The sequence below is a fragment of the Toxotes jaculatrix genome, chromosome 1 (genome assembly GCF_017976425.1).
Source record: "Toxotes jaculatrix isolate fToxJac2 chromosome 1, fToxJac2.pri, whole genome shotgun sequence".
Classification (NCBI taxonomy): Eukaryota; Metazoa; Chordata; class Actinopteri; family Toxotidae; genus Toxotes; species Toxotes jaculatrix.
Window position 1 is genome coordinate 2,334,260 of NC_054394.1, and position 110,576 is coordinate 2,444,835.

Genomic DNA, 110,576 nt, shown 5'->3' on the forward strand with positions numbered 1-110,576 from the left:
ACAGTCTGTGAACATTTTACTGATGTGTTCAGTACAGATGCCCTTTTAAAGGGCGACATCACCCGTTGATCCCTATGGTTCTAGTTTGGGAGTTCATGCACACTCAGTTGGCAGTTTATTAGGCACAGCTAACTAAAACTAATGCAGTCTAATCCAACAGTCCTGTAATAAATCCTCGTTCATGAAGCTTATAATGTTCAGTTATTGTTGAAACTGTATATGTATATGTATATGTTTATGTTTTGAGAATTGACTTGTCACTGATGAAGTAAATTTAAGTTTTAGTTTAAGTTTTATTATTATTATTTTATTGATCCCTCAAACTGGGGAAATGATTTATTCTCTGCATTTTACCCAAACCAAGTGAACGAAACACACACAAGCATGCGCATGCGCTAGAGACGCATGGGCAGATGAGCTGGGGGGGATCGGTGCCTTGCTCAGGAGCATCACAGTCATGGTCGCGGGGAGGGGTACGTCTCCTTCTCCACCACCCATATTCATTGCGCTTGGTCGAGGGATCGAACCAGTGACCATACGATCTCAGGCCATTCCAAAGTACAGTTGCATTGGTGGTTCAGTGGTAGAATTCTCGCCTGCCACGCGGGAGGCCCGGGTTCGATTCCCGGCCAATGCACATGATCCTTTTTCTTTTCCTTCGCCTTGCTCAGGCAGTACATATGATAAATTGGAATCGATTAGCATGAGCCCTCCGCAAGGATGACGCGCAAATTCGTGACACGTTTTCACCCCAACCCCCGCCCCCCCCCCCACACACACAGAGAGAGAGAGAGAGAGAGAGAGCCCCTGGAGAGCAGAGGAGGATAAGTTAAGTCAAATAAGTCAGTTTCATTTATATAGTACTAAATCATTACAGAAGTTACCTCAGGGCAGAACAGGTCTAGACCATAATCTTTTAACAGGCAGAACCTGATGTAGATGAGTGATGTGTGTAGAATTAAAATAATAATAACAGGACTAACAATAATGATAATATGACTAATGATAAGACAACTAATAATATCTGCAGCAGAGGGGTGTTGAGCAGGATCGTGGGGGCAGTAGGTGGTTCGAATCACAGGTCCAGAGGTACCCACAGAAAGTGACGGGAGGAGAGAGGAGAAAGCACAAAACCACCAGATAGAGGAGATGCATATTATGGGAACATTGAATAGAGAGGGGAGAATGAGAGGAGGAGAAAGGAGCTTGATGCATCATGGGAAGTCCCCCGGCTGTCTAGGCCTATATAGCTAGAAAGGAAAGTCTGAGTCAGCTCTAACTATAAGATTTAACAAACAGGAAAGTTTTTAGCTTACTCTTACACATGGAGAGGGAGTCTGCCTCCAGAACCCAAACTGGTAGATGGTTCCACAGGAAGACTAGGAACCACAAGTGAGCCCGTCATAGGGAACTATGAGATACAATGGTGTCTGACCATTGAGGGCTCTGTGGGTGATTTAAATTTTTATTCTGGATGTAGAAGCATTGCCTCCCTGAAAGAGTCTTCAGAGACTTGTTAGAGCGGCCTGATAATGATGACTTGCAATAATCCAAACTGGAAGCAACAAATACATGGACAAGTGTTTCTGCATCTTTTTGAGACAGACTCCTTGCAGCGGTGCTGGAGGCCAGAGCAAAGCCCTCTACAGTCACTAGATTGTAGAGTTTTGCCGTCACTGTAGCTGCCTCTCAGCTGGCACTGACTGGAGGCCTGTGGGTAGTGATGTCACGTCTGATACCGGATCTTCAAAGCGTGTTTCACTATTCAGAAGCACAGACGTTCAAAGCCCTGCGTCCGAGCTCGCTTTCAGAACAGCATGACTGATGACATGCTTCATTTTGTCAGTGAATCTGTGGGTGGTTTGAAACCAGTCTGAACCACGGAGGGAAGCTTCTCTGTTGTACAGTTCACTGAGTCTGACACACTCCGTGGGTTGTAGCAGTGCAGAGTCATTAGTGTGATTAATGATTGCACAAACACAGTTACTGTTATGAAGCTAGCTCTGATTGTCTCTGATTGCCTGCACAATACACAGATAGCCTATAATCACCTTCAGTGTCACATAACATGATATGAACCCTGTTATGATAACCCATTTATACTCTAATAAAACTGACCAGAGCAAAATTAGACACACAAAAATGACATTCTTGTTCTACACTAAATAATAAAATATCCGAGAGACCTGAGAAGACCTGAGGACATGAGGACATTCCAATTCTTTTCATTTGTCTTACTTTCTATTACATTTCCTATCAACAATATTATTCTCAAATTTAAAAATCATGGGAAAACATCTGTCAACAAAACACATGTGAACACTGGTCATAGTATGAAAATCTAACCGTGACATTAGAGAGGGAAGCATAACATTGCATAGAATGGTTTATAATACAGCCTGTTAATGTATGTTCCTAAAACAGGTGTGAGGTACAGTGATGTTCTTGTGGGACAGGAAGCTTGAAGAAAAGGGGTATGTTCTTCAGTAACCTCATTACTGTGGCCCCACACTTTGCTAACAGCTGTGAACTGTAATTATTTCATCAGCTGCACAGAACATAAGTGTTGTTAACACTAATTTTCAGTGTTACAGTTCCTCACAGCAGACCATGACTCTCCTGCTGCTGTCTGTGGTCCACAGTGCTGGAGAAAAGAAATGTGTCAAACGCTGTCTTTGTCCTCCGGCTCAGGTCTCCCCACACAGAAAATCATTGTTAAAATATAACAATACTGATTACAGAAGCTTAAAAGTTACTGATGGACTGCTGAGGATTTTTAAAGGGACATTATTTCAGCTTCTCATTTGTGACTAATTTACATTCCCGACACCAAGTGAGCGCAAACAAAGGCATATTTTTACATATCATTTTCCATTCTGACACATACTGTACGACTGGAGTGAATGCAAACCAATGGCTGCGAGGAAAGCAGGAAAAACATGCTGAAAACCAACTCTGATAAATAATACTGAGAAATAGTCCCTCGGCTGGGAAATAGCAGGTGAAAGTATTTAACATGTAGCTCATGACATTTGTTATTGCTTCTTCTAATCAGACTCCACAGTTCTGTGTGTTTGCTTTGTCTCAGCTCTGTCCTCAGCCACAGATCATGATCTTCACTGAGCCTGTCTGATGAAATGAAGGTTGAAATCAAGGGAAACATATCACCATATCAAATATCTGCCCCGACAGTCATTTTGGAGCCACGTACTTGATCTAACAATCAAACACAATATTTTCACATGGCGGCATCTGAATTCCCGGTTCCTCATTCACCGACTGAGCAGTGGTAGTTGTGACTCGGGAGATTTAATCTGCAATTCAAACAAGCCTTTCAGAATCAAAGCGAGCTGAATATACTGAACATCAGCAGAATATATTTACTTCCCTCTTTCAAACCCTTCTCCGTTCTGGAGGTGAAGTCTCAGCAGTCCTGAGTGACCATATCACAGCTGAAGGATTTGGTTACAGTCACAGTGTTTCTTAGACGTCAGTCCCTGAGTCCAGCGACTCTGACAGGGAAGCCAAGAAAAGTCATCAGACTTCAATTTGTCTTTAATTTCAGTCTGCACCTTCACTGTCACACACACACACTTTTTTTTACATATACAATGTATTTATGTGTGTGTATGTGTGTGTGAGAGGGAGAAGAGAACGTCTTTATGCACTATCATGAATAATGTATGTGCATGAGAGAAAGTATGTATATGTGTAGGAAGAATGAACGGTCATGTGAAAGGTTAGAGGGGGACGCTGGAGCAGATTCTTGTCCAGTTACCACACGTAGCCGAACCACAGCGAGCACACTGTATTTTACAGGATTCTGAAATACTGTACTGAGGTTGTGGTGTCATGGTAAACCGAGGCAACAGGACGAGACCTGGTTCTCAAGCCAACAGTGAAAAAAGACTGTTTTCCTGTTCTTGAACCCTAAACAAATTCTGAGATTGACAGAAATCCAGATCAAATCACACAGCCTCTCCCCAACAACACAACCTGCAGCTTCTCTGTGCACTTGTTCAGTGCGCGCTCAAACACTTTAAAATGATTAATGTGGCAAACAGGAGGACCTTTAAAAGCATCACAGCGGAGGAATGCTGTTCCACAGCAGTGTAGCATTAAAGGGGAACTACACCAATTTTACATCAAAGTCTGTTTACAGGCCTTGAGGAGTACTGCTGCACGCTCAGACAAAAAAAAAAAAAGAAAACTTCCATAAAGCCTGGTGTGGGTCAGCTGAGCCGAGACTGATAGATGTCCTCAAGTGATGTGAAGTGAGTCAGCATCAGCATCAGACGACCAGTCAAGTCAAGTACATTTTATTTATGTAGAACCAAATCATAACAGAAGCCATTTCTGAGCACTTTTCAAATAAATCAGGTCCAGACCAGAGACTCAACACCCCCCCCCCCCCCCCCCCCCCCCCATGAACAAGCACTTAGAGACAGTAAGAGAGAGAGAGAGAGACAGAGAGAGAGAGAGAGAGAGAGAGAGAGAGAGAGAGAGAGAGAGAGAGAGAGAGAAAGGCAGGAGGAAATATAACACAGCACCATGCAAGTTCCACACATAGTAAGACTAATGACTACAAGTTTGAAAATGAAAAGTAACAGAGGTGGGTTAGACAGATGTGAGCTTGCCAGACTCCTCATCTCTGCTTGAGCCCAGCAGCTCCAGTCCACATTAGCTGTGACTAGCATAAGCATAAATACTGGAAACAGAGGGAAACAACCAGCCAGACACCGTGATGTTATGCGAGCCTCTGCTGCGTTTCCTCCTCCTATATTTATGTGCCTGCGCTAAACTGTAATTTTTCATTTCTATTAGATTAGTTTTGCACTGTTTATGTAGGCCAGAGGGGGAGATCTGTGTTCTAGGGCCCATTGTGGAGCTGATCCATGACCTTCCCCTTCATTATTTTGGATTTTGGCTGAGGCCTCCACCTCATCTTCATCTGATTCATGTATTGTTTTGCTTATGTTGTAATAAATATTGTTTATTTTTTAGCAACTTTATGGAGGCATTTGACACATTAAGGTCCCATTTGAGTCAGTTTATGTTGAGGCCATAACTTTCATCATGTTAAAGTGCTTGCAGCACATGGTTCAGATTCAGAAAAAGATCGTGGTCTTGGTTTAACACAGAAAAAGTTCACTGCAACATGAACTGTAACTTCAATAACAGCATCTCCCAAAATGTTGAACTATGAATGAGTGAATGAACCATTTCTGTTGCTTGTTGTTTTTTTTTTCAAGAGAAATGAATGACTGAATGCAATACGAGAATGTACATTCTAAAGTCTAAACACCTGTGGTATATGCTTTAGCATTAATGTATCTACATGAAATATGAAAACACATTGGCATGGTTCTTTAAGGAGGTTCAGGGCTGTTTACCGTGTCAGCACCTGTGCGACAGGAAAACCCTGCTGTCTCCCGGCTCCACATTCAGACAGTCCTCTCTCAACCTGACGACTGTTTCCTCATCATTCAGTCCACAACACTGTGAGACTAAATCAGCTTTTATTGCTATAACCCCAGCCTTCCTGTATTAGCATAATAAGATAAAAGCAAAGTTAGCCAGACGCTGCAATAAAAGGAGCTTTACATAAACGGCAGCTCAGCACCCAGCGGATTATGTTCACAATAGAGCAAGGATCACCGGCTGTTTTTGTTCACAACAATCACACACACCAATAACAATGTCTCCTCGTCATCAGAGTGGGTTAGATCAACAGCAGGGGGAAGACAAATCGTCTTGACTCACTGTTGCCTGGAAGACGAGCAACTCAATCTCTCCTCAGCATCACACACTGACTAGGACTGACTAGAGAAGGGTTGGATCTAGTCTGTGTGTGTGTGTGTGTGTGTGTGTGTGTGGTTGTGTGTGAGTCATAACCTATTCTGTAACATCTTCAGCACCCCTGATCTTGTTTTCCTGGATGAAGGCTGAAGAAAAGTGTTTTGACCTGCACACGGATGAAGCTTTTCTCAAATAAACTCATCAAGCAGCAATCAACCTGGTGACGAGGCAGGACGTACATACAGACAGGTGTGTGGACATGTCCACACACTGCGACTGTGAGCAGGTTATGATTGGCAGGTGAAAGTTTGTTCCACCTCTGTAACAGGGAGCCTGGCTGTGTGATGCAGGCTGGGTTTTCCTTTTCCCTTGAGTGTATCTGAGACCTCTGTGCATACCTGAGAGCTGTGAATTGTGAATGTAATCGACCAGCTCAAATAAAGTATTTAAAATGTGTGTGTGTTTGTGTGTTGGTGGGTGCATATGAGTTCACGGCCTGCTGTCTTTTTTTCATCCCTCCTCACCTCCACTCCATCCATATAGATTCAAACCACGGTGGGTTTAAAGCATTTGGAGGTTTGATCAATCAGTAGCCACAGTGATGAACCCTGAGAGAATTACAGTATCACACAGACTGTGCTGTTCTCCTCAGCACTACAGAGGTTTTTAGTATCCTTTAGTAACCTGTCCTCCAGCAGCTGCAGGCAGATGTTTGCAGCATGAATCCAGTTATTGCAGGTTAATGTTTCAATATTTATTATCATTATCATTTTTTAATTTTCAAATGTTTATGTTTCTTGTCATTGTTATTTTATCTTTAGGAGTAATTTCATTCCTTGGTGTGTAACAGGACTTTGAGGCAGGAGTAGAGAGTAACAACAGTGACCAAGAAAAAACATTTTCATTTTCCAAGTTACATATTAAGCTACTAAGAGTTAATAAGGTCAATTTTCATGTACATTACATTATCAGCTTGTGTTGAATAGATGTGTCAGTGTCACCCGGTTAGTGAAAATAGTCACATGACTAAAGCTTTTTACCAGAACCATCAAAACCCTGATTCATCACAGCTCAACATCAGAGGTTTAGTGATCTCAGATATAACAAAGATTTTAGGTAGATACAGTCCTGAAACAATCTAGAGCTGCCATCTTGTTTTGAAATAATAAAATGTGGCTTAACGTAATATAAGTGTGAGTCAGATAGTGGCATCCTCAGAGATGAGCCCTCAAAGGCTACGTGCAACAGTGCAGTTAAACCCCAGGCTAACCCCAGGAGAAACAGGACATTTACCAACAAGACTTCTCACTTCACAATGAGTTCAGATTGATAAACCAGGGAGTGGGTTTCCTGTGATTTCTCCACATGTGACCACTTGTTGTTGGGATGTGACCTGTCACACACTTCAGTCATGTGATGACACCTGAGCCAGCTCCATTTGCTGATGAAGGCCACGTGATGTGGCTGGTGTTAGTAAGTGGACCTTGAGCTGAGATGATTTCACCACACATGGCCTACGATGAACTTCCATACTTTATTTCACTGTTTCAGTGGTTTGATCATTTCTTCTACCTCTGTTCCACCAGATTTCAGAGAGAGATGTTTTGTGGAGCAGTTGTTGTTAATAGCAGCACTGATGCAGCAGTGGTCAGTAAAAGATGTGGATACTACCACTGTGGTACCATCAGCCTGACAGCACTGAATTCCTGTGAGCCCACGTAAACAGGACTTCGATGTGCACATGCTCTGCATTACACTCAAAGTGTTTCTAATGTTTTTCTAATATTTTGTCTGTGTTCATTTACAAACATGGGACAGAATATTGGAAACATCTCTCAGTGTCACGCATTGGCATGTGATATCTTGAGAGATGCTTCCACAGACAGCTTGTAAAGGAAAAACAAAAGAAAAACACTGAACACTAAGTTTCACAGACTGTCTGGTAACACAGTGCACAGTGTTAATAAAAACATTAAAAAGAATACAGATAAAAAAGAAAATTAGGATATGCATCATAAATGTGTAGGGACTGAATTAGCCATTCAGACCATACGCTGTCATTGAATTATTCCTCACAATTGTGCGAGTGGTTTAAAGAAATTATATTGTAGACATCACAACAGTGCTGTGTCTGCTGTATAGTTTCTCTTCAGCTAGATAGTCAGGCAGAGGAATCCTCATACAGTTACAGTTAGTTGTTGACACACACACACACACACTGTTTCAGCCCTCTTCCCAAAACGGAGCTTCTGGAGTTTCCAGAGTATATAAATCTTAACACCAGCTTATTGTTTCAGTTACGGAGAAAAAGGAGCTTCAGCAAAACAATGACCTAAGCTGCCCAGTGAGGGTCGGAGCTGTTTGACAGATAGCAGGAACTTTTTGTTGCTTCAAACCTTCTCTCTGTTATGACTTTTGGCAGATTTAAAGACCCAAATACAGAACTCCAACACAGCGAGAGGTGGAATAAGGTCGACAGCAGTTTATTTGCCAAATAGAAAAATGCTCTTAGAGTTCTTAGAGTTGGAGCAGGCAGGGTGAGACTGTGGACAGGCTTGAGCAGTTTGAGCTGTGCGTCCAGGTGAGGTGGAGGAGAGAAAGAGGTGAGCCAGGAGACCACAGGAGTCTAATGAGGACGGAGACGGCACTGTGAGAGGTGAGATGGCACAGGTACAGGTGAACACGAAGAGTCGACCACATGTTACCACCAATGTGAACAGACGATCTGGTGAAGAGTGGAGTGAAGAACCAGTGTTCATTAAGTGCAGGCTGAGGGTGTCGCTGATGAGGTGATTGGAGACAGGTGAGCCGGTGAGTTCTGGAGGGAAACTGAAAGTAGGTCGACTCCGCCCAGGCCTGGACACACACAGACAAGAAAACAGACAAACGGGGGACAAACAAGAAACACTAAGGATGAGGGAGAGACTGTCAGCTCCCAGCACTCTCTCTTTTCAAATGTCAGCAGAGCCACATACACAGCTGTTGTTAATATAATGAATTTATCTTGATTTTGTCATTGTCACAATTATAACACTAGAATGCCACTCAGTGAATCACGTGCCTTCACCAAGGCAAAACACGACCTGTCTCGCAGTGTTAAGGAAAGTGATGAAAAAGAAATTCCTGGACCACCACCAAAGTGTAATGTCTTCTTCCCTGGACCATGTCCCCGTCCCTCCACCAAGTTTGGTGCAAATCAGTTCAGTACTTTTTTAAAATCCTGCTGATTGTTGTGTTAAAACAGTGATGGTGATCACAGAGATTAGGGTGGGGTTACTGTACCTGTGTGACAGGAAAGACAACACTGTCATTTCTAACTTTCTCTGTGATGACTCGTTTTACATTACACTTTCATCATTAACCTGTATTTACATTGATTTGTAGAAGAGACATTGATGTTTTTTTTCTGTTTCAGGTTTCACTGTGGTCAGAGGTCTTAAGTAAAAACACCAATGTGGACACACGGCGTTTTCACACAGAACAAGCATTTGAAAATTCAGGCTTTGTACTGTAGACAAAGTCCAAGTCTGAGGCCATACTCTCAAGTGAAGACCATAAGAGTATGAAACATGGGACATGAAGGCAGAAGGGTGCAGTCTCAGCAGTAATGCAGGCGCTGTGCTGGAATTTTGCGGTGAAGAGGCAGCTGAACCTGAACCAGTCTTCACCCACTGGATTTGGAGAGCGACCTCCTTTATGTTAAAGGGAACCAGTCAAAGCTGTTTAGCCACGATCAGGAAGCCTTCTGGACACCTCCCTTTGGAGGAGGTCCAGGAACATCCAACTAGGACAAGATTCCAGGACTGCCCCAGAACACTGAGGAAGGATTACATATCCCATCTGGCCTGGAAACACCTCAGGATCCCCCAGAAGGAACTGGAGGAAGATTCAAGCTCAGATTCATTTATTAAACTTTAACAAAGCAGGATTCAACAGCATGAAAACACAGTTTCTAAAAGAGTGAATCCTGAAATGCGTCAAACATTACAGAGATATTACAGCTCTCAGCATCATTAACGGGAACATGAACTAAGAAACAAAAGAAACCCTTTAATAAATAGTTCATTTAAGAAAACATTTAAGAGCACGAGGACTAAAAAAGAAATGTCTTTCTTTATTTCTGCTCATGAGCAGGGTGGCTGATGCCAATCTTAATACAATACTGCCATGTGTCCATATGTATACTGTAAATCCTAAAGCATCGATGTAGGTTTTCAAAACCTGTGCTCGTCCACCTCCAGCCACGCATTCATATCCTTGTCATTTATTACATGTGAGCTCAGATTTCATTTTCAAACAGAACAAGCTGATTGTAAACCCCCTCTGGAGAGCTGGGAGAAGGTTCTCAGACCCACCTGCTGTAAGAAATAAATGTTCTGAGAGAATATGTAGTGGAAATGAAGTGGCCTTTTACAGTCCTTCACCGAAGGAGGGAAAAACCGAGACCATTCATTTAAAGGAAATATGTGGGCTGTTTGGAAGGAGCTGTCAAGTGCCTTTATGAAGTGAGTATGAAACCATAGTGCTGTACTCTGAGGCAGAAAGCCCTGATGTTAACATTCAAGACATATGTTGACACAGGCCAGAACTCTATGAGTCAATATGACAACAAGATGAGCATCATTAGCTTTAATCAGCTTATTAAGCAGAGTAGCTGTTTAGCAAATGGGATCATTTTTTTTGTACTGTAACAGCTAACTGAGTTCTAATTATACTGAAAGTCCATCAGCTCCATCAGACAACATGTTCTGTCCTGGTCAGAGAAGAGTGAGCCGAAGATGAAGTGTGAAGAGTGGGGACTTTATTTCAGTGTGGACATTGAACGCTGTGATATTTTGTGCAGAAAAATCAAACTGTGTGGTCTCTGTAGCAGCTGATTGGCCCTGACATTTGGTTGCGTATTCGAGGAAATGAACATCAGAGTGAACATGAGTAGCTGCCTGTTAAGGCAGAAATATGAATCCAGCTTCAGCCTCAACTAGTGCTGACTTTGTGGCCTTGTGTAAACACCTGACCATGAATCTCTAAATCCAGTTTAAAGTTAGGGGTGAACACATAGTCTCCAAACACATAGCACCAATATACAAAAGATATTTCCTGAATCTCTGCTAATCTGCTTTTTAAGTTTTTTTTTTCCTTTTAATACACTGTAAAGCTCAACACAGTAAACACACCACTGAATTCCAAACTACAATCACTCACTCAGCACTCAGCAAACACCAGTTTGATGACCATGAAATGTTTTGCGCTTTCATGTCTGAAAAGTGGAACAATATGTTCCAAAGCTCAGAAACACTCAGGAACCACCTGGAGCCTGGGTGGACAGGGTTTAAACAGAGGGGCAGAGTGGGGACTGGGCTCCCTTTGGTTGTTGCCTAGCTCAAACACCTGGTGCCAGGCTCTCTGATTGGCCAGGGCAGAACCAGGACACACACAAATCAACATGATATGGTTGAAGTACCAACCCACATGGCAGGTCCACTCAAGCCTCCAGCTCTAAGGGGGTGCATCATCCATGGAGACTGATGAGCCAGAACCATGACTTGATCAGATTTGTCTGCTGCCACATGTGACAGTGATCAGTTTTACTTGGTGTCAAAAGCCAGACAGGAGCAACTTTCTTACCCCAGTCTCATCGTTCTTGGTTCAGAGAGCCACGCCATGATGAAGCTGATGATGGGGGTCAGTAACACTGGCTGGAACCGGGGGGCCTGAGGAATCATTAGCTGAACAAAAGAATCCCAGAGCTTTAAAGTGAGCCAGGTAAGGCTTTGTTGCTTTTCTCCTCAGAAACCATCAGTCCTCTGAGGGGGAACCTGTTAATCACAGCCAATTAGCTCTTAAAGCTCTGGGGGACTGAGAAGGAAACAAGGAACTGATGCTGTTTTATGATGGCTTCAGTCTACAGGCTGACGGCTGCTGCACCACATTAGCTGCTCCCTGTAATAGCATAATTGCCATCAGTCAGTCAGTCAGCCAAGATCTGTCAAACCCTGCATGTACCGTCACAGAGGGCTCACAGGCTTTTCAACCACAGTTTTGACTGAAGAACTCATTACAGCTGAAGGTAGAAAACACTGAGAACTGTGAGGCCTTTGGACTAACCAGAGCCCCCAACCCCTTCCACACTTCCAGGATGAAACAAAAACTTTATTTCTATGGTATAATTCATTCACAAGTACAACACACAGAGTAAAAAAAAAAAAAAGAGCAAACAGTTGTAACATTTACACTAAAATGAGGATAAAAGCAGTAAAATAAGATCAAACACTAATTAAATAAGATGATAAAGATGTTTTAAAAGAGACAGATAGAAGATAAAAGAATCAGAAAAAACACTATGAGAAGGCAATGTTTAAAAGATGTCTACAGATTAATTAGTTAGGAAGACTCTTCCATAGTTATACTAATTAACTTTGGTTAATATATAATTAATAGCAGCCTCTCTGTGTCTGCAGACATATAATCTTATAACCACGTCAGATAGATAAGATGGAGCAAGTCCATTCAAGGATTTAAAGGATAATGAAAGAATCTTTAAATGAACTCTGTGACAGACAGGTGGCCGACTTAAAACGGGGCTGATGTGGCCTCATGCAAACATGCTACTTCATTCTGTACAAGCTATAACCAGCCAGTGGCTTTGTCAGACACACTGGAGAGAAAAACGGTCCATCAGTGAAGTCAGCTAGAAAGAAAGGTGTGTTTAAGCATTTGGGTTTTTTTTGAATATGGTAAAGTAACAGTACAGGTAGCATTAAAACAGCAAACACCAATGTCAGAGGTGTCTGGTGATACTGTGTGTCTAAACACCTGCGAGACAACTGGAATCAAGATTTTTTAGTTGCCAGTGGAAAATCAATATCTGTATTTGGGTATTGACATAATTCATTCTTGACCTTTGGGAAAATATATGTCTCAAAATTGACTCAAGGTCCACTTACTGGCGTTTCCCCAAATTTCAAGTGTGTCTCATTGTCTTCATCAGCCAGTGGAGCCGGATCAGGGGTGGAAGACCGGTCTCTTGATTAGAAGATAATAAGACCTCTTCTGTAAAGGATCCTGGAGAAGAGACTGAATCTGACACCATCTTAAAAGAAGGACAGGAGACAACCACAACAGGTTTATTTAAATTTGAACATTTAAAATCAACATCAATCATTAATGTGCATTCTTTCTGATTTTTCATAAACATTGTAAATTTTGTCTTGTGGTCACCTTCAGTTTTTCTGTTCAATAATTAAATCTGCACAACAATTAAGCAACAGTGCATTTAAAAAGTTGCTCCTGCTGTGTCTACCAGCCATTTTTACTTGACCGCTTCTTTTTTGTTGCATTGTCACCATCTGCTGGACCGAACCAGTGGAGCATGTCCTACGAGGCCACCGTACTACGGCCACATGTAAACAGGAAGAGGCTGAATATAAAGTATCACATTACACAAAACAAGACAGGGAACAAATAAACATGAATGGAGGATAGAACTCAAACGACAGTGGTGGAAACGATGCTACAGCCAAATACAAACGGCATGTAATACAGAGACCATTACACTGAATATCAGACATTTTTTGGCCTATTTATTTTTTTCTACACCTTCAGTCCATCTTGCCCTTGAGCAGATGAATGTACCTCTTGCCTCCTCTGTGTAAAGGTGATCTGATATATATTGGTCCATTTCTTGCCCGTTTTCCTAATGTAGTATTTGAGCCATTCACTCACAGGAGATCAGTCTTGTTCTTGTAGCTTGACCTGACTGATCAAGGCTGAGAGCCTGTTACAAAATGAACAGCTTCTCCAAAGATTACTTGAATTTCCAGATGAACATCCTTGGCGGTGGTGAACTCTCATTGGATGAAATTTAAAAAAAGTAATAACACAATGGTCTGCAAGAAGGACAAATATCACAACAACTCGACTAAATTGCTCCTCACTAACCTGAAATGTAGAGAACCTCTCGTCATATTTACCCACATAACTTCATCTTCTCATCTGACCATGAACCTCTCCTTCTTTGGAAAATCATCATCACTGACAGGAAGTTAAGAGGCGATCACATAAAGGTGAAGGTTTTCAAAAGACTCAAGAAAAATTGCCACGACATAAAAGGCTCTGATCAGTGTAGTAAGGGTGGTCACCATCATCTTCTTCAGAAAAGAAGAATTGAACCTCTCAATCTAAAAAGAAAAAAGGAAAACAGACTGGTGTTTAAATCATGGTATTTAGCAATAAATGAGAAAAAGTGGTTTCCTCAAAGACTGATACCTTTTATGAATACTAATCATATATTTGATAAAGTTCGCTCAGGTTTTGAGTTCCTTTTCCCTCACAGAACAGAGAGTCTTCATTTAATTAACCAGTGATCTGTAACTTACAGCTGGTGCTGGAGGTGAACACAGCTTTTGACAAAGCTAATCATACAAATTTGTTGGATCTACTTGTGTAACAGAGCTTTCTCAGTAATTGGTGGTGATGCCTTCTCTTCACTGGCCCCTCTGACCTGTGGTGTTCCCCAAGGTTCCATCCTTGGTCCCTTGTTGTTCTCTATTTACATGCTTCCACTGGGACATATTATCTGTAAAAATAATATCCTTTATCTTTGATCTTTGGATTATACCCAGCTCTATGTCTCATTAAAATACAATTATTAAAGTAACCTGCATCAGCCAATGTCCTTATTCTATTTACTTTTTTATTGTGTAGAATTGTTTTATCAGGATTTTCCCATGTAACTGTGCACTGTGTAACTCTATTTTTGAAAAGCTCCTTATTAATACAGCTTATTATTATTATTATTGTTGTTGTTGTTGTTGTTGTTGTTATTATTATTATTAATATTATCAGTAGTAGTATTGTTACAGTAGAGATTGCATTATGGATGTGGGATTAGGTGAAGTCAGTTTTAGAAAATGTGTGTAATTGACTCCAAAAATAAATAATGAAATAAATAACTGAGTTCTGTGAGCCAATAAGCAGAGCAGGGCTGTGTGTTATTGCTCTGGACTGAATTTGTTGTGCACCTCAGTCTGCAGTGGTCTCAGGGGGACCTGCACACTGTACTGGTCTGTGGCACCATTTCATTTCTTCAAAGCTCCTGGTCTCCAGAGGCCCTGCGGTCAGACAGATTACACTCACCTTTCATATCCTGTCCCATATGCACACTGTGAACACGAAAGCACTGCCCAAACATGATGGGCATGTGAATGGAGGACGGAGCAGGGTGGAAAATAATAAAGCTGCATGAGTGTGTAGCAGCAGGTGAACAGGCAGCGGTGTTGATGGGCACACGGGGTTGTTTTTCTCTCTCTCTCTGTGGTTTGAATGCTGCTGTCAGTGTGTTTGGAGGAGATTCACAGCAGCATGATTTAAGATAGACCTGTCAGCACGGAGACACACTGACTGCAGACAAGCATGCAGCTATGCTCCGCCAACCACAATACACACACATATACACACGCTGCATAACATCTCAGTGGCTTATGCAAATCGAACTCTATCGCACACACACACACACTCCGACACACACAGCCCAGCAGAGTGTCTCGGTGATGGTTTCAGGGCCCGAGGCGCAGCTCTGTAAAGAGACCAGATGCCATTCGAGTACTATTTACAACACTCGAGTTGGGACTTTTTCAAATAAGCACCATCTCTGCAGTTATCACCTAATGACAATCAGTCAGGAGATGTGGAGCGGAGCCAGACGAAAGCAGCGTGTAGATGCAGAATGAAGACATCCTGAGAATGAAATGTTCCTCTCTCCTTTCCCTTCCAGTCCATCACAAATGCTGCAGAGCTTAGCAAATGTCAGAGGGGAATTTAAGAGGCTAATCGGAGTGCATGTCATGTCAGGAAGGAATGTGGGAAACTATTTCTTTTCAAATCACCTACCAGTTTGTTCAAGAGCAGAGACCGAAGAAAGGTGTTAAAGTGCCAAGCAGGAGAGATGCCAAGAGCTGCCAGTTTATGTTTATGAGCAAAAACAGATCTGAGCTTTGGCATTCCTCTAGTACTTGACAGGCTTTAAAAGAAGTTTTCATGGCACATGTGGAGCTGATATAGGCTGAGTGGGAAGATGAAATGCTACAGGACTTTTGAAGTATCCAAGCAATGACTTCAGAAACTCACTGATTCTGTTTAGCTGAAAACCAAAGTTATTAACCAACATCCAGTCTCTGCTCAGATAGAGCAGTTTCATATATATTTTAAGACAACAATTGTATTTTCCACAAAACACTTATCCCAGCATTTTCACTGTCGTGCACACTTGTAGTATTTGTATAGCACAGAACCAACCAGACCACAGCCCTACAGTTCAGAGCTCGGTCTGGTTGCAGGTGCAACAGAGCTCACTTCTGACAACGCACAACCAGTGAAGGTGGATGTGAAAAGGAACAGGCCTGATTCTTTCATCTTGAGAGGGAAGTGGAGCACTGCTGCTCAACTGCTGTTGGACTGTTATTTCATCAAAAGTAAAAATGTCAAATTTCTTCTTCTAATGAAGATGGAAAATTTCTCCTTCCTGTCGTACCTGTGCATCAGGTCCAGGATCTGTTCACAGGTCCAACGTGAGACACTGTGCTGTCATGAACACTAGAACTGCAGCGCTGCTACCCAGATATTACCCCTCATTACCCTGTTATTTCCAGACTGTAGCGTTCAGCTAAAATTATGGACTATGGATATTTGATATTTGATGCTATTTGTCTATAGGCCTGCTCAGCATCACATGCAGCTGATGGTGTGATAGTAAGTGGTTTGACCTGAGTGGCAGTAAAAACACTTGTGATTACTCAGTGTTGATCAGAGGTTGTTTTTCCCAGCATCCACTGTGCAGGAGGCAGCACCACAGACAGAGTACCTGTGCACACATATACACACTCACTGTGGGCCTTCCAGTGTATCTGTGTCCATGCATGCACGTCCAAACTCGTTGCTACTTATGTTCATATGTTTACATGTAATAATCCTGCTGAGAGCTTCAGCAGCACTAACACACACGCATCCTGCTGACAGACGTGTTCAGAGTTAGACTCTGGTTGAAATTAACAGCAGCTGTGAGGGAGAGCTGGTCGCAGCCCGTGACTGATGGAAACCTCCTAAACAAAACAAATATTGTCAAACTTGTCTTGACATTCTTTCTAAAGGACAGCTCAGAGTTTTGAATAGACAGAAGGTTTCACTCTGACTGTAGCTCATTGTTTTTCCACCCAAACACAGAACTTCCTGTCAGTGCAGAAGGACAGGGCCGTGCTTTGGCTCAGTGACTGGCTCCGTAGGGTCGTCTGTCTGAGACTGTCCTCACGAGGAATCTGACAGCATCTCAGTTCAAACAGCCGTGTGCTGTCCTCAGCAGTTTATCACGTCTTCCTCATTAAGAAGTGAATGAAACGTGGTGATATTACAGTAGAAGGTGCGTCTGTGTCCGGTTTCTTCTTGAATTTCCTCGTGAACAGGTTCAGTTAAGAGCTGCGTGGCTCAGCTGTCTGTCACCAGAGCATGACTTCACTGCAAGCACTGATGATGCAGAAAGACGTCACTGAACCGGTCCTGTGAGTAAGTGACCTGCTGTTCCATATGAGTTTACATCTCCTGGTTTGTTTCTAAAAAAGTAAACAAAAAGTAAACAAAGTCAAAGCAACTATCATAAACTTCAACCAGAGGGACTTTTCACAAGCTAACGACCAAAAACTTCTAATAATGAGGATCAGTGACTGATCTGATATTCATAAATAAAGCCTCTCACACACACACGCAGACACACAAGAGACACTTGAGACCAAAGTATGGTCATGGCAGAGACAACTTTGTGTTTTTAACAATGGGAGACTCAAACTTTGAATGGAAGCCACGTAACCAATAAGAATTTATTGTCACAAGCACAATTTGTTACACAAAAATAATGGGTCACATTTACACAATTTTGTACAGGTCTAGAACTCAATGTACAATTAACAGACTAACTAAATACCAATAGTTAAATACGTACTCACATTGCACACAATATCATTAAAACCTACACAAAAAACATGTACTGTGTGAAAGTAACACGAGTCGACATAAAAATCACATTATTTACAAAAAAACATCAATTTGAGATCTTTAGCAAAAGGACTCGATGTCTGTTCAAGGTTCTCCCATCCGCCTGTCAGAGACATTATACAATCTATCATGTAAAAGCTCCCCTACTATAAAGTATTATTCAGTCTCTTAATAGTTGAAAAGATTATAAAGTAATTAAGTCAGGTAGCGAGAGCTGAAGAACACCAAATACACTAGTAAATACTGCGCTTTGCTTGGACGGTATGGCGGTTTTTCCCTTTTAAAGCAGGCTGGTGAGATTAGCAGTTAGCTTCATGAAGTGCACTTTAAGCCTTAGCTTAGCAACTGTCTGCAATGAGTCTTTTTTTTTTCCTTTTCTTTTTTTTTTTTTTAAACTTTTGTTTCATTTATACACAGAATCCTTCTGTACTCGCGTCACGGGTTTTTGTCTAAAGTTGTGGACGTCACTACACATAAGTTTACACAATAAGGTTGATGGAGAGAGTGAGGACAGCAGCAGGTGGAGGTGAGAAGTGTCTCCTCTCCTGCTGCTGTTTGGCAGAATCAGTGATGGCAGAGAGGAGAGGCCGCACCGGGCAGATGGAGGGGAACATCTTCAACACATCTTAAATCCCTCTGTGTGTCTGTGGACACAGGTTGTGTTGGGACGTCTTGGCGTGTACAACAATGGTGTTGTGGACTGTCTCTACAGTCACTGCAGGCATTAACAGAGGAGGTGACTGCTCACCTGCTAGCCTATAGATCCTATTGGTGCTGCTGCACCGAGACTTCAGCTGAACATAAAGCAGGCTGGTTCATGGCTCTTCATTTGGCACGATAACATCCCATAATAACGCGTGTGAGCTGTGACAGCCTACTCACTGATGGTGACCATGTATTAACCTGTGTGCTCACACCGCAGCAGAGTCAGTCATGTGTTTTACAGCTTCTCCTCAGTCATAATCCCAGTGGAGTAAGAACTCTCAGAAACTGGGAGCAGCACAGACCTGAATTCCTCCACAGATGAATTATCACGGTGTTACTTAGACTATTCACAGCTCCACATCAGCACCATCCCCAAGACTGAGATGTTAAATCATCTAATAACACATGTGCTGTTGGGTCAATAAACACAGAGTTCCTGCAGAATGTTTCAGCTGTACAGACACAAGCTTTCATTTTTCTGCACAGCATTAAAACGCGATGCTATGCAGCTGCTCAGGAGCCATGTCAATGAATGAATGATAGAATCACCCTGTGTATTACTGCATGACAGAGCTTCACATGTAATTATTCCACCTTGGAAATAAACGCTGATACACTCCATAACAGATGTGGATGCAGACATGTGGCTCTGTACATAGCTGGAACAGTCATGTTGTGGTTGTCTGTGGGAACAGCTGACAAAAACGATGTCATGTGGACAAAGGGAAGAGGGGAAATGTAAAATCTTATCAGTGGGGACAAATGTAACCTGCTGACCGACTTCCTCCGGTCCTGCTGACGCTGACTGCAGAGAGCTGAACCGTGTCAGTGAGCAGGTACAGGCTGACTGATGTTCCCTCCATCCGACAGCAGTGCTCCTCTTTACAGCGATGAGGTATGTGTACTTTCACAGATACAGACTTGAAGGCCCCTGGAGCCCAAACATTTGTGGACTGTGTGTGTGTGTGTGTGTGTTTGTATGTGTGCGAATGAACAAGTGCACCCAGACATTCACCGTGCCGCACCTCAAGCCTTGTGTTGGTGATCCAGCGAGCTACACTGCTACGGTAAACTTTTACAACACCTCCCATTTTACCAGCTCTTACTGACATTTACAAAGTGACGTCTCAGTGTTTCTGGAACTAAAGCACAGAACAAATAAATAAAAAAGAGCGATAAAAAGAATCATGGAATCATCTTCAGCTGAATTTAACCCAAACCTTTTGATTCATTCATCGACCAAACACACTCATGACGTTTGTTCTAACACTGCTGCAGAAGTTTCTGCACTTTTTCTTCCACCTTCTGTCCAGTTCATCCCAAACCAGCTCAGACTGTGCTGCTCTTCATCATGTGACGCCTCCGTCTGGTTCTGTTCTTCTAATGTTTTGGGTCATTGTCTCTCTGTAGGATGAAGCTCCCTGAAAAAGACCTGTTTCTATGAAATTTACAGTTTTTCACTTTTGTTGACCTAAACTTTTTGTTGTTTTTATACCTCGGGCAGATTACTGCTGACCTTTGTACCATTTAAGGTGATTCACTGGACTGAGCGGCTGAAATGTCAGTAAAAACTGGATAAATGGGGGTGTTCTAAAACGTTTGACCAGTAATGCAGAAAGATGAGACAGAACATGAGAGATGAATGCAAACATCAGTCCAGGTCTGAGAGGGACAGACATGGAGAGAGCACTGTATTACTCAGAGAAGGGCGGGAACATGCCGAGGTCAGCAAAGTCCTCTATGTTGTAGTTGGCTGTTCCCTGGGTGGGATCTCCAGCCATGGGTAACATGTCCTGCAGAGACACAGGGAGGGAAGCGGGGTGGGTGGGTGGGTGGGGGGGGGGGGGGGGGGGGGGGGGGGGTTCAGAGATCAGGAGTGTGCTGAGGACATGCAGCTCTTATCAGACATATCACATATCTGTGTACACTGGTCAGCAGCCAGCAGCTGGACACGCTGCTGGGACACAATATAGCAGAGTCTTTATCTGAAGCTGTTTTCACACATGCACCGCAACCCTGAACTTTTCTAGACATCACCCAGAGGAGCTGAACGTATGAACGTCTGAATCAGCTGGACCTAGACATTAAACAAGCTATACACCCTGCCAGCTACTGACGACAATGTCTGTGTAGGTTTCTGATAGGGCCTGAGCAGGTAGGTGAACTGGAGAGTTCACAGGAAGCAGGTGGGTGTGTTGATGATGCTTCTATCCTTCCTCCTGCACACTCCACCCAGACACCATCCCTCACATAAACCAGTGTTTCCAGCAAGGGAGAACACAGCAATCTCTGGTTATGTGCTCCATGTGTGAAAGAGCAACTCCCAACAATGAGTTTCATATGTGAAAAAGGCTTGAGTGTGTGTGTGTGTGTGTGTTACCTGGAAGACCTCTGTCTGGCTGGGGTTGGGGTGTGTGTGCTGTTCCCCAGCCTGCTGGGAGTGATGTTGGTTCTGCCACTGGGACCAGACTTCACTGGGACGACCCTGGAACTGGGCTCCACTTTGACTGCTTTCCCCCGACACATCTGAGAACACACACACACACACACAGGGTCACATTCTTACACAATACGACCTCTGCCAGTCCAGTTAGCATGAAATAACTTCATCATTTAGTACATCAAACTTCAGTCTAATATTCAATCAGAAAGAATCAGACAGGTTGATCAGAGGGAGGATGAAGGTGGCTCTTATTCCCTGAGCTGTAGTGGTACACAGGTAAGAAACCTGATCCACTTATTACTAACTGCTCACTGCCATTGTGGAACGTTAACTGTGTGAGCAACTTGATGAAAGATAAAAAGAGCAACAAATCCAGAAGAGTAATATACGTCTCCTCTCTAGCTGAGAACAGCAATAACTGAAGCTGATGACCTTGATGGCTTTGACCCAGGACCTTCACTATTTTAAATTAAGTTATGTGGGGAAAATGAGGTGTGCCAAATCTACTGGCTACACCTGTTATTTCAATGTGCCAGATACAGATTTAATCAACAGTGCATACCTTCTGCTGCTATGTAAATATTAGTCTTAGACTAGACTTCGTGTTGGCAGACACACAATATTAAAGGTCTCAGATTCTGATCACAGCAGCTGTAAAACAGTGAGGATTCTTTCTGAAATCGGATCAATTATTCTTCTAAAACAGGGAAAATCAGGAGTAAAGACCTGTCTCTCACATAGGTCTGTGTCACAGAAGCCTCATCCTCGCCACATCAACACAACCTGAGACCAGCAAGAGGCTGAGCTGCTGATGGGGAGGAGAGACTTGTCAAAACATACAGATGAAAAAGTAATTAAGCAAACACCGAGGAGGATGGCTGCATATACATGAAGTGGAACGTGGAGAAGATAAGGGAAAAAAACAAGAGCTTATCATAAATGAATAGTGAAAACACATGCAGCAACAGAGCCAAAGAATGGCACCGCAACTGGCTTCCTCCTTCAAACGGTCTGACAGGCGAAGGAGAGGAAAGGAGTGAGTGAGTGAGTAAAAAACGGATGACGCACAAAAATCGGAGTCAGAAAATCAGCTTCAGAGCGACGAATAAAAGACAGGAAATAAAGAATAAATAAACGAGCCCGTGGGGGGGGAGAGAGAGAGAGAGAGAGAGAGAGAGAGAGAATCTGTTTGGCTAATGTGTGTCATCTACTAGCTACATACTGGACCTGCTTCCTTGTTTGTTTTGACAGACCAACATTTCACAACACAGAGACACTGAATTTACAAATGCAGAAGACAAAGAGGTTGGAACCAGTGAATTTCTGGCATCATCAAAAATGTTACTGACTAGTTTTAAATTGTCTAATAGATTTATTTATTGAAGAGTTAAAAGGCTAAACGATTATGTCTTTGTCTAGGATTCCCATAAATAATATGACATAACCCAACACTCTAACAGGAGTCATGTATACTTCATATATAAAGGAATTTGGGCTGCCCACACTGACTCTTTATTTATTTATTTTATTACAGACACGTCAAACATCTATTAAACTCCTTTGTCAGAAAGATACCTATACATTCCCTGATCAGGAGATCAGTTTGTGAACACAACGCTGGCTTGCAGCTGATTTTCAACTGGGCGATGTTGGGGTGTCACTACAGCACATGATGACCCTGTTCACATGCACCCAGAGTGGGGCTGACCACAACAAACACATTCTGTCAGACACTGATACTGTCTGAACTGGGATTTAATGAAAATGAGTTTGTGGTGGCTGTTTTAGTGAGAATCTTCCAGCACACACTCAGACCCAGTTTCATTTGTGCCAATCTGTCAGTGCTCAGACACACTTATCAGATGCAACCTTGCTGGGTTATTCATGGCACTCATAAGAAGGCCGGTGTGTATATGCTGTTAACACAGTGTGAGGTGAGAAAAAAAAAAAAAAAAGAAGTTCTGAAGGCCATACTGAATGATATATATTCATGGTGGACGGAGCAGTTAATGAGTGACTCTGGTTCTGTCTGCTTTTCTTCCCCCATCCATGTAATTACCTCTGTACCAGGACAGAAATAAGCCAGTAAGACTTGAAAGCAAGGAAATAGCTTTCTTAATCCAATTGAACACATGGTGACTGTAACCAGGTTTCAGTTAAGGTCTGAAGATACCAACAATCTTTTGGTCCTTCTCCCTTTGAGAAGCCGGGATGCTTATTCATTATGTTGAGATACTGCCATGCTTAAACAGCTGATGTTAAAGGGATCTTCCTGAGCTCAGCAGCACACTCAGGAGGTGTTGATGCAGGGGACTGAATCACGTGTGGAATATCTTGGGCATCTGAAACTTTTTGGCATAAAAAAATAAAATACTGACAAGGACCTGCCTACATTCATTTTACCAGAAACCTCCTGAGCACAGCTTCATATCTACGTTACTGAAGAAGCAGTAATGGTGCCTTCACATGAGCAGGAGAAGAAACATTTCTGACACTTCAGAGGTTACAACTTGCAACATACACTGACATTTTTAACTTCACCAGGGAGGTGATGTTTTCCCCCCTGTGTCTGTTTGTTTGTTTATTCATCAGCAGGATTATGTAAAAAGCACTGAAGCGATTTGCATCAAACTTTGGTGAATCAAAAGATGGTTCCTGGGCCAGGGAGGAAGCCATTACATTTTGGTGCAGATCTAGCACTAGACATACAGGGAAACAAACTGTTGTTCCTCATGGACCTCAGTCAAACACACAGCACACATACGAACACCACACAATCTTCAGATGTGAACGCAGATGGAAATAAGGTTCCGTGTATTTTCTCCTCCTGTAGCAAACTTGACATGTTGGTGGAGCTGCCTGACTGAAGTCAGTGATGATGAAGAAACTACTGAGGTGTGCTGACTGTTAGTAAGTGATTTCACTGCACAGCTCCTGCAGGTAGACGGCTACAGTAATAACAGCAGTGAAGCCCCTTGGCAGACTGTTTGACCGCTCCACTAACTCACAGTCCGTCACAGACCATCGTATTCACTCCACCAGTCTCCTGAAGATCCTGGAGGCTATAGCTTAGTTTCACTGTCTTAAAGGTGCTATCAATGTCCTACACAGCACACCACACAGATGGGACAATAAACAACACAATAGATCACCCAGTAATAAATGAGGATAAAAGAAGAAGACTCACCAAAAGCTGTGCTGCGGTTTGTCAGTCCTGAGTAGGCGTTGCCGCTGGGAGAGGAAGTGGCCGGCGATGACAGGGGACTGTATGAGGCCGGGTCGGTCTGGTAGCTGTGACCGGAACCAATACCAAATGGACTGGACTGGGCTTTACTGGACTGGAGAGAACAGTCACTGGTTCAATATACAGCACATCAGGGTTGTAGCAACATTATTTTATATCATCAGTTGGACAAAAAGTTTTTTTTTTTTATATACAAACTCTGCATTTCCTCACTCTACAACAAAGATGGGGAATATAAAGTCAGCCTGACCCATAAGTAGGTGTTCAATCTGAAAACATGTTTGACTTAAAAACTAAAGGGGCTGAATTGGTGGGGGTGAGTGGTCGTCAGGCCAAAACACCACACAGGATGGATTTTACAACTTTGGAAAGTTAACACGTCAACAATTATTCCGTTTTTCGTCACAGCGATCACAAGGTAAACAATCCTAATGTCGTGTTTATGTTACACCGTAATCTACCAGAAATGTACGATTGCATAATTTTGATTTGCCAACACGCTGCTTTGCCGGATGACACTGAAAAAAAAAACTGAGCTGGGTTCAACTATTTTGGGGAAATCCTGTGTTTTTTTCCCAGAACCCTCAGCACTGACACCCTCTATGAACCCATTCAGTCCCATTCAAATGAGTAAGTGAGCTGTGTTTTTTCATGCAGTGCTGCTGTCTGTCTGTCTGAACACAGCCATAGTAAGAAGAACACTGACTTTAGTTTAGGTTCCAGCTGAGTTAAACAATTTTACATCCGCAGCAGCTTCGAGTAGCTCCTGGAATGAAGTGAGCTTTGAGGATTTTAATGGTTAATGTTTAATGGCAGAGTTGGTGCATTTTCCGACCTCTTACAAACTGATGTATCTTTACTCCTGTAATTCAAGCACCAAGCTGTAACAAGGACGTGAGGCCAAAACATGTTTTGGTTCAAAAACAACCTGATGGTTTTATGGCACAGTCCACATTGTTCCAGACCTCACACTGTTTTCATAAACAGTTTGGGTAAATGGGCTTTTCCAATATTGGGCAACTGCAACGGATAACTGCATATTATCCAGGTTTTCCAGGACACGTGGAAACCACGTATGATCCTAGTCCTTAATGTCTGCTCTGATCAGACGTGCCTTCATCCCCTCACATCATCTGGCTCCAGTTACTGCGATGCATTCAGAGGTTACTGAAAAACAAAGAATTCAGTCCGGTGGTATGACCTGACAAGCGCAGCAGTAGTGTGTGTGGAAGACAGATGAGCCTCTTAAGAAACATATGCTAACATGGCAATAAGACAAGTCCATCTGTTAACAGGCCCCAGAGACGGGACGTCTGGGATACAGGAGGAGCATCGAAAATGAGTCTGGCAATCAGGGCAACCATGGAGATTGCTGATTGCTTTATTATTGATACCAGAGTTTCACTTCAGCAATAAAAACTTTGGGGGAATATTTGTGTGTGCGTGTGTGTGCGTTACCTGTCCAGAGAAGGGGGGTCGGTTGCCTGACCATGCCACCTGGCCTGGGTTGAGCTGTCTGGAAATCTGAGCTAGATTCTGATTGGATGAGCCTGACGGTTGGATGTCATTCACACCTGGGACATGGATCACAGAGGAACTGCGCGCACACAAACGGACACCCAGACAGAGACAAAAAGTAAAAATAAAACATGACGCTTAGTCAGGCTACACTTTCCTCCAGTGAGGGACGCTGCTGTCACACCAATCAGGACGTCCAATCAGGTGAGTTATGGACATAGTCTGCTGAGAAGGACACGCACTGACACACATCACTGGCATGTACCTGAAGCTTTTGCCAGAGTGTCCCTGCTGGAAAGGAGAGCTCTGGGAGTAGAGCTGCTGTCCTCCAGCTGTAGAGGAAGGAACCATCATCTTCTTATCTCCCGCTACACACACACACACACACACACACACCAAGGTCAGCACTGTAAAACTAACAAAGCAACAACTATCAGGATGTGTGTATGAAGTGTGTGTTGATTTTCTGTGTGTTTCTGTGTGTGTGCGTCGTACAGCCAGAGATGCCGGTGTACATCTCAGCGAAGCGTGGGTCTCTCTCCTGGGAGAACAGGGCCTCTGTCTTGTCGATGCTCTTTCCTGCCTCATGGACTCCACTGCTGACGCTGGCCACAGGCACCTGAGGGTGGGAGCACATGTAGGGGGAGGAGGGCGTAGGAGTTGTTTGGAACGATTTAATTCGGGTGATAAAAAAATAACACGTTTGTGTTATTTTTTTTTCCAATCCAGACGAGCACATAGACACAAGTACAACATGAAGCTGTTCTAAAGCAGAAGGTTACCTGGGAAAGATCGTAAGCAGTCAGTCCATCTCTCTGGTGAACCTCCAGCTCTGCCTGCTGCTGCTGCTGTAGCTGCCTGCAAAGCACACAACACAACATGTACACCTTCAGCATCTCAGACTACAAACTTTCCCAAACCTGATGTCTTCGATTATCTTCTCTGGTGTTACAAAGAGCTCACCAAGAAATGAACCGATCCTGCAGTATAGAAATGATAATAGAAATTGCAAAATTTGTCCTCTATGTGTGTGTGTGTTGTCTATCCATTCATTTCCTGCCATTTATCTGAGTGTGGGTTGTAGTGGTACTGTAAAGTAACCCAGCCACATCCTCCTGATCCTCCTGGGGTATCCAAAGACATTCCCAGACCAGATGGGATGTGTCCCTCCAGCATGTATGGGTCTGCTTTGGGGTCTCCTCCCCGTTGGATGTGCCTGTAACACCCCCACAGGGAGGCATACAGGAGACATCCTAATCTGATCCTTGAAGCAACTCAAGCTGTTACTCTGAGCTCCTCTCCCTGTCCTGAATGGAGGAGGTGTACTACAAAATGAACCTGGTTGTGTTTTCCAACCCTGTCTGAAGGCACAAAGGTTTATACCTGAATAGCAACGCTTGAAAGTAAGATAATAATGGCCCACATTTTCAGATGGTCTCACCCTGAAGGCAAACAAGGTGTCGTACTTGGTTGTTTCCATGAAAAGTGAAAGTAACTAGGCAAAGAATAATATTCAAACACTGCCTACTGCCTCACATCTCTACACACCTGACCACTGGTATGTACAGTGGAAGTACTTGTTAAATTGTTTCCCTGTTTAAAACAATGACAGCCCTTTGGAAAATAAGTCTGAAACTGTTAAACGAGCACTTTGTCTGAAGCATTCTGAGGTACTATGGTTGAGCTCAGACACCCTGCAGAGAAAACTAATTTCTGCTGCCTGTATATGTGAGCTCATTCTCTCAGCCTCTACCCAAAGCTCATTACCACAGGTGTGGGTTGAAAGGTGGATCAGCAGGTTAATCGAGAGCGTCGCCTTCATGTTCGGGTCCCTCTTTACTGCAGTCTGGTACAATGCTTGTATTACTGTTGTACTGATCCGCCTGTCAATCTCACGCTCCATTGGTTAGTGTTACTCAGAATGGAGGCACACACACACGCACACACACACAAAACTGAGAATTTCCGCAGATTTCAACAACCTTGAATAGAAGTCCTGTTTTGAATGTAATAGGCTGAAGTACATTTATTTGAAAAAGTTTTCAGAATGAGATACCCTGCTGCTGTAATAGCTTTGGATCACTTCACATCAAGACCAAAATAGTTCCCATGAGGAGCTGGAGAGTTCTTAATGCAGAGTGTTCATTTTCTATTCATCCCACAGAACGCTTCCCCTCTCTGTACTCTTCTTTCATTCTTGTTGATACGATATTTTGGTCTACATGCAGAAGTAGATAACAGGAATTAATGATGGTAATACAAAAATAAACTTTTAGGAATGATAGTGAACTTAACATCACCAGCTCATCTTCCAATCCAACACAACAACCACATTCTATGAATCTATGATTACAGAGTTAAAATAACTCCTCTCATACCATTTCTGAAACCCATTTCTACTTAACATCACTGGACAGGACAGATCCTTCAAGCTGTTGAAGAGAACTGAAAGCAAGAGAAGAGAAGTTTGTAGTGTCCCCACTACCACAGCTCACTCTGATGCACCTGGGCCCTAACAACAGGAACAGAGAGAGCAAACAGGTGGGACTCACCTGCTTTAATGAGGAAGAGAAAGCACGGCTACAATTTCAACAGACAGTTGGGAACCTTTAAGATACATGAACACAACGTGTCGCTGAGGTGTGAAAGATGACAGCAGAAACTACAAAGCTGTGAAAGTTCAAGAACAAGTTGTGATCTGCCCAGTTTCTGCTCTTATCATCATCAACATGAGGCTCCAAAGAGGAGGAGTGTGTGGGAGCAGAGCAGAGTTAAGGCCGTCGTCACACCTACAAAGGTGAAATTATAATGCTCCTGACAGTTTGAGTTTACTGACCGAAATAAAACTCCTACGTCTCATCAGAATTAAATGAAGACAGAGACAGGATGGATGGATGGAGGAGTGTGTTTTAATGAGCAAGTGTATACTTTGTAAAATGAGGTCTTCAGAAAGTCCATCTTTGAACTGACCTGAATATGATAAATGATAGACTATATATCATAAAGTTTTGGCCTTGATAAAACATAACATGTTTACAAATCCAGGCAGGTGTTAATTAATTTCTGACCTCAAATTTCTAATTCAAGAGCACACTCCCCCCCAACACCTGCCTCAATCTGTACATGCTGAAATACTGGCTTTAATAAATGATTTATCTATGGAGGCCATTCATATGCAGAAGCCAACCCATTTTTTTAAAACAATAAATGTACTAGATATTGAGAATCAGCAAAAAAAAAAAACAGCTATAAATTTACAGGTATAACTGCTGCAGACATAAAACAGGTTTTAAAACCTCAAACACTTTAATGGAGTGATGTGCAAAGACTCAACAGTATGATCTGAGATGGCACAACACAACACATTTGTGAGTTATGGGTGTAGATGGGCTGTGATCTGCTGCTGCACAGAGATTAAAAGGAAGAAGCACCAGACGCATCAGCAGCACCATTTACTACTGATACTGAGCTTTCAATTCAACAGCTAACAACTTGTCATTTCACTGATCACTGATGAAACAATGGGGAAGAAGACATTTAAGACGCTGGAGATTTTCTCTGTCTATACACTGATAAGCAGTTAAAGTAAGTACTGTCCCAGTAACAGGGATATAACTCAAATGAAGATGCTATCAGAGCAGCAGGGACCAAACAGCTATTTCAGAGCAGTTGGGGCATACAGGAAGTTCTCCCTGGGCCTGTAGTGAATTAAATTGAATCTAAAATTCATTTAACAGTCAAAAAAAAAAAAAAAAAAAACACTGTTGATAAATGACGACATTTTAACTGAGAAGACCAGATGGAAGATCTGAAAAATATCAGGGCAACTTAGGATAATGCACAAGATATTATATCTGTATTTATTACAGCAAATGGACTTGAAACAAAATGTGACACGATTTCCCAACTATACTGCCATTTCTCAAGCAAATTCCCAAAACTATTTGGTTCTTAAGCTAATTTAAAATAACTGATCACAGTTATATAAACACAAACTCTGGGTTGTTATTATTTTCACCTCTGAGAGTACATCTTGTAGACAGTTTAGAGACAGCATATAACTCCTGTGAGTCAGACCGGAATAACTAGTGCACATCATGTTTGGCAATAATTAAATGATATCATAATTCCTGCAACAAGTTCATACCTCATTATTACTAATACCATTACTTCTTTGCCAAATTCCTTTGTTTCATTACTTAGAACACAGGACTGTCACTGAGTGCTGTACCCACTCACTTCCACACGGGTGGTGCAGAGAAAATGAATTCAGCTTACCTGCCAGTATCAAGGTGAAGACTAATGCTGGCTGAGAACAAATCAGAGGTGCACGTATGTATAACTAGAGGACACTGACATGCAGCACCTGAGCACACACACATGTTCACAGCGCACACTGAGCTGCTCCTGCACGAATCCAGCAGACAGCTCGTTAACGTGCACTTTCCACAGTATAAGGTGATGTTCTACTGTGTTCCCACTTAAACATACATTCCACCACACATACACACATGCACACACATGCAAAGAGGCGATACACAGATATGAATCATTCTCAGAGGACCTGTAGAAAGCCATCTACTCTGATAAACGAGATTCTTTTTTTTTTTATTTTTTTTTTTTCTTTACAGCCACCTCATAAATCTAACACATACTCTGGTAATACTCTGCCACCTCAGCCTGAGGGAACTGTTGGCAGTGATTCATGACTGTAAAACACACACACACACACACACACACACGCGTGATTGAAAGCTATTAGCTGTATGTTTACATTGGTAATTGGCTGAGCTCACGGCAGTCCTTAACTGACGATGACAGTGGGGAGCACACGCAGGAGGAACAGGACACGAGTCACATGACTGGATCTATTTTTGTGCTGGCACACAGCACGAAATGCAGCGGCTCATGGGTGATCTGGTATTTTCCTGTGATGCACCGAGGTGGTTTCCCTGATGGTGATGGTGCCAGTTTGGTATGTTTGGTAACTGAACCATCTGTTCAGGCACCTTTATTCAGGATATACTCATCTTTCCACTTCTTTGCATTTTTCAACCAGCTGACATATGATCATACAAACCAAAAAAATGTTTTCACTGTTTCACTGGCAATAATGTCAGCTAGACAGAATAAATGAGTGAGTCTTGTCAGCACACACACACACAGCAGACCTGCAGGTTAAATGTTATGCCACTGGCACCAGACCACAGAAACCATTACCACATTAAACTTGTTTTGATGAATTATTTTACAGTCTGTTCATTAGTGACACACTGAAAACACCTCCCAGTCTCCTACATCTGTTGGACCTTCTCTCTTCACTAATAAATCCCTCAGGACCATCCATTCCTTCCCCAGTGTCTCCATCAAAACCAGGTAACCAGGGCAACATTTCATTCACAGAAATTTTCCTTTTGACAAGACAGTTCAGGTTTTATAGTACTATATAACTATACTATTCTTTAACTATTTCTTTACCAGATCTTGTGTATAATACACAGTAACTGATTGTATTTAGTTTAGTTAATAAATTGAGTAGTCTGTTTTCCAACTTATTGTACTACACAGCTTTTAAAAAGTGCCCAGTCTAGTCTACAGTTCATGTTAATGAAACCAGAAAAGTCATAAATTCCTAAAAATGATCACAGTAAAATCTCCTAAACTCTGTGGGCTTAAGTAAATGGAAGCAAAATGATGGTCCCTTCTCAGGAATAATGTTACCTTAACTCGACCGCTGTGGCCCTTTTCACTGCCGTTACCAATAAATCTCAGTTAGGTTTATTGAAAGTGATATGATGAAATTTAGCTCTGGGTTTTGGTATATCTTCTATTTGTGCAGTTGTTTTACAGAGTGTGTTTTCTGTTTCCTGTGTTTGTGCCATAAAACAGTCCAGCGCCAGTCATCACTTTATTTGTCTATGTCTTTATATGCCTCTTTATATGTTTAGTCTTAGTTCCACTGAAGGGAAACCTCATAGCATATGTTGATATTTTAGACAACAGTGACCTGCTACTGTGGCTGCCATGTGGTGCAAGGTTTCTGTTTGTAAGTGTGTGTGTGTGTGTGTGTGTAGGAGTGGATGAAGAACCTACTTGACGTTGGTGTTGGTGCAGATGATGTACTCTATCTCATCAGAGTACGGGTTTTGGAAGGTGAAGCTGCTCGTTCGGATCAACATCCACTCCCTGTTCTTCATCCGGAAACGATACATCACTGACAGAACCTGGCCCTTCAACTTCACCACCTGCAGAGGGAGGAAGATCACTGAGGAACAATTCGTTTCTATGTGACAACAGAAAACGGTTTCCCTCCGATTTGTAGCTGACAGTTTCCCTTGTGTTCATCTGAGAGTGAAAGAGTTTCACCAGCAGAGTGAAACATTAAAAACAGCCATTACATTACCAAGTCTACATTTAACCATTTTAGCAGAGCAGTCTTCACTTAGCCAGGAACAGAGGGGGGATCCATTTATTCCAACACCTTCACCAGGGCAGAGGGAGAATCTTACAGAGTGTAATTAGCTGCTGTCTGAAGACCCATTTTAATAACACTGGATTCTAAGTTTTAAACTGAGCTGTTCCACAGTCATGGCTTCTGCTGTACTCTCTGTGACAGGCTGCTGGTCATAAACACTGTTCTCCTGATCATCCCCCTCTGAGCCAATCACTCTTATTGACTGTCAGTCCGAGTAATGAAAGCACGGCGCTTCTTCCCAGTGTGAAATGGATCTGAAATGACTTTGAAATGAACTGCTGAGGAAGGCCAGAGCAGCTGATCACAGATACAGAGAAATGTTCGGTCCACACAGAGGCAGAGATCACAGAATCCTCTAATAAAATTCAGCAATGAACAATGCATTTAGAATGGTGCTGTTTAGCTGATAAATTGGTTCAACCAGCTCAAAAACACCAGATAACCAGATCAAATGAAGCAGATAAATCAAATAAACTACTAGACATCCACTGTAAATTAACCTGATACCCACCATTAGATCAACTAACTCCCCATATCAAATAAAGCAGATACCCAGACATCTCTCTCTCTCTCTCCCACCCTCCCATCCCCAGCCCCTGTGTTAGGATGCCTCTATAACTGAGACCTTTATGTTTAACCTCAAACAGCTGATTTTAACCGTGCTTTGAGACTTGCACAGCATCTGGTCAACTTTGCATTGCTTTTTAAATTTTTTTTATATCATTTTTTTAAACATGAAGTCAAAGCAACAAAAGAGGAGAGGTTGTCTCTGTCCTTCACATCTGAGCTGTAGAGTCTGTGAAATCTTTGGTGGATGTTCACGTGTTAAAGCGATTAGCCTCAGAGGACTGTAAGACAAATGTTTTTATTGAATCACTTCATCAAGCTGTGAGCGTTAAACAATGTGATGTGACGTGTAATTACAGATCACCACCTTATGATTAGAGTTAACTCTGGTGGTGACTGAGTAGCTTAACACTTGCTGACATATGCAGTGACAGTATAATTAGTGAACCTGAACAATCAGCCTGCCAGCTCTGCAGTCCGTCAAACCACAGTGAAACGTGCTTGACAAAGGTTGGCATGTCTGCTAAGAGACAAGCGTCTTGTGGAATATTTGTGAGTAACAAGGGTTGATGCACTGTGTGTGTGTGTGTTTATGATCTGGATGAGAGCCAGTGAGGCTTCTGCAGTGAGTGTGCAGAAGGAAAACATTCCTGGTGCTGGTGACATTTACCATCAAACTGCTGAGGGCTGAAAAGTGGTTTTATTAAAGCCCAAAGGGTAAAGACCTGACTTCTCTTTTCACGGATGGATCCGTCACCGCTGCACCGATCGCCACAGCCTCCACTCTCACATCATAACATACAAGCGAGGACATGCTTCAGACTTTGTTGTCTCATGTTCAGAGGACGGCCTTTATTTAGCACCTCAGTAGTTTGCTACTAAACTGTGACATGATATGTATTTCTACAGCCATTATCTTCTTGAAATCACAATAACCAAAAGGATGCACCGTTTCTTTGGTTCTCGCTACATTTGAGAGCAAATATTTTCTCTTGTAACACAGAACACGAGCAGACTGAGATCCAAGATAACAGACTGTCATCTCTGTGATCTTCTTTGATTCTCCACTACAAGACTTGCACCTGATCTGACAGCAGTTCCTCAGTCCAAGGCCCTTAATCACTATTCTCATCAGGAGTGATATTTACTGCTGGGTGAACTTTAATAGAGATAAAATGATCTTACCACAGTGTGCAGCGTGTTGTGCATAAAACTCACTCATTAAGCTTTTCTGTTAAATTAAAAGGCTCATGACCAAGGACTATATTTTGTTTTCTCTACCCTTGTCTCAAACAAGCATTCATCTGTTTTTTTTTCTGTGTAGAACTCAGAAGTGTGACTTAAATTAAGTTTTGCTTATCTGTTTACTTAAGAGGATTTACAGGTAATTTGTGCAGCAAATAAATGAGTATGGCTTTGGCTATTTCTTTTTCTTATTTCTCATATTCTAACCTCACTCTGCTGTTGTTCTTTTCACTTGACACACACACACAAAAAAGAAATCTTTAGGTGCAATAAACAGCTGTCCTAGTCCTACCTGCTGGAAACTTTCTCTCAGGTGACTCTGGTCCTCAGGATGGCAGAACTCCAGAATATCTTTTCCCAGCAGGTCCTACAGGACAGGATAACAGTCAGTTAATGGGAAATGAATACTCAAGAAATAAACATATTTGTGTACACTGCAGTCTGTCTGTGCGTTTAATAAGGTGGTGGTTAACATATTATGTCTGAATAATGCTGACAGAGGTAGTGAGGCTGTTATTACAGCAATGGCTGGTACATGTATTTATACAGTAAATAACTGTAGAATCAAAGATACTGGAGCCATGGTCTAATGCTGCTAACAGATAATGCTGCATCATTTTGCAGATATTTGATCTGAATGTCATTTAGTGGTAAATTAACTACCATTAGTTTGTACTCTCTATTTCTATATTTTCCTCTTAAGTGAGAAAGTGATTAAACACTGACTGTAAATCTGTAAAGTCCAAGGTAATTGCAGATGATATAATGCAGATAATAAATGAAATGGCTGATATTTCATTTGAAAAGTAAGACAAATGTGTTGCAGTAAAGGAAAAAAACAGGGTAGAAAACAGGATGCACGTGTATTTGTTATGAACGATCACGTAACAGAAACAAAACTCTTTGATTCAGAGGGTTTTTTTTTTGCTGAGTAATGGGAGAAGTCAGCATGTGCCTTTGCTGACTAACCACAGAAATGTGTTTAACATACCAGTGTAGGCGACTCATGTTTTTCATCCTGCTCTGCTTGTTTCCACTGTCAACACAGTAACTCATGCGCACAGCAGATAATGCAAACTTCTGCTAAGTCATGGAATTTGTTTGTCGAGCAGAACATGAGGAGTTCATCTGAGAACATAGCGTGACTGGAGAATGGCAGCAGAGCCTTAGCAAGACAATTTGATCATGGAACAGGCAGTGAATTATTTTTAGGTCAGAGGTCAAAGTGAATGAAAACAAGTGTTTGTAATTCACATATGAAGCCTCTGAAAACTGGCAGGTGGTTGTGTAAGGGAACAAGACACTTTTCTTATATATATATATATATATATATATATATATAAAACTCTTTGGTGTAAGCAGCACTTTATTATTTTGGAGCCAGTCTGACTCATTTCATCAGGACAGGATCACTATAATTATCACAGTGTAAATTCTCAGATAACTTCCTGTATGAAAATAATGGCCACTAATAATTAAATAACATGGTCAGGAATTAAAAGCACATTAACCTGAGGCCCTGATAGATCACATGGTAAATTCAAAATTATGACTCTTTCTACAGAAATTTGTCTAATAATTAGTACAAAAGAGTCAACACTCATCACTTTGCTGCTCTCTAGTTTTCCTTTCAACTTCCTCCAAATGAGTTTCAATGAAATGCTGCACTTCCAGGTCGATGTTTAACATTAAACCAGGAAGGGGAGGAATCATGCCCTTAAGCAACTGGAAGGCTTTTAATGTGAAACACTTGTGCAGGAGGCGTTGGGTTTCACTGGCCATTGCAGCAAACCAAAAAAATGTCAAAGTTGGAGCCAGTGAATGAATTAGAGAATGAAAACACTTCTTTCTCTACAAACAAAAGACGCTGAGAGCTGCAGAGTAGTAAGCATGGAAATGTACATTATACTGAATTTATCAAGAGAAACATGGAAGGTGTGTTCATGAGTTTGCCTCATCAGCAAATTGTAACAGAAGCAGATCAGATAGAGTTTGTATATGAATATGTTGCAAGGACAAAGTGAGCTTCACTTCACTCGTTTTCATGGCTTTTACAGGTCAAAGTCCTTTTAATCCTCTTTAGCTAACCTGAGGCTGATAACCAATGACGTTGATGCAGCGCGGATCAACGAAAGTGATGACACCATCCGAGTTGTGACGGGACAGGAACTCTGTGGGCACCGACAGGCCGTTCATATCCATGGAGACCGGAGAGCTGGTCACCTGAGGGAGGCACACACGGAGTTAGGATACGATACATTATTTAGGTATAGACAGAAAAATGTTTAAAAAGGGTCAGAGCACAAATCCAACTACATCAGTGATTTATACAATACACTACTGCTGACACTGTTTGCTGCTGGAATCATAAGTATCCACACTCTGTCCAAGTCTATATATCAGAGCAGTCTGGAATGATTCCCTCTAATTGGACTGTGACTGTGAACCGTGGCACAGAGCCAGCTTCCAAAAACTGACAGTGGCAAGAATGAGATGAAGAAGAAAACATTTCTGTTTAATTCATCACAGAAACCACAGCATCCATGAGCCATCACTTCTGCTCCGGTCATAGTAGTGTTGATCCATCGAAGATGGGGGAGGGAAAATGAAGAAAAGAACACTAACAGTTATTGTGCTTCCACATCGTAAACCAACAGCATGTGAGCGTAAAGGGAAAACTAAAGCCTTTAACAGGAACCATTCAAGCCTACAAGGGGTGACTGATACATATTCCAGGTGAAGTATCTGTATCAGACAGTTAATGTATTTCCATACTCAGTTATAGTAGGATTAAGACGTTTGAGACTGCTGCTGACTAGAAAAGGTTGTGTGTGATTGCTGTAATGATGCTCATTAGCTTGTTTTTCTGTAAGCATTTGAAAATGCTTTAATACATTTCTTCACTTCTGCACAGTAAACACTGTTACCAAGACACTGATTTAGTGTAATCAGTGGTTGTTTGGATGCTAACCTGTTTTTGGTGACCCCATCAACAGTTACATTACATCTTAGAATAAGTATTCTGCTTGTGATCTGTTGACTGTTGAACGTGACAGGTTTGGCAGTTGGAGTAATTGCTTGCAAAAACACACTACAACCTGAATGTGATCAGATCTTCCAGACCACATCTGACGGTGGTCAGACCGTAGCCAGCTGTGAATGACATGTACAGTTTGACCACATTCTTAAGATTCTTACGTCCATCCAACATGGAGAGAGATCACATAACTCTGCTGTATCCTGCAATCTCAACCTGTCTGTCAAAAGGTTCCAGACGAGCTCACACAGCAGCACTGCTCCAGACCCTCTCAGGGGAATGTTGCAACATACAAAATGCGGTTCAACCGGTCGACGGGCGTAACCAAGCTAGTGCTAGTACTAGCAAGCTTTTTGACTGGCTCTATCTCCTCCTAATTAAAATGCTTCATTAGCTTTTTCTAATTAAACAGTTCCTGGACCCAGAGGAACTGAACTCAGGAAGTAAACGGTCCTTTTCTGTGAATTCCTGTTTGAATTTCCACCACATCTAAAGATCCATGAATATTAGACAGATTACACCAATGAGGGATTAAAAAACAATAATGACATATACATATTTTTCACAGCAGAGTTTCTGTAATATTCTATGTAATTACTAATGCATGACTCCAATGTTTGCGTTGAATGTAATGAATAAAAAGGAAACACTGTTCAAAAGGAGACTGAAGACTCTGAACGTCTGTATCCACAGTAGATAATCTGCTGAGTGTTTGATGGTTGTTTATTTCTGCTTTAGAAAACTTTAACCACAAACAAACAATAAGCAAATCAGTAAATGAAGTTTTATTTCTGTTTTTGTAGAGGAGCTAAATTTCCTTTTTTGCAAGTTTTAGTTGGGGAATGGCATCAAACAGAAAGTGCCCGGCTTGGACTCGAACTGGGGACGTTGCAGTAAATGAAATCAGGACAGACATGGTTGTGATGTGAAAAGGACAGCAAGGAAAACACATGAACACACACACACACACACACTCAATTCTTCAGGGGAATCACAGTGTTTCAACTGACTGTGCCACTACACACCTGCAGTCGTCCGATGGCCACTAGGCAGTATTTTCCGGTTTGGCCTGCCTCTGTATCTTCTTCTGGTATAGTCATACCTAAGGAAAATGGTGGGGGGAGGGGGGGTTTAAACAAAGAGGGGACATTTAATAGACCTTTCTCATAAAATGTAAACACTTTACACATTTTTTCTGTAACCTTGCAGCAGTGAGAGGCTCTCTGCTCCTTTACAATGATTTCTAAGACATGTTTTCATCATTTAAACCTCCACAGTGAAAGAATGTTTCCAGCCACAAAGCAAAACTCTGCTGACATATTTCATTCAAACAAATATTCACACTTTCTCTTCCCTAATACACCTAATTCAGTAAAAGAGAAGGCGAAAACAGACAAATCAATTGAATTTTGATAGCAACTCTCCTATGATAACACCAAACAAACAGTGGAGGCACTGTAAATCAAATATAAAGTCATGTCAAATGAAATGTAGAGCAGCTGTGTAAGTCTCAGTGGCAGAGTCTAGATACAGCATCGGCGGTGAAGCTGTATGGGGGTAGTTGCTATCCTTACATTAAATCACACTGTAATATGACTGCTTTCATTCAGTCAAAAAAAAAGAAAGGAAAAAGGATTCTGAAAATCAGGTAGCGGCAGCATTAGTGGTTAAAGAACCCCAGTAGAGTTTTCACCTCTAGCAACATCACTGCGCAATGGTTTTATGAGCGGGTCTTTATTTGTTCTTTTGTATCCTCATCTATATTAACTAGCAGGGTAACAGATGTAAACAACGCAGGTTTCAAAATGTTTTTACAAGGAAGGAAATGAATGAAGCATGTTTGTTATGTAGTTTACTTTGGTGTTTAGATTAGCTAAAGAACTGCAGGTGGTGCCTGGAGTTTGACCTATACCGGGGACTAAAAGTCAGGACTTCTCACCTTCTGCTGTTTTCATTCTTTTTTCAGTCTTTTTTGAAGAGAAATACTGACTAACTGAAGAAGCTATACACATTTATCCTTGTTAGAAAAGTACTGTGTGGCCCTAAAGTTCAGACATTGTTGTATCTTAATGTCTTATGATAATCTAAATATTCTGTCAGATGTTTTTTTTTAAACCCAGATTATAACAATTTTACTATGACCTTTGAAAACCTGTGGTCTAAACCCTGTCTGGATGATCTCAGAGATACCAAGAAACTTGCAAAGGCCACAGAAAAGAATCTGTAAATAGATAGAAAAAGCCTGTAATCACACCCAGACTTGACCTGGGTGCTGTTTAATATGTAGTAATCACTGAATTTGATTTTGCTGAGATTCTTTACCAGTCAACAACGGCAGTTTACCACAAAGTTGAAAGCGATGAGCCTCCATCAGCTCGTCTCAGGATAAAAACAAAGCCATGACTCTGTCTTCACTTGTGGCTGCATTCCTCTCCTCTAACACAGTTCCGTCGGCAGCCATTGTATTGGTGCAACGTATCTGTGTCTAGTGTGTGTCTTCTGTTGACCATCTGTGATTTATAAGTGCATGTGCGTGTCTCGCCTGATGATCATTTACCAGCAGCATTGTGTCCAAAATATTCCAGAGGAGTATTTTTAGTGCAGGGAAGTGAAGCATGTGTCAGTGATTTCCAAACACATATGGTGTGTGTGTGTTTGTGTTATGCATGGAAATATTCCAGAATGACCTCAAAGCTCTGACAGGGGATTTAGTTGTGTTACTTGATGTTGTACCATGCGACCTTACCACATCAGCCATCTAAGACACCTGGTCTGCGACCTAGGGGGTGCATTCCAATCCTGGTCTCTGTAAACACTGCACTGTGTGTGTGTTTCTGTGTGTGTGTGTGTGTCTTGATGTCAGAGAGTGCATCTGAGGCTTTGTGTGTTTTCAGAACGTTTGTGCCTCAGATCCATTGCACACAACAGGTATGAGGTTGGGATTTTCCTCAAATTAGCTAATACTCTACTCCTCTTCTAAAATTCAAACATGATCTCCTAAAATTTAAGAAAATATATATTGTTTTTATTCTTGTGTTTTTTTTATGGTCAATAACCCATTTAATCCCAGGAAAAGGCCAAAAGCCAACAATGTGAGTCCATCTCTCAGTTCTTTGTGAAGGAGGGGATGAATGAAAACAGAGTAAGACGGTCTGTCAAGGAAGACATTCATAGTGTGGCACACGAAAAAAGAGCCACAAATAGTTGATGCATATGTTAATACGTGTATGTCGTACTTTGAATCCACACTCAATATTTGTTAGCAGGATCACTTGTTAGCCTGAATCTTTTCATTGGATTTGTTAACAAGAAAAATATAGAATATCAGCAGGTTTGAACACGGGTCTTCAAGAAGGCTTCACACAGTGACTTGGCTTGAATTTGTTGAAAGTGGTAGAGCAAATTCACTGAAACTAGATTAATTCAACCCCATCACAGCAAGAGAAGTAGCTGGGTGTGGGCTAAGTGTTTGGGTTTGGATTTCCATTTGCAGGTCAGTAAAATGGTTGGCCTGGGTACAGGCTGACCACAGCTGCTTCCAAATCCACTCTGAAACACGCCGCTCCACTCATGCACCCTAGCTGGGATACCAGAACCACACAAGCTGTTGTTGATCTGTGGTTGAATCCTGGGTCCTGATCCAGAGCTGTGCACACCTGCTTTGGGTTAGACCAGGCCACAGTTACCCTGAGCAGAGACTCATGCAGGGAGGTGAGGGTTGGGTTAAGCAGGGATAGAGACAAAAGCACTGAGTGGAGAATGTGTACCAACCTGCAGGGGGCCAGGCTTTGATGTAGCCAGTGCAATGCACCACAGAATACTGAGCTTCTCCTTCTTTTGAGGGTCCAAGCCCATTCCTGTCCCACAGACACACACACACACACACACACACACAGAAACATGTTAGGTAACAATACACACCTTCTCAGACATTTAGAGTTCATCCAAAGTAAGTCAAGTTAAGGTTATTTTGTAAATGTATCACTTTTTCTCAGTTTCCGGCCTTTGTCCAGACTAAAATACTGTTTTTCCAAAGCAGAGACTTTCCAAAATGGCCTCCAGAGTGTGTAAATCTGAAAGGGCTGACTTGTTGTTGTTTCAGTACGTACAGGGTGAATGGAGATATTCCAAAACAATGAGCTACGCCAGGCCAGTGAAGTGTAATTTTATGAAGACAAGCTTTAGTCGCCTCAAACTTTCATTGTGAAGGTTCATTTTAAAATGTAAATATGTAGCTGCATACACCACAGAGCTGTTGTCAATAACCCTGGATTTATATTCAGACAAGGACTTTATCACCACAGTGCAGCAGCCTCAGAGTGACTTCTGGTTCATATGTTGGGTTTGTGGGTTAAAATCACTTTTTTGTACTCGTTTAGCCGTCTGACATCTGTAAATGAGAACGACTGTGTTGTGAATTGTGCATTAAAACACATGAAAGGTGCCCACAGAAAGAAGCAGGAAACTGAACGGAGGTGTCAACTCTGTCACTCAGCAGAGTAACCGGCTGTGTGTGCAGCCTGGGCGACAGTTGTGTGGTGGCAAAGTTAAGGAGATAACTTTCTGTCATCTCTAATTTTTCCTGTTACCCCACATTTTAAATGTCAAATTTAGACAAAATCTTTAACACTGTTGGCTTCATCTGTCTGTTCAGGTAATGGCATTGAGGCTTCTAATCACCTTTTCATACTGGATATTAGGGGTCTAACAGAAAGGTAATATCTGTTTTATCTGTATCAGGTGAAAATCAAAAAATAGTCAGAATTGCACTGCGTTATTTGGCATGATTTTTCTTTAAAAACTACAGGTTGAATACGAAATGACTGAAGGAGGGGATGGATGAAAAGAGGTGTCCATGATGAAAAATGTGAAAGAAACAGGTTATAATAGCTAATGGGCCCCACTGCGTTACTTGCACCAAAACAAACACCCCTACACTGTATCTTCATTAACCATAACAGCTCTATTTAAATATAGAAGGACTTTCATGGAAAGAGCTGTAAGGCATTAATGATATTTGACATCTGGTATGTGAGAAGGAGTTTTGGCACTCTAAGAAAAACAACGAGTTCAAAAATAAGAATATCAAGTTATTTTGGCCATTTTATACAGACCAAACGCAGCAGAAGAGCATGTTAAATGAAGACTCTCGTTTGACTTCTATTTGCTCACATGCTGTACGTAAAACTCGAGGATAATCTTACTCCGCTGAGAGCAGCTGGCCTGGATGAAAATCTAAAATATGGAAAGATTAATGGTCTGATGATTGAGTGGTTTAGCAAAGGTTATTTTTTCTTTTCCCTCATCTTTACAAACTCAGACTGACTCACAGAGTGTTGTGGTTTATTAAACTGATTTCATTGTCTTTGTACATAACAGTCCAATTATTATATCTCCCTCTGTGTATTTAACCTTGTGTTGCTGAAGCCTTCGTATTAATGTGATAGCCTTCAGTTCTTGACTTGAGCCCTGTTGGACCTAGAAATGCTACAAGGTACAAGAAATGAATGTAATGAACTACATATCTGGGGTTTATTTTAGGTGATTGAAACCACGGGCTACTGTAGGTCTGGTTAGGAATATATATAAATTCTACATTTATACATAGTTGCATCAATCAAGCAAATAGCACAATATGACATTATGATAAAAAATGGTTATCAGCTCCTCTCCTCTGTAATCTGGTTTTTAGCACCTGGATATTAGGGAAGGAAAAGCAGGAGGATAAAATGTGAGGAGACGAGTGGGAGACAAGCTCTTGTACCTGTATCTCTTCCTCATGTTAGATAGACGGTTCAGGGAGATGTGATCCAGAGGAGCATTGCCACACCTGCACACAAACACACAAAACAAAGACAACAGCATACATTACACTCCAGTGGTACATGAAGCCATCCGGTGTCCAGACCTGAATCCAGTAGAACACCTTTGGGATGTGGTAGAACAGGAGATTGGCAGCTTGAATGATGTGATGAATCATGTCAACATGGAGCAGAAGCTCAGAGGAAGGTTTCCAGCATCTTGTGGAATCAATGAGAGCAAAGCGAGGAACTACCCAGTATTAGTGTAGTGTTCCTAATAAAGTGCTTGGTGAGTGTATGTTTGCATGGTGGTGATGACAGATGCAACACCAGATAATACACTGGCCCTGATAAATAGTTTCCTTTTCTGGATCAGCACAGTGAGGCTCCACAGTACTTTGCAATGTTTGACCATGGCGGCAGGTCTTTTCTGTACCATAAGAAAAGAGGCCTGGTTACACGTTATCCCTACTCAGCGTATAGAATGAACCTCAAAGCAAACAGCTTACAGAGTTTGACCACAGGAGGCAGTTATTGCATCCAGCTGAGCTTCCTTGAGGTCAGAGGTATACAGCCAGCCGGTGTTTAATCTCGTGGCTGAACATTACATAAGCCTGCCTGGATCTAATAATGGCTTCCCTGAAATGTTAGCCTGATGACCATGCTGTGTTCCTCTCAGCCAATGTTTATATGGAGGTTACGTGTCACAGAAATGGTTGTGTTTCACTGTTTGCTTGCAGTCTTTTTCAGACTGTCCCAGCAGCATGATGTTTGAATTATGCTGGGCCTGGAATAGCAAGAGAACAGAGGAACATGCCAGTCCAACAAAGTCTTAACAACATTACACAGCGCGGCTCTCGTGCGACTTGCAGGCCTTTGTGACAGATCCAGACAAAACAAGGCAACGGCAGCCCCTGATGATTCGACACACTCTGGAACTAACACGACCACAGTGTGTCAGAAAGGAATTAGAAAAGGTATGTTGTTTTGTTAAACTAAACATGAGCTCTTGCAAGCCCTTGACACAGTCAAAGCTGCTTTGATGTAGTTCGTAGCCAATGAGTACGGAGGGCTGTGGGGGCAAACTGTGTGATATCGTGACGCAGAGCATAAGGAGAGAGACACATGTAGTGAGAAACTGGAGTGGAGATGGAGTGATGTCCAACAGATGGCAACAATTATTAGAATATAGATGGCAAATCTGTGTGTATGGAGACATCAGTCATTTAACCAACAACTTCTGAGGAGCACAAATATTTAAGTTAATATGTCATGATATAAAGGTATATGGCTTGAGGTTCATGTGCTGTGAAACAGGTTATGGGTTCATGTTCATCGCAATTTAAACAGCCGGTATGAGTCATATATCATGTGTTTGCTGCGTGTTATTAAGGAGCACAGTGTGTGCACAGCTGTCCAGGTTCAAAGCCAGAACAACAAGTTGGTCCTGTCATCACACAACCTGAATGTACACAATCTGCACCAAACAGAAGATACCGTTAGCCACTAGCTGGGGAATAAAAAGCATTTAGCCTGATGTTTCCCTCAGGAGTTGGTAGTGAACAAAAACAGAGCTAAAAGAGAGTGAATATTGGACCTAACTTCTCCATGACTCCAAGTAAATAATCATGTTGCTCTGTGTCGGCTGAATGTTTCAATAAGTGGGAATTCAGATTGAAAACAGCCCTGCGTTCAAACTGCCATTCAAATTACTCAGATGTATTCAAACGAGTAAGCTGCATTTTTGCACGCTGAGTTTACATTAGCTTGAATGTGATCAAAGCAACTCTTTGCAAACAAGTGGGCCTTTTCAACTACGTCAAGGTCAACACCTTTTTAAAAAAAGATTTAAAGTTCTGAGAAAAACAGAAATCTGAACTACAATTTCAAGACAACGAAGCAAACTCCATCTGCTGAGGGTGGTGTGATATGATCAAAAGCTCCAGAACAACTACTGATGAGGTCAGGGCCTGATGCAGAGGCCAGTCTCTGCAACACTGTGAGTCTTGAAGGGAACATGGTTGCCTGGTCCGTACTGAGGTGGAACAGATCTAACACTGTGCTCGCCTTCATAAGCAAAGCTAATCAAAACTAATAAATTGAGCTATTGCAGTACTGGTTTCACATATGCTAAATATTTTTGTCAAATATAATAAATAAATATTTTATATGTGAATTTGTCCTGATGTCCCGAGCTACTGGATCCAGATCAGATCCAGTCTGGGCATATTTTAATGGGTCAGTGTTGACTCCAGTAAACCAGACCAGATTCCAATCCTTTCCTTACTGTACTGTGTTTTGTCCACCTCAGCCTGCTAGTCTGACAGCTGTGCTCTCCTGTGTGTGACGGACAGGCTCTACAGTGCAGCTTTCCACTGCATAGGAATGAATAAGATTGTGAATGTGAAACATTATTTGGTGAGTGACTGAGTTCAGACTCTGGGGTTGGCAAAATTCAGAGATTTGTTGAACGCAGATGCTAACAGATCCATTATCTCTCCTCCTTTCTTTTAGCAATGGACAAAATATTCAGATAGCAGCTTCTCAGTGCATAAAAATGAGAAGCTGCTATCTGAATATTTTGGCTAATGTCACCAGCGGCTTGTCATATCAGCCGTCACTAATTAACATTAACTCTGTGACTATCTTGATGACAGGAATAAATAAAACCTCTGTGTTGTGTGTTTAAAGAACTCTCTGTGAGCCGATGTCTGTGCTCAGCCATAGATCATTTATGAGGGAGGGCCCTGAGTGTTTCTGTAGTTCCCACAACTCAGACAGAGTGACAGGTCTTCTCTCTAGTGGGTCACTTCATGTCTCATTCCCTCAGGTCATCTTTGATTCATATCAAATCAATAGCTGCTGAAAAATAAGCTGTGTCACATTTAGTAGCTACATTTGGTATTTTAATGTTTCACATACATATTTAATCAGCATTTAAATCAATGTCGGATCAGACTCTGTATTGGCAGATATCCAGTATTAAAGGACTGTGAATGGAATTTGTTCCAAACAAACCTGATCTGGACATCCATCATGTGTGTCATTTCGTTATTTATTTATTCTATCATTAAAATACTTGTGTTAACATTGTCATTTGGATTTCAACCCTGCTGCTCATCCCTACTTTTCACTTCTGTTAGTATCTTCCATCTAGTTTCCTCCTCTGTCTGTGACTCATCGTGCATAAGTCTGAATATTATGATTAATTGTGGGAATAATAGCCCGAACAGCACAATCAATCACATATGAAACGCTGTTGTAAAAGCGTCTGTGGGGCTAATTAGAAACAGCTCAGCAGGACTCTTCAGTGTTCTGCGTAGGCAGTAGCTGAAAGAAAGAAAACTGCTATTGCTGCCTTTGTAAACCTCTAATGGCTGTCACTTTGTGAGCCGCATACTGCTGACTGCCTGTCACATTATATGAAACCCCTGCTGTTTACCACCGTGTACCATTTCCGCTTGCCTGCATGTCAATTGATTCCCATGTACGGTTACAAAGCAGAGGTGACCTTATATGAGAGGCTCTATTTGTTTTCAACGAGCTCCATTTTAGCCCCACCTAATTAATTTTACTGAGTCATTATCCAAGTCTATTACTGACACAATGATTCTTAATTAACACTGCTGAAAAATGACATCTCTGGAGTATACTCGTCATTTTTCCGAGCTTTACGAAAATACATGGATTTAAAGGAATTGTGATGCTTAAAAAGACAAATTAAACCAAACAAAATGGGTCTCAAATTAAAACCAGTGTAACACAACATGACAATGAAACGTGTGACTGCACTCATCCCACTTCTAAGAACCCATTTTAAGACATACTTTAACAAATTTAAGTTTTGTCAGTTAAAACATACTCACGCAGAAATAAAAACACACACACTGTGTCACACTGTCAACACACCTCATGCGGCAGATGAAGGAGCGTCGGGAGCCCATGCACATCCTCATGGAGGACTGCTGTCCCTCCTTCTTCACTGTCCCCGTCTTCAGGTCCAGAATCCGTCCTGTTAACACATAAAAAGCGGCTCAGATTACATTAGGGTAACGCAAATACAGAGACAACATCATCATGTAGATGATGTTGTGAAGACTTTGTTACAATAAACAGCCTGTTATGTCTTACTTTTTATTAGCTGTATTCTTATAGGAAAACTGTATGTGTCTCAAGCAGACAATTCAGACTATGATCAATACGCAACAGAGTTCAACAAGAGACAAAACTGAAGCTGTGCAGAGTTAAAGCTTTACTTTTGTCCTGTGCCCTGTTTGTTCTATGGCAGAGCTGTCCAGATGTTTGTATTTTCACACTGTCCTTGCATCATTGCGTGAGACATGTCAGGACATGGTATGGTGACATATGATATGAGCTCAGCTTATCTTAGTGTGAGAAACATTAAGTGTAATTTGTGAACATGGAGCTCTGGCTCTCATCAGTCTCATAATAAATAACAACACAACATACGCAATAGTCGAGTGTTAGTTTATCCAGATGTTTAATTACTGATTATCAGAACTGATATGTAAATGTACGGCCTTACCTTCTCTCACAGCTCAGAGTAACACTGCAGTCACATCAGTGCATGTCTAAACAATTCATAGGTACATTTTCACATTTGAAATGAAATAAAAAATATATGCAATAAATTGGCAATTGTCTCTTTAATCAGAGTGACCGTACGCTGTGCTAGTGATCACGATGCTGCTGAGATTTTTCATTGCTTCATTCCTCCATCAACCAAGCAACTAATATGTATGTTGTTAAGAATAATCTTAAAATATGTGTCTAGACATTGTCAATTTTTCTATCAAATTGAAAATCAAAGGTCATTTTTCAGGGACCATGTCCAGAGCAAACATCATGGCCGTTTGAATTTATCAGTTTATTTGTGACACACAGTCCAATCGTTTGGAGTTTCAAAACACTATTCACTGTACTCATGTCTCTTCTCATATAATTCAAATGTCCACAGAGCATAAATTCAGGATAATGTGTTCCTTCACATATCATTGTTATTCTGATATTTAATCAAACACATCAGAAAAAAAAGCCCTTGTGGGCACCATTTATCAGACTGTGACTCACATTAAAGTGCCATTTGTGTGATCTAAGTGCACAGTAATTTCCTCAATCAATTCTATTTACTGGCATTGAGACTGAGATGAAAAGAGAAATTCCTGTGAAGGTCCAAAGAGACAGCTGATCTCTCCAACTGCCAGAGGAAAGATATTCTAATATAAAACCGAGGTCTCAACAACACGGAGAGTTCAGAATGAGCTGGTATGCAAATTTTAGAACTGTCAATACTTTTGTACGGAGGTGATGACAGTGAAACTTTACATTAATAATAAGGAGTCCTTCGTGTTCCTTGATCACATGGTAAAGGTAGTAGTGTAGGAATATGGCTTATGTTAAGGTTGAGGAGTTAAAAAAGGTGAGACCCCACAGCTTGGCTTTGTTACTCTAACCTGTGCAATCAGTCTCCATCATCATTAGAACAGGACTGATGCTTTCCAGATGGAAAAGGAATTCTCAGCATCTCACAAACACGAAGCCGACTGGAGCTCAACACGCAAACGCACAACTGTGATGAAGCACATGAGAGAGGGCTGATGTGCCGTAAACACATAACAGACCAGATTGACAATCTGCCCAAAGAACACAGGAAACAAACAAGAACACTGTTTTCTTTTCACTCAAGCTATTTTCTACCTGCATGATGATGCATGCTGGGTGTCAGCATGCATCGTTCCTTAAAGGAGAACTCAGCCACCGGAACCACTTCTACACTTTATCAGTCTCAGTCTGTGAGAACAGATGTATATTGTCTTCGGGGTCTGAACAATTTGAGGAAAATAACTAATTACAGAACAATTTATGAACAATAACCCTTCAACTCACAGTGGTGATAATATTCCTATCAGCAACAATGAGGTGTTACTGCCACAACGCCATCATGACAATTCTACCTCAGAACACATGACGGAGCTAAAGAGAGAGCCAATGTGCCGGGCACTGATCAGGAGACTGGAGATGTTGCTGTGTTTGGAATTATACTATGTTCCATGCAGTGATTTGACAATAACCAGACAGACCTACAGTAAACAAGGGCCAAAAATATCACTCCATCCCACCACACCATCTATTCATCCTACTATTCTTTATTTTCTGTCTACAAATTGTCATCTATCTGTTCATCAACATGATCTACCCTTGTATTTACTACTTTTGGAAGAAGGAGAACACTAAAGAGGACAAACAGCTAAGCTTAAGCTGAAAGACTCATTCATCCATCTTTCCCTACATCACAGAGCAGAGACTCCATCAACATAAGGTATGAGACGGAACATGTTCTTCTCTGGAGCTTTGAATCAGCTCTGTATCTTATGGGTGCACAGCAACGATTTAAACTCAGAGCTGCTCACAGAAGCAGAAACACGAAAACAAGTGAAGGTAACTGATATTGGTCTCATACTGCTGAAACCAATATCATATTGGAGTGGGTGCAACCAGAGAAATTAAATTTTTCTCAGAAGCATCAAAGGAACAGTTCAACATTCTGGGAAATCCACTTATATGCTTGCTTTCCAAGAGTGAGTGGAGGAGATTGATGTTAATCTCATGTCTGTGTGTTAAATACAGAGCTGAAGCCAGGACGTGATCAGTCCTACTTCACATAAATTTTGTTCGTGTGAAAGAAAGAAATGAGATAAAACGTTAAAACGTGTGATTTAGTGAACTACTAACTGTTTACTCCTGTGTCCAGTCTTTTTTTTTAAGCTTGGCTAACCTGCTTTAAAACCAAGGTGGCATTGCTAGGCCACCAAAATACTGTCATCATGGCCTTTTATCTGTTGTAACAGCCAAAACTGTACGTCACAGGCTTTGTCCACAGAACTAAGAACGGGACCTGTTTGACTTCTGAAAAACATTAGAAGCTAATATCAAATACCAGCTATGGGAATGTGCAGATCACCACACTTGTAAATCACTTGTTATTCTCACAGTGAATTACAGACAGCAACAACTGCTATGGTATAGTTTGCAGGAAACAAACACTTGTTCTACTTCAGGGTGATTAGTGTTGTTCAGTCCTTCCACATAATCAAGCTGGGAAAAAAAAGAGACGCACAACAAAGTTCAAACAGTGAGCAGCAGAGGAAGGAGAAGGAGCCTCCAAAACATACTGCTTTGGTTCCACTGAATGAAACTTAACTCTGAGAACGGCTGGGACTTCAAAGGCTTCATGGAGTGCTTGTGCATGGCTGCATGCTCATGTGTGTATTTTCATCTGTCACAGCTCTACATGGAGATTACTGAGTTATGTGGATTACGTGGCCCTGCTGGGTATTTCAGCGAGGTCCAGAGGGCCTCTGGAGTCAGACGGACAGACTGACAGACACAAATACAAAGTCAGAGTCTCCACTGAGATACTGTGGAGCCTCCAGAGCACCACAGAGAGGAGGAGATTAACAAGACAGTGTTGCCCTCTAGTGAGCACTATGAGTATAAGTGCAATTTTCCATTTTAAATGTCACTCTCATCCTCAGAGCCTTAGAATACCTCTGTGCATCTAGAATGTAATGTGAAAGATACAAGATATGGAGCAGATTAAACACAGAGGAGAAATCGCCTGATAAGGAGACAGAGCTTATAGCTCCCTGCCTAAAACTGGTATGGCCTGAATTCGTATTAGTTACATGATTCTTACAAAGGGTACTCCTGTGGGGAAAGACAAAAAAAAGAGAGAGAGAGAGAGAAAAAAAAACAAGTAGAGGCTCAGAATTTATGAAAATTGAACTTCTTATATTTTTCTAGTACAGTACAGAGGGAGAGGAGGGGGGAAAGATGAGTTGTTAAGCATCAAAGTGTAAAGTTTGCAAAAAAAAAAAAACAAGTACACTGGTGTTTTTCCAAGTGGCTCACCCTCAGAGACAACAACATGGTCAGTGGGCCTGGGTTTGAGACCCCTGGCTTATTTACACACACGAGACATGATACGACTGCTTTCACATGCGGGGCCTTTCATGACTATTGATGCTGATGTGTGAAATTGGTTTTGTTTATATATATATATATATATATATATATATATATATATATATATATATATATATAGAATTACCACGTTTGTACCATGTTTCAACTACATTTGATTTCACAGTAAACTTCTTTACATACAGTGTTGAGAACTTGAGTTCATTTAAGCTTGAAGGAACCTGGGTCATGTAGGGCGATCAGGTCTGGTTTGGATACAGCTTATCAGTGACTGACTGTCATTCACATAAATCAAGGATAACTACCAAAACAATTGAATCAGTTGTATTTAATGTTAATGCTAAAATGTCCTTGTTTAAACCATGGGCCTGTTTAGCCAGGAGAGATCAGCTGATCAGCAAAGTCTAAGAAGGTGTCATGAGGCCTAACTGGAAATTCTTCAGTGAAGCACAAGCACTACTGCCCATCCCCACCCCCCCTGTATATCGCAACTCTCTACAATACTGATACCAAAACACTGAACATTATAACCTTCTTGAAGGTAACATTACAGAACTGTTGTATCAGACTGAATTAACTTGTCACTCTCGTGTGTGTGTGTGTTGTTGACAAGTTCCCAACATATAGACAGAAGTGGATCTGCATGATTTAATCAGCTGCCTGGGGATTATGCACCAGAGAGGGAAAAACACAGACTTTAGCATGAATAAAATGATGGAAGGTCTCATCACAACCATTTCTCATTCCTGAGGACAGGAATGAGAAATGCTATGCAGTTGCAACTGGGTCAGATATTATGATTATTATTTTATAAGAGAGACACATTTCACTTAACAGAAATTAACTTGGAATTTATTATTTATATTTATTATTTAGTGGCAGTACTTCCTCTACCTGTCATGGAGTTTTCTGAGGTGCTGAGCTGTTCCCTCAGCTTGTCCACATCGTCAGGGTGGACCTGTTCATAGAGAGTGCTGCCAAACCACTCTGACTGGGGATGGTTCAGGACCGGCGTCACCGAGTCCGACACGTAGATCACACGGCCCGTCTCCGCAGCAACCACAAACAGGAAGCCGTCCGCTGCCTCCAGGATCAAATGTTTCAGTTCCTACAGAGAGCACAAAGGTGCATGAGCACACAGACATAAACCCCGACACAAACACCCCACACAAACACATCCACATCCACTTCCACAAGATGAGGTGACAGAGGAATTGTGTTAAGGATCTGTACTATATGACGAGAGGAACTGTAATCTGTTTTACAGTCAACTTAAATTACGAGGCAGAGTAAAAATGTAGGACGCAGCCTACTTACAATCAGCTGTACGTTGTATTACATCCATCAATTAGCCATAATTACAAACGAGTGTAAGACTCAGATAATGCTGCAGTAGTACTGTGCCTTCAACTCAAAACCTAAGCATCTTAAAAACAAAAGAAAGACAGATACTGAGCTTGTTAACTGACAAAACAGGCGGTGAATCATTTGACAATTACACACTGGCCACGGCCTTCCATTGTCAAAGTATATAATCACGACAAATGAGGACATCAGGCTCTGATTTGTCCCAGGGTGTGTCTCAAACCACTCTCTAGATTAGTAGGTAGTGATCTGCCCAGGGAGTCATTTTCCGAGGCCTCCCAATGTTGAAATGGTTACAGTTTCTTGGAAAATTCCAAGGATGCACAATAAAAAGCAGCTTTGGTGACTGACTGCACAGTAAGAGAAGTGCACAATACTGAATCCAGGTCACCCTGTGGAGGAAGACGGAGCAGCACTGGACTGGTGGCCCTGCTGATGTTGTGCTTTTGTTGTGCAGTAGTTTTCAGTTTTATCCCAATATACAACCAGTGCAGTAACTGAACAGAAGACAGGTCGTCTTTTATCTCCTTCACTGTAGACGCCATTACCCTTTTTTTTTTTTAAATGTAGATCAATTTGCCAAAAAGTGTCTTGATTTTTGAAATTGAAGTATTTTACTGTTCAGTGCTAAAAACACAGTGATTCTATGTGGTTAAAAAAATAAAACATGAAAAATTGCAAGAACAGTGAATATGCTCTGAATGTTCTCCATGATAGGGCACCGGGTTTCTGACAGCACAGTACCTGTTCAGTGAGAAAGGAGGGCTTATAGGCCCCGTCAGTGGACGTGTTGCCAGTGCCCCTCATGGATTTCATGTGGGACACAGCCATACGCAGGATGGTCAGTTTATCGGGTTTCCGGGCTAAGGCGCTGCAGGTAGGGACCATGTCTGACAGCTCGGTGATGTACTGGGTCATTTTGTTGCGCCGGCGTCGCTCGATCTCACTGTGGTTCTCTCTGAAACAGAGAAAAGAGCAGTTAGACGCTTGGAGAGGGCACAGACTGGTAACCACTCGCCTGCCTTGTTTTAACACACTGATCATAATCTCTCTCCAGTCTTTTGACCATGATTCAAAACAGGGTTTTGTCAATGTTTCTCTAATATGCAATCTATGACATCTTGTAGTCTAAAGTGATTATTTGACTATTACACCTCATTATTTACAAGTGACAGCATATCTTCTGAAATCTGTAATAAACTGTAAGGATCAACAATATGGAAACAAGTGTTGCTACACAGCTGAATAAAGCTGCATGTCAGCTGCTCATCTTTTATTCTGAGATGAACTTCTGGGTTTGAGTTTTCCTCTGAGGGAAAATGACAACGCAGGTCTGCCAGCAAGGTCTTTTATGAGAAATTTTACGATGACTGAGGGGACTTTCCATCAGAAGACAGGAGGGACACACAAAATTATGCCAAAAAAAAAAAGGGGGCTCCTAGATATACTATGCTCTGTATGTGTGAGAAAATTGCACCTATTTGTCTAAAATCTGCTGATAATTCCCAAACTGACACTTTTCACTGATATCTAACACTACAAATATATTTCTGTCCCAGTATCTTAATATTTCTGAGCAAATTTCAAGCCCAAAATAAATAAATTAAAAGCACAAAACGTGTGTTTCTCCTCAAATATTTTCATCATTAAGGAGAAAATTCCAAATAATACTCTTCTAGTTGTGTTAGCAGCTCCATCAGGTAGGATGCAGCAGGTTTAGCTGCAGGTTTCCCAGCTGTCGTTTACTGTGCACATCACAGATTTTTCCTACGCTGTGCACAATTCTCCTGACGCGCGACACCAAAACAACATCAGTTGGTGAGTTTAGCTGAGTCAAACGACTCACTGAAGCTATTTTGGGAAGTGGGCCGTTCCTAAAAGGATGTAAGGGCCACATAATTTGTTAGTCACTGGGATGTAATTTGTTGTTAGTACATTTTTAAGCAATTTATAAGTGACATTTGAACACCTTTTGGCTAAACTACTCCCTCATCACAGTGATCTGACGTGTGGTCTCATTTTGATAGATTTTTTTTGTAATTCCTTGCTCGTGTTTTACTTTGTTCAGATCAGAACAGATATGAAGCTTGTAGGTTGTACAGCCTGTTGATCCCTGAGCCAATGGAAAATCCTCTGTGGCCCCCAGCTGGCTAAGCCTACCTGGCGTATCTCTCCTTATCCCCACCAGGAATCTGATCATCATCATACCTACAGAAAGAGAGGGGACACAGCATGTAACACACTGCACATATACACAGATTAAAAGCATCATATAGCAGCTTCACCATCCATATTCTTCGCATGCAATGGTTGTCACATATCAATGCATGGCAGTAGATGGGTCAAAGTTTGATGGTAACAACATGGGCAAAACTGGACAAAACAGGTTGTCAGTGGCTGGTGTGACTGGTGCTGTGATAACAGTGTTGTGTTCTGCTCTGAGTAAGGACAAGATACACACCTTCTGGGTTTTTAATTTCAGAACTGTGGTCTTCATTCATGTTGGATATTTTAACTTAACTGCTGACATCTCTGGACTAAGTGACATGAAACTCAGCTTTACAACAATTAAGGGAGTAAGGCAGCAACACAAGAGAGGTCAGACAATCACACAAGCGTTGAACAAACACTCAAGTTTAACCCTTTTCACACTGAAATTGACACAGTGGACCTTTGTACCAACCCAAGTATATAAGTGGTTTATATACCAAGGCTAAACAGTTTCAAACAAACCAGGTGTGAGTACAACCTGCCTGATTGTCTGACCATTCATATGCTGCATGTAAACGTAAACCACTAGTGAATGTTTAATGTTGACATTTATATATCACGCTAAACTCACAGCATTGAAAATATTTGAATGTTAAAAAACAACTTTTGAATTTCTGAATTCTGAATTTTAATTGGTTGACTTTTACATTTCAATCTGGTCACAGATTCAGGGAGAAAACTATGGTTACAGGTCAAAAAATCAGGCTGCTAAAACTGGACTGCTTAAATTCAGACACCAAAATCATGACAAGGAGAGATGTATAAATGATTTCCCTTGGTAGTCCAAGTTCAGATTTTCTGTTGTTTTTTATTTTATGCTGTTTTTAAGTCTGTTTTATCTCTTTTGGTGTCTGGAAACACTATATTTTACCAAATCAGCAAATCATATCATATAATGATGTTTAAAATGTCCTACTGAAGAAAGTGCCCATATCTAAAGTATAAAAAAAAGAGCCAGGCCGTAAGTAAATGCACAATTTTCTATAATGGTTCCATTACAATAGAGGCACACTCGTTGGAAATGGGTAGCGTCACTCCTAACTTCAAGACGTGCAGATAAAGGCAAATATCACCAAACTGTAAAAGTTGTAGCATAAACTCTAGGGAACTGTAACCGGTGACATCCTGCAGATCCTGGAGGTTTTCACACTGTCGGTGTACAGAAGTGTCCTGTTGTGTGTCTGAACTTGTCCATCTCAGCTGTCCTAAAAAGTGCACCACAGCCCCTTCTCCTAAACAACCCTAAAATACTGTGGACTGAGTGGACTCTTCCTTCCTGTGAATCACATGTGTGTCACATATTCAGAAACAGGGTGAATTAAAGCTGCGAATGATCTATTTTATGTGAGTCACATACGTATGTAGTGTACGCACAGTGGGAAACCCTTTGACGGCACGAACACAAAGCTCTCCTGTAGGCACAGACATCATACATGTAATGCTGCTGTCCATTATTAAGAGTGCAGTTCCTCCTGTGTTCAGCAGAGAGCAGCTCCTCCTCCAAACTGTCACCACTCAACTCAGCAGAAACAAATCCACTGCTGTGATGTCAGCTCAGAGTAAAAGCACTTACTGTACACCCTACATACTGACACAGTGCACAACATGAGACGGAAGAAAAGGAAAACAAGTTGAGAGAAATTAAATGTGAGAGCACAGTTGAGATGCAGTGACAAGAGAACGACTCTCTTTAAAAAAAGAAAAAACATAAACACAGCACTGTATTTTTGATGGACGGAAATTAAAAAATAAGCCATGAGGTGTCCACACAACAGCCAGTGTTACAAGCATAGGGTATCTGCAGGGTTCTCAAAGACAAATCTGGGACTTGTTAAGACCCTTTTAATGCAGCGTGTAATCTGTTCCAGTTTGATAATGCCATGCATACTGTACTACGAAAATATTTTTGCACTGAAAGACTGCAGAAAAAAAAAGAGATTCAACAATTTTAATAACTTCATTAAAACACCTTTAATTTATCGTACCCGCGGATACCCTGAAACAAGAACTGTGTGATCTTTGTGAACTTGTTCTAAAACCTTTCAGACAGGGCCGGTTTGCTATCTGCTTGCAGTGTTCTCACCTTGAAAATTTGCTAGGTCCCTCTCCGTCTTCGTCATCAAAGTCCATTCTGAGAAACAAGCACAGGAAACACAGTTACTACTTCTGTTAGACTGAGAGCTGACAGTGCTCTCTCATGGCTAGATTTCCTGGCTTTTCTGGCAAAAACATACTGTATGTATAATATGCATAGTCACAGCAATAATTTTAGACAGCACACACACATTGGAGCAACGGAGTTCTTCCTCATTTGGCTCTGCTGCTGCAAAGTGACAAAGTTACTGCTGACAAATAAACCAACAGACCACAAGCACAAGTGTCGAGTCATTTCATCGTCCAAACCACTGGTATCACATCCCTGTGACACAGGGCTTGAGAGAAACTGGGTCATTATTTGACTTCACAGCATTTTGAGATAATCAAACGTTTCATAGAGGAACATTGTTAACAGATGTGTGAGTGCTGCAGTCTAACAGTCCTGGTTGTATAATGTAGTCTTACACAATAAGTGCAAACCTGACTGTAATGGAAACAGAATGAGGGAGGTGGAAATGGAAAGGAGAGCAGCACAGCACAGCACAGCACTGAGCAGCGTGATTCACGCCCTGCTTCTCCAGCCTGGTTTCTGCATGCAGTGCTCTCAGCTCCAGTGCTAAATGCTAAACCTGACTCTGGCCTGAGCCCTAAACTCAAGTCTTAGCCCTCAAGCCCTCAGTCGTTTTAAGGTGTAACGACTGGCTAAAACGTCCTCACAATGATGGTTAAAAACTAAACTTTGTCCACACAACCAGAGAAAGATATGTGTACACACACACACACACTCTCTCAGCTGAATATATAGAGCAACAATGGCACAGACATGAGCAGTCCCTGATGCCTCCCTGTGCCATGTTTATTTGCCATGTTGCTTCCATCCAGGTCTGTATTATTTATTCATGTTTATGTAGGCCTAATGCCTGTGCATGGGTTAAATGCATTGCTCTGGCCCCTGAGGATTCAATTTACAAGGTACTGAACTCCCCTCCCCATACACGTACCACCGCAGTCTAAAGCAGCCCCTTTGTTTTTCCTCCTCATTCCTTTAAAGCTGTTTCCATATACATGCAGAATATGAAAGTTCCATTTACAGATGAGGCTCCATTTTGAGACTGTATAACCGTCAGAGACAATAATCTGTGCCTTTGACATGATCCTCACTTCAGGATGATATACACTTTTTCAGTTGTAGCATCATCCACTCCCCTCCCAAGGCAAACTGTAAAGGCATCCAACATGTCAGCCACTGTGCATATTTCAGATTTAACAATATCCTCAAATGTTTTCACGGGCCGATCAGTCAGTGCCTTAGGAGACTTAACCTTTGCCACTGGCACCACAATAGATTCCTTCCACATGCTAGGAACTTTGTGTCATTCCAAGGAGGACTGGAAAATAAAGAGAAAAAAATACTGCACAGTTGCCAGACACCCGTGTGCCACCAGGACCAGGGCTTCTCCTCTCTTTAATACGACCAAAAGATTTACACACAATCACCTCATCAATTTTAATCTTTACAGCCTTCAGGCCCATTTCTAAAATTAGAAAGCTCATCATTAAAATCGCAGATATGAAACCACTGCTAATTCAGCATCAGGCTTCTCTTGATAAAACACTCTTCTGTCCTTGTTCTGCACCACCACCATGGACTTGGTTTCTGTCAAAGCCAACCTTGACTGACCTTTATTCAGTTCACCCTCCACTTTATTTTTCTACCTGATTTTAGCTTTATCTCTCTGGTTCAGTTTGGTCCAGACCACAACGACTGTGCTAAATGTTCCCCCTCTTCAGGGTCGACTGATAAGCAGGGACCAAATGAAGAGTGCTGTGGTCTGACAAACCCAGAGGAGCCATCACATAAGATTTATAATGGTGTCATAACACTGGTCTAATACTTTACCCTGTCTTGTTGGACAGGTGACAATGATTAGAGTCTCCCATGATGAAACGGGGTGCATCAGTACATAGATTCTGTATATTCTGATTATGGTTACCATCATATTATGCACATTTGCCTTAGGGCAAATAATTGTTTGTCACAGTCACAGGGAAATGATACAGCAATGTCTGTACTCTGACAGAAACTCATCTGTAGTTTATCTATTTTATTCCTAAACACTGCACATTGGCAAGTTTGATGGAGGGCAGAGGAACGAGTCCCTGGCACACTCCACCCCTCCTACTTTCCAAAATCTTTCCCGATTTCTGAAGGAATTAGAATTCCAGGCTGTTTCTGACTCTTGGCTGTGTTCAGCTTGCATGAGCCCGTGACCAACCTCCTGGACTTGAAGTACAGCTGCAAAGTTTCTCCTCCAGAGCTGCAGCACTAACGTAGCAGCGATTGGTCAAGCTCATGCAAGGTGAACACAGCCAAGAGTCAGAAACGCCACATCCACAATCGACAAATGACAGTGAGAACAGATCACTGTTCATTCACTGAAAAGCAGTCCAGGGTCGACAATTAACAACAATCTTTGAGTTTTGAACTGTTACCAGGACAACACCAGAGATCTGAGGATGTGATCTTGGGCTCTGGAAAACTGTGACAAAGATTTTCCCTTATTTTTGGATGTTTAATAGACCAAACAATTAAACAGCAAATCAAAAAACAGTTCTAGATAGTTGATAACAAAGACAATTATTCGATGCAGCTGAAGTCAGGCTGAGCATCAGTCCACATTAATGTTGCATGAATCATGTTGTGTGATTGTCCAAAACTTCAGGCAGACTGGCAAGTATCACATTGCATGTGGTTGGGCTCTGGCCTTTGCCTGCACTTTCTGGCACCATCACAAAGTGCCCTGTCATTGAATAGTACAGAGTGAAATCCCCTGAGAAACTGGCTGATGGACTTAATGAGGTTCTTTATTTTAGTCCTCAAAGAGACATGTAGAAATACAGATCTTTAAACCTTTATGCAGGCAGTGAAAAAAGCAGTTAAGTCACCAGCACATTGTGTAGTTTCTTTTTAACATAATGCTGGTGGAAATGTACAACATAAACATTTACTGTTGTCTTTTCTAATGCACATCATGACTTGAACAAGTCAGTTTGAAGAAAAGTGTGTTCAAAGTGTGATTCAAAGTTTCAAATTCCAATTTCACATTTTCTTGTTTGGTTCTGCAAAAAGACTTTTCATTGTAAATCACAATCACAAACATGTTGTTGTCAAGTATCAGGATATGGCCAGTTTAAGGACCGGAAAGCTGGAAGGGCAGAGAAACAGAGAGAGAGAGAGAGAGAGAGAGAGAGAGAGAGAGAGAGAGAGAGAGAGAGAGAGAAACAGAGAGAGAGAGAGAGAGAGAGAGAGAGAGAGAGAGAGAGAGAGAGAGAGAGAGAGAGAGAGAGAGAGAGAGAGCACCTGCTCCATTGTGGCTGTGCTGCCATGTCGCCAAACTGTTAATACTTTTGAACAGAAATCACCTGCAGATAATTGATGGAAATCAGCAAAAGGAAAGACATGGAGAGAAAGAGGAGCGTTACCTGAAAACATAAGCTCCCAGATTCAAATTCCATGACACCCCACTACTCTACTGTCTTAATACTGCAACATGCTGTGGCCTAACAAAGTCACTGCTGAACACTGAATTCAGCACATTCATCGTGGTTAGCACTGTTTTGGTTACCATCAAGAGAAATTACCATGATGACTTAATTTAAAATGAATTAGAGATACACAGGCTGTTTCCATCATGAATGGGTTCTTCAAACTGCAAACTACCAGAGTCTCTAGAGAGTTTTAACTCTCCATCAATGCATGCTGGGAAGTCTGCTAATATGCTGCTTTTGTTCAGTGAACTTTCAGCTGTTCATTCATTCAACTAGATATAAAATGAGTCTGAAAACTAAAATTCTCATTTAAGAATCAACTTCAACACCCATGTATTTAAGTTAATGAGAAAAGATCAGCTGATTTCCTGTTCTATGTTTTACAGTGTACTTTTGTCTAACAGACACACTGTTACCCCATTAAACAGTCTGTGATTACTGAATAAAAGAACAGTGCCAGGGTTGTTAATAAATAACCTGTACAGGATGCCTGTTATCTAACGACAGTGTCCACAAAGCTCCTGGAAGGTCATTTGCAAGAACTAGAGCCTGGAGCCTGTTGAACAGGCAGGTTAGCTGGTACACCGAGCACAGCTAAGAGATATTTCTGTTGCTACAGGATGAAGTGAGCAAAAAGCATGTGGCCTAATGATTGAAGTCTAAACCTAAGTTTGAAGCTCTCTAGCTGCTTCACACACATCATGAAGATATGAATGACTGACATTTTGTTCCCTCCCACGCTGTAATAAGGCTGTAACAAAGTTTGACAGTTTCAAATGTCACCAGCTAATGTGGCAGGTGACCCAAAACCAAAGTTCATTATCTTCTGGGGACAGTTGGGTGTTATTTTCAAAAAGTTTTGAACCCTTGCTGTAGAAAATATATATATACAGTACTGGTCAGATTAAAGAGCAGGTCAGCAGTAAAAAAATACTCACCCTCCTGATCTCCTCTTGCCCCCGCGGCCCGGCACGGTTCCTCCCATCCTCACCTGGCCAGCTCCAACTGCTCCCGGCATCCCTACTGTCCCTGGCAACTCACTGCCCATCTCTGGAGGACACAACGGTAACAGTGAACAGCAAGGTTAGCAGGAGTATCCGTATCATTCTAAATATTCTAAACCTTTTCTGTAGAGTGTTACAGGTTTTTTTCTGTCTCTGTGCAGAGGGCTGCCTGTAGTTCAAACGCAGACGGTAAGCAACAGGGACTCTTCAAGCGTGCTTCATCTGACAAATATTGAAATAGATGTCAAAAGACATCTTAAATCACACAGTTCTGCTCACTTCATTCAATGACGTGCTCTGTCAACATCAGCACTGACTCTGTCTGGCTGTTGTTTATTTCCTCATTCTCCTCTCATTCACTCAGAACACATTAGAAAGGGGCTCTACAGACAGGCTTTACATCACCAGTGACGATGAAAATTAGAGTTATAGATCTCATGATTTACACTTTGTCTGAAGACTGTTTTCTGAGTTTGGTCATTACGGTAATGGACGAATGTTCCAGGGGTGTGCACAATAAATGCCAGTGACTTCAGAGAAGTGCAGAGAACAGCAGCGCTGGCTGTGGAGAGAATCAAGTCACTCGTTCAAAACTAAATGATAGTTTCGAACCACAACACGCCGTTAGTTGATTTATTTAGGATTTACTCCGAAACTGAATTTACCCTCTTTGAACTTCAAATTCAAGGAGTAAGTGAAAAGATATTCTGTGAGAGTTTTCTAAAACAAGTTCTACTGACTTTCAGAATTTCTCACCGGGACACACTGCCTGTGTCCTTGAGATCTAACAAACACGAACCTGACACTCTGTCAGTGGACAGAGTGATTGCTGGTTTGTACTGAGATGATGATTTTGTGTTTGTTGCCCTTTCATTCTTTCTTTCATTTACCAGCGTACCTTAAACTACCACTCGTGGCTGCAGAGGCTGCTGTTTCTGCTGCTCAGCAAAACGTTTTAAGGTGATTAAATGTATATGTAACTAATTATCGATCGAACACAATACTTGTTCCTGCAGACAGTTTGAAGCTATTCCACTGTCAAGAGGACTGCAGGCTAACAAGCAATGCATATTTCAAAATATTACAAAATCAGCTTTGTAAATGTTTCATGAGCAAAGAAATCTGTTAGCCCCACAATGAGTTCTGCAGAGAAACACTGAACGTAAACAGAACTTCACAGGTCAGCTTTTAATCATTTGCACCAAACCTGCAAAGTTGGGTAGGGCTGGATTAACTTTAGTAAGAGTTAAACGAATGAGTTCTAATTATTCTTGATGCTTTCTGCCATGTTATTTCAGATATTTGAGTAAATACAATTACAACAGATGAATAACAAGATAATGTTGTGATAACTATCAAAACTATCAACAGCTCCAATGCAAATCTTTTCCCTACAAGCAAATGTACAGTACTGCTGTGCAATTCTGTAGAGACTAATCCACAAAAATAGTCATATAAGTGCAATACAACCTTTTTATATAGCTTATTTTGCCTGAACCACAGTTCAGAGCCCAAAGATATTCACTATACTATTATATAAACTAATATCATAAAATTATGGCCCTTTTCTTGAAACATAAAGTTAGTTACCCCAGAAAACTGACATAACAAACACGGATGACTTCTCATTGTTAATATTTCAAGCCTCTAAGTAGTATTAATAGCAGAACTACTGGGTTAAAAATGACAAAAACCAGGCCCTCTAAAGATGGACTTCAGTCCTGGGAAAACCCTGTGGTTCAGAGAGTCTTATATTAACCTGCTGTTCCATAGGAGGACTGAGATCTATAGAGAAATCCATCCACACACATGTACTCAGTGAAGCCCGAGGCTCCGCTGTAGTTTGCAGCCTGGATACCAAATTCTATCTGATGTTTCAGAAGTGCACACACATTTTATTTTCCTTTCCTTTTAGAAGCTTTGATTCAGTAATGATGGTAGTAAACTATGAGCATGTTGTTCCATTCAATATAAAGCCACTGTGCTGTGTGTCATTATGGCTGAGAGGAATTACACTGCGTGCCAAATTCAGCCTCTCCTATTTCCCCCCTTTCTCTCTCTCACTGCCTCTGCATTGTTTTCCTCCTCGCTCATACACAAATCCGCTCTATTTGCATTGCTGTTCTCCCTTCCATCTCTCCACTCCATTCCCTCACTCACTCATTCAGCCAGATGCAATGGATAGGCCAAACAAACCCTCCGGTATGCCCCAGTGCACCAAGTAACATAGTTAATATTTGATACAGTATGCATTCCCCCCACCCCCTTGTCTTAGCTTCCAGAGAAGTACACACACTCACACTCACACTGCAGTGCAGTGCCTTCCAAGAGGCACTGTTCCATCATTCATTCATGAAGGAGGTATGAGTAACACACGGCTCTAAACCAGCATAGTCTGATGAAGAGACTGTCATCCATAAGCTCCTGATAGGGCTGGCTGAGGAACTGGGTATAAAGAGTAAAACCAAAAAGTACAATTTCCAAATTCTTCTCTGGCGCCCTTGTGTTAACTGTCTGGCTCAGACCTGCATGTGGCCTTGTCTTTTTTCCCTGTCAAACATTCAATATTTTTAAAGTTGTGGTCATGGCGTCCTCAGATTAAGCTTGGCTGGGGATGTCTGTTGCACTTCGTCCCCCAGCTCTTTCTATCCTTATCTCCTGTCACCTCTTTAATGTCATCGCAATCTTTCCGCTAGACTGACTGTTCTGGGGGGTTGGGTGTTTTTTTTGTTGTTGTTGTTGTTTTGTTTTGTTTTCATTTTGTTGTTCTGTACAAATACAAACTGGACAACAGCAGGAGAGATCCTCACCACCTTTATCAGACTGCTCCTGCACTGACTCCCAGACGTTTAGGACTGATGTCTGTCCATCTTTGGTTATAGAGGAATTCATAACACTTGCTGAAAAGCTTTTCTTGCTCTTAACGTAACAAGTTGTCAACCTGTCTCTCTCTGCTCTGCACCACTCACTGTGTGTGTATGGGGAAAGACACACACACACACACAGAAAGAAACAGAAGGTAGAGCAGAGAAAGGCAGCAAAATGCAGACTCTCACACTGAGCTGAAATAAAACTATATATATATACACTGACACTTCAGCAGCTCAGTCCAGTGAATCACCTTAAATGGTACAAAGGTCTGTGGTAAACTGCCTAAGGTAAAAAAAAAAAAAAGAAAGAAAGAAAGAAAAAGGTTTAGGTCACCAAAAGTGAAAAACTATGTAAAACAGGTCTTTTTCAGGGATGAAGAAAAATGCTCACTTACATCTTTTCTGAGCAACAGAAGGAAATGAAGCCCTGAAAGTTAATGACTCAGCTTATGTTGATGACTTTTGGAACAAACTGTGTTTCTACACCCTCTGATACATTGTCATGAACATACTGTCCATACAGGAAGTAGTTGTGTCTATTTCTATCAGAGTGGAGAGAAAAAGAGCAGTAAGAGAGGAAGACAGAGCTGGCTGGTCAGAGCTTCATCCTACAGAGAGATAATGACCCAAAACATTAGAAGAACAGAACCAGACGGAGGCATCACATGATGAAGAGCAGCACAGTCTGCAGACTTTAAACCACATGGAGCTGGTTTGGGATGAACTGGACAGAAGGTGGAAGAAAAAGCAAACTATAAGTGCAACACTGTTTGATTTCCACTGTAGAAAGAACATCACATGTGTGTTCAGCTTAGTCAAAGATTCAGATTTTAGCTCAACACGAAGATTCCATGACTCCTTGTATTTAAAATCTCCAACAGTTTATTTGTCCTATGCTTTCATTTCATAAACATTGTACTCACTGGTTACTGTCAGTGCCAAACCTTCCTTGTGTCACCGTCACTCGGTAGCATGGAGCAGCAGAGCCAAAGGTCTTGCAGCTGTCTATAACTGGATAAGCCAACAATTACCACATTTCTTTACATGCATGGCAGTGCAGTGTCTTAAATACATACAGCTACAGCCGATCACAAGCCTGGTTTTAACTTAGTCACATATACATTATTCAGACAGCCCGAAAGCTAAAAAGCCCTGAGGTCAAACGCATTAATAAGCCTGCTGGGAGACCTGGGGGAATGTTACACACTTTCTCCTTTTCAATCACTGCTCTCCCTCAGACAAGGTTATTTCTATTCTCTCTCTCTCCTCTGTCCTTCTTTCTTTCTACCCTGCAGATGTGTTTTCCCCAACCGCCAGGTCCATCAAACAGTTTCTCATTCAAAAAGGACAATTAATATTCCAAAAGGAATACACACACACACACACACACACAGTGTCTTTATGACTTTAAAAAATGTAACCAACTAAAGGCAAACTAATAGAGCTGGATAGAAAATTTGCCGGATGTTACCACTGTTTATTTACCTGTTTAATGATTACTGAGCTGTGTATTTAAACATCTTTTAGAATACTGAATTCATTTTTTTTTATTATTATCTGTCTAAAAGAATTGCTTAGTAATTGTGCTGCCAACTACACAGGATCAATAATGTCCAAATAAATTATTTGCAAATGATTCGTTTTAGAGATTTGTCTAATGTGATGCATAAAAAGGGAAACACAGCTCAGTGAACTGGAACATCCGTTTACATTCCTACACTTCCATAAGATTTAACACACATTTGCCATATTGTGTTGCATTGTTGGTAAGGAATCCTGAGCGTCGTTTGCAAATCCACGCACATGGTTTAAATATATGTGGGCACGGATTGCAACCCAAGAGCACGGTTTATAAGCTGCAAACAAGGATTTGTAAAGTGAGAGTACAGACTTACACACGACTGACTCCGTATCAGTGTATGTCTGTACTGGCACATGCAGGCCAGTAAAGTAAAAAGATTTCAATCCAGAAATCATTTAGAAACAGTGTCTTTCTGTACTGTATCAAAACATTTTTTTTATTGCAAACTTTGATGAATGTACATTTTTATACAAAATCCTTCTGTAAATTACATAAATCAAATCTACACACCTGACCTTTGCCTACAGAAAATAAAACAGGAAACTGATAAAAGCGGGCTGCACATTACGATTAACTACTGATATACATTATTGATTAATTTGTTGATTATTTCTCTGATCAGTAAACTGATTACGCCGTAAAATGTCAGAAATTAATGAAAAATGGCCATCATAATTTGCCCAAGGCAACACGTTTAAATGTCCGGTTTGGTCTGATCAACAGTCTAAAAGTCAAGGATGTTCAGTGGTATAAAAAAAATGTATGATTTAAATCAGGAAGCATGTGATCAGATAATAAACATGACAAAGAATCTGATCATGTGTTTTCTGGTGGCTCTCAGTTCTTCAGTTCATAGTTTTCTATACATTCCTCAGTTTGATGTGTACATTTCATGAACCTGAAACCACCTTTATCCTCCCTAAACACGCAAGCCTCATTAGATCATTTCCCTTGTCATGTCTCACATGCTCTTACACCAATTGGATCTGGATGACGGCCAGCTGGAGATAATCCCACAGTGACACAGCGTTCCCACAACGCTGGGTATCTGGTCTGAGGTCAACGCACCTGACTGCGTTGCCGTTCCAGGGGAAACTGTAAGGCTGATCACAGATCAGCAGGCTAACTTTGTCCTCCTCTGGCTACAGCAGCCACAGCAGCAGCAGCATTAGGCATGACTTAATTCTAACTGGGTGTCATCACCGGATAGAGGAGCTGCACGTAGCTCTCACGCTTCTGCCGAGCCTCTGAGTGGGTCACTACATTACAACAAGCATTACATGCAGGGGGATAACCATTAAAGCAATAGGCTTTTTTCTTGGTCAGTAAGGTTTGATTTTGATGCTGCTTCCATAACATACAAGACTCTCATCTGCAATGACTGACAGATCGCCTTATCTTTAAAGAAGAGAAAGAGGAAGGATTCCACTGCCCGCCTGTTATCTGACAGGGTTATTTTCTCATCTGTTCATTGTTCATTCTAACAACACCTCATCTCAACACTCTGTATGCAGCCAAGGTGCTAATAACCAGCCAATTCTTTATTTATATTCTCTTTTCATTTACATTGCCAATGAAGAGACACAGAGCGTGAGGTAGAGTATGGTTGACCTGTTTTCATATGGAGGTCTCACAAACTCAGAGACTCTGTCCTCTGCACAGGAATAATTACTTTGCCACTCTTTCCGTTGGACTGATCCTTTTAGTGTTACCCAAGTCCTAATAACACTAGCTAATAATGTCAGCTAATAATCCTGGATAATAATACCAGTAAGGCATGTTCACAGACAGTGAAGGGCAGTACATTTTGTGCAATTACTTAATTCAACTGTAATTCATTTAATTTGCTGCCATTCTTTAAATACAGCTTAATTATCAAACTCCTGAGAAACAAAGCAATGGTGGCAAGATGTTTACAGCATAAAGATCATTTACTGTAGTTACACTGTCTGATCTGGAGGTAAGAGAAATAAACGTGAATCTGTTCAGGGACACACATCCACAGTTAACTGAGATTCATGCTCTTCGCTGTACAAGCCTGTTCCAGTAAATCCACAGGATCACCATCAGCAACCCATCACGCCAGACTCTATTTAAACATTTAACAATTTACACTTTCTTTGTTTACCCGGAAACACATGGAGCACGTAGAGCTTCACATATGATGTGTTGTATCCATCCAATTCTAATAAATAGACAAACATGTGAACCACTGAGGACCACGTATTTCTATTCAATCCAAACTTTTATGACTGATTCAGACCATTGCTTGCTTCCCTCCGAGGTGAATGAGTTTAGATATAATTCAAATACGCGTTATTTGGTGTCACACTGGCATGATGCCGGATTACGAAATGACTGCAGAGGGATCGCGAAATGTTTGTTTACGTTCTCTCCGGTACCTAAATCAAGCCAATGGGACATGCAACATCTCACTGGTAGATTATTAAATACGGTTTGGCATTTTGGCTCTGTCCATGAAAGCGGTGCATATCAGGGCGAACGTATCCAGCCTTAAACCCCTTCTGTGCAATAAGGAATCAACAGGCGATGCACAGAGAAATACAGATATAAGTAACGCTGTCAGCGTGCTTCTCTTTAATGACAACAAATGTTAAAATGCCTCCGATGTAACACATAAAATATGAAGGGCAATGCGGTAGAGCAACGATATGCAAAATAACCTTTTGTATCACAGAGTGGGGAAAGCAAAGGGTCGGCGAAACCAGCGTATTAGCCTAGCTTTACTGACCCTAACAGGAACAAAATACGTTATCAAAGGGGCATAAATGCATGTAATTGCACAACCACAATGTCGTTTTGACATTCGGCCACATAACTTGGCCGCAAAGCAGTGAAGAATAGCTGTGTTGTCAGCGGCGGTTCAGTGGGGGAAGGGGGATGGATGCTTGAGCCAGGCTTCGGCGGCCTGTCGGCGCTTCAGCCCTCTTCAGCAACGGTCTAAACAAAACCCCGCTTCTTCTAATTATTATTTCCCCCCCGTGTGTTCCTGATAGCATTAATAAAGGCTCGGTTTCGTCTCCAGCAGCAGACTGGATACTAACTTACCGGACGGGTTGACCGCGGCGGGAGTTGCCATGTTTCCTCAGCGGAGAAAAATAAGAGAACGGCAGCGATGGAGATGACGCACAATACGGCTACAGAGCCCCCGTGAGAGACCGTCTAAACTCCGCGGGATTGGCACGCGAGCCTCGGTCCAACCGCCTCACATCCGTTAACGCAGAGGGAGAAAAAAATAAGCTGGATTCAAAAACACAGCGAAAATCTGCTTCTGTCTGGGAATTATATATATGTATATAATGTATGTTTAAAGAAAAAAAAAATATCCAAGACCAGACTAAATATGCAAGATGTCTGAATGGTAGCACCGCGAGATTTTAGGGTAGCCTGAATAAATTAATGTTATACAGTGCGACTGGTGCTGGTGATGAATGTAATGCAAACATTTATGGCGTTTCGGGTGTAATCCCAGATAATGTGTAAAGTGTGGTTGGCTTGTTCGTTAAGTTGTTTGTGTTAGGATATAACTTTTTTATACTGTTTACAATCCACTGCACTGTGCTTTTCCCCCAGCCACGAAGAGCTGTCCAGTGGAGGACCACAGGAGCAGAGTGGACTCACTCCCTGCGCAGGGTAACATCAGCAGTGACCTGTCCAGCACTCACACACCTGAGCTCACCTTACAAGTTTACCATGTTTATATATAACCCATACCAGTTTTCTAAGATGTCAGCCTAAAATGAGATATATAACACCTTACAATGTGTGTAAATAAAGCTGAAAATCATTTTAACAGACTAACACATTCTGTTAAGTAATAGTTTGTAAAGGGCTTATAATTTGCAATGGCCTGATTTTCTGTGGACGTTTTCAGATCATTTACATCAAACTATACAAATAAAACACTCCATTACAAGTCAAAGCCCACCATAATAAAATATTGATTATGTAATAGTAGCTACAGACCAGTAGTGTGTGGTGACTGATAGGAGAGCAGAGCCAAAGAACCAGTTCTTCCTTCACCCCCTCCACCCCTCACTCATCTCAATGTGTGATTCAGCTGTTTACTACACTAAATTAAAAAAAGAAAATATTCCTTTTAATGACAACAGCAGTAGCACACCTGTCTTAAATTCAGGGCCTGTCCTGTCTCATGATTTTGCACAGTGTGTCCTTCCTGTGCCGAAGGTCAATTTGCAAATTCAAAGATGCTTTATTAGCATGAAAATTTAAAAACAATGTTGCCAAAGCATCAAAATACAATTTAGCCATGTAAACAGTGACAGAAAAAAAGAGCAATAAAACAATTCACAGATACAATATACATAAAAGATGAGGTCTGAAAGTCTGAGTCTGTCCAAACTATAATAAAATATAAAGCTATGAAAATAAAACACGTGGGGGCTGTAATACAATGAATGTCTGCTCTCCCCTTCCCCTCCCCTGTAATGATACAGTAAGACAAAGGTTAACAGAATTTTTTTGTTTCTCAGTACAGCTCACTGTAGGTACCCAGAATTCACAAAAAGAACGTATTTCTCCTTTCTCTAAAACACTCAGTTGTTACTCCCCTGTTCCTCATAGTCTTGTTTTCTTTGCGTGTCAACATTTAAGTAGCAGCAGGAACAGGTAACTACAAAAGCTAACTTTTGTAGTAAAAGAGTCAGGAGTCAGCGATTAATGACACAGATGTGAGATGTGGGTTAGAGCTAATTTGACTTTTATAAAACACTAAAACATTTAGAGTTTGCTATTCACAAGAGGCATCTGCTGATGTGAAGCATGTCTCAAAAAAAAAAAAAAAAATCTCAGAAGATTTATGACCAAGAATTGCTGATTTGAATAAAGCTGGAAATGGTCACAAAGTCATCTCACAGAGTTTAGATATTCATCAGTCGGACCACTTGTATGTAAATGGAGATGATTTAGTTCTGCGGCTACTCTCCCTGGAAGTGGGCGCTCAGCTAAGATGACTTCAAAGGCACAATGCAGAATGATCAATGAGGTAAAGGGAGCACCAGCGTAACAGCTGTGGGCTCAAAGGAATCAGTGTGATTGGCTGAGTTGAGCATAGTGTCCATGGCAGTACATCATGCTCAGTGCCTCAATCACTGTGCACCTGAAGTTTGCCAAAGAGCAGCTTGATAGTCTATAACAAAGTTTTGTGGATTAATGAAACTTAGACTGGGCTCTGCATAACAACATGAAAGCGTCATCCCAAAGGTGACGTTCTCTGATGGGAGCATCATGATTTTGGGGCTTTGCTGCCTCTGGTCCTGGGCAGCTCGCCATCATTGAGGGCAAATGATTTCCCATGTTTATCCAGGTCTCTCACAGGACAATGTCAGGGTGGCTGTCTGCCAGCTGAGGCTCAGCAGACGGTGGGTGATGCAGCAGGACAATGACCCCCAAAAAATGCAAGAGCCCAGACCTCAGAGAGATGCTGTGGAATGCTGTCAGGAGACCAGCACATATCAGACATCCTAAGAAAACCTGAACATTGTTTGTGTGTTATTAGCTTAAGCACATTGTGCTTGTCTGTACTTGTAACTTGAATGAAGATCAGATCATATTTTATTATGAGTTAATGCAGAAAACCAGGGTATTCCTTTGGGTTCACATATTTTTTTCTGCCACTGAATAATCAGCTTTGGAGGTGTGTCCAAAGGCAAAGTACCTTGTCTAAATGGTTAGGAAGTCCTCTTACCTATCCCACAGGCAGCTCACTGGATCATTGTCTACGACCTATCACTTACTGAAAGAACACTCGTGATCCTTTGATCAAGGTCAGAAAACAATGCAAAATGAAAATGAGCATTACGTCATATCAACTGAAAATAATACACAATACAACAATGGAAATGAATACCAGAGGACTATTGCTGGAGATGTGAAGAGAGCTGTGCCTCTATTCTACACATGCTGTGGACATGTCCAGCACTCATAAGCAAAGGAATAATATCCAACAGATCATTTTAAGAGTAAGTTACAAATCTCTGCGAAACCTTTGGGCTCAGCCACTTAACTTGAGGACTCAGACTGCTCCTTTGAATGCAGATGGATTTTATAACAGCTAAACCATCCACCCCCTCATGAAGCATGGGCTGCAACAATGGCTCAGCTGGCTGTGTATAAGAGGCTGGACATGATATCTGTTGAACAAGTTTGATCAATATAGATGGGGCCTTTCACTGACTAGCTGTCTGTAACTTAGAGATCAGTTTAGTAATCCAGTGTAACCAGTAGCCTTCTCTCTGTACATGAATGTATCTGGGTGTTTAGTATTGACAGGTCTCCCATTAAGTTAAGGGAGTGCTGCATGTCTTTGTCCACTTGTTTAAACTTGTAATATAACGCTTGTAATAAAAAAAAAAAATCATCTGGACCAACAATGTGCTGGTTCATCTCTTTGCGATCTTCTCAGCCTGAGAGACTGTGGCACTCAACAATGAGCTTATTCTTTCCTACTGAGAAAGGCTCTTTAGAAACAGGTGACAGAGACATAGCTTGATTTTTTAAAAGGTTAAACAATCCCCTGTTACTTAAACAAGAGAACGTTTGATGGGAACTTTGCAGATTAGTGCACATTTGGTGCTTCATAGAATGTTCCCAGCAGCAGGACGGTGTATGTGGGACTGAGTCCAAATAAACTACAGTGTGTGTGTGTTCATGGGAATGAAGGAACATGTCACCCAGTGCAACAGTGTGGCTCACTGATGTGTTTTAATAGCTTTTGGAAACAAGCTTTGAATGCACACACAATACCTGTTAGAGGGATCAGTTCATTGTTAGCAAGAAAAATATAGACTTATCCAGACTTAGCATTTAATGCAGGTTTAACTCTACCCTAATTAATCCTAGTCTTGATTCTAACCTTTGTCCTAAACTGAAAATCGAATTCCAAATATCTCCTTGTAGAAGTAAAGCTGGACAACATTTGCCCACACTTACATCTCTAACTGAGGTATCTCACAGTCCCAGCTGACAGTGAGCAGATATCATGCCGTACACACTTGCTGCATCTTTCTTGTGAAAACACACAGGGAGTGAGAGTGGAGCAGGAGCAGGAGCAGGGATGTGTGCAGCACTCTGCTCCACTCAGTTTGTGGGGCTCAGTATGCAGAGAGGGGATGCAGCAGCCAGCACTGACTCCCCCCCCCCCCACCCCTGCTCTCCATCCATCTGCCCCCTTCCTCCCATCTGCCTTCCCTCTATCCAGCCTTTCCATTAACTTGCCGCCCTCCCTCGACTCCTCACCCACCTCCCTCTCCTCCCCTCTCTCTAGCAGCGGTTCCTCAGTGCAGACCGGGAGCTGTCCTACCTTCATCAGCCGTGCAGTATGTAAGGGTAGCAGGTAAGAAGCCCTCAGATTCCTCTCTCTGGCTGGTTCTCTCTCTTTCTGTGCACTACACAGGCAACAGTTCTCCATTTGTTGGTGGACGATGTGATACAGTCTGTGCTGGATCATAACAGTCAGTAATGATCTTAAGTATCTGTGTGAGGATTTTGTAGCAGAAATCTAAGAGGCTTTGGTGAGTGTGTGTATAATGTTCAGATGTGTTTTGAGCTTATTAAATTTGTGCAGGGGAGCGTGGAATCAGCAGCATAGATACTGACTGTAATTGTAATTTTCTTGTAATCTTTACTTGGCTGTTGTTTCTTGAGTTTTAGTTATGCCAGAGACACTGTTAAATCCCAGATTGGATCAGCCAAATGTTACAAGACCAGAGAAGAGAGGAAGGTGCTTGTTTCAGAGCGGTATCTTCAGGCAACTTCAAGCTGATTTCGCAGCTCCACTGGGACATCAGAAACACATTATATTCTCAAATCTTATAGTCTCAAATTAGAGTGATCAGTTTGTATGTAAAGAAATAAGAAGGATGTCATACATTCAGTTAGAGCTGCAGCTAAAGATCATTATCCATGAGTTGATTTATAGTTTAGTCCATATAGTGTTTGAAAATCATAAAAAATGACCATGACAATTTTCCAGAGCCCGTGGTGATGTGTTCAGTTGTCTTGTTTTGTCAGACCAACCGTTAAAAACCCCCAAATATCCACCATCAGAGAAAAGGCGCTTGCCTTTGATAAATGACTTGATCAATTGTTCAATTATCAAAATGAGTGACATTTAATTATCCGTCAATTCTCCGCTTGATTAACTGACTATTGTCATGCAACTGTTGCAGCACTACATTCAGCCCCTGCAGAAAATCAACAAATCCAGAATGGAAATACGCTCTTCATCATTTTATAAAACAACCCTGTAGTTTTCTAATCTGACACTTCTTTGATTAATAAGCATTTATCGAAATAAGTATTTATTTATTTGCTGATTTGGTGGCAGGGGAACAAACTGTCAACACAACACTCATGTATCATCAGCTTTTAAAGTTGTAATGGTGAACATGTTTGCAGACTCCCAGCAGACAAAGAGCAGATTTCCAATGTGATGCAGAGCTGGACCTGACTTACATCTCATAGAAAAGGACAAGTGAAGCAGCTGGAACAGCAGTGACAGCCCATTGTGAATGGCAGAGTCTGAATCCAACAGTTTTATCATCACAGTGACTGCACTTTAATTTCCCACCGCAGCATCATTAAATATCTTTTTACACCTCCAGAATTATCAGCTTCAATCAAACCTGCTGGCTTTAGAGGGAGGATTAGAGAAGAGCGGAGAGATTGGGATTCAGGACTGATAGTTTACTGTTATCTGTTGATGTTCTAGTGGCTCAGCACCATGCTGCTGTTTTAATTCATAATTAATGACACTAGTTCAAATTAAGGTCAACATGTTGGTCTCATGTCTGAATAAGTAACCTGGTCACTTTTACATAAAAGTCACAACAAAGTCTTACTAGGTTGCACCTGGTAACATTTCTGTATCAGTTTCAATATGGCACAAGTGACTGCCATCAGGTCAACATAAAGACTGCAGCAGCACGAGGTGAAACATGCAGACAGAGATGATATGCACATCTTATACAGCCTCCTAAGATCACTGGAAAAAGTTTATCATCTCAATCTTCCTCATCTTATGCACAAAGAAAAATTAATTCTTTTTGAAAAATGAGCAAACAGTGAAAGATTTTAAGTTGCTGAGGAGCTTCTTCTCATATCAGATCAGTCTATGAAAACAGTTTTCCCCTGGTGGTGTGACAAGGGCAAAAACAACTCAAAATAACCACAGCACTAATCTGAACAACAGCCTGCAGCGGCATCCAGGCTGAATGAATGAGAATTGTAAATGAACATCCCTTGAATTACCCTTTAATCTTGTTCCAGAGAATCTCTACATCGACATCTGACGTCTATTTTTTTAAAGTCTGAGAACCACTTCATCAAATCCACATTCTGATTTTCTGAAGATTCTTGTCTCAGTGCACTTTGTCTCCTCTGACTTTCACACTGCGTGGTGACTTGTCTGAAACCCCATGCTGGCTGTGGAGGGGTCGTCAGTAACACAACAGTTAAACTAACTGCACATTCTGTGGCCGAGCCTTTGTCATTTACCTGATGGGCTCTGATATCTGAGTGAAGAGAGAAATGACAGGAAATGAAGACGTGATCAGAGAATCCTGCTAAAGCAGACACGTCCCAACTTTCCATCACAGGGTCCTACATACCCTACAAAGTATATCATCCCGGGGCAAGTTTTAACGAGTGCGTTTAAGAAGTTTTGCAATTGTTAATCTGCAGTAAAACTGATTTTTACCGGTAAACATCACTCCTAACGGGAACAGTGATGCTGGGCACTGGACTGAAAAAACTGCTGTCCGGTCAGGTTTGATTCCTGTGTTTGAAATTCAAAGAACATCACAGAGATGTCTGTCCTTGGACCTCGACAAAGGGAGAGTGAAACAAACTGAGCATCCTTTTGACTCAAATCTGGACTTTTCCAAAACCTTTTTCCAACTCTCAGCAAGGGGAACCAGTGTTGGCAGCTTGATAGCGCACCATCACGTTTGCTGGAGTTTTTACCTCCTCAGACTTTTTTACTTTTTTTTATAACATTAAAGCTGCTGTTGGTGCTGCCATTTCTGTTTCCACTGGTAGTTTGCATAATCTGCAGTATTACAAATCACACAGTATTATCAATATACAGTGGCAGGAAACCTGTTTCCACAAGATACTTAACTGCTCTGTTAAAACACTCATCAGATTAGCTGACCAGTCAGAAACAGATTGAAGGAGTGTTGCTGTTCTGTATAAATCCTCCACAGATGTTAAACCTGTGGTTCCTCTCTCCTTGTCTTCTTTGAGAAACATTTAAGAGATTGTAACATCCTCAGTGACCTCGATCAATGTACAGGTCACGGTTAGAGGAGCGAGGAAGGGAGGAAGCATGATTAGCAGAGTGGAAATTACCCACTAATTTGTCTCTCAAAATGTCAAGGCTTCATGACAAATTATTTTGTGTGTGCATACATCTGCATCATCTCTTCCTTGTAAGTTTAATGATTTAATGAGATCAACTGTGCAATCAACTAAAATAGGGAGGTCTGTCAACCACTCAAGGTTTCTAAGTTCAATAACTAACATTACTGCATGTTCCACTCATGTGGTCGGAGCACCAACGATTGTAGCGCCATAAATTTTCTCCCATGTGAGATTAGCTTCATTGAAGGAGTGAGATTCTAAAATGAATTTCCTGCTGTCTTGCCTCTGAATCCCTGTTTTGAATCCTCTGCATTCACTGCTTGTTTGGTATTAGCATCATGTCTAGTGTATGTGACTGGAAAATCCTCTTTGGTACGGAAAGAGTTCAAGCAATCTACACATTTAGTGATGTCGTGACGACTTGCACTCAGAGTAGGAGCTAACCCTAACACCTTAATACAGTCAGAGAGCCAAGCATATTACTAATTTTAAAATAACTCATGGACCATTTAGATTAAGATGTCGGGCCACTGACCACAGTTTGGACGCTCCTGTATTAAAGGTTCATAAAGCCATTGTGCTGAAGAAAATGGGAGCAGCTGAAGTGGAACTTTTCACATTTAGCTCGGCGCAGACATGCCAACACGCACTACTTAAAAGCAACGCACACATCAGCACAGCTTTGAGATTTCACTCATTTTTCAACTTTAGACTTCAGCAATTATGCAGTTTTTGTGCGTGTGCACGCCTGCACAGAAAGAAGTCGGCAAACCTTGCCAGAGGCAGACCTCAGACTTCCAAATGGAATATTAAACTCCATCACATTCAGAATTCCATCCAATAAATTACTGAAACAATAAAAGTCTTAATATCTTGCTTGAGGGGGCTGGCACAGAGACCGAGGAGATGCATGTAGTAAAGTATGTTGGGGAGAAAATCCCTCATACTTTAGAAAACACTCCAGCAAAAAATACATTTGATATTCACAGTCTATGTCAGCAGAGATGAATAAAAATAAAATAAATAAATCAAATAATTTTTCCATATAAAAGGCACTGGGTAGAATCATCCAGTCATTGTGTGCTTCTACCTGGGAGAATGTGAGGCAGTAAATTCACTCATGTATTAAATATATGATCCTTTCCTACTCTGAAATGTACTCAGTGTGTAGCAGGCAGTCCATCATATTTGTGAGTTTTAGATTTGATGTTACCGCTGATGGTGGTCTAACTGGGATCTCATCCAGTGCATGGTCCATGTTGGATCTGATGGATGTGATGCAGGTTGATCAATAAACTGTATCCCCTCTGATTTGTCACACTGGTCATCTATGACATCTATGGTTTTCAATCTTTTTTGGCCTGGCTCTCCCTGAAACAAATTGTTGTTTACCTGCATCTCCTTGTCACAGGCTATGGCCTTAGCGTGGCTGAGGGCTGCTTGTAGTTTAATCAAAAAACTTATTTTCCTTCTTAGATTGTGTCACTTGAGGAATTGTCAGAGGTCTAAGAAGGAGAAAGTGTCCAATATGTAATCAAAAAAAACAAAAACAAAATGCAGAATCTGTGAGTCTGTGTGCTCACACCGACATGTTCACAGTGACAGTGCAAGCGTGAGAATGTTTAGCAGGTATAATGTTTACCATGTTCACAATCTCAGCTTATCTTCTTAGCATGCTAATATTTGGTACATACCAGGGCAGTTGTGAGTGTCAATAGTTTTGACACAGTGAGAAGAACACCTGTTCCAGAGTGCATGCGATCTTTGGGAAGTCTTCAGGACAAGCCTCTGACTTCACAGTTCACAGATGCTTCTCATCCAATCTGACGGAGCCTGAGAGGATCTGTCAGGAAGAATGGGATAAACTTCCCAAATCCAGGTGTGCAGAGCTTGAAGAGACTTAACCAAGAAGACTCAAAGTTGTAATTGCAGCCAAAGGGGTTTCTACAGGGTCCTGAGTTACTCACATCATTTTTCGAGGATGGCCACTATGCCCACTGGCAGATTAAGCTGGCCTTTCGAAATATTACATGACCCACATGCACACATTTTGGGTGCACAGGCATATACGTACACACACGCACTCACGCAATGAAACAACCTTCACTATAAACAGCATTGCTACAGAAAAAAAGGTATTCGCCTTTCATCTGCAGGCTGGTAACAGCTTTTAGCTTTCAAAGCCAATATGTACGACAACTGCAGCAGGACAGGACAGCTTGTTTTACTGAGGGAAAATCACAGTATGCTTACAGAGACAAATCTGCAACACTCAAATAAAACAAAGGCATCAAAATACAGTAAGCAGCAGTGCAGGAGTAACGCAACAGCTGCACAATCATCAACACATATTCCCACCATGAGATAGAAGTCCTTCATGAGCCTGGTAAAATCCAGTTTACGTAGAACATCGCTTTCAATGGACTCTAGAGACACATGGCCATTGGGCCTGTTTTAGCTCATTGTGGATCCCAGTCTATTTTTAACTAGTCCCAGTTTTGATAAAGAATGTTCCCTGCAGGCTTTGGTTACAGGGAAAGTCATAAATAGCCTGAGTGTTGTGTCAACATTTGGAAACACTGGCTGTAGTTTGTTTCCTCTCATAAGCTGCAGCAGTGACCTCACTGAGGTGTGATCATTTCATGTACTTTGGGGTCTGTATTTTTCTTTCAAACCTTTTTATTTTGAATTATACATAAGATCAAATACCCACACAGTTATTAGAAGAACCATTAGAACCTTTAGAACCATTTAACATTTTTGTGATATTGTACTTGGTTTTGTTGTATACTGTTTGTGAGCAGACTGAGGTTCAAGATAACTGACAGTCACTTCTTTGATGTATTTTAAATCTCCATTACAAGACTTAAACCTGACCTGACAGCAATTCTTCAGTTCAAGGCTCAGCATCATCATTAAAAGGCTCATGAGTCACAGCTAAATTCATCTTCCTCCATGACCCTGGCATAAAAAGTTTGGATACTCCTGCCCCTGGGTGGATCCTGGGGTGGAGTTTTGTTTTCTATCACCAGTTAACATTGGTTTCTTATAACCATGAGCAGTTTTTTTTTTTTGGGGGGGGGGGCTGTATTAATGTAAACCAAGTGAATCTGACCTGCTGTGCACATTCCACTGAAGTGTATATAAATATGTGTATCAGTATAATTAGTAACAGCTGTATTATAACAGCAGCAGTGGTGTTTGCAGCAGTGTGTTACTTGTGGTTATAAAAAATAGCAACAGTAGTTGCAAGTCCTCTAGATCACCTGTTTGTAATACATTTGTTTACCGTGTTAAGAAAGAGATGCACACCTGTTGGTAATAATGCAGTGAAATTATGTTCTAGTGCATAATTACATTCATACTAATTACAGTCATCCTCAGAATCAGAATCAGAATCAAATTTGTTGGCCAGGTTTGTGCATACAAACAAGGAATTTGACTCCAACAACAACACAACCAACAGAAAAACAACTTTTTTTTTTTCCCCACAATTGCCAGTGGTGCAATGGGTCATTCTGAATGTGGGTAGTGCAAAAAAAGATAACTATATAACTATATATAACTATATACATATATATTCAGACTGTTGAGAAAAATATGTGCAGGTTGTAGTGCAAACAAAAAGACGCTGGTGCAATAAGTACAGATATTCCAGGACAAAATCACATTGGACCTATTCATTTGATCTTTGATTTAAGAATGTGTTGTTTGCTGAGGTTGTTTTATTTTGTTTTGTGTCCCTGTGTCTTTTAACGCACTGATCAGGAGTAGAGCTCCTAATTTCATCGTCCAGTAAAGGCTTTACATTCTTTTCTCCTCCTCTGCATTTAAACAAAACAAAGTTATTGCACCGTTACATGCAGCAACGAATCAACCGCTATGCAACAGAGTTTCAAAAATACATGTGTTAAAGCAAAAGCAAATTACCACACATGACAAATAACTTAAACCTGTGCTCTCCCCTCGACATGTCTGGATACAGTGATTGGGTCCCACCTGATCGCAGTCCCAGTGCAGTCCTCTATCCTGGACTTCCTGCAATGATGTGAATGACTTTCACACCTCCTAGTGTGGCTGCCTGCTGGATGTCAGGGAGATTTCTTTGCCTGTGGGGGGTTAGGATGTCCAGGGTCATCGGTGATGAGAGTGATAGTTGAGGCTGCTGGCAGACGCAGAGTGTCACTAAATTAGGATCAGTGGCCTATTTTGAAATGATTAGCACCGTACTTCACTATTCAGCAGACTTAGGTACCCTCAAAGTATAGGTCCAAGATCATTGGAAAACAAGCATTGATGAACAAGTAATGTCTGTACATTTATCTTCGTCAGGTCATACATGACAAAGAGTCCGCTGCTGATCAGAGCATTGTTCTTATAAATGCAGCTGTGCTGTGGAATCACTGTGCAGGTGTTGAACGTTACAAAGCTCTAATGTGTCTTTGAGAATAAATTAAATGTACTTGACTGATTTAGCTGTCAAAGTTACGCTTTAGAACAAATGAGGCGTGAAATCAAACACTTTTTTTTATCAGCCTCCTGAAAATCGGAGCCATTGACAGTTCATGCAGGTCATGTCACCCTGTATCAGACATTTATTAATTACTGGAAATTCTCTATCAAAGAGGGAAATAGGAAAGGGGGATTTTCTGCTGTGAACTCTCGCAGCCCTTTGGATCGCTTCACTTGTTTTTCTGAGTGTCCAGGCCAACTCATAATTTCTGGCAATACCATCTCACTACATCATATTTACCAGTCATCATTTATGCTTAGGTGGTCTTCAATCATTGTTTATATGTATTATATTACACATATATATTACTTGACATTAATGAGAGAGTACAATGGGAACACTGTCAATGGGCTCAGGCATAAAGCCCACTGTTTGTTCTTTTTGGTGGCTAACAAATGTCATTAGTCAAATAAATTGAAGTTATATGGGAGCAGCTGAGTCTTCAGGTTTGAAGGCACAGAGGTCCATCCAAAGATGGATCCGGTCCCTGAACTGGGACCAAACCAGAGGCTGCTTGCCACACCATTCAATGTAAAGAAGATATCAGTTGCTGTATTTTTAACCTGGGTAAATTTGTCAGTTGAAGAAGAGACATTCTGGCATTCGACTACATTTAAAATCTAATTTAGATTCAGTTTGGCTCTTTAGCTGCTCATCAGTGTTAATACTGAAACATCCCAGTGAAGATGTGAACACAGTTTTATTACATTCACACACAGGATTTCATCGTTTTTTTTACTGTCAATGGCTAAAATAGTTTCTTTAGTGTGGACTTGACCTGGTGGAGGGTGTATGTCTCACCCACTGATCACAGTTCCACCCCGCTGCTGTCTGTGTGTGTGTGTGTGTGTGTGTGTATTATAGGATGAGTCATTCTGACCAAATCAAGATCAAATTTTACTGACGCTACCCGCCGTTCTCACTGCATGTCACAGTATGTGTCTTTGCGTGCATGTACACAACGCTGTGCTGTGCTGTATGTGTGAATGTATGTGCGTGTGTATTTGTGTGTGTGTCCTCTGGACATACAAAAACACTTTCTGAAAGACAGTCGAGTCGGTATTTGAGTTCAAGGTGACTGAGCTTTTCAGCCTTTCGACCGACTCACACTCTTGTTATTTGGTGTCTGATGTGTGTTTCAGTGCAGCTGGATGGATCTTAAAGGAACATTCCAACATTTTGGATTTGAGAAAAAGTCAGATGATTGATAAAGTTCATTGTTTCATCAGGACTCGGTCTCTTTATAAATCTGGCTTGTTGGAGTGGGAATACAGGTTTTGTTTTCCAAATTCCAATAACATTTGAATCCATGTTCAGCTATTGCAAAAAAATTTGTGTGGGAAGGTTGTGTCTTACTTTATTGGTAAAGAGGTCCAAAACACAAATGAAACACATCTCGTCCCAGCACAGCTGAACACTGCTGTCCTGGTGTTTACTCTGAAGGTGTTCAAAATACTGTCCACACAATACAGCCCAGTCTCCAGGGCAGAGCAGTGTCTTGACTTTTTAAGGTTTATCGATACCTTTTCAGATGACATATTAGATAAATATATATGGATGTAGTTAGATGCTGTGTTACATAACCAGTTTCTTCCATGAAGCTGTGCCAGTGTTATCTTCTCTCCTCTCTCACTCTTTCTGCTCAGATCCCACCTCACTCATTCTCAAGTTCTCCTGCAACATGGAGGGAGAGACAGCATTGGTCCACACTGCTGAAGACAACTATAATTGTTCTTTATTTTAATCAGTTTGTTGTTGCTGCTGTTTCCAACATCCTGTGGAGTCAATGCCACAAAGAACTGAGACTAAGAGCAAAAAGGAGGAACTATCCAGCATCAGTACAGTGTTCCTAATAAATAGCTCAGTTAATGTGTTTTTTGTATAATTTGTTTTCTGCTTGTATCAACAGCAGCCTTATTAAATTATTGTATGCATATGCTAAGACATTAGAAGCACTGAGTTAATGTCCGGGAAAGATCATGGTTTATTAACAGCTACATTAACATTAACACAGTCTGTTTCTAACCTTAACCAAAGTGCATTTGTTGCTTAAACTAACCACAGACAGGACTCTTCTCTGATATGAAAGCTTTGTGCCTCTGAATATACATCGAACCACCCAAATGTAAGTGGAAAAGTGATTGAGTAGAGCTGTATATGAACGTAATGTGTAGGAAACAGGGTCGCACATTGAACGTGCTGTTATAAATCATGAGCAAACACAGCCCTGAATGTGTGTCCTCCTCTGAGGACTGTCACACTGCAGGTTCGTGTTTGCTTTCATTTCACAGCCTTCTGTTCAGTGCTAGGTTGTGTCTGGTATGCACACACACACAAACACACAGACACACACACCAAATCAGCAGCCTGACACACACACACAGCAGACCAAGAAACGTATTTTCCATATAACTATAGTTTTTCAGGATGGAAGAAGAAGACAGAGGGTTTGTGGGTTTGTACATTACTACACCACAATACAGTTACGTACTGTGCATGATACAATAACGCACACTCTACTAGAGTATACAAAATATATATAACGGCACTTGCATAGTTTGAATTTAATGGTAATTGTGAGAACCATAAGAAGAACCAAATCTAGCCCAGGAGAGCTCAGCACAGTTTCATGTGGTGTTCTGCTGGTTTCCCAGAGAGTGAGCCTCAGTCTTAGTGGCCAGGCTGTGGTCTCTCCATGTCCCCCCTTCCCTCTCAGATTGTTCAGTGTGTTTGTTGGTAGCAGGAGTCGGCCTGGGTCAGAGAGTCCAGTCTAAGTAGCTCAGCATTTCTCCACAGTTCTGTTGCACCACACAGATCTTTGCTCAAACTGGGTCATTTCCTGGAGCACAAGGTGGCAGCAGCTTATTTTTTACCTGCCCAGAGGGAGCTGCTGCAGGATATCAGCCTGTCAAAGCATTTCTTTAACTTTCTGAAACTAACTCTCTGATGTTCACACTCAACCATTTTTGTGTGAACAACTCTGGGTGCAACACAAAGAACGTCTTCCAGGAGACACTGTCTCTGTCTTTGTGTGCCGTTATCCCAGTATTTCAATGATATTTCATCTCCCCTTCTCCATGATGGCTGGCTGTTCAGAATAACTACACACACGTAATTTCTGACATGGTTGGAAAACCTACGAGTATATATTCTCAGGGACTGAAGCTTGGTGCCCTCATGCTCTCACAGCTGCTTTAGGACCCTCTCAGGCTACCTGATAAACATTTTCAATCTTATTTACTTATTTATTGTGTATCTTTTCTCCTCAGTTCTTTCTGTCCTACAGTTTATCACACTGAGAACCATTCACGTTGACATGGCTGCATTTTAATGTTTCTACACTTCCACCCACCTTCTTCTTCTCCTTCTCCCCTCAACCCATATCAAGGTTCAATTTCCTTTTACAGTATCTGATTTCTCCTCTTTTTAAAATCTTCTAATGGTTTTGCAACAGTTTTTTGGTGAAGTTTATTCAATGTGATGTTTTGCAATAATTTAACAAAACGGAAATGGAGCTGCATCACACACATATGGAGGACTGTAACAGAATATCTGCTCTCAGATCAAACACCCAGATTAGAATCAGCATCTCTTCCTCACACTGTCTCTCTCTTTTCTGTCTCTGTCTCTTGCACTCTCTCTCTCATCTCGTGTTGTCTGCTCTGGCTCACTCAGACAGCAGATGTTCGGTCCAGATTCTTGCAACAACCAAACAGGTGTGAAATTAGATTTGGGGCTGAACACTGTAGCTGTAACTTGTTCACATTACCAGATATCCTGTTTTGAAATCTGTTCCTAAGCCAGGGCAAGACCAGTAGGCCTACTCAGACTGACCCGGCCTGAATATCTAGTAACCTTTTAAAGTCCAGCTTTTAGCCTTTAGCATACTTGACATGACAGACACCACAGCCCCAACCTACCATGAGACAGAGTTCAGGCTGGACAGAAACTGACTGATTTTTTAGGCTAATTTCAGTATATTGACAGGGAGTAATAAGTAAATATGAGTCATCGGTTGAGAAGACCCAGAATCAAAGTACATTTGGTCAGATGAATCACTGCACTTTCTTTTTTTTTTTTTAGCTGTTGTCACAGAGCAAAAACAGGAAGTTAACCTGACCGCTAACTGTGATGGAGGCAGAGGACAGATGTCTAGTGCCAAATGTTAGGAACTGCAGTGATCAGCGGGTGAACCCAAACACAGGACAAGGAGGTTGAGGAAAACAAGAAAGGCTTTATCGCTCGGTCTCAGAGGATGAAGGTGGATGGAGGTTGGGGGGGGGGGGGGGCAGGTGAATGCAGAGGGAGGCTGGATGACTGACTGACAGGCGGGGAGATGAACAGGGGGAGCGGGCAGACGAGGCAGAAGAAGGACTGAGGGAAGCTGAAGATCAGTGAAGAGTGTGTGTTTGGGTTGTGGACAAACTGTGACAGTGTAGCATAGAAACTGGCTGAAGAACCGGGGTTGATGCACTGCTGACGGCTGATGAAGAGCACCATGCCCACAACACACAGACACACACACACACACACTGATGACCAGAACCACAAGAAGAAGACCTGAGTTTAAATAAACAGAAACAAACCCATCACCATAACATGGAGGAGAGGGGCACTGAAGATTGGTATTCAGTCCAGTGGGGGTTGGTACCTGTGACTTCAGTGTAGAGCTGCAGACCTCCCTGTAGGTCTATTATCTACTCCTGTTAGACTGAAGTACTGTAGCCTCGCCACTAAAGACTCATTTGTGGGAATTACAGAGGCGGCTTTGTTATTTTCCTCCCGGGCTCCCACTTCAGCTGTGTTCAGCCCGAAGAAGAAAAACAGTGAGGGAGAGCGAAAGGCCGTCTCTGACGATCCCTGGTGTGCAGAGCAAACACAGTGAGGACAGGAAAGAGAGGGGGGGGGGGCGGGGGTTCTGCTTAAGGTTTTTCTCTCCTCCCCTCCTCCCATCTGGCTCAGCTGAACACAATGAAGAGTCAATGAATGTGGCAAATACAGCAGATGTGGGCTTTCACCATACGCCCTCTACTTTAGGATTCACACTCACACTTGTTCCAGCACACTTATATTTCTAATTTACACACACTCATTTGAGAATAGAGAGTAAAGCCATTGTTCAGTCCACAATGTGTAAAGTCACAGTAACTCTGTAATTATCTGATGCAACTTACATGAGGACATTTTCTATTGAGGCAACTCTGCTTGATTTTGTCAAATCACCCAAAAATCACCCAGGGCCTCATCCCTAAACTTCCCTCCAGGTCCCCTGTTGTTCACACCCTGAGTTTCTGAGCAGGGAGCTGGTCGGATTTTGGAGGGATTTGAGGGCATTAATGGACACTAGGCCGATAACAAAATAAAATCAGTGAGTGTATTTTTAAGAGAAAGAAAAGCTGTGGGATAAGGCTGCCATCATTCTGCAGTCAGGACACAGGAGTCATTGCCCACCTTTCCCTGCGGTCTGAAAATCCAACTTTTCAGACTGCACCTCAACACCACGTGGCAGTGATTCCATCCCACATCTGAAGTCTTAAACAAAAAAAACCCCAAACAAACAAAAAAAAACTAACAGACTTTGAACTGCTCATTTGGGAAAGTGGATTTTCCAAGTTTTGTTCCTTTTGAGTTTGAAATGAATTCATAAATTTCTTTGGACAAAATAATTTTATCTGCTATATTAAAATACATATATAATAAATGAATGTAATGTGATGCATTCTGCATTTTCACAATTTCCCAAGCCCAAGACCAAAACCTGTGAGCTGGTATTCCAGTATCCAAGACTTATATCCATACTGGATCATTCAGCACCTCACGAGTTACATCCAGTGCCAATCCAGGTGGTAGTATGTCCTTTATGTGGAGAAGCAGAAGGTAAGGGTGTGGAGGTTGGGGGTGGTGTAGAGGTGGTGTATGGGTGTAGCACATCTAACTTTAATGCAGGAAACCAAAGCTCTGTAACAAAATGTCAGTGTAACAATTTTCTGGGCTCTGAGAGCTCAGTGCACTGCAGCTGGACAACACACACACACACACACACACACACACACACACACACACACACACACACACACACACACACACACATAAACAAAACACAAGCGCATTAAGAAAACATCTTTCTCATAAAGTGAGAAAACAACCAAATACAGAAAACACAACTAAATGCTGTATTCAAATACAATACAGATACTATCCATTCTATTGTTAATGTATAGTTTTTATTACATAAATCTTTTGTGTTTTGAGTTCATTAAGATTTTGCTGCTGCATGGTGACATTAGAGCTTAGCTCCTGTCGGTCTTTCTCTCCTCCAGTCATCTTCCACACCCTTCCTCTTGTTTCCTCAGTAGTCTATAAGCCAGGGGTGGGGGGCAACTTCCACATTTCCCTCTCTGCTTTTCACTTAATTTTCAATCTTTCCCTTCTAAGCCTCTCTATCCTGCGCCTCTCCCTTTCCTCCCTGACTTCTTCCTGTCTTTTATTTCTTTTCCTTTCCTTGGGCTGGCAGATGGGCTGTGATGAATGGGAGTGCTGGCCACCAATTTTCACCCCTGGGGATCACAAGAGAGCTAGAGAGGGGGAGGGGGCAGATTACTGCAGCACCCATAGGAGCCTGACCTTGGTGGACTTCCATCCTATTCCATATCCATTTTGCATTTCCTCAAACAAAAGTTCATGCTTTGTAAAGTCCCCTCTAAACCCTCAACAGTTTCAATCTATGCATCCATCTGTCTTGCCTGGGTCCAGGTTTTGCCCTGCATCCAGTCCATTGCATATTGGGGTAGGTTCCAACAGCCTCTGAGTAGGGTTAGAGAAGAGATGGATAACCTAAAGGTGACAAATCATCAGGTTACCCACCTCGAAGTAGGTTTCAGGCCTGTGTTTCTTGATTTACAGAGGGCACTGAAACAAAATCAAAATGAGCAGATGATCAGAGAATAGAAAATCAATCTTCATGGTGCTCTTTGAAAATGTGAGGCAGCAATGAACAAAATGACCGGTACAATCCTTTAAAGACGTCTGGATCAATGTTAGTGAAATACAATACAGTACACTGCTATAGCTTAAACTAGGAAACAATTTGTAAAGCAGAACAAATCTGACCAGCTGACGCAAGACGCTGCTTAAATGTTAATGCATTCATAGAAACAAGACAGCAGTATTATAAACAGTATGACAGTAAAACACCAAATGCTTTTGGTTACTTTGATCACTTCTGCCAACAATACTCACGTACAGAACTTTATATTTATGTGTTGTTACATTGTGGTTTTACTTTTCCTGACGTGAAAGATCTGAATGCTCTTTCAGCCGCTGTAGACTTGATTGAATTTTGATGGAACAGTTGTTCCCTCCCAAAGTCAGCCATTATTTCAGGCTGTTTCCCTCTGCCTGACTTACACACTCTCCATCCTCCACTTGGAAGGGACTTTATCACTGTATGCGAGGGTGTGTGTGTGTGTGTGTGTGTGTGTGTGTGTCAGGTAAAGCACTCACCATGATTGCAGCTTGTTAATCACTCCAGTCAATTATAGGAGGGCTGTTGGTTGGGTGTCACCATATATTGCAGCTTAAGTGATAACACGGACAGCTTCAACAATTCGCTCTCTCTCATTCTTCTCCAGCTTTTACCAACAAATTGACTTCCCACTTCACACTCTCACCTCGGCTCATGGACTCATGCATCAGCACATTTACAAGGCTAACAATCAAATGCTCACACTGAATCACATTTTGCTGGTGTTGTAACTATGACAACTATGACAGCAAAACTCAAATCAAGCCTGGAAGCAAGTGCAGCTCTCAACTGCAATCTGCTTCTAAGTTATTGAAAGGGGGAAAAGGATGAGGTGATTGACATAGTTTCAGTGGAGGACATTACCACTGGGCAACTGTCTGGGTCCTGGAACTAAGAGGGTCCCTAAATGCTGCAGATATAGAGTGATAATGTAAGTTGTTTAGATATAATATATGTAAATCTTTCCTAACTGTTCCTGTGCTGAAGATATATTCACAGCCCACGGTCAGAGTGGAAATTCAACAATGTGAAATTACTCCATCCAATTCCACATATGTAGAAGTGCAGAGGTATTATCACTAAACATGCTTAAAGTATTAAAAGTAAATTACTTATTATTCATGTTATTTGTGCATATACTGTATATCTATATATACACTTTAGCTACACTATTGTAATCTAATTTTCATCAGAACTCTAGTGTAGATTTATAAAGTAGAACAAGATGGAATTACTCAAGTATCTTGAAACTGAACTTAAATATATACTCAAGTAGAAATAAAGTGAGTCCACTGCAAAACTCTGAAAGATAACCTCCTTTTCTGCTGCTCCTCTTGACACCATGACATTTCCTCCAGGGGGAGAAGTTATTATTGTTAGTCCTCAGTCCCTGATGTGCTGAGCTTGGTGTTTCGTTGTGGGAAGTGTAGAGTTCAGAGCCTGGACGCTAAATATTACTGAGTTGGCTGAGTGAACCTGTTTCCCTGCTACATCAAAACACACACCTGACCCTCAAGCATGCTGGTCTCAGATCCATTATTTACAGCTGCTGTTTTAATGGTAAGGGCTGGTCAGATGTCTTGTGTGTAGTCTGGGGTAACTCGTGGTGATGAACCCACAGAGAATTGGCCCTCAATCATTTTAGTCTCTAGTTTCAGTGATCACCTGTTTCCAGTCTTACAGTTCTCATCAGCCTCATTTCCAACAGCAGCAGGCACAACACTGACAAATTATTACCTCATCAGGTTTTTATGATTAGCATGTTAGCAAACACTTGGCCGCTCACCTGATGAATCTAAGTCCAACACTCACCCTCCTCTGGTTTGGTTTCTATCAGCTCCTGAGGGAAATATCTGGCTCTTCAGCTGCTAAATGCATCACTGTGCTTCACCAGCTACTGTCTTGCTTTGTCTGTCTGCTGCTGAGCAGGTTGTGTACAGTGTGTTCATCAGCTGCTGTTAGAAATGAGGCTGATGAGAGATCTGAGACTGAACCAAAACAGTAAAGGTGTGGCTGTAAAACCAAACCAACGAGCTGTGAGACACTGAAAAGCTCCGTAGAGCTCAGAGTGATAATTCCCTGTGGCTCCATCACTACAACCAGCAGCTTTCACATGACACAGATCCATTGTTGGGATGGTGAGCAGCAGAGATACACTGAGCTTTTGTTTAATGAAACTCAGTGGTGGTAGGACACAGCCTCAGAGTGAGATGGTGCTGAGAATAATCATTTCCCTCAGCAGCTAAAAGTGTTTTGTGCCAAACCTATAAGTCTGTGAAAGTCTCCCATGTGTCTCTGACGAGTGATCTGAGCAGAATCGCTGCAGTATGAGGCCCATTCATCAGGTTAATTAGGTCATAGAAGAGCCATTACCATTGCTCACCACACGACACAAGAGCGGCTTCATCACTCTTCTACTTTTTTTTTTTTTTTTTGGTGTATGCTGTGTATTTCTACCTCCGTTTTATGTAGACCATGCTTTTCTCAGTAATAATGCTCCAGAGCCCCAGATTTTCCATTTTCCAGTGATCAGCACTGTCAGGTTTAAGAGGCATGACTTATTCCGAACAGCCAGTCACAGGAAGCGTTCAAAGCTTAGATCAGCTTTTTCTGATCAGATTGTATTGAAATACTGGACAAATAAGGTTATTGCAGAGGCAAAAGTTCAGATTCAGCAGGGTATAAGGTTAGAATCACACGACAAGAACACAGAGAGAAGCAACAGAAGTAGGTCATGTAACAATTATACAGATAATAACTTTGTGATGTAGGCTCCTGAGCAAGCAGCACAGCAGGAGACGTGGGGTTGAGTCCCTCCCAGTACACGAGAAATGAAAATTTGAAAATCATTCATAGGTCCACTACACAGGTAAAAACCAAATCTTACTGCAGCGCACAGTCCTTACAACTCTGTGTCCTGTTTGGTTTTTGTTTTACAGAACATCCAACATGCAGCTGCTGCTTAAATATGGAAAATGCAGAGAAATGCTTGGTGTTGTGTTTATAAGATGTGCTGAGACACAGACTGTGTGTCAGCTGTACGCAGCAGGTACAGACACAGCCTCAGCAGTGCTTTACTTAATGTGCTGATGGCTCTTCATTACCTTAACCTTGGGCACCACTGGACTAATTACATATTTTGTTTTTTAAGTGAAAGGAAGTAAATACCCCTGAAGGAAACACATTATAAATGAGCCATTCTTCAAATGTTAATGGACTGTTACCTTTTATTTCTTGCACTTAAAAAGAATAGAAATATAAAAATATATATACACACACACACACACACACACACACACACACTAATTGTGCTGTGCAAAAGTTTGGCCAGCCTTCTACTTAGAAAACACTCAAAACTTCATCAACTCCTCAGGCCTTAATTGTGAGGTTGGTCAGGAACTGTCATTAGGAACTGATGGCAGTCACACAGTTGATAAATCCCCTGACTGTTCAAACCTTAGGCTAACACTCGAGCAACTGCCTGAGGATCTGGAAACGAAGGTAATTGATTCCTTAAAAAGCAAGAGAGAATATAAAAAGATACCAAAGTGCTTCCAGCCTGAAATTTCCTCTGTCTGAAATATCACTAAGAAACTGTAGTAAAGGGAAATGTGGAAGTTGGTTAAGAAAACTTTCAGATAAAACTGCCAGTCTGCTGGGCGGGAAGCTAAAGCCTCATATGACTGCAGAGGAGCTGACGGAGGTCTGACTGACACAGGCTGTGACCTCATTATAAAGCCTGCGAAGCAACATCTGAATAAGCCAGTGCTGTGGACAGATGAAGTTAAAACTTCAAAGGTGAAAAACAATGTGGACATAATCTTCTTTGAGGTTGTGTGGATGCAAAAATCCTGCAAGTCAGTCAGGAAAGTGAAAGTGAAATGATCCAAAGCAATCCTCGAGGTCCACCATGGACCACTCAAGAAACACAAATCTTTCACAAAGATTATGTTGAGTAACTCCCAAAATCTCCCCCTCAAAATGTCTAGTTGCTTTTGCGTCCTTGTGTCCATTAAACTGTACTGTTAACTGTTGAATGTGACCAAGTACAATTCTTTGTATTGGTCCCTGGCTGGAGTCTAGTTCTTATTATTTAAGAACTAGAATTAAAGAGCTTTTTGATGGATATATTATTGAAGCTGATTATATCGGCATTTCTCCAGAGTCCTGTTCAGTTAATAGGCCTTTTAATTGTGAACAGAATGGAGTGACCTTCAGACAGCACACAAGACCTGAAGCAAGCAACCATGACTACGTGGCAGTGTCTTTGGGACAGTCTCTGATGTTCTTTGAGTGGCCCAAACCACACGTCCAAATCAATGAAGGGATTCCTTAACTTCCTTCTTTAACAGTCTGCAGATTAATTACAAGACCTGTCGGTGATTTTCTGATCTTTAATCACACTTATTGTTCACTCAGATGCTTAGAAAACAGAACACAACACGTCTGTGACTCAAAAACAAGATGCCACAATAAACCATTTCTACGCTTTTCATAGGTTACATAAATGCATGAGAGCAAAAAGCCACAGAATATTTTAAACAAATTAGCTTGTGCAACATATTCAACTGTGTCTATAATCATTAACAACATGTGTTCTGAGTGGCTGCACTTGAAGGAGGAGAGAAAATCCCAGCATCATGAACAGTTAGCTGCCATTCTCTGCACTGCTGCTCTGGAGCAGGTTAACTTCAGAGCATCAGATCAAAATCTGTCACCAGCCCAACTACAGACCAATCAGATCGCTAGAAACCCTGAGTCATCATACCTACAGGATCCTGACAGGAACAAAAAAGTTTACAATATAGTGACAAATAATAAAGAGCAGCAGATAATTTTTTTAGACCAGTACTGAGCATTTTGCCTTTTCCAGACTTTTCATGTGTCTGCTTTTAAAACAGATCTTCTAACAAACACAAGGAGAGCTTACCGCAGTAAATGACTGCAAACTGACGACTGTAGCTCCAACCAGCCAGCTGATAACCAGTTTTGTGACACGGGTTATCAAGAATGCCCAAGGTTAGGCTCAGTGAAGCCAGATAACCCCCCAGGAGAGCCAGACTAGGTTCGAGTCACTTCATGGTACAGGGCCCTGGAGAGAAAGATGAGTAAACAACAACAGTGAAGGTGAAACCATGTGAGCTCTGTTTCCTCCACTGTTCCCTTGTGTTGTTCAGTCTTCAGGGTAATGTAGCTTATCTCTGTGGAGCAGAGGATGGCTTTATGGAGCTCCCTGGTCAAGACAAATCACCATAAAACAAGACTGTAACTCCTCAGCTTTTCCACACTTGCTGCTCACAGAATATTGATGTTGTTAGATGGGTTTTCACAGAGAGTATCTAATGTTCTCCTCATTTCCACAGACACACAGGGTTTGAGGAGGCTGCATAGTTCACTGCATAGGCTACACATCATTTTGGGTGTTTTATTTTGTGAAGTAGTAACACTGCTCCAGAACCGGTTAGCTGTGCAGCACAAGTTACCATGGTGATATATCCTGCTTTATGACACCAGAAAACCTGAGTTAAGCCCAAAGAAAAAAAGCTGGATAACCCACTGATCACTACACGTTTGTTACCCCACGTTTGTTACCAATGATGGATATGATGAATTTGGTTCTACTGTCACTACAGAAGTTGTTATGTCCTTGATATGGCTTGTTTTTTTTTGTAAGCAGAGTAACCATAGTAACCAATGTTTTGTGCACATACTTAGTGATTCTGACAGGTTGGTTTAGCTTGTTGTAAAACTGGAGGACCTGGTAGCAGTTTGGGAAGAGGGAGCAACCTGTTTGTTTGTCCTTGTACACCTGTTCTCTTGTTTGTGATTCAGTAACTTAGGTTAGACATTTGCCATTTGTTTCGATTTGGTTTCTTTGCTGGGGAAGTTTAGGGCTCATTAGTGAACTTCTTTTTGTTGTTTCAGGCTTCGCTCGGCTCTGAAGTTAATAAACTGCCACTCTGATCTTTGAATCATACTGTGCAGCTGGTCTTTCTTACAAGTGGAGAGAGTGGACGTAACAAATTATTAGAATGGTCCAAGTGAAATGAAACCCAAAAAGGCAACATTTTCTGAAAAAAAAAGCAAACAAAAAACAAACTGTGCTTACTTAAGCTGAAAGACACAGTAGGGGAGCAGGGGTGGACTAATGATCTGGACAATCATTCAAAGTGAGGACGAATCAGGAGCATGCAATATGGACAAGGAAAGAAACTTAGGAACTTGGAAGCACTGAAGCATGATTTCTAAAATTCAGAAAATGAATGAAGTCATTTGGTGGCTGCTGCGTCAGCAGGAGTAGTAGTATCAGCAGCACAGAGGACCAGGGGAGGTGAGCTGCAGGAAAAGCACAAAGAGCTGAAGATAAGATGTTCCCCAGAATACTCAAGGGCAAGTGGTAAAGAGGGGAAGTCAAGAAACTATATATATATATTTACGTCCATTGCAGCAGTATTACTACACCTGTATATTGGCTTGTAAACTGCTGTTAGATGCTGCCAGAGGCTGCATTGTCTCATTCACTTTTCACTCTGTGAGCAGGAAAAGTCTTGTGACAGCAGAAAGCTGTGATAGAGGGGATAAAAAAATGACAGCTCCCATTCAGACAATAACTCAAAAATCAGACGCTCCTCTGGACTGTGAGTTGCAGCGGGAGTAGCTGAACACGAAGGAATAATATATCTATAGCTATTGGTCTTGCTTGTGTCTGACATGTATGTATGTAAGCCAGCAGCTTGAAGCTTGACAAGCAATACAGTACACACATCACGTGTACATACAGTTCACAAGGTGTTCCACTTTTCTGGTATATGCTCAGGCAGCCTGCTAACTGCATAGACCCCCTCTGGCAGAGGACAAAATGAATGTAACGTGGACCCACACCAACTCTTGGACACATGGGCATGGAAACCATCAATTGGCCCTAACTACTGGATGACTGGAGGTTTAAATCCTTGCAGATGGAAATACTAAAATTTCTCAGGTTAAGTGGCTGTTAGCTGTCCCGAGAGTCATGAGAGATCACTCACCAGTCGGAGAAATTCAACAGCCACTGTAGGAAAGAGAAGCAGCCATCTTTCTCTCTCTTCTCCTTCCTACTGAATCAATACGTTTTCCACAGATTGATGATGTAAAAAGCATAAACCAGTGATGAACCAATCATCACAGGCCTTTTTCTCGCTGTCTCACAGCTGTTGACAACATATGGGCTACAGGATGGGGCTGACTGTACGGTCTCAAAGCGGGATAACATGACATCACATGTACAGTGCTGTAGTGGCTTTACCTGTACAGAGCTGTGTGTAAGTTGAGCGCCTCCTACTGACATTATACTGTCACACGGCACAAATGCTCTGCAGTAGCATTAAAGGTGTGCCATCCTCTCAGTGAGGTTGGACACTTGTACATGTTAGTACTGTACTTTGTGTGCATTCATATTGCCACGACATTTGACTTTGCATTACATCTCCTCGCACTCTCTGAAAGGCTCTAATGCAGAATTCAGTTTTCTGTGAAAATGACTTCTCAGGGTGTGGGGAGCAGCAAATATAGAACCAGCAGAGTGATTAGAGGAGGCTGCTGTTCCACTCTCCTCACACACTCTGATCAGAAACTATTAGTCATATTTGAGGGAAATGATCAGATAAGAGAAAAACATGTAAAGCTGTGGATGTGAATGTGACCTCAGGCATTTTGGGCGTTTCATGTCATGGCTCTGATGCCTGTCTTCTCACACGTCTCTGTCCTCTACATGATTTAACATATCCATCTTCTTCCTCTCTCCGTGTGTCTCCAGTCGGGTCTTCAGGATGAAAGCAGGGTGTGTGGGTGTGTCTGAGGACAGCAGCAGCCGCAGACAACATCAGTCATGGAGGTGGAGGGCACAGCGGAGCCAGCCTTCGTGGATGTGGACCAGGGCCTTACTCTGGCCTGCATCGCCTTCCTCTGCCTGCTGCTGGTGGCCATGATCATCCGTTGTGCCAAGGTGATCATGGACCCTTACAGTGCAATCCCCACCTCCACATGGGAGGAACAGCACCTGGACGACTGACATACTCAAGCATACACATGCATACCATGTATGTGTGTGTTCCTCCAGGCAACCATACATAAGAAAACCAGCAAAGTCTCCAACCAGAGAAAGGATGGTTCTCCAAGGGTTCTGTTGTGAGGCAGTGATTTGGTATGAAACCCTAATGACTCCACACTCTATTTCATTTCCATAATAATAATAATAATAATAATTATTATTATAAAACAGAAGTAACAAAAGTAAACAACCTGGTAAATCAAAATACATATCTGCTGAATATCTGCTTTTAATACTTTGGAGCAATTCAAGAACTCTACAATGATCAATAAACACTTCAGAGTGTTTGTCTTGTCCTGGTACAGAACATCTGTACGTCATTCAGGATATTGAAACGGTTCTTGATGGTAAAAACCCTCTCTACAGAAACCTTGTGTTCAGAGTAGAGAAATGCAAACAAACCAGGCATGAACATGAATCCCACACATCCAGTAGGACATTTATTGGGAGGACAATTGCTTTATCAGAATGTGGATCGACTAGAAGGAGAGAGAAAGCTGGGAGCTGCTGGGATTCTGTCAGCCGCCTAAGCCATTGATGGAGTGACACTATTACAACTACAAAGTAAAGCACATAAACTTGGCTTTTTGTATCTAACTAGAGATGTCTTCAGGAGCCGCGGGGCTGCCTTACATTCCTGTCGGACGAACAAACACAATCAGTAATGGCAAGTGGACGCCAGCCTTGACCGCACCTTCCCTTTATATCAGTACAGACTGTAATAACAAATTCACAGAGGATGAACATGAGTATGAGAAGTCACAAAACATGCAAAAATCTGGGGTAAAATAATCAGGCAGTGTTTTTTTTTACTTCCATTAGACTGAAAAATGGAACAAAAAATACTAGTGTCCCATACAGAGACCACCTATCAAAAAAAGAATTAGTGAAAGAAGAAAAAAATTCTCATCCATGGTCTCAAATCGTTGACAATGACTTATTATTCAAATTTAAAGCATTGTTCCAGGTTCCAGGTTATTGGCATAATCACCAAGGTTGATGCTGAGATAATAATAAAACAGTCTGTAACAGTTGGGAAGTATAAACACCCCTCACAGTTTATAGTCAGACCTCCTGATTTAATTTTGACCTACAGTACTGTACTTACCTTAGTGTTTTAGATAACCTGGCTAAACTGTCTGTCATCTAGCTTGTTTAAGAGCTGCCTGATCACCTGACTGCTCGTGTTTGTCATGTTGTTGTCATGTTAGACTTTGTTGTGGTGTTCCCAGATCTCAGCTGCTGTTATAATGACCAGTAGAAACGGCAGCCAAAGCTACGAAAATAAGACCCAAGCCGTGATAAAAACCTGAATCATCACTGTATAATGAAGTGTTAGCATGAGCCTCTGGGGTATTCCACAATATTCAAGAAACAATCACTCACATTCAGTGTTGTCATCACGTAATGGTTAAATTGAAAAAAACAAAAACAAAACTCCACTATAACTTGATGATTTAAGACATGACAAGTTTAAAGGGGCACTCCACTGATTTTGACTGTTTTGTTTTCTGAAAAAAGTGAAACATCTTCCTGGAGTTTATTATCCATATTTACAGATGAGTTCTTATTATTAACAGTTGACACCATCAGGATTTGACACCATGAAAAATTACAGCTCCTGTGAATTTTTACCACGCACATACTTATGTCGTTGTATCCTTCTGCTTCTCCCAACCAGATAACATCCACCAACGCTCTCTTTTAATGCACTTCTGTCTAACTTTTAATTTCTGCCATCTAAAAACACCTACACCATTCAACCCTCTCTGTCCTACTGTTCTGAACTCGCTGTCCACACTTAACTGACCTCTCTTGTGGAGCTGGTGATGTTTAAACCTTGGTAGTCTAGGACTTATGGGAATTAATGTTAATTTCAGAAGTGATAAGAAGTAAATACAACCACAGCAGTTCAAATACACTGTTACGTTTCATTTCATGAACTTAAAAACATACAAAATAATATAAAAACAGTAAATGGGGCATGTAGAAATGTTTGGCCACCCATTTACTTCTAACGTCTCAGATACACACAATAACCATAGGCTCTTCTGAGCAACTGACTGAAGGACTGAAATTGAAGCCAAAAGATTCCTAAAAGGCAGGGAAGGTATCAAAGCTCTTCCATCTTGAAATATCCACTGTCTGAAATGTCATTCAGAAATGTCAGTTAAGGGGAACCGTGGAAGTTAAGACATAAACTGGAAGTCTAAGAAAACTTTCAGATAAAACTGCACATCTTCTGGGCAGGGAGGCAAAGCTAAACTCCAAAGGACCTCCACAGGTCACAGGACAAGCTTGTCTCATAGAAATTATATTTCTATACAACTAAACTATAACAGCAAATACGTTTAGTTTAAATGGAATATCATGTAATGTAACTTAATTAGTTGCAAGGTGCTTTTTGAAAGTCTGAACAGTCAGTAAATCTGGTGACTAACCTGTTGCATTTCCTATTGACCAATAAATAAACTAAAAAGAAGGACAGAATTAGAACATTATGCTGATAGAATAATCACAACACAATCTGAGAAGCAGATTATATTACCACCAAAGATAAGGTAGTTTGCCAACTTAAAAACAGCACTGCCTTACTCTACAATGATAACAAATCTCACCTGACTCACCTGCCAGCTTGCCACCCAAATGATGCAGAAATGATTGGAGCAACATCTGACCGCCCACATTCCCCCACACTCAGGACTCTTGTCAGAAGTCCGCTGCACCGATGAGCTAGCAAGGATTATTTGCAAGGATAAGTATGACACTACAGGGGAAAATATCAAGAGTAAGCTCAACTGGCACTCAGTTCATTTTAACTTGATTTTTTCGAAAATGTGACAACTCTGTTGGAAATATTAATCTCTGGGGTTGTGGTGCTGCCCGTGGTACAGGAAACACTGCACAGACTGAGGGAAGAATAGTCTCCTTTAAATATCAATAAATCATCGAATGAAAGGTTACAGAGCATTAATATTTGAAGAAAGGCTCATTTTTAATGTCTGTCTGTCCAATGTCTATTGCTGCAGTGGCTGTATTTTTTTTTTTTTTTTTTTTTTTTACTTTAAAAATTAACAACAAATTGAATTTTTCTAGGGTTAGTACATTCAGTTTTCTTGTGAAGACCTAGCTCAAACTAATAATATAATATAATATAATATAATATAATAAACAATTTACATATATTGTACATATACATATATAAAATAATTATCTTCCCTGTCTGAACAAATTGAATGAACTGCACCACATAATGCTGAGTCAGGTGATGTTCCAGTGCTTCAATGTCAACCTGAAAGCTCTGGTCTCCTCTCAGCCCTCTGTAAAGTTTCCTGTGGCTTTGAAGGAGTTTTGTCAAGCCTGAGAAAACAATCCTGATGTCCCCAATGTCCAAAGATGCTAGCTGCATCATGGGAAGTGAAGGATCCTGGGTATTTGGAGTTTTACCTATATGAGGGTGTAAAAGTAACCGTGTGAGCCTCTGCTGCTTCGGTCCTGGACGTTTCTTTTTTTTTTTTTTCTTGTGTCTCTTGCAAGTTTCCAAACTTCATGGAAATGCAAAACCAAATCACTGGAGTGTCCCTTTAAATCATACAAGATGTCAATAAAATGTAGGGAGGCCTTTGTCTATTGCCACACAGGCAGATTTTGTATGTTTTATAAAGAATCGTGACTTTCTTACAGGACTTGATGACTTGCTTGAGATTCAGTGTCTGAGTAAACCTATGGAGCATTAACGCTCAGACAATCTATAGCCATTTAAGCCTTTCATGGCAGTATGAACTATTACGAGCAGACACCAGTGCTGTTCATAAATCTACCTTGTTTGCTTTGCCTGTCTCAGCCATTAGTTTAGAACAAGCTGAGGTGTTCTGGCTGCTGTTAACAGCATCTGTCTTTGACTTGTGTATCTGTATAGAAAGCATTTATCATCTGTGAACTGATTGTAAGCTGCATGTTATGAAGTGCCTATGCGTACAGTAAACCACACACAAGAGCCATTTAGCACAATGCTGAGTTCCACATCAGCTCCCTTGTCCCCTTTACCCTGAAGTCCTTGGACAAATCAACATTATTTTTGGATTCGGGGGGAAAAGGCACATTATGTTTCTCTTGAGGCAGGAGGGTTCAATAGCTGTGAGCTTTCCAGTGACCTCGGATTTCCAGAAAATCAGTGAAGTTGGTGGCAGGGGTCAGTGTGGAAGCCAGCGGTTTACTGACTTGAAAACAGCAGGTTATTTCATAACCTCATGTTTAAGATGCTGTATAAGGATGAGGTGATGCGCCCTCCTCAGTTCAGCTGCACCACAGAGTGAAGAAGAGCAAGGAGTAATGGCCAGTGCCCACTGTACACGACTGCTTCGCATCCCTGCTTCTTCCGCTGCTCTTTTCTGCACTCCTCTGTTTTTTATGCTCCAGGTCTGTTTCAGCTGGAGCAGCTCGCATCTCTAAAGCCTGAAATTCAGTGTGAATGTACATAAATGCCTGTATTTATTGGCAGTTGGCTTACAATTAATATTTAATGATGCTTATCATTTACTGACTTTGTCTTGACACATATATAGCAAAACTAGTGTACCACTACTGTTCCTATGTTTGGAAGGAAGGAGCGTAAAAGGGAGATGAGGAGACAGAGGAAGGAAAAAGGAGAGTAGGGTGGGAGTTTTCCTGCTCTCACATCTCTCTTTCTTTGTCCTCTTCTGAGTTGGCAAACAATGAAACTGCCAACATCTAGTGAGGAGCGAGACAGATGTCAGTTGATTAAACCTCTGTTCAGCATTTAGTTGTTTTCTCTTTACCTATTTGTTTCTGTTTCTGATAGACAGTGGAATTAATACAGTATAGACCAGATGTTTGATCACAGTTCTGAATTACTACTTGTTCCTATCAGTCATTTCCAGCACTGTTTGACAAAATCAAAGTAAATGCTTAATAACAGCTTAATGACATTTAGAATGAGTGATCACAGGAAAGGTTGAGAAGGATCTTCTTAAAGGTCCCCTGTGGAGTTTTTGGCTACTTGTAGTGCTATGGAGAAATGTTTTTATGAGAGAGTCCATGTTTTATGTGGATCTCCTGCATATCAATAAGGACGTTCCTTCACAGTGAACATAAAGGCCAACATGTACATAAACACTGTGGCATTTAGAAAATTAAAAAAAAAAAATCAGGCCTAACATGTTTATTGGATCACAAGGATACATATCTGAAACACTTTCAGCAGACAGTCAAACCACAATGGAGCCATGACCGACCCACATCACAGCCGCACTGTAACCGTACTGTCAGCGTGACACAGCTGGATTCAGTGGATGTGAAGCGTATAGGAGCTTCTACTCAGTGATGCATTTGTTGACTTTGCTAAGCCTCCTAGCAACTGCTAGAAGGCAAATAGCAAGCACACGAAAGAACAAATGAATGATCTGGGTTAGCCACTCTGTTTTTTTTTTGTTTTTGTTGTTTTTTTTTTATCCTTGAGGTGCTTCACATCTAAAAAAGACTGGACTGCAGTACAATAAAGATGATTGGGTATTACAGAACTGTCAAAAGTGCCTGTCTTTTGTGTGCTCTATAATTGAACATAAAGGAAACTAATCTCACATTAGTTTGAACATGTAATTGGGTCAAACTAAAAGCCTGATGAAATTTCATTCAGTGCTAATCCATGGGGAACCATCTGCCAGCCCCAAGGCCAATTTCATCAACGTCTGTCTCACATAATGGGCTAAATGGTACGGAGATGAAAATCTCCAGTCGAGCTTGGAGTCAAGGGTATATCCTGCACATTCAACCATCCACGGGGCTTTGAAGGTCAAGTTCAAAGTACACAGCGTATATTAACATAATGAGGACAGGACTGTATTGGGAGAATGTAAAACAGTGATTTAATTTGCTTTGGCTGTTAAAGTGTGTCCTGTTTCCCTCTTGCCTTTAACCTGGACTCTGTGCTGGCAGCCTCCTGTCTGCTTCAGCCAGTGTTTCTGTGAAAAGGTCGGCCTGCCTCTCATCTTGAGTGTGCTCACAGGGGCACAGGGCACCGTCTACAGCATTCAGTATGCATGTAGCTGTGTGTGTGTGTGTGTGTGTGTGTGTGTGTGTGTGTGTGTGTGTGTGTGTGTGTGTGTGTGTGTGGCTCCCCCAACATCTCTATGGCATTTCATCTTCCTGCAAATTCTGCATGAGTGAATATTTCACACCAAGTCTTAAAAAGACTTGGTCACTGCTCTTTGTGTTAAGGAAAGCAGCTGTCCCTTATAACACTGCTAGAAATGAAGTATTCACATTAGTGGAGAAAGCCATAGAGAGGGATGGAGAGAAGTGAACTATTACTGTTTAAGGAAAAAAACAGCAGTGAAGGTTAAATTAACTTTGAGTTGATCAGAACTACTGATCATGTTCATGTCATACAGTCAGAGTTACAGGTACATACAGGGAGATACTTTGGACAACAGAGAAATGTACAATATGAAGTAAACAAATAAGACATTAGTAAAAGAACTGTCACATGAGGTGCGATAATATAAAGTACAAATGTTGTTAAATTGTATAGTAATCCAACAAATTTCATGAACTCAGTTTAAAACAAAATTATACTGTTTCTTTTCACAACAAACTAGTTCATTTCCACTCATTCTTATTTAATTCCATCAGTCTTTATGTCAAAATGTCCTGTCTCCAAAGACCTCTTCCACTGGGTCTCCTCAGGTCTGCGTCCTTTCCCTGCTGTTGACAAACTGTCAGATTTATTATGAAGACAGGTACATTCTTAAGTTTGCAGCTGACTCAGTAACAGTGAGGAACGGTGTCATATGTCCCAGAGGTAGAAAGATCTGATGTGAAGTCCTACAACTGAGTGTGTCCAAGACCAAAGAGATGTTTGTCCTGCTCCTGCCATCATTAAAGGGGAACCTGTGGCTGTAGTCCAGAGGGCACAGATACTTGGGAACCATCTTGGATGACAAACTTACTTTTGATGCCAACACTTTTTTTTTTTTGATGATTTTTTGTGAATGTGTGCCATAAAAATCACTGGTGTAAATTTAAATGACCTTTGCCGTCTGTATCAAACCAGAGCCACTGAGAAAGCACTGGTCATTTTTCTGGATTCACAGCGCCTTTACAAAGTGAGTTTAATTTACTTCCATCAAGGAGGAGGTCTTACCTTCCTGGAGGTGACATGAACAGATAAATGAGGTCTTTTATTCCATTAGCTGTTTGCTTTTTAAACTAAATGTGACCTGGCCTGTTACTGGCTGTGGAAGTGATGTGCCTTCTTTTCTTTCTCTGCTCTCTCTGGTCATTTTGGTGAAAACTGTCGATGACGTAGTGATTCAGACCTTGATCTGTGCTTACGTTTGTGTATGTATTTTATGTATGTATGCCACTGATTGCCATTTTTTATTTACAGCTAGATCCATTTTTGTATTATATCACTGACTCTGGTCTGTAACACTCTGAGAGGAAAACTGGCATCAGGAAATAAAACCGCCTCTGACCCTTCACAGTGGATGATGTGACCGGTTTTGGTCTGGTGTTCACAGGCCATTGATGTTTCCTGTTTCAGACATATGCTAATGAGTCAGTTGCACTACAGTTGCATCAGCAGCCTCCACAGTAATAACACCTGACAGTGATGGTGCAATGGTTATCAGAGCCCGGGCTGAGGTTTTCTGGTTTGTTTCTGATGAGGCAGTCCCTTAGGAAAACTCCTGGTTCTACAGATGGTCACCGTTTCCCTTTTCTCTTTATTCTTTCTGACACATTTCTGAAAGTGTCTAGGAAAGAATACACAACACAACCACAAGCTGAGAGCGTTTGTTGTTGTTGTTTACATGTGCTGCAGACAAGAAACTGCGACAAAGCACTACGTCATCTAACCGTCCTCCACTGTTGAGTTTAAACTTAGAAATCTCAGTGTAGAGCCTCCACTGAGTCTAATCCATCTGAGAGTGTAAACTGATGAATCACATTCTAAAAGACGTTGTTTTTGTGTTATTGCTAATCCCTTTGCTGTGAATACTGTGTAAGAATGTTTGAGGACCATAGTCCTTGATTCATTTTGTTGTTTGTGAGTAAATGATTTTATGTTTCACCTTTTTTCAAAGATGTTGAGACAGGAAATCGAAGATGTCTCTGCCATCGCTAATAGAAAGAACTGGAAAACATCATTTAAACGGCACAGCGTCAAAATCAATCCTCTATTTCATCGGAAGACTTGGTCAATTACTGGCTGTTTTACAGCAGCTGCACTCCACCTGACCAGCCTCTGATCAACAGCCACATCTCCCATTGTCTCCTCCACACACAGGAGCTTCCAAATACAGCTTCCAGATTTACAGGGAGGGAGAAATGAGATGTGATTCATCTAGCATCCATTACCACGAATGGCAGTACAACTTTTCCCCTCCTAGTGCTGATTGCTCTCAGTGTTAGATATTTGTGGCGGTTGGTGCAGATCTGAGCTTCAGCAAGAAAGCACAGCAACACAGGAAGCAAGTAACAGAGTTTTCTAGGTGTAGTGAACAGAGTGCATCTGTCTGTGCACTGAGACTTGGAGCAGCAGCCCAATGACTGAAGAAGGTGAGGACTGGCTCAGCTCCCGTCCTGCTGAGACTGTCTGAGGACGTGTGCGTGTGGTGGACTTTTGTTTTCTGTGTGTTCTCTTGTGCCATTCCACCCCTGCAGTAACCACTAAGAACACCCTGAACCTGTGACACTTCTGACCACAAAAAAATCTAGTGAGACTTCCTGAAATGCTTTATCTACCTGAACAAAGCCTCAATTAGATTCACTAGAAACATTTAGTTCCTGTACAGGAAGTGTGACATTCTCAGAATCATCATTATCTTCCTGTCCATTAAAACCATGACATCATTATTATTTATAGTTGTATTTCAGTTGAATGTAAGTGAAATATTCACTGTCTTTTAGTTCTTCTAGCTTTTTTTTGTTGGTCTCTCTCAACTCCAATACCTTTCTTTTCCAATGCTAAATGCTCCACTATGTTCACTTGCTGTCTGTGTCTGTCTCTCGTTTAGTGCTCAGCAGGTAACATATGGTGGGTTTTCTTTAAACAGGAAATATTATCAGAGTGGTGAAAGTGAACCTAAACAGTTAATTAAAGGCGTAAAAACTCACTGTGAAGTTCTGTACAGGGGAACAGCAGATTCTCTGTAGGTTCATCACTGTGACCCCTTTTCTCACACTGTCATTTGATACATGGTTGTTATAAACTATTGATCATAGCTGCTTTAATTTGAAAACTCTGTGGTTTGAATTCTTTTGAAGTTTTGTGATGGTTGGGCCAGGCTCCCCTCTTTTCCCTTGTTTTTTCCTGTGTATTCCCTTTTGTGTGTTGTTTGTCCTCGTTGTGTGTGTGTGTGTGTGTGTGTGTGTGTGTGTGTGTGTGTGTGTGTGTGTGTGTGTGTTGCTGTGGTGGTTCGTACAGAACATGGGGACCTCAGACCTTCCAGCCAGTTCACCTGCACACCTGCATCCAATCTGGTCATCACTTCTCCTTCCTCCTGCCTGCACTTAAGCTTAATTCTTTGTCATCTTAACCACCCAGCTACATTGGTTGCTTTATACTAAGTAACTCTCTTAGTTCTATTCAAGTCTTCACGTAGACGCTTTACAATCACTCATCTGAACAGAACGTAACCTGATAAGAAAACAACTGAGTCAACATGATTCAGTACAGGCTCAATTGTTGATCCTTGGTAGCATGATTGGACCTGACTGGAACTGTTACATCCAAATATTACCAAATGAATTTGGGCAACGTTAAAATACAGCATGACTACAGCTTTGTGCATCTAATGGTGCACTCGGATCACAAATGCCACATTTCATTAGTACTTCCTCTCAAACTGGACTGCGGCTGATCAGAGGTCATCAGCGACGCAGCCCACAATTGACCGAGGCTTCTGATGAAAATGAGAATTGATTTTGACCTTCTGTCATTTAAATGATGCATTACAATCCTTAATTTTACTGTTGGCAGAGACACGGCAGAAAAAAATGTCAAACAATAAATCATTTACTCACAAACAACAACAAGATGAGACTAAGAATTAAACATTATGTAATGTGCAGGGGCCATTTTCATGGGGTAGATGATTGAATGAGAGCTCAGAGGAGAAAGGTGCCGTACACAGACACCAGCTTCTTTTTCTTTTTCACCGCACACACACTGGCTGGTCGACTGTGAGGTGATATTTGCTGAATTCGACAAAAAAAGGTGTATTGGATTAGAATCGCTCACTCCACCTCTAACGCTGCTGTTATCTCAAAGATATGTGTCACATGGTTCCCTCTCAGGTGTGAAATTGTCCTCTAAATTCTCCACAGCGAACGTCACAGCTCTCACAGAGAGCGCTCGAGTACAAGAGGAAGGGAGGGAGGGGTGAAGTCTAAAATCCCTGGTGGCAGAAAGTTCCTGACAAATTGCTGTGAGACGGTTTCTCCAAAGCTCCAAAACAGCCAGGATCGTGACTCCCAGCCAGGGGTGGGGTGGATTGGTGGGGGCAGGGGTGGAGTGGATAAATGTGGATGGGGAGGCACTCAGGCTGAGGTGGAAAGACAAATCATTCTACACAACTTTGTTACCTCACTGACATTTTACTAGACTAGATGCTGTGAGAGTAAAAAATCTACTGCAGAAAAGTCTGACATTTTGGAAAATACACTGGTTACCATCTTAGATCAATATCAATTTCCTGGAAGTAGAAGTGAGGGGGAAACTGTCCGCCTCCATCAACAGTGAAAATATACACCATCATCCTTTTCACAAATAAGGCTGACTGTGTTCTGTAGTTCTTCATAGTCATCAGATCCCAATGTGCAGACCCAAACCAGCAAAGAGTTACACTTAACTAACAAGAAACAAATACTACTGTGTTTGGATCAAAGCCTGATACATCGTATTCCTTTGCTCCTTAGAGCTCTATGTGAACACACTGTAGTTTATTTTGACTCTCACACACTTTTGTGGTGTTCAAAAGTGTGTGAGAGTCAAACACACACACACGCACACAAAAGTGTGTGAGAGCTCCCTTTAACAAGAAGATACATGGGGGACCCTCCTGCTGATGGAGGAAGATAGGACAGCTGGGAATGGAGGAGAGGAGGAGAAGGACATGCAGCATATAAAACATGATACAGATGAGATGAGGAAGTGCTTGCTAAAAATTACACTGACCAACTGTTTTGGGAAATCACTGAGTTTTTGTTAGGATTAGGCAGTCTCTCTCTCTCTCTCTCTCTCTCTCTCTCTCTCTCTCTCTCTCTCTCTCTCTCTCTCTCTCTCTCTCTCTCTCTCTCTCTCTCTTGTCCCTTGCATGCCTTGTTTGTCCCTGTTTTGTCCTCTCCACCTGTTTGTGTGTGTGTGTGTATTTCAGTCTGAGCATGGTGACCAAGATTATCTTCCCACCAACTCAGCTACACACCTGACAATCATCACGTCATCAGGTATGTGGAGAGTGGAGTGAAGAGCTGGTCCTTAAGTGCAGCATTTTGGAGGTGGGCTGATGACGTGATGATTGTCAGGTGTGTAGCTGAGTTGGTGGGAAGACGTCTCTCCTCCCTGGAGTTAATTACCTGTCTCCCACCTGTGCTGCAGGTCCATCTGCACCAGCCACCAAGATCCTGTTTCCCTTGTTCCCACTGCTCTCACACTGCTCCCCTTTCCTTCAGATTGCAAAGCCTCTATACTGGAGGTACTTGCTTCAGCAATGGAAAAAATAAAAACCTTCCACCCAGGCTGAGACGCTCTGGATTCTGACATATTTCTCTTTTGTCATGGCCTTGGTAATGCACATCCATGAATCCGAGGGGGGGGGGGGGGGGGGGGGGGGGGGGTAGGGGGTAGAGCTGAAGGTGAACTGAAGACAGGATTTGTTTGTTTTATTGTTGAGCTCAGTGATGATTTTGTGCAGTGTACAGTTTGTCACTGTGTGGAGGAGCAGAGGCGACAGAACGTACCTAAGGAGGTAGTGACCTTTTTCAGGCTGCTGATTGGTCAGCATGGCTTTATGTTAAGAGTTCTATCTATGCCTGTTGGTTTGACGTACTCTTTTCAGTGCAGTTCATTTTTCATCTCTGAGCCTCAACTACTCAGACCCACACTGTTACACAACCTTAAGTTTCTACTGTCAGATGGTAGTGGTCTATTCAGTTTCTTGGAGACCGTGTGACTTTGGTCAAAGTAGTGTGGTAGTTTGTTGGTGGTTTTCAAATTCAGAGGGCGATGTTCCAGAAACGACCATGTCCTCTCTCCTTATTTTCTCCCAATGAAAACATAATGCACTTTTACACAAACACACACAACCACTCTCTGCCCTGTAGTTAATTTACTTACTTAGATTTCATTCCCAGAGTAAAGGTCAGCTTCGAGCTTCGAGAATTTGTTGACTTCAGCTTTCAGTCAACAAATTGTTTGTTCACCATCTTGTTGTTTTACTTAAGTAACCAAGTGGCAAGAGTGAACAAATCCTGTTTTCTCTTTGGACGGCGACATACATCTCTCCTGTTCTTAAGTGAAGCTGCTGTCCATATACACTGTGGATGTGTCTGAGAATACTTCAGCACACAGTATACTGTACTTTATATCACAGTCCACTGACCACCACAAGCCTCTCTGCTGTTGTAGTAATGAAAATCAATACTTGCTAATTAGTTGGCATTTTGAAGTTACCCCTGCATCAGCAGATCTGCCCCCTAAGCAAGCCTCACACTGGATTTCTCCTCTGTCCACAGCCATTGATTAGGCTTGGACCAGCAGGCCACAGGAATACTGGAGCTACAGAACTGGAACCATTTCTAACATCCTCACCTTCTCCTCACTTCTCCTTTTTGTTTTGCTCTCTGTGCAGAATCCTGAGGCTTTCTGTTGGATATCATTCCTTAAACTCATCCACGCAGCCTTTATTCACTTTGTGCGTTTCATAATTGAAGTTCATTCTGGGTTCAGCATGTGTGACACAAAAATCTCAGTGAAAGTATACATGGGGTGAGAGCAACATTAGCATAGAAGGTGAACCACAACAGTACAGATGCAGGCAATGACTGCTCAAACAAAGAGTTTTAACAAAAATAGCAGACGCTGATTTAGATGACAGCATCAGCCGTGGATCATCGGTACAGACCGGATGCTTTTCTCTGTCTCCGTTTGGATGAGATGAGCCGAACACCAGCACACAGAGCAGCCCAGAGTCAGCAGGCTGATCTTAAGAGGATTCCTCAGCTCCTGACATTTACCAATTCACTGAATTTTATTTCTGCTCTCATCTCCGACTCCGGCCCTACACTCTCCTCTGCCCCTGTCAACCTTCACAGGCTGCAGGGAGCCCGGCCTCATACTGGGAAATCCACCTGCTATGTCACTCACACAGACAACACTAATATCCACTACAACAGCTCATTTGATGCAGAATCTCAAATAGTAAACTCATAATGAACCAAAATAACTTGAGATGTATATTCACTGCAGGAGCTTTGAGTTAAAGATCTGTTATGTAGGAGACTGATGTTTGTTTCCTGTTAACCACCACCAATCAGTGCTAGTTTCTTTTACCCATGGTCACTGTGGATCTCTAACCTTCTTGATTGTCATATACTGTAATATCCATGATGGCAAAAGTCCACTAACCTTTTATCATCATATGGTTGCACTTTAAGACCACCTTTTAGCAGTATAAGCAGTAAATGAATTATAATAAATGGTTCATCACACAGCACAATGTAGCTGTAAACACACAGAGGACAGTTTGAAGTGGCATCTGTACCTCTAATAAACTGCAGTGTTCACCTGTTTCACTAAGCTCTTTAATGGGACTGTCTCCAGTTAAGTGGAAGACATAGCCTCACTCGGGGCTGCCTCACACCCTACTGTCTAAAATACAATTTTACAACCACAGATCTATGAATCACAAATTGAGTCACAGGCTTGGTTTACTTTAGTGAAATACACTGATATCTATAAATGAATATGGAAGCCTAACCTGTTCACTAATAGCAACATAACATCCACCTTCCATTTGTAGTGACCACTGTGCTATCACAGTCAGAATTATTTGAGATCAAAAGATGGTTTTTCATACATTAACTTCTACATTCACAGTCTCCATGAATCCCAGCTGTGCTTTTCATTTTAATGCTCATTAAACTGATACGCTCTCTCATTCTCTCTCATCCCCCTGTGGTACTCTCACTGACATAATGCATTCCCTATCTCCTTACTGTAACTTTAACCGTCACAGCTGAATGACTAACTTTAACCCTTACTCTAACCATACCTTGAATTCTCCCCACACACACACACGCACGCACACACACAGCTGACAACTCACTGAGCTATTTGCAGCAATAAAATTCACATTTAGAGAGCTAATGACTTCTACTAAGTTCATGCAAGTCTGTCAGTACATTATGGCACATCAGTATCCGTAACGCAGACAGTGCACGGAGCCAGACACAGTGTGAACGACACAAACAGCCTCAGCTGCCACAGTAAGAACAGTCTGATCTGCTGTTAGTGACAGCAGAGGTGTGTTTTATGGTCACTGATTGTTTATTCATCACCTGTTAAACACGAGTTAGCTTATTGTTTTACATCTGGATAATTACAGCAGCCTCAGTACTCACTCATAATTAATGTACAGTACTGTACCTTCTGTAAATTCCCCGCTGTCATTAAATCCCATAAAATCCAAATCAACGATACATTAATCCATCCAGTATTTTTTGACTTCCCTACCCTGTCTGTAGCAGTCCTGAGGCCACTGGTTCACAGGTTGCTTGTTTGTTAAATCAATATAATAGTTCATCATCAGTTAGCCCATGTTAGTAACTGAGCATCAGCTTTAAACTGTTTTTTTTTCTTATCATAAAACTTATCAGTGGTTAAATGTGTATATTTTTTGTGAGGTGTAT

The 110,576-nt window shown here is 41.6% G+C and overlaps 2 protein-coding genes and 1 non-coding gene across 4 annotated transcripts; 2 read left to right on the forward strand and 1 right to left on the reverse strand.

Moving 5' to 3' along the window:
- The first annotated feature begins 566 nt into the window (after window positions 1-566).
- Window positions 567-637, forward strand: trnag-gcc. The gene has a single exon. It is a non-coding gene; the product is annotated as a tRNA-Gly (tRNA).
- A 17,001-nt stretch (window positions 638-17,638) lies between these two features.
- On the reverse strand, window positions 17,639-68,978 carry arnt2 (aryl-hydrocarbon receptor nuclear translocator 2). Of its 2 annotated transcripts, XM_041035342.1 has the most exons (20): window positions 68,685-68,978; window positions 61,098-61,209; window positions 56,597-56,644; window positions 54,403-54,450; window positions 52,987-53,200; window positions 51,772-51,985; window positions 46,783-46,885; window positions 42,837-42,902; window positions 40,844-40,929; window positions 38,098-38,174; window positions 36,124-36,258; window positions 34,328-34,402; window positions 31,842-31,993; window positions 26,531-26,606; window positions 26,244-26,367; window positions 26,014-26,116; window positions 25,689-25,827; window positions 24,174-24,324; window positions 20,924-21,069; window positions 17,639-20,336 (listed from the first exon to the last, which is right to left on the reverse strand). In XM_041035342.1, the coding sequence occupies exons 1-20, from the start codon at window positions 68,713-68,715 to the stop codon at window positions 20,238-20,240; spliced, it is 2,199 nt and encodes a 732-aa protein (XP_040891276.1). In that variant the 5' UTR covers window positions 68,716-68,978; the 3' UTR covers window positions 17,639-20,237. The 2 variants fall into 2 exon arrangements, with proteins under 2 accessions (XP_040891276.1, XP_040891284.1); XM_041035350.1 differs by lacking the exon at window positions 54,403-54,450.
- A 26,445-nt stretch (window positions 68,979-95,423) lies between these two features.
- Window positions 95,424-95,606, forward strand: LOC121184968 (cortexin domain-containing 1-like). Its single transcript, XM_041042902.1, has one exon. The coding sequence runs from the start codon at window positions 95,424-95,426 to the stop codon at window positions 95,604-95,606; it is 183 nt and encodes a 60-aa protein (XP_040898836.1).
- The last annotated feature ends 14,970 nt before the right edge of the window (window positions 95,607-110,576 follow it).

What these genes read in the sequence shown, in the direction of transcription:
- LOC121184968 (XM_041042902.1), top strand. Translation starts at nt 95,424, where the DNA reads ATGGAGGTGGAGGGCACAGCGGAGCCAGCCTTCGTGGATGTGGACCAG.
- arnt2 (XM_041035342.1), bottom strand. Translation starts at nt 68,715, where the DNA reads ATGGCAACTCCCGCCGCGGTCAACCCGTCCG. An exon ending in GATAAGGAGAGATACGCCAG is followed by an intron (nt 53,201 to 54,402) that starts GTAGGCTTAGCC and finishes TCTCTGTTTCAG; the next exon opens with AGAGAACCACAGTGAGATCG. An exon ending in TGCACCAACACCAACGTCAA is followed by an intron (nt 26,607 to 31,841) that starts GTAGGTTCTTCA and finishes TGTGCTTTGCAG; the next exon opens with GCAGCTACAGCAGCAGCAGC.